This window comes from Cydia amplana, chromosome Z (assembly GCF_948474715.1).
Source record: "Cydia amplana chromosome Z, ilCydAmpl1.1, whole genome shotgun sequence".
Classification (NCBI taxonomy): Eukaryota; Metazoa; Arthropoda; class Insecta; order Lepidoptera; family Tortricidae; genus Cydia; species Cydia amplana.
In genome coordinates this window covers 9,178,129-9,322,307 of record NC_086096.1, presented here as the reverse complement: position 1 = coordinate 9,322,307, position 144,179 = coordinate 9,178,129, and the positions used below count along the sequence as shown (strand labels likewise).

General features: G+C 38.8%; 5 protein-coding genes across 6 annotated transcripts; 2 read left to right on the top strand and 3 right to left on the bottom strand.

The window, feature by feature from the left end:
- The first annotated feature begins 14,377 nt into the window (after positions 1–14,377).
- LOC134660744 (acyl-coenzyme A thioesterase 13-like) lies at positions 14,378–18,077 on the top strand. The gene is made up of 3 exons (XM_063516530.1): positions 14,378–14,533; positions 16,939–17,126; positions 17,892–18,077. Exons 1-3 carry the CDS (start codon positions 14,447–14,449, stop codon positions 18,046–18,048), a joined length of 432 nt encoding a protein of 143 aa, XP_063372600.1. The 5' UTR covers positions 14,378–14,446; the 3' UTR covers positions 18,049–18,077.
- Positions 18,078–24,618: 6,541 nt separating this feature from the next.
- LOC134661446 (peroxidasin-like) lies at positions 24,619–48,345 on the bottom strand. Its single transcript, XM_063517540.1, has 7 exons — positions 48,036–48,345; positions 35,793–36,008; positions 33,215–33,286; positions 30,620–30,852; positions 29,972–30,271; positions 27,559–27,831; positions 24,619–27,474 (listed from the first exon to the last, which is right to left on the bottom strand). Exons 1-7 carry the CDS (start codon positions 48,194–48,196, stop codon positions 24,623–24,625), a joined length of 4,107 nt encoding a protein of 1,368 aa, XP_063373610.1. The 5' UTR covers positions 48,197–48,345; the 3' UTR covers positions 24,619–24,622.
- A 20,032-nt stretch (positions 48,346–68,377) lies between these two features.
- Positions 68,378–102,650, bottom strand: LOC134661467 (failed axon connections). The gene is made up of 6 exons (XM_063517578.1): positions 102,146–102,650; positions 76,696–76,831; positions 76,151–76,353; positions 75,712–75,849; positions 70,734–71,009; positions 68,378–68,639 (listed from the first exon to the last, which is right to left on the bottom strand). Exons 1-6 carry the CDS (start codon positions 102,449–102,451, stop codon positions 68,574–68,576), a joined length of 1,125 nt encoding a protein of 374 aa, XP_063373648.1. The 5' UTR covers positions 102,452–102,650; the 3' UTR covers positions 68,378–68,573.
- A 5,025-nt stretch (positions 102,651–107,675) lies between these two features.
- Positions 107,676–131,644, bottom strand: LOC134661576 (mediator of RNA polymerase II transcription subunit 23). Its single transcript, XM_063517705.1, has 18 exons — positions 131,534–131,644; positions 131,061–131,305; positions 129,839–129,971; positions 128,862–129,044; positions 127,649–128,421; positions 127,033–127,433; positions 126,110–126,284; positions 124,292–124,461; positions 122,830–122,948; positions 121,601–121,788; positions 120,633–120,813; positions 118,200–118,345; positions 116,230–116,453; positions 115,261–115,500; positions 113,910–114,171; positions 110,489–110,671; positions 108,779–108,985; positions 107,676–107,879 (listed from the first exon to the last, which is right to left on the bottom strand). The coding sequence occupies exons 1-18, from the start codon at positions 131,603–131,605 to the stop codon at positions 107,741–107,743; spliced, it is 4,041 nt and encodes a 1,346-aa protein (XP_063373775.1). The 5' UTR covers positions 131,606–131,644; the 3' UTR covers positions 107,676–107,740.
- A 2,563-nt stretch (positions 131,645–134,207) lies between these two features.
- LOC134661846 (uncharacterized) lies at positions 134,208–142,406 on the top strand. Of its 2 annotated transcripts, none has more exons than XR_010097992.1 (6): positions 134,208–134,575; positions 138,079–138,228; positions 138,397–139,602; positions 140,043–140,208; positions 140,501–141,067; positions 142,268–142,406. XR_010097992.1 is itself a non-coding variant. In XM_063518055.1 (6 exons), the coding sequence occupies exons 1-6, from the start codon at positions 134,447–134,449 to the stop codon at positions 142,383–142,385; spliced, it is 1,968 nt and encodes a 655-aa protein (XP_063374125.1). In that variant the 5' UTR covers positions 134,208–134,446; the 3' UTR covers positions 142,386–142,406. The 2 variants fall into 2 exon arrangements, 1 of the variants encoding a protein (XP_063374125.1); XM_063518055.1 differs by having other exon boundaries at positions 140,501–140,699.
- Positions 142,407–144,179: the final 1,773 nt, after the last annotated feature.

The window sequence follows — 144,179 nt, the reverse complement described above, 5'->3', positions numbered from 1 at the left end:
ACGGTACACGCTAAGTTTTCATGTCTCGAATGCTACGTCAAGTATCGAGCTTATAGGGATAAGATCTGGGACTTGGGAGACAGAGCTTTGCACGGAAAACATATAAAAACTCAAATTTTTTTTCGCGCGTTTTCCCAGAGGTAAGAGCTAGCTAGATCGATTCTTCGCCCCCGAAAACCCCCATATAGCAAATTTCATCGAAATCGTTAGAGTATAGTTTCCGAGATCCCCGAATTATATAAATAACTAGTAGTTCGCCCCGAACTGAGAATTCGCGGCTCGCCAAAAATATCAATTGAATGCAGTCGTCAAAGGATCGAAAACCGCGTAAGATTTATTGCAAGGTCTGTGGAGCCCTTAACTGTTACTGTATCTGTGGTAAGCCGAAATATTTCCTGTCAAATGTCAAATACCTATATTAATGTTTATTTTATTTTATTTTTATCTTGCTAATTATTTCAAAATGGTAAATTTAAAAACGATATTATAAAAGTGTAAGCCGAGCACTTTCATTTGATACCAAACTCGACCATACTTTCTTGCAAATAAAATGACCAGAATAGCAAGACACTTCACAAACAGCTTTTTGGCCTTCTAAGCTCTTCTAGCTCAATAACCCCTTGATCGAGCCTGCTCATAATTTAATGACTAAAATATAATGCCCTCAACTACACGTTTACCCAATTTCATTTAATTTAGAACAAATTTACTTAAGTTATTGTGTATCAAACTATCTTCTGACAGTTCAGCTTAAAAACATCGAAATGCCGGGACGTGCTGCTAGCCAGCCGCGTGTTCAAAGTTGAATGTAAGAACTTCGCTTCGCTTCGCTTCGCTTCGCTCGCTCGTTCGATTATATATATACGAGTGCGCTATTATCAGTGGCTATTATCAAAAGTCAGTATCACTCGCATTTTAGAAATCGACAAAACAAATTAATGCTAATAGATAAGTAAGTGTACACGACAGAGTAATACCTATAGATCTAGGTATTTTTAGCCAAACTACAGTCTATGAGCAGGAAGCATGAACAGGGTCCTAATTATACCTACTTCAAGTGGAATAAGGTCTGAAAGTTATCTGAAATTTCAACAGAAATTTTGGAATGGAAAGCCACATTTTACCTATCAGCGGAGGCTTAAGTAATAGGGTTCCTATCGGCACCTTTCGGGTAAGAAACCCTAATAATTATAAGTACCTACAGCTAGGCTTCGAACCCATTTTAAGAACCCGGTATATTTTTGATCAGGTCTGGATTAATTTTGATTCGAACAGTTTTCGTAGGCTAGCAAATTTCTGTGCATTTAGGTTTATAACTTCGTATTACTGTATGGCTGATAACAGTGATAACATATACCTTACTGGTAATGCCAAAAGTGTCCAACTGTCCATGTTCCTGATACATATGCTTACTGTGGTTGTAAGCACTAACACTCTTATTATAAGTAACCATTAGTAGTAGTAACCTTACACCTTTGCAACAAGGTTTATTACAGTTAACAGCTCGGATGATGGTGGCTATAGCTCCAGGCGTCATGATAAGCACCTGTTATAACAATAAATACACAAAGTATCGTCATTGCGCAACCGTACCCTAACTAGAGAAAATGACATACGTAATAGCTTACTGGTCGCCTGTGGCATACATACCTAATGCATTACATGTGTAGGACAGTAGTGTCATGGGTGTCGAATGACAAGAGTATATTTTAATATGGCCTCTGTCAAGTGCGTAATTGGTTGCGTATAAACTATATGGCTATGAAAATAAATTGTGTTACATACTAGTAGTTCACCCCGAACTGAGAACTCGCGTTTCGCATAGAACTGTATTTTAAAACTGGATAATAAAATAAAAAAATGTATAAGTCGGATTTGATACCAAACAAGATGACCAGAATAGCAAGACCCCTCTCAAATTGCTTTTAGCCTTCTAAGCTCTTCTAGCTCAATAACCCCTTGATCGAGCCTGCTCATCATTTAATGACTAAAATATAATGCCCTCAACTACACGTTTACCCAATTTCATTTAAATTAGAACAAATTTACTTAAGTTATTGTGTATCAAACTATCCTCTGATAGTTCAGCTTAAAAACATCGAAATGCCGGGACGTGCCCCTAGCCAGCCGCGTGTCCCAAGTCGAATGTAAGAACTTCGCTTCGCTTTGCTCGCTCGTTCGATTAAAAATAAGGTTTGTGTTGTGGGTACTAGAAGATGGCGATATATACAGGTGTAACATTCAAATCGGTCATTATGGGAAAGTCTGGAACTATAAGACATACGAAGATCTGTTCTAGGAACCATGTCATCGAATTTATTAGTAACAAGGAAAACTGCTACCACTAACTGAAAAATCTATAACTTAACAAATAATGCGATAAACACACAAATAAGTAACGAATCCGGGACCTTCTGCTTCGTAGGAAGGATCACTACCGACTAGGCTAGGAGGCCATTACTAGTACCGTAGTACCTAAATAACCTACTTATCAGACAGGTTAGTTTAAATTCCGTTGGTCGTAATTTCAATGAAACATTAATTATTTCACTAGCAAAGGTTTATTTACCTGCATCCCATCAGGGTCCGATACTATTGAAATCGAGCACTCAGATAGACACACTTTTTATTGTTGAAATGAATAATACAAATGGAACAACGCATGAACCCCTATATTTAGAAAAGTACCTATTTAAGTTCAGTTCTTAAAATGTGTGGTGCATATTAGGCAATTCATACACAGCTTAGTTAGACCGATATGCTGTTTGGAGTGTTTGGTTGACATAACATCGGTTTATCGGCAATAGCAAGTGCAGGAACATATAAGCAAACACTATACATATACCTACTCGTACATACATAACATACAATAAGCTTTGCCATAGAATTTAGACTGTTAAATTAGAGTCGTTAGGTACCTACACAAACTGCCTACACTATGGTATAGTAGTACTTATGTGTTAAATTATTGTCCCTGTGTGCTGAACTAAAATCGCACACAATACCGAAATCCCCGAAAATAAACATGAAAAAACCTATGAACTAAGCATATGTACGTACCTTGTGTAGGTACTTGAATATATTGATTTGTAATCAGTAAAATATTATAAAAAATAATACATTTAATATTTTATGTTATTATTAAATTAAATTAAATAATAATTATTTATTATATTTATTTTACATACTTACATAAGATTATGATATTTTGTTAAAACAGTAATGTGTCATCAGTCTCTTTTGGTCAGTCAGTTTTGGGATGTAATTAGGGTTACCAGATCAAAAGGCGCTATTATCGGGAAAAAAAAATATTTTTTTCGGGATTTTGGGACTCGGGCCGGGAAAAAAAATTCAAATTAAAGTAATTGTATTAAAAACAACGATATTTTACATTATTGGCACTACGTCAGCTGCTCTGTCCATTACGGCTCGACGCGAGTCGCTCGCTCGCTCGACGACAGTTCGGAACTTGAAATTATCGTTTTATAACGTGAAGCTGTTTTTCGGGACAATTTTCACTTGGTCGGGAATCGGGAACACATGCTAAGAATCGGGAGAATCCCGCCAAATCCCGATCATCTGGCAACCCTAGATGTAATGTGAAACCAAGTCGGTTATTTTAGTCAGTGCCAGAGGGTGTTAAAACCGTATCAATATAAGATATCTTTAATTTTTAATACGTATAATGACTTGGTCATCGCACGGCTGCATAATGACATCATCGATCATCGTCGAGTATTAAAAATAATTATAATTGAACATATTCAACGCTGCGCTAATCACATGCAGTTTGAGCCATACACATATTTACGAGTACCTACGGTTCGAGTAAAGCATTATGTGCGATTTCCAAGTAATTACATTGCCCAGCAGTGGCACGCTCAAATAAGCAGGGGCGTATTTACCCTAGGGCCATCCGGGCCATGGCCCGGGGTGCCAACCCTCAGGGTTGCATTTTGTTTTTCTTCCTTGACTTCTGGGGCGGCGAAACGTATTGGCCCGGGGCGCCAAATTTCAAAATACGCCTCTGCAAATAAGATAAATAAATAATAAATAGGTACCCGGAAAGATGATGTACGAGATGCTTGAAGGGTATACGCGGATCTGAAGCCAAAAATGAACCATAATTTTAAGTATGATATCAGGGCACAACCCGTACCCTTTTGCGGCTGACTCCACAAAATAACTAGGTACCTACTTACCTACACTGAAACTACTTTAACACCACAGTAAGTATCAAAATAATATGAGTGCCGTATCGCTTCGGGGCGGTCTATCGTCCTACACTACCAAAACGTAATATCTAGAATATCAGTGACATTAAATTTGAACCTTAATACTATGACGATACCGGTTGTTTTTCAATATGAATGTTGTACTGGCACGTGCTAAGTCGGGAGCTAGCGGCTTTGCGATAATAGAGACAATAGCCTTTGTTTGAAAGATTAAGGTTTGAAGCGAAAAGTTCACCTGAGAAGAGCCGTACTATACCATAAAAGTGGAAGGTGATGCTATAGGTACTAACATAAAGAGCGTGGGAGACCGGCTTTCGCTTGTTTAAGATTTTGTGACATGACTTGTATTACCTATTATTAGTAATATGCAATTCTTGTATAACAGTAGATTATGTCACTAGCAAAATGCTATTTTTTAAGATAGTAACGAAGGTGAGAGAATCCAAAGAAGGTAAAAGATCTGAGTCTAGAAATTGTTCGTAGTGAACACTAGCTAGGTATCACAGGATCTTTATGAATTAATTTATTACAAAGACTTAGCAAATCATTTCATTTATCGCAATATAATAAGGTTGATAATTTAAATCTATTGAACTCTTATTTTTATATCATATGTATAAAAGTATATAATGTCTGCAGTAGGTACCGACGTACTTTTGGCTAGTACGAAGTTATGGATATATCGTTCAATGAACTTATTTAGGGGGAGATGGACTTTCTTTAATCTTCTGTTCAATCTGACTTCAGAAAAGCCATCATTTCTTTGAAAATATACTGGAGCTGAATACTTTTCGCTACACTATATTCAAATGTTAAGAACACTACGAAAATAATATTAGAAACCCACCAACAGCCATTATCATTTTAAAACTGACATTTCGTTCTTAAAATCATATTCTGTTAAAAAATAAATTCATCGCGTTTAGGTACTGCCCGCCAACGATACGTGTGCGAAAGAGGCAATATGCCCAGAGAAAAACAAATTTGTGACTACTCAAGTACTCACTACTGTACCTACCTACTCACATCTGTTGGGGTAAAATTGTGAAAATAAACACACATTTTTTTAAGCATAGGTAGGTACCTACCTACGAAACAAATTGAAGGATATCCAGAAAATAAAACATAAAAATCTTTGATTTATTTTTTGGATATCCCACTTAGTTTATCGGAAAACTGTTTTTTTGCTTTCAGGAAAAAAATAAATACGGTACTCGCGCTCAAACGGCTCTACGCAGGTACCTGGAAATTCGAGACAGTGCACACGTGTATTTTTTTTCCCCTTTTTTATTTAGGTACAGTTTATAGAGATGTGTTCCGTTACGCTACGGCTTACGTAGGCGGACAACGCGCGAACGCGGCGCGGCGAGGCGGCGACGCGGCGGCGGCGCGGCGCGGCGCAGCGCGGCGAGGATGAAACAAACCGTTGATACGTATAGGTATGTCCTACTCCTCGTACATGAGCGATTTAGACGCGAAGCGGCGCGGCGGCCGCGCGGCGTTCGCGCGTTGTTCGCCTACGTAAGATGTAGCGTTATAGGGTAGGTGCGTTAGTTTTCGTCTAGCTCTAGTTTTCGTCCACTTGGCGAAATTTGAATATATACCTACTATTACCTACATTGCTGCACAAATTTGGACTTATTGCATCGAGACAATATACCTATCTATATAAAAATTATATTTCGCAAGTAGCAAATTAAATATCAAATATCTTATTTGCTAATCTGTCAAGTGGACGAAAACTAGAACATGGCCGGAAACTAGCGCAAAGACCCTACATGGCCTTAAACATGCTTCCTGCTAATACTCCCTTTGACGGATTCTTTACCTATAAATAATAATACAAAATTAGGCTTACCTACCTACTCCTACGTTGCATTCGATAGATTCGATCGAACTAAATAAGTCTAAATGTATCTCTAATATTGTTTAAATATGAGAAGAATTTAGCGTAATTAAAGTTCTTAGGTATTTGATCTGTGTGAACTTTATTTTTTTAGAATAGCTGGATAGCCCATAGGAGCCTAGTAAATAAGTAGTCAATCTGACGGTATCTACTTCTCGTAAAATTTGTATTGACAGCGGAAGTCAATGTTATTCACAAAATCGCTTAGTCATCCGCGCTGCACAGAGGGGCTACCGCGAAAACCGAATTTCGCAAATTGCGGGCATTTTTCACTGTCACTCTAATTACGCCTTCATTGGAGTAAAAGAGAAAGATACCCGCAATTTGCGAAATTCGGTTTTCGCGTTAGCCCCTCAGTTTAGTACAGGCACCTGTTGTATCTATGCGCAAACTGAGATCATCCACAAACTGGTTCCAAACTCGAAAAGTGCAACGATGCAACTGGATGTGATTGCAGTGTCTGGGATCATCATCGTGTCTAATGCACCAAGCAGGCGGAAGCGCCTTGGTGCTCGGCCGCGAAAGCCTGCTCTCTGACCCCGGATGGTTTATTATGGGAAGTTGCGCTAACATACCTACCCTTAGCTGTTGTCCAATCTTAGAATTCACTCATTTAACCATTACGTGATCGAATTCCGTTGGCAACATTTATTCACTTCATATTATTAGCAACCTTATGTTTCTCTAAAGCCTAAGTGTACTTATTTATTTAATAATAAAAACCGGGTAATAGTTATTTGTACAACAAGAGATCAAAGTTTGATATTTCTTCGAGTGCTTATTTTGAGTCTCGTGCAAGCGAAAGATTCTATAGTAGATTCACGAGCGTAGCGAGTAGTTCACAAAACTTTTCACCTCAGCAGTGAGAACATATTAGACAACCTGAAAAATGTAATCCTCCTTCATCACTTACCTATTCACTCATGCTTTCTTAAGATATACTAACAATTAAGTTGAATTACTACAATCAAACACAAAAACAAAACGTAGTAAATTTCAGTTAAATAGATAATATATGGAAACAACGACCATCAATTGATTGGCACTTCAATCGACAACATTTTGTAAAAAAAAACATTGTAAGATACGGTCCGAATTGCGGATACTTTATACTATTTGTAAACTATAATAGAGATTCTTAAAACTATAATTATTTATTTTACGTGATATTCTGTGTATTTTTTGAGTTCATTATTTTAATCATACAATAAATAACGTAAAATATATTGTTTTTATCAGTTTTTATGAAATTTTAAATTTTATTTTCATTAATTAATTATTAAGAATCCATACTCGTATGTATTTTGGAACGATGCGTTCTGACGTTTTTCGGGGGTCTATTATAAACCGTCAATGTACCGTTGAATGTAATTTGAACTTTTTTTTGTCTCTCTCTTTTTGCTAAAGACGTGAAAGGGACAGAGATAATAGAATTCAAGTATTATGAACTTGTATTAGACCCCGCATGTTGAAATGACATTTGAATATTAAGGTCACTTGAATGTCATTTTGTCTCACTCAGTGAGCAAAATGCGATTTTGCTCACTGTTTTTAAGTAGCAAAGTACCCTTGTTCGAGCTGCTGAGGTGAAATAGTTATTTGTACAACAAGAGATCAAAGTTTGATATTTCTTCGAGTGCTTATTTTGAGTCCCGTGCAAGCGAAAGATTCTATAGTTATTTAGAATCTTGAGCGTAGTAAGGGACTCAAAAGCGCACGAGATGTAAATAGAGTTTTATGACAATTAAAACCAAATTTGTTTTTAGAGGTTACGAAAACTGGCAATTTCTACTGCTCTTCTTCGAAAAAGTTTGTCTGGGAGTCAACATCCAAGCAACCAACATCGAAAAATCGAGTCGCTCGAATATGCAAGAGAATATGAATAGAGGCGGATAATTAAAAAAAAATAGCTATGCTAGCATTGACGTTAATATCTTATGCTAGCGGTAGGCTGAGAAGAGATGATCAAAATTTCGTTTAATTATCTGCCTGTATATCGCTCGAATATGCCAGAGTTCGATTTTGGCGGCAGGCCCTCTGAACCAGGCAAAGGCGGCCGTGATCGCAAGTTATGTCATAATTTCGGTCGCGAAGTGTGCCACGCCACACCAGTTAGGCGGTGTGCCACTTATTGCCCAGATTTGGTATTCCCTGTTACGCACACTTACGCAAGGCAGCCGAATAAATGTGCGCCGGTCCGTGTCTCGACTATTTGACATTATGATTATTGTATTGTCCTCGTAAGTGCGCCGTATGCTGTCGAGTATTTGGTAAATGTACTATCAGCCAAAACATCCACGCAAAACAGTACCAGTTGCCAGATTTACAATTATTTGAAACCAACATAAAAGTAACCCTTACTTTACTCACGCTATTTAATTAAATAATTAACCAGTAACTTTCCGTGCGCTTGTTGCCTACCTAATCGTAAATACGTAATAGCAGTGGTCGCCACATGACAAGAAAGTGACATATGATCTCAAACATCTGTCTGGAACACTAGGTACATGTGCCGTTAGAATCTGTTGCTAGGTAGGTATATTGTAAAACTATTTGCCCCTTGATAACCCTTGGCCGGGGGTACGTATGTACCACTTGGTCTTACGGGTAAGTCACAAATAGATATGAATAATATCATAATTTATGTAGGTACATACTTACAGAAACTTGTATTAAATAAAACTTAGAGAGGTGTAGATAAGTATCTGCTAGAAGCGAAAAAAATTCGCGGGAAGGTATTTTCATAAAATAAATAATCGCGCTGCATGAGAGTCGCAATATAGTATTTTTATCACACTCGCTCAGTAAATGTGGAATTGCATACCTAATAGAGGAAGGGGGAAATGACCGAACCGACCGACCGTAAGACTAAACTACGACAGATACTTAAATCGCTATTATTGTTTGTCCATAGTCTCACATTTTCATTTCTAACTAGAAGGAAAAGTCCTAATAAGTACCACGTCAAAAAGGTATTGTTGTTCACCGCTATAAGCTTTGTGGGCAACTCTATCTATAGTAGGTAGGTTGTATACTTGTTCTTAGCAGACTTCCTATTAGTTTATTGCGTTTAGTCGCTGCATCACTTTTTTGGCATAATGAGGAAAATAATCCTACTTGATAACAAACCACGAAGTGAAATTGGTGTCTAAACTCTAATAATAGCGAGACCAAACTATTTAGTCGTTTAGCATTATTACGGGCAGTAATCACGCGTTCACGCTTTTAGTTCGGCATATAAATATCTCATTCTATAAATAAATGACCGCAGTTTACAGCGTTTATCAAACAAAAGACAATGAGGCCGGGCTAAACAACACCGAGCTTTTGTTTCCATTGCATTGCATAATGCATAACCGACCACAGACATTATACCTATATGAATAGACGACTAATATAACGCTATTTGTAACTAAAGTTAAGGTGCCTGGGTGTAAGCGACGTTATAAAAAAACATGTGAGATTTTTATGAGAAAATACAATCAGAAAATCATTTCATTTAAGATATGTTTCCTATTAAGGAACCTGGAATAAGACTTACACAACGGGAGTAAACTAAATAAGAAAATTTTATGGCCGAATACAGACAGCTCTTATTCTTTCATAACATAGTTACCTCCACCTTCGACACCTTCCAAAGTTTCCAAAAAGAGCAAATTTCGTAAATTTGAAAACAAAGTCACTAACAGTAACAGAGAAGGACCCGAGCCCGCAAAAATCATCTGAGATAATTCGTACTTTATGCACACTGGTGCAGAATGTTTTTGATATTATGTACTTGCATGGTCTGCGCAGATGTCTGTGTTCGACAAACTACAGAACGAGCGCATATAGGTGTAGTCGATCTGAGAAAGTCGACTCGACCCGTTTCGCGGAGGACCCGCTTCCGCGACAAGCCGCGAATACTCGCGTAAGCTTCCTGCACCGCACTTCCTGACGCGGGGACAACTCGTCACATTAACATTTACGACAAAAAACAATCCGCCATCGATCCTACACTACACGAGCGCTTCCAGTGGTTGTTGTACCAGTGTACCTATTGTAACGGCAGTGGAAGTTTAACTCTATGTAATCCTGATGGTTAGGTGTAGTTTGCGATGTATAGTAATTATAATAAAAATTGTTGAAATGTTGTTGCAAAATTTCGGGTCAAACACATTTTACAAAAAAGTCACTTCTGTAATAAATTAACGACAAGGGTACAAATATATTCAGTTTTTCTCATTTGAGTCGCAACTACTGAAAACATGTATCCCGACTCTAAGGGTGCAGAGAAAAAAATAGTTTTAGATTCCATTAACTTTGCGATGTCTACAGGAGACGCGAACATGTTGTCCTTAATGGATGACCGCGTTAGATACCTAATTACCTACCTAGGTCACAAAAAGCTTTGAAACGTAATCCTAACGTCCTTTGAACATCGCATGTTTCCTTTTTCAATTCGCATTGATGAAGAATATCCAGATAAGAATTTCAGTGTACAAACTAATAGCACAAGTATCACATTGGGATAAGCTTCAACGTACGCCTAGCCGTTGCACTCATTTGCATTTGTTATCATGTTCTCATCCGCTACGTAGGTAACGATGTACAGGCGGCCTAGTAAGTCTATGTAGGTAATACTTTGTCACAGTAACGCATAGATAGAGTGCCACAACACACTGAAAATGACTGAAATGACAAATCTTAAAATGACACGGTGCTAAAAATACAATTTGTGTACCTACACACAATTGTTAGCGAAGCTCGAAGGAGAAACCTCCTCCTCCTCCGGTAATTATTTGCATAATCTTACAATTTGGTGGCCACACTGCATGGGTCTATGCAAAAATATAAAATAATTACATAACGTGGCGCTATCCGGCCGCTAGCCTATCCGTAAACATATACCTACTTACATATATGTTTGAATAATTGCATTAATTATTTAACCCGCCTATGTTACGCGTAAAAAAAAAAAAAAAGTTTACTAGGTCGCTTGCTATTATTATATATATTCTACACCATAATTACGCCAGTAACTAACTTCTACGTAAGTACAGTAATATTTAACATATTTGTTACGCGTATTTTGTTACGTAGAGTAGTTTAATAAAGGAGTTAACCTATGAAAAATAAAGAGACGCAAGACGGTTGTATGTTTTACAAAGCATTATCATTATAACATATAGATAAAAACTGCTGAACTTACATGCTGTTTATTAAAACTATAAAACTTAAAAGCTAAATCTAAAAATTAATAATACTGAACTTAAAATAAAATACAAGAAAATATCCCTGCGGCATGGTGCCGTTTGGCAGCATTTCCTTGCTGTACTAGACTTTCTTTGAGCGAGGAAGCTGCGAGATCTGCGGTCACCGGTGACCTCAACTAATCTTTTCGACAGCTCCTTAAAGTGCTTAAGGGCGCTTGGACCCCACGGGCCAAGGGTCTCAACGCCAAAAGATACGAAATTGTATTCGGCGCCGAGACCCCTATATTTTAAAATTGGATAAAAAGTATATAAACTTACATACACTTAATACATACTTTATAATACTTTATATGGAATAAGGAAGGTCCCTAATAAGAGGACAGGAGTTCCTAAACGCGAAAGACACTTTGTTTATGACATTCCTCATTTTGAAAGTTGTTTTTTAAAAATTTGTTACAAAAGGTGACTTACTATGGCATAATTTGATCTATGTTGTTGAAACAGAAGGAATACGTAGATAAAGCTTTTTTAGAGTTCTGTATAAATATATTTTTTCACCTCAGCAGCTCGAACAAGGGTACTTTGCTACTTATAAACAGTGAGCAAAATCGCATTTTGCTCATTTTGTCTCACTCAGTGAGCAAAATGCGATTTTGCTCACTGAGTGAGACAAAATGACATTCAAGTGACCTTTATAGTCAAATGTCATTTCAACATGCGGGGTCTAATAAAAGTTCGAAATACTTGGGTTCTATTATCTCTGTCCCTTTCACACTGTTATCAAAAAGAAACAGACAAAAAAAAGTTAAAACGACATTCAACAGTATATTCACGGTTTATAATAGACCCCCGAAAAACTTCAGACCGCATCGTTCCAAACCACGTACGAGTATGAATTCTTAATAATTAATAAATAAAAATAAAGTTTAAGATTTGATAAAAACTGATAAAATACTATATTTTAGGTATTTTATTGTACAATTTAAATAACGAACTCAAAAAATACACAGATCATCACGCAAAATTAATTATTTTACTTTTAAGAATTTCTACCATTACTATTATAGAATCTTTCGCTTGCACGGGACTCAAAATAAGCACTCGAAGAAATATCAAACTTTGATCACTTGTTGTACAAATAACTATTTTGATCATATTGGCTCGTCTCAACGCAGCTGTTCAATGAGTAGATAATAGCGGTGCTTAAATTATAAAAAATAATATGGTTAGGCCTTTTAAAATTGCTATTTGACAGAACTTTAAAGTTAAGGCCACCAGTTAAACGGTAAGTCTTTCTGGTCTTGGCTACATACAGCTTACATGCCAGCTTGATGTGACAGACAGACGGACGAACGGACTGACTGGACAGAGTCGCACCATAAGGGTTCCTTTTGTATATTTTTGGTACGGAACCCTAAAAATAACAATAAAAACATACAGTTGTATGGCCGGTTGACCGAATTTAGAACCTACTCCTTTTGGAATTTGGAAGTTGTATACAGATAACCATACAAAAAGGACTTATCTTCTATTCCAGGTACTTACCAAAGAGGGATTGTTAAAAAGAAAATTGATAAACCGCTCAAACGTTCATGCTTAAAATTCTTCTCGCACATTCAGAGCCTGGCTCATCATCATCATCTCCTCCTAGCCGATTGTGATGGTGCGTTCTGTGACCTGAGACTGCCATTTTTTCGCAGAGAATGTGCGGCCAAAGTCGCCGCAGGTCAGCACCCCTCACCCCTCCGACATATTAATTGTAACGTATGGCGCTTAAGATCGGTTTTCCTAGGATAGCGGTGCCGTCATATAGCGGCCGTCTCCATACTAAATAATACGGCTAAATATGGATGTCGTAGTATTTGTATGGAGACGGCCGCTATATGACGGCACCGCTATCGGAGGAAACCAAAGCTTTAGCGTCGAGTTCTGTGCGCCGCGGATGGCCGAGGTTGGAAAGTTGTTGTCGATCTCATAATAATGCTATTGCTAGTTGATATTATGAAGGCGTTTCATTTAATACTTCTCAAGTTATTGGGCGTTTTTTTTTTGTTGTCCCCTACACTTTTTTTTCAAATTTGGGATTTTTTATGTTATTTCTACTCAGAATCACGAGCTCTTTCAATCCTAATAGGAGAAAAAAAGTGTCCCAAAATTTCCATACATTTTTCGATCTTTCCATTCCGCGACCGTCATACAAAGTCTATGAAAAATGGTGACGTAATGGAAATAAAAACCTTAGGACACTTTTTTTCTCCTATTAGGATAGAAAGAGCTCGTGATTCTGAGTAGAAATAACATAAAAAAATCCCAAATTTGAAAAAAAAGTGTAGGGGACAACAAAAAAAAGGCCCTTTTACTTTGTCCTAAGCTATATTTTACCCACGACGTAAAGATGAAGGTATTTCTTTTAGGATAAGATTTGTGTATGCACGTTTGGAAGTACGAGTGTATTATGTACTATATGTAGGTAAGTAGGCGTATACTTACCTACATATAGTTGGTCAAGATCTTGTCAGTAGAAAAAGGGCAAATTTGAAAAATGTAGGCGCGAAGGGATATCGCCCCATAGAAAATTTGAATTTCGCGCCTTTTTTTACTGACAAGATTTGCTTGACCAGCTATATTTATTTAAAGTATGGTTTGTAGAGCTAGAGTTAGAAGAACGCCGCAATACGTTAGATAAAGTCTGTCAAGTCTGTCCGTCAGTAGAAAAGAGCGGCAAATTTAAAAATGGTAGGCGCGAAGGGTTAAAGTCCTATAGAAAATTTGATAGTCGCGCCTTTTTCTACTGACAAAGTTGTTTGACAGGCTATAGGTACATGGAGATATCCCCATCTCACTTCTACTTATTGGAGGACCTATAGGTTGTTAGATTAAATCAGTGTGGTTGTTTTAGTAGTTTAACCCAACTCTTGGCACGACTCTTGGCACGATTTGGAACAATAACTTCAAGATTGACATTTGTATAGTGGTGACTTAATCATAATGACAATAATGACATTGACGTTTGTATTGTGGTTGATAGCCGTGTATTTATTTTAGATTTAGATGATATTCTGCACAGTTTTATTAGATGATGTAAGAAAAGTATACAATAATTAAACACTATGAGTGGTAATAGGGCTGCACAAGTTGCGGAGCTCTTTACGAAAGTAATCGCTTCTACAAAGTGCTTTGATCACAACCTTCGCAAGGTATTTCTGACTTGTTTATGTAATTCTTTAATCTAGTTTATTATTATTAAGTATTTAAATTCAATGGGCTTTTTAGTTTGAATAAAATTAAAATCCAACTGCCATGCAAAAATTTTAGGTGAGCTTGATTTAATAACAGATAACAAACATGAGAGTTCTTGCCCTACCTATGACTGTCTTCCCTGCCATGAACCTATAATATTACGGACAGAGTTTCGCTTACAACACAGCTGTGATTCCAACATCCACCAGTTTCTAAGTAAAGTGTCATTCAATAGAACTTGCTAACTATGTAAACAAACCGCCGTACTAAAATTGACACTGAATGTCAATTTACTAGTAACTTTTGTTTACATAGTTAGCAAGTTCTATTGAATGACACTTTATTTACGCGTGACACACACACATTGACAGCCCACATCCACCAGTTTGCCGTCAGACGAATCGAAACGTCATTGAAGTAAACATGTCGAAGAAAAATATAAAATAAAATATCCTGCTAGAATTGTACCGATCGAAAGAAAAAAAGTCACGGAATAACTTTTCATACTTAAGTTTATCAATCAGTACGTAAAATCACGATAATTTGTTGTTTTTAAATTATCAAACTGCAAAACAGGAGTGTGACCAGTAACATATGAATAGGGTAATTTCCCGAAAGAAGGGTAATTGATACCCTTCTTATTAAATCATTATTTATTAAGAGATCATTTAGGTAAATGGTTAAATTATTGATTGTGCATTTCAAACTAGGTCGGTATGGTAATTTCCCGATACTAAGGAGCGATACTTAACGTTTGTTTGTTATGTATTATAATTTTTTTGTTGAAAACCAGATATGTTTCAAGTTAAATGAAAAAATAAAAAAACATGACAAACTGATTTCATTACGATGCTAAATATCATTAGGTATTGAAAATAATGTTTGCACAAAGTAATTGTGCGATATTGCGCATTTTCAAGACCTATAAAATCAGATACGTACACACCTTTTTTATTGTCTAACGTAAAATCGGTCCATGGAAAGAAGTATGATTGGAGTTAAACTAAGAGATAGAATCAGGAACAAGCTTATTAGATCTAAAACACAAATAGAAGATGTAACCAATAAAGTTAGAACACTCAAATGGAGGTGGACAGGACATATGATCAGGGGAAAAGAGAAATGGAGTAAGAGAATAATATGGTGGTTCCTGAAAGATAGAAAAAGAAAACAAGCACCACCAAAAATGAGATGGGAAGATGAAATTGTAAAATTCGCAGGGAGACATTGGACCAGACTAGCGAGAGACAGGGAAAAGTGGAAAGGGATGGAAGAGGCCTTTGCCAAACGGCATACAGACCAAACCGATGTTGTCTGAAATAGTTTTAATTAGTAATTTGATAAATTGTGTTCAATAATAGTTAAACTCTTAAATTGTAAAATACTTGTCTGAATAAAAGGCTTATATTATTATTATTATTATTTGTATGTCTCACCATATCTCGGGACCATGGGGTCCCGGACCTTTGGGAGGCGTGCGTGGGGCCGAAGCCAACAACGCAGAGGCCCTTTCAGACAAGTTTGATGTCATGTAGAACGCCTGCTGGAACCCATTCACGGGTACATCAATAGATACCCGTGAACCGGTCTCAGCTGGCATTGGGACTATTGTAGAAAAAGTGAACAGTATATCGGTCTATGGGTTGAAGTTTGGGTGGACAATGATACTGGGCTATTGTAAAGAAGTCCGGACACCTGCCATAACAATGCTAACACACGTTATCGAGGCAGGTGGTGACTCGCCGCTGACTAGATGGGCCCCTGAAACTGTCGTCGTAAAGACGACCAGGCGCAACATCGGTGTGAGCGGCTCAGGGGTGTCGAGAGGTGTACACCGCTTTCTACCCAGTGGCTGTAAACAGCCACTGTGCCAACTCGCGCTTACGCAAATTTCACTTCCACCCCTGGAGCATATAGCTCTAACGACTCCTCTCTGGACGGCCAATGAAGGCAAGCCAGAGCCGAGAGTCCTGCGGGTCCCCTTGGGGTTCCACTCCGACCGACGAAGACACGCCGGAGACGGAGACCCTGACCGACTCTCTGGAGCACTCGGGTCCGTGGGGTCGTTACTCCCCAACAGCTCGCCACAAGCTGCCCTGCGGGCTATTATTATTATTATTAACGTAAAACTGTCCTAATTTTTTATTTTAAATTTAAAAAAAAAACTAGGACGATATTAAAAATAATTGTTTCACCATTAGGGGAGAATTTGTGTTACATGGTAACACTCGTCTACACGCACACATTCAAACCGTCCGCCATTGCAGTGTCACAGTTTGTCTTACGTGACAGTCCGTCCGTAATATTCTAGGTCCATGTTCCCTGCAATAAATTTTATATGCCCATTTTCCCCACATTGCAGGTTAAAGTAATATCATGTAGCAACGGCAGGCTCCTCACAGGTTTTCAAGTGGGAGCGGAGCACCTGAACCAGCGCGGGACTCTGCATGGCGGATTTATCGCCCATCTCGTGGACGCCATATCCACGTATGCCCTCACTGCCAACGACAATGTGGAGACCAGGGGAGTGTCCATTGATCTTAGTGTCTCGTGAGTATATTCCTATTTTTTAACCGACGAAAAAAACGGAGGTTCTCAAGTCGACGCATATATACTGCCCTGCTAAGCCAAAAAGCGCTATCCCAAAAGAAAGTTCATTGCTAACTTATACTTTAGTTTCTATAGCTGAGAATTCCATTTTCAAAATCATTTGTTTTTGAGATAGCGCTACTTGGCTTAGGAGCGCAGTATATTTTTTTTAAATCTTTAATTGAGAACAGTTGGCACCATAGTTAGTCCAAAGCAAATCCTCCTCATCTTACTGCTTTCCTGGTTGCAACCTAAAGGAGCTTGGGACCTGCTTTGCAACTTTATCCTTAAACCATTTGAAATTCCTTTCTAGTCATTTGATTTCAAACCATACTTCTTATTGTAGAGATGTATTTTAAGTATGATTGGAATTGGCATGTACGTTGCTGCTATGGACTTAAGGGTCAATCCCTAGAATTGGCTTAAGAGAAAAATTATCATAAGTGACTGCCATTTGATCTTCAAACTAGAGAATAAACACTGGTAATTTAATTTATGGATATTGTACAATATGGAGGTTTTAACTTTTTAATGTTTTAATGTTATGATCATACATTTAAAAGTTTAAACTAGGTACATTTTAATATGCATTGTCGTTAATCTTATTCTTGATTCAGTTACAATAATAGTTTCTATATATTTACTGCAATTCTGATCAGAATCAAATTGATAAGAATACAAAATGGTTACAACTTTTGTGCAGTGTATTTATTTTTTTCTTTTCAGATACTACACTGCAGCCAAAGAAGGAGATGAAATAGAAGTAGAAGCAGTAACAAAGAAGTTGGGTAAGAAGATTGCATTCTTAGAAGTAGAAGTACGGAACAAAGCCACTAATAAAGTATTAGCTTCAGGTAGACATACCAAATATATAGGTGTATGACTTGTAAATAAAGGTTATGTAGATATTTAGCTTCATAGTTTTATTATAGACCTATTAGTATGGCCATTAACCCAGACAAACATGGCTAAACTATAAGGGTTCATAGTTCACTATGGAACCCTAAAAAGTGAGACAAGAATTAAAAAAATATTTTATTTTACATAATAAAACGGTACACGGCGGGAAGAAGTTGATAACTCGAGATATTTTATTGAAGAAATTTGAACTTAAAATTAAATTGCATAAGGTTCAAATTTCTTCCATTTTTTCCAGCGAGTTATCAACTTCTTCCCGCCGTGTACGGAAAAAGTGCATAAATGTCAAAGGTGAATTAGCCAATAATTAGGATGTTGTTGAATGTGGTTACTTACCAATTCCTGGTTCATTAAGACTAAGTTCAAGAGATACTGTTCAAACATGGAATCTTAAACCAATCATCGAATTTATTTCTTCACATAGTTATTAAAATAAAACGCAAAACATGAAATCTACTATATTTATTGAACAGTTAAATTGAACAGCAAATACACAAACACTTAATATAATAAATAGATCTTCACATTAAATAGTATGTTGGTAAGTTAATATAGATGTAGATTGTAGATACAAATAGTTAAATCTAACGAAAGACATCAACAAATCCCTGTCCCAATTTTAAGTAATACAGTCATTCTGTCATTTGATACACGTTTTCCCGAGTGAAATATTTATCATATTTATACCCTGCTTACTGATGCAGGTGAATTATCGTAAGTAGGTACAGTGAGCACCAAGTAGATACTAGATAGTGACGGCCAAAGTGGCCATATGTATCGTAACACACCATTGTTATAGTAGAAATAAGATGTGTTTATTAGTTACAGACGGTACCACTACTACCACCTCGTCCCATACAACACATTTTTATGTTATTTGGTATTTAGGGTAATACCGAGATGTAATGGATTTATTGTCATTCTTACGATGGATTCAAACCTATTAAATACTTATGGTAGGCATAAATGTAATCACATACTTATAAATGTAAGTCATCTAAAATTTAATTAGTAAGCAGTAATTTTCATAGCATTCATAATTACCTATGTAAAATAAAATAGGAGTGTAAAGGGCTTCTTAGTGTAAATCACTAACAAAACATAAATATATTTTTAAGTAGGTAGAACCTACTGCTAGGGTTTCAACCCCCTAAAATTTAATTATGATTGATATTTCGTAATTCCTACTCTACAAAATTGATCCCTTCAGTTGTTGGTAGTCTCATAACACTGGACAGGCATTGCTAAAACCAATGCATTAAATTACCACCCTCCTTATCGCAGTACAATATTTGCGTTATTCCCAGATGGAACCGCCAGTTGCTACCACTGGCAACAGACCAGATTGTTTTCTCAATACTTACCACGTAAAAGATGGGATAGGTATTAAATTGGCAGTAACTACCTCCAAAATAAATTGAATGTACAATATAATAACCAGGTATAATAACTTAATAACCTGTCGAAGTATTAAACCCACTCCTTAATAAAAATACCTACATATTCTGACAACATAGATTTTATTTAAATATTCAACATTAAAAATAGGTACTCGTAAGTACATAATTGGGTGGTAATTACTGATAATTATATTTCCTTTTACGGGATTTTTGTATCTGTTGTTCCCAGTGGTAGAGAAACATTCGAAGCGTCGCCGGTTTTAAGGAGTAACTTTGTTGGTAACGGGTGGGAATAACCCAATTATTTCCATCCTAATACAAATTCCAATAGATGTTATTTTATGATATAACATTATTACATTCTAGAATAGGTTCCTATACAATTCGTTATTTCGTCTGAAAAATATTCACCAGAATCATTTGATGCGCTCACACTTGCATCCAGTCTATCCCCAGACGTGAAGTCGCTACCACCTAATATAATATTACTAGGGCTCGCGGTCGCGTCCGGATTTCGTGCACCCGTTGCCGGGGCCCCGTTCTCGTGCTACACGAAACCGGATTTGTGGCCCGTTCGGAACGGGTAATTAGGGTCCGTGTAATTAAAGTCCGTGTACCCGTGTTACCCGTGTGTCCGGATCCACGGATATTAATTACACGCGGGTCCGGCCCGTTCTCGACGTACAGTGACGATCGGACGCGTTCTTTTTAAGAGCGAAGAACGAAAATTAGTCTCAAGAACGAAAGATAAATATTTAATACTGCGTGGATTTGTATGTTGGTGGTAATATATTTTACATGAGAATAGAGCATTATGCAGCAAAAGATAGCAGTCTTCTTCTTCTTCTTTATTTGCCATGCCCTAAAGAGTAGGTACAACAGGCTGACTTAATGCCGCTAATGGACCTAATCTCAAAATTAGTAATTAAACTTTTTTTTGCGTTCCTGTAAATTTTTCCATGAGTGGAAAGAAATAAATATTTCATTTTTCACAGTTTATAATGAACAATAACAAGCAAAACGAAAAAAAAAACAGAACATCAACAACTAGGTAAAACTATAAATGCAATTCAGATTAAAAACGTTGACCGGCGGTGTAGCAAACTCAAACCTTATTAATGACTAATGACTCTAATGAGTACTTGTGAGTTCAAAAGCTGTCCCCTCTAAATTAACTGAATAAATACCACTCTTACCTTGTTTGTAAAACAGCACGGCTAATTCTTCAACTTTCCAAACAAAAGGTATGCCTGGTAAAATACCAGTGTCAAAGGGAATCAGGGTGTCAGTGTCAATTTTATTAGTAAAAATTGCCACGGGGAACCATTATTCTCTTTATCTGCACGTGCGACGCTAATCCTACTTACTTCTTTACTACAAAACAAAAGGCTGCTGCCCTAATATGTAGATAACGAATAACTCAATAGTTCTTTCACTTAACACGATTTCAAAGACGTTTTATTTATTTTAAGTACCTACCTATCTCTATCAATATTTAGTACAGGTAGTTAGGTACCTAAATACCATAAAAATAATTAATAATTATGAAGACGATATCCAGTTGCATCTGTCTGCCTAATCCTGATTATAATAGTAGTAGTCGAGCTATTTGCAACATAATATACTGAGCCTTCCTAAAATTGGTAGTAGACAACCTAGAGAGGAAACCTGATATGACTAGTACTAGTTTTGTATTCAATAACGCCCTTACTCGAATATAATCATTATAAATATAACTCGACATTGAGTCAAATATATTTAAGTACCTAACCCCTATTCGTACGCAATATAACATAAATTTTAACATTTTGCAATGAATTAATGATACCTAGGTACTTATTTCTGTCAACTCAAAACTCAAACCGGCCCGCGTGGGTCGGTCTACTCGGTCCGTCGGCGCTGTGTATTCAATACCCGAACGGAGCCGAGTCAGCCGAGATTCGGATCCGAACGCACTACACGGGGGAACGGACTACACGTGGGAACGGACTACACGGGGGAACGGACTACACGGGAACGGACTTCGACGGGTTCGGGTAGTTCGGACGCTTAGCACCGCCGGGGCTAAGAACACGGACGCACGGGTTGGCGGGTAGCACGGATATCGGGAGCCCTAAATATTACATAGATGAAAAGAAAAATGTTGAGAAATAAACAAAATTGTACATTAACGTAATATAACTAATAAAGTAGAAAAGGTAGTGTTTAGTGGGTGCTATTTTTTTGCCGCATTTCTGCTAATATTTTGCCATAGACAAGTAACATGTCATACAATACCTATCACAACACTTAGATTTATAAAATGTATAATATTACACCTACGACTGAAGCCATTGAAGGAAGCACGGTATACAACGATAACATTTATTAAACAGTTATTAAAGTCAAGAGCTCAAGAGACATTATGAGAAAAATGCATGTATTGGTATTAGGATTGTACACAATTACGTACAACAGGGACACCTTTAAGAAATTGAATTATTTTTACTAAGAAATTTAATTGTCGTAACTGCCGCATACTTTAAAAGTACTTACTGAATTATTGAAACATTTTAGTGTCCTATCTTATTATTCATCACTTTCATCAGCATTTGTCTAACATAATAAACAGTTCAGGCCCCGTAGCCAACGTGCCAATCGCTTACGCTCCGTAGCGATCGAAACGCAACTGTCACTGTCGCACTAATATGGAAGAGTGATAGAGAGACACTAAGCGATTCGATGGCGAAGCGATAGCGATTGTCACCTTGGCTAGGCGGCCTGGCCTTTTGTACGAGTATGTACTAAATGAGAACAGATTATTTCGGAAAAAAAGAGCAAATATTGTGATTTTTTTTGCGGCAGCTTATCGTCTGATTCTGACATTTCTGACTGCCTGAACTAGAAAAATGTCACTTATTGATTAATTTAACAATAGTGCACTTGGCTGTACGTAATCCAAAGGCGCGCTGTACGAATCGTCGATGATCCCAAACTCACAAGCGGTATTGAACCTTTAAGTCTGAGGAGAGACCTTGCCTCCTTATGTGTGTTCTACCGCTTGTACAATGGGCTGTGCTCTGAAGAATTGTTTGACATGATGCCAACGGCAGCTTTCTATCACCGCACCGCTCGCCATCGGCAGGGTGTTCATCCACACACCCTAGAACCTAAATGGTCGCGTACTGTGCGGTTTAAGAGGAATTTCCTCCCGCGGACGCTCCGGCTGTGGAATGAGCTCCCTTCCGAGGTTTTCCCGAGGGTCTACGATATGGGGTTCTTCAAAAAAGGAGTGTACAGGTTTTTAAAAAAAGGTCGGCAACGCGCATGTAACACCTCTGGAGTTGCAGGCGTCCATAGGCTACGGTGACTGCTTACCATCAGGCGGCCCGTATGCTTGTTTGCCACCTATGTGATATAAAAAAAAAAAAAAAAACCTACTGTTGTTAGAAATAATAAGCTTTCGGCTATTGTCCAATTATTAAGTACCTAATACAGTTCTATAAAGCTGTATATTAGACCATTCATTCGAAGAAGACTTACCTATAAATGACTGGATGACACATATTTTATCGATAAATCATATTATAAAAAGATAATAAAAGTAACTAAAAATTACTTTCTTTTTTAGACAACAAAACTAAAAGATAATTAAATAGGTATTTGTATTTTTTTAACTGTCAGTTGACTTAAATATGTGAAAACTGGTAAGTATAATTTTAGACTTTTTTATGATTAAATACTTACCCAATGATAAAATCCGAGTCATTCTCATATATTTACAGTTTTTTTTATTAATCTATATAAGATTAATAAAAAAAACTGTAAATATTAGCACGTAAGTTATTGTAAGGTCAATCTTATACACTATTACAGATAAAGACTAGATTACTTACCCGCTAACATGAAAAGCAATTTTAAAAACATAAAAATAAAATGAACTCCTTTTAGATTCCGCTATCCTCTAGGACAGTGTTATTCAAACTGTGGATCGCGACCCCCTGGGGGGTCGCGAAGCCTCTACCAGCTGTAAGGCAATACATAAGCGAAATATTTTGTTCATACAAAGGGGGTCGCGTCATGAAATAGATTGAAAAACACTGCCCTAGGATGATAGGAGCGCCATTACATTTGACGTACACTAGACTAAAAAATGCAGCGAATTAGTGGCGACCAAGTGTGGCACCGCCACCTACACCGTACCGTACGTAGTAAACGTCATAATATAATTAATATGACGTTTGAAGTGGCGCCGCCACGGTTTGTCGCTGCCAAATTGCTGCCACTTCATGTAGACGGACTCTAGAATAGTTTCAAACTATTATAATAACTAATATAATTAGCAAATGTTACAACAAAATGGTAAGATAGTGAGTGAGGTAAATAAAATCAGTAATCAAAATCTATGTGAGTTGTATTATAAGGCAAATTATATAACAAAATAAATCCTATTCAAGTATTTCAGTATCAAAATCAAAGTTATTAATAGGAGTATGGGTTGGTTTATTTATTTATTTTTAACGGCCTCCGCTCCGTAGCCTAGTTGGTAGTGACCCTGCCTACGAAGCTGGAGGGACCAGGGTTCGAATCCCGGTAAGGGCATTTATTTGTGTGTTCATCACAAATATTTGTTTCTTTAGTTATGGATGTTGTCTATGTATTTACCTAAGTACTTATATCCTTATATGCATCTATATATTATATATATATTGTCGTCTAGTACCCACAAAAGAAGTCTTATTGAGCCTACTGTGGGACTAGGTCGATTTGTGTTCTTACACACCTGTTGTCACATTTTTTTTAGTAATCTCGAAAGTATTTTTACTGATTATTATTCGTTATTAATATTCATTGTGTACAAGTATGACAAGAGCGTGACCGATAAAAGAGCTAGAAAAGCTTTATAAGTATGTAAGTACCTAACTTGAAAGCAAAGGTAAAAAAACAGGCAATGTTAAAAGAGCGCACTGTCTCAATCCTATTCCTAGCCTTTGTTTGCTCTTGCTGTGGCTCACCTTAAGCTTATGAAGCAGTAATTATCAAAAATGTGTTTTATCGGTTACGCTCGTTAACTTGATTTTTATTATCCATATGTAGATATACATTTTAATGTGTTCAGCTTAACGTCTATGTTCATTCGTCGAGCCTTATTATTAGGTATTAATTGTCAGTGATTTTATTATTTTCCTGTACAATTTCCTCGAGCTGTTCAATCCTGTTCATAAGAGCGGCCACAGTTTCTTTTAAGTCTTCATTTGCTTGTTCTAAATCAAAAATACGCTCATCGTGGAATGTCTCGTTCACCGTAGCCCTACGCGAGCGCGATAAGGTATTAGTTTCTCTATAATCTCCACACGATTCGCAATCCGCCCAAAATCGAATATCTATTGAAGGCAGGTAATCACAGGATACCATTCCATCTTGTGCTTCAGGAATCAAAAATACGTTTTCACCGATCGTATCAATATTGTCACCATTATCGCACAACACTCGAGCTAGACTTGTTTTTTTTATCTGATCTAATTGTTCAGGTTTAAATACATTTGAATTCTCATACCATAATCGATCTCCGTCTCGCAAACGCCTAAATTGCTCCATTAGAAGGCAGCTAAAAAGTGGGCCAACTTTACCTCCGTCCACCTGATCTTCTAAAATTCCTCCTACCCAGACATCGATGTTGTGAACAGATCCATAAAGCTCCTTAAGTTTGTGTCGTACATTTTGATCAGATATTTCATTGGACAAATCGTCAAAATCTTTTACTTCTGTCATGTTGCAAACTTGTCTCCATTTCGAGTACGGAGGAATAGCATGATCACGTCCTCTTTGAATATTAATAGCAGCAAGGTCTAGGGCAACTGCGTGGGCGGAATAAAAGAGCTTCTCTGTTAGTTCCGAGTTTAGATTTTGAGTAGAAGTTTTCAATTTAGCCGGTGTTGTGAACATACCTCGGAGCAAGGGATCTACTCCGCCTTCGTCGACAAGTCTCCACGGAGCAAAGAATGCATTTCTCAGGAGCAAATGTCCTTGAGGAATGGGCTCGAAGTCCTCATTGTAACGATGCAATATTGGATTAATCATGGAATGACCAAATCTTAGCGCCGCTGTAGCGAACACATTTGATATTGAAGGGTTCAATTTGCTATCATACCCTTTATAATCTCCTAACTTTTTGTAACCTTCCTTACCAAGAACTATAGGTAACCAGTGTGTGTAAGTTATCATTTGTATTTCGGCTCCAACTATTTTCCTTGCTTCCTGGTACACCTTGTCTCCGTCCCAAAATGAGTTCAAAGATTTCAACTGCAAGGCGAGACGATTGTGTTCCCGCATCCAGATAGTATGCATAGCCGCCAAACCAATTTGTTCATTGGCTCTGATGTCACCCGCAACGAAGCAAGCGCGGTCGCTTTCTGCAAGGTTTAGCCTGCAGTCCATGCCGTTTATGCCTGTGGTAGGTAATAGCGGCTTTCTTCCGGGGAATGTAACACCAACACGCAATAATCCATTCTCATTAGTCAAATCTCGTAGGTCAGTAGCAACAGCACTTTCGAATCCGTATACTTGAGAAGCATCAATAAATGAAGTAAGTTGATTAATTTGTTCTCTCGGCTGCAGGCTCCCAAATAAGACGGACGTCATTCCCGATCCACATACCGAACTAGTTCTAATAAAGTCAATGCACCGGCGATTACTGATACGTGGATCATTATTTGGAACATCAATAGGAAAACATGGAGCTGAATAGTCACATGTTTTTTTACAGTCTACACCGTCCCATGTTTGTGAACTTACAGATGGTAGCGCGTGATCTAAGTCGTGGTCTAGCCATTGGCCCCATTGCATAGCCATATGCGAAATCTCGATGTCCTCAGATATCTCTGTTGTAGTTATGATAGAGGAAGATACAGACCGAGCACTTGGTAGTTCAAATCCGTTATATTTCACCCCTTTGTTCCAACCCACTGGTTGACTGAAACCATTCTCATATATAGGAAAAAGTATTCGCCGAAAACCTGTCAAAGATGAACCCCACATAGGATGGGCAAAATTATTGCAACTGCCGTCGATATTGCGGTATTTGTTGTGAAAGCACATATCAGAACAATCTTTACTTTCCCGGTGTGCCGTGCAGCCCGATAGCCGTGCAATTAAATCCAAATTTTGTTGACCAAGAACATCATTATAATTAAATGGTTCTAACGAAGTAACATTTAAGCCACCTTGAATAAAATCTCGTACTTTGTCTAAGGTGCGTTCATAAATTTCAGCTGCACGAGCTAGTTCTCGTGCGGGTGCGTTTGGGAAGTGAGCTATCCTAAAAAGTTCGTGGACATCTTTTTTTGTTGAAGTGTTTTGAAATATTTCTTTAACTGTTCTAGCGATTGCTTGATCTATGTCTCTTGTCGCTTCAGTCAACGCTATGTTTACATATTGCTCTCCTGGAAGTGTATGATCTTTCACGGATAGAAACAGAGATGCTGTATCTTTACCGTTTTCATTAGATGCCATGCATTCATACCGGCCGGTGTCGCTTAGGGTTAAATTATTTATAATTAAACTGCCGATCAAAGTTATCGAAATTCGGTCCTCCAACAATATTGAGGACCCATCTTTGGTCCATTCCACGGAGGCAGGAGGGTCACTTTCAACTTCGCACGGTAACTGAACTGATGTTCCTTTGTAAGCATCGGTGTCAACCGGTTTAAGAACTATGCTAGGTGGAATTACTTTAAATTCTTCTACATTCAGTACTGCGGAAATTTCTGTAATGCCCTCGGAATTTTCCGCTCTGCAATGATAAATCCCGGCGTCATCCTTTGTCACTGCCAGAATGGTAAACTTTTCATTTTCATTCGTGAAGACATAGTTATCGCTTGTTGGTAGAGTCATGGTGTTCATGAACCAGCTTATGACAGGTTTTGGTGATCCTCGAGCCGAACAAGTGAATTCAACCTTATCACCATCGGAAGCTGTTATGTCTTTTGGCACATCTCTAAAAGAAGGGGGAACTGCAACAAAAAAAATTAGTTAAACAGACGTCACATTTAAACTACAGATTTATAAGAATACATCAAAAGCGACAGGGAAATTACCTAATACTTTAAGTTCAGCTGATGCATTAACTTTGCCAAGTATATTTTCCGCTACACATGTATATTCCCCAGCGTCGACGTATTGCACGTCATCGATGAAAATCGAGCCGTTCAGCTTTAAATCCGTTCGAGGGTCAAGTAGAAGCCTTGTGCCTTTGAAGTACCAGGCGATATGAGGCGGTGGATTTCCTTTAGCCACGCAATCGAACCTAACTCGAACGTTTCTTTTTTTGACGACTTGACTTTTGGGCCTGATCTTGAAAACGGGAATCTCTGAAAAAGCATATACTGTATTAGAATATATGGCTATAACTCGAATCGTTTTATTGTCTCAGCTACAAGCTACAGGTATGTACAAAGGTGCACTCTCGGAGCGTGCGTTCTGTTGCCCGTCGGTAAAAGTGTATATTTATGGTTTGATTTAAATTGGAAATATTTTCAATGAAAAATTTGTTACGCTACCTTTCTACCAGAAACTAAGAATCACACTAAATCTTTATAAAAACAGTGAACTCGGAATAAATTTAAAAGTGGAAAAATTACTGCCTTGGGTGAGTTTTATTCTAAGCTTAATAGCATCGTTAGCAGACGTTTCTGCTTGTTAAAAATTTACAGTGAACTCCATCTACTCAGAGCTTAGATATCAAAATCAAAATCAAAATACATTTATTTCAGATAACTATGATCCATAAGTACATGATACATTTAAATAAAATTACAAAAACAATAATAATCACACATTTAAAAATTAAAATAAATAAAATAAAATAAAATTAAAACAGTTAAAATTAATAAATTAAGCACATCAACACTAATTCATTCTTTTTTAAACATAAAACAAATTCATTTTTTTTTAAACATAAAACAAAGATTAAAATCACAGTAGGTATAATATCTTAAAAACTATTTGTCATATGATACACACCCCTTGAGACTGTCTACCCACTGTTTCTGTATTTGACAGCTACACATTCTATCAGCAATGACTTTTAGAATGCTGTTGTGACTATCTCTCAATCGCCTCTGCATCGACGCGTACTTTTTGCGCATTATGGCGTGAAAACCATCAACGCGCGCGCCTACGAACATACCTGAGGCGCTGCATCTGCGGGGCAGTCCCATCAGCATTCTAAAAGCATTGTTATAGAGGACACGCAGGGCGTCGTATGCTCGCTGCGTGTATCTAGCCCATAGGCTACCCGTGTAGAAGATCTGACAAAAGGCTTTAAAAAGAGTTATTTTAACTTCCTGAGTGCTACGGGCAAACCTACGGGCCAGCATGTTGCTTCTCACAGCCAACGCCCTGCGCTCTCTCTCAATGTCAGGGTCATCAGACAAAGTCTCAGTGATGATGTGCCCTAGATATTTAAACTGCTTAACTATGCTCAGCTCAGAACCATTCAGTACAACCGGAGGAATATTGGAAGGCTGAAAATTTCTTTCCGTTTTAAAAACCATTACCTCACTCTTCTTACAGTTGTACTGTAAGCCATGCGCTTGAGCATAGTTTTCACACGTACGGACTAGCTCACGCAACGCTCCGACCGAAGGGCTCAGCAGCACCATATCATCAGCATAACTAAGATTATTAACACAGGTACCGTTAATGTGGCATCCGGCATGCATGCTGCTGAGCTCAACGATCAGATCGTTCACGTACAAGTTAAATAATTTAGGTGACGTTAGTCCGCCTTGTCTTACACCACATTGTAACTTGTACTCGCTAGATAGCACGTCCGACCATTTAACCTGGTTTACTTGGTTTCCATACCAATACTGGAACAACCTAACGCACTCCTCGGGCACACCCGCCTCCACCAGCTTCTTCCATAGCAACTCGTATACAACACGATCAAAAGCTTTGGAAAGGTCTAAAAAGCAAGCGTATACGGGTGTTTTGCGCTCGGTGTATTGCGCAACCGTGTGTTTTAGACATAATATTGCGCTTTCCGTTGATTCACCAGCTCTGAATCCAAACTGTGCATCATGAAGTTTGAGGTGCATCTCGAGGCGTGCGTCCAGTAAACTGTCCAGTACCTTTGCCAGAACTGTAGCTAAAGAAATCGGCCTATAATTTGAAACATCCGATACGTCTCCTGTTCTGTCCTTAATAATAGGTACAACTAAGGTTCGCATAAAAGGCTCAGGTAAGTAGGAGTGTCCCATACACAGGTTATAGAACATGGAAAGCATCATATCAACATCGAATATTTACAATTCAGGTTTATTATTTGTACGTGAGAGTATATGTACGCCTTTTGGTTTAAAATATTTTGGGCCAAAAATGTGTACATAAGTACCGTCTATAGAGTACAAATATTGAATAAGTATATAAATAAGTATTATTTTCTGTATGGCACCATAAATATATACCTACCTACAATTTCATATAAACGAAATGATTAGATTTTACCATTTTCATTAGGCTCGTCGTGTATCATCATCATCATCCTCGCGGGTCTTGAACGCGCTTCCCCAGAGGGATTTTTAGCCATGCACTCGAACACTCCGACGTCCGTCTCATCCACGTTATGTATCATAAGGCTGCCGTTGGACTGTACTTCGTACCGGGTCGCGTCTAGAGAGAGGGCCGTGGAGTCGCGAAACCAAACTATTTCGGGCCTTGGGTCCCCAGCGGCGGTACAAGTAAATATAGCATCCTTGCCAAATTCCACTAAAACGTCTTCGGGCCCTTCGTGTATTTCGGGTTGCTCTAAAAATAGAACGGGTGTTCAGTTTAGGTGAACTGTCATGTCACACATGCATTTTGTCTATGTTTATATAATTACCTATAGGAGAGTATGGATCGGTAGGTAACTATATGTATATAACATGATTAACATGAGCTCTCTTTGTGCATATTTAATGGTTGTGCATATTAAATAAATTATATCACGAAGTCATACATATCAGCTGCCATAAATCAAAACCCAGATCTAAATTTAAACAAAAAAAACTAAAAAAGGATACTGGTTTAAAATCTTGCAAGTTTTGATCATGGACAGCCGATTTCGTTTCTCATGCAGTCCATTCTCTTAATTATTAATCCTAAATGACTCACTGCAATGCATGTCATATTCCCTGAGGCTCGCGAGCGAGATGCCGAGGCGGTGGGGCGGGCCGTAGCAGGTGGCGGCCACGGTCATTCCGGCGTGCGCACGTATCATGCGCACCAGCCACAGCACGCTGCAGTCGCACACCAGCGCGTTGCTATCCAATCGTAGTTTGCGCAGCTTCGGCATGCCAGTGAACGAGCCGAAGGGAACGTGCGCCAGGCGATTGTTGTGCATATATCTAAAAGAAGCCAGGCATTTAGTGACCCAGGTTGTCGGTCTCTGCTTATCTGAACTTTACTTGTCCTGGTAATTAGTCACCAAGGAAGCCTTAAAAACACTTCCATATTTACTACATGTTTGGCTACCTACTGTGCCTGTAGTATTTTTTTTACGTAGCTTGGGTATGGGGAAAGCTGTCATTTCAATACATATCTTGCGTTTAGGTTTTAAATTGTATGGAGATAACAGCTGTCACCCTATTACCTTTAATAGGTAAGTACTTAAGTAGGTAACCGTTTTTTTTTTCTATATGAGTGTAAAAATATGTCCCATAGCTCTTATGTCAGCGAATTAAGAACTATGGGACATATTTTTAAGTAAATTGTATGCAATGTACCCATATTTTTACACTTGACTGTATTAGGTACCTACAAAAAGATTAGATGCGTAAACTGTTTGTGCCTTAAAACCGGTTAACGAGAACGATTGAAAAGTTCCTGTTAGTTATCAGCCAGCGACCGCATATTAAGTTTAATAAACACGCGCAAGTTCCTTGCGAATGAACTCTGTCATCGCCCGTTTCTCCACGCGTAAACATAACCACGTCTGGAGCTCAGTTCCTATCACGTGCCGAGTGCTCGCCTCAAACGAACTAGGTAATTAGCATACAAGTGATCTCGAAAAAAAAACCGGCCAAGTGCGAGTCGGACTCGCGCACGGAGGGTTCTGCACCATCAACAAAAAATAGAGCAAAACAAGCAAAAAAACGGTCACCCATCCAAGTACTGACTCCGCCCGACGTTGCTTAACTTCGGTCAAAAATCACGTTTGTTGTATGGGAGCCCCACTTAAATCTTTATTTTATTCTGTTTTTAGTATTTGTTGTTGAAGCGGCAACAGAAATACATCATCTGTGAAAATTTCAACTGTCTAGCTATCACGGTTCGTGAGATACAGCCTGGTGACAGACGGACGGACCGACAGCGGAGTCTTAGTAATAGGGTCCCGTTTTTACCCTTTGGGTACGGAACCCTAAAAACGAATTCAAGTAAAGAGAAGTCCGGGAGACGAAGCGTAACTCTACTGAGTGATTTCGTAATCCCGAATGTCGAAACATGTTTTCCCATGGGACAATATCAAATTAAATTCGAGTAGGTCTCGCACGGCGCACCTAGGCAAAAGTCTCCCGGGGTTCGCCTAATCGAAGATCATATCACACTTGTAAGTATTTTGAAGTGATTTCCCTGTAAGCTATATGAATGACAACTGTGCATAAGCAAATAAATGTATCGCTCACTTATGCAATTGTAATCAGTATGAATTGAGTCATGGCTCTTTGTAAATAAACAATCGTTAACAAAAACATATTAATAAAATAAAAATCTTATTTGTTGTGCTTTGTTGTGGGTAGGTTCTAGAGTATCTCGTTATATGTTTTAGATAGGGTTTACCTTTACCAATTTAAGTTCAAAACCTCCATTAAGTCATATACATACGTATTAAGAGCCCATCAACGTGCACTGCTAAATAATCGTGATTATTTTAATTTAACGAAAGATATTTAAAAAAGGGGGCCGCTACGTACTGTATCTTGTATTAAAGTACCTTTTGAATACATCAAACTAGTTTTTATTTTGCTGGATTCGTCAAAATTAGTTTGATGTAGTCAAAGGGTACTTTAATACAAGAAACAGTACGTAGCGGCCCCCTTTTTTAAATATCTTTCGTTAAATTTAAATAATTACGATTATTTAGCAGTGTGCACGTTGATGGGCTCTTAAAAAGACTAAAAACAGCATGATGCCAACTTTCCTTTGGCATAGGTATTTGAATAATACCCAGCATCTACCTATTCTAAATTTGGTTAATAATTTAGTTAAAGAAACCTTGAAAGCCATACGCAATACGCCACCTACTCGGAGTCAACGGCACCTGCTAATTGCTATTTTACCTACAACCATCAGGCGTGGCTCACTCCGCGATTTCGTCGCTTTGTTACAGGTAGCTAAAAGTAGGTACATCGGTTCCGCCTCAATTTTGGGGAAAGCCATAAGCCGCGCGCGTGGCGCTGTCGCCACCTAGCGGCCATATCTGTGCTGATCGTAACAGACGCGTTTTGTTAGAGAGTGAGTCTTCTGACTCTTCTGTACTTAGTACTATTATTTATTCTGTGCTACAACAGCACGCGTACCTATCTAACTTTTAACTAAATCTTAAGCCATTAGGTAATAGAGGACGCGCTATTATGATAGTTTTAGTTTCGTTGATGTCTTGTCTTGGCATACAAACGGCTTATAATAGCTATATTATGTAAAGCGCGACACAATATTTGAAATGTATTGAAATTATTTGTTCGCATTATGGTAGTACGGAGTACTTACAAGCGTTCCAGGCGGGGCATGTTTGTAAACGTATCTGCGTGTATCTCATGGATTTCGTTCACGTGCAAGTAGCTGAAATCACAAACAAGAATAAAAACAAAGTGAAAAACTAGACACTGTATTGTAGAGTCTGTGCGGAAAGAGAAGAGTCGTGGAATGTATATGGGGCCCAATACCACGACTCTTCTCTTACCCAACAGACTTGAACAGACTCTACCTATAATATCGTTTAAAAAAAGCGGCCAAGTGCGAGTCGGACTCGCTCATGAAGGGTTCCGTATTTAGGGGATTTATGACGTATTAAAAAAAACTACTTACTAGATCTTGTTCAAACCAATTTTCGGTGAAAGTTTGCATGGTAATGTACATTATATATTTTTTTTTAGTTTTATCATTCTCTATTTTAGAAGTTACAGGGGGGGGGGCACACATTTTACCACTTTGGAAGTGTCTCTCGCGTAAACTATTCAGTTTAGAAAAAAATGATATTAAAAACCTCAATATCATTTTTAAAGACCTATCTATACCCCACACGTATGGGTTTGATGAAAAAACATTTTTTGGGTTTCAGTTCTAAGTATGGGAAACCCCCAAAATTTATTGTTTTTTTTTCTATTTTTGTGTGAAAGTCTTAATGCGGTTCACAGAATACATCTACTTACCTAGTTTCAACAGTATAGTTCTTATAGTTACGGAAAAAAGTGGCTGTGACATACGGACCGACAGACGGACAGACAGACAGACATGACGAATCTATGAGGGTTCCGTTTTTTGCCATTTGGCTACGGAACCCTAAAAATTGTTTATCTTCTGAAATGGTTCTGAAATTTTTCATGTCCTAATTATAATTAGGATTTAATTAGGATTAGGATTTCAGATATATCTGAAATTGACTTGAAACATAATTATGTGCAATGGACTTGTAATCCTCGCCAGTCATGGTTGTAGATTCGTATTAATTAGTATTAGACGTATCTGAGTGCACACGCTTGTGTGATTATCAGGGATGTTGCGGATGCCGACTTTTTGACATCCGCGGATGCGGATGCGGATGCGGATTTTTAAAGGCTCACATCCGCGGATGCGGATGCGGATGTCAAGATAGTACCATAAAAAACGTCAAATATTACATTTTAGTATTTTTTTTTTCAAAAAACCGGCTAAGTGCGAGTCGGACTCGCGTTCCAAGGGTTCAGTACATTAAGTCCCACTCACGCTTGACTGCTCATTTCTAATAGGGTTTTTTGGTTAATGACTAAATTACCTAGGAGTCTAGCACTTACGCCGATGCTAAGACGTTCCTGTACCGACCTGTTCCACATCCGCATCCGCATTAAATCCGCATCGATTTTATGCGGATGCGGATGCGGATGTTGAAAATAATGCGGAAGTTCCGCGGTTGCGGATGCGGATGCGGATATTCGCAACATCCCTGGTGATTATACTGATTATCCTTTGAGCTCCAATGACGCGGTTGATTAAACTACGAATCCCTTGGTACGTAATAAAGTGCCTATAGCTGGTCAAGCAGATCTTGTCAGTGTAAAAAGGCGCGAAATTCAAATTTTCTATGGGACCATATCACTACGCGCCTACATTTTTCAAATTTGCCGCCTTTTTCTACTGACAAGATCTGATTGACCAAGTATACTTTTTATTTTATTCTTTATTTAAGTATTAAACTTTACACATAAGTTAACAGTATCACACCAAATCACTTATGTGGTATATTATATTTCATATTAAAATTAAAAAAATATTTATTAATATAACAAAAGAAACTTATAACAATGAGATCAGATCATTTTAACATCATATTATATTTATCTATGCACCTTATCAGTTTCCTGTAAAATACACCAGCAAATATATCGACATCATCTGACTCCAATATGATGCTTGAAATGATTCGCGGCAGTAACTTGAGCATGACAATGGCATCAAATTCTGTATCAGACTATCGACGGGGCCATCGACTGGCTCCTTTTACGGAGGAGTGTCTTATCTCATCACGGCGCCTATCGAGGTTACGAGTTAGGAACGATGCCGACTCTGAGGAGTCCGAGGTAATATTTGTCATGTCACGAAGCGCATTTCTAGTCAGGCACCCTTTGATAAAAACAACATGTAATTTTAATTTTAAGTAAATAAAACATTCGCTGGTTGGAAAAAAGCTTACAGACCACATGTTGGTAAGAGGTTAGGCCTATGGACGGCATGGACGCTTGCATTTCCATGGTCATGCCGCAACTCGTAAAAACATAAATGCTATTTTTGTACAAACTCAGTCTACAGTCCCTCTAATAAACCTCGGAAATTTGTCACAGGGGATTTTCTTCTGAAACCGCTCAGTACACGACAATAAAATTTAGTTTGCAGCATTTGAAGACATACAAAATACCCATTTTGTTATATGCTTTACTTCCGCTGCCGTTACATTTTTGCTTAAAATTCAGTTTGAGAGCAGCTGTAGAGAGCTACCTCTACAATTACCTACCTACCTAAGAGTTGCCAGAAATAAGAGGTCATACATTAATTTCCCAATTGTACCTTTAATTAGAGTTAAGGGTTAACTTACAGTTGTTCCAAATGCGGCAAGCCCTTAAAGACATCAGGGTCGATAGTCTTTATGCGGTTTCTGTAGAGATAGAGGTACTTGACGCGTCGCAGGCCGTGGAAGGCGCCGGAGCGCAGCGCGCGCAGCTGGTTGTCGTTCAGGAGCAGCGAGCGCAGGTGATGCAAGTGCGAGAACACACCTCCCCCGACATCGTACATCTTGTTGAAACGGAGATCTCTGCAACGTTAACATTCAATTAGGGTAGGTCCTTCGAAGGTGCTTATATCGGGGCACCAGCATGATGGTTGTTCGTTGATATGCAAGGACAGCTTGGTAGCATGTGTACAGCCAAGATTGCACGTAAAACTAGTGAGCAAGGATTTATTCAAGCATTGTCATTTACGTACTCAAGTAGGGCTTCCAAATACCGAACTTTTCAGAATACCGAAACTGTCTTCATCATAAAAGTTTTCCTATTACTTAATAGCGAATAGCGAACAAAGCCGTAAGTGTCTTCTTGATGTGAAGATATTTATGGTACAATAAGTTTGTATTAGATACTTAAGTTGGCGTGTTTTATTAGTTTTGTAAGAAACAATAAATCGTGGGACGAATCTCCGGGTTACGGTTACTAGGTAGGTACCTACATAGAAGTAGGTACGTGTTACGCAATATTATATGGCCCAGCTTTCTGAATCTTACAGATATGGTTTATTTGAGGTTTAATGTAGGCGTTAAACTATGTAGGTACCTACGATAGAAATATAAATTCATTCAATAAGTTAGTATGTGGGCTTAAAGTTCCATTCCATAAAAAGTAGATGATTTAGACACTCTTTCCAGTTAACCGAATTAAAGTTTCGAATTGTGTAACATTTCGAAGTAATGGTATTATTACTCTCCTCTATATGTACAGTCAGCATCAAAAGTAGCGTATCAAACAACGGTCAAACTAGTCAACTTTGCCTCCAGCTTTGCCCAAAACCACATTTTTAAACAAATGAGTTCATGTAGATATTGTAGATAAAAGTATGCGTAACAGATATAGCAGCACTACTATTTTTTGTAAAAAATAGGTTATATTTGTAACAACTAACAAGACTATGTAACACAATATTTATTATGTTAAATTTACAAAATAATAACAGAAAATAATTTTAATAGCAACAGGATAACTGCCTTTTTCGTTAACTCAATCGCACTAAAGCGCAGTGAGTTCGTGGTTAGCGTTAAGTAGAGTAGACAGTGGCGTAACTAGGGGAGGCTGGGGGGGGGCATGTGCCCCGGGCGCCGTCCAAGGGGGGGGGGGCGCCAAAATGGGCAAAAGACCTCCCATAGAAAATGGACCAGCCAAAATGTAGGAAACAGTCAAATTTTTTTTTCACGACTTAGGGGTTGGTCTCATAGTAAAAATTGCTCAGTATAATACCAAAGCCTCCCTGGCAACGGAAATGCAGTTATTTTTTAGCCACCGTGTATACAGGGTGGTCCAAACCTTGACGTCCAAAAAATTTTTTTAGAATCCTCATCGTTGGTTATCAGAATATACCCCATGTATGTTAGCCGATTTTTCGTAGAATTCGAGTTTAACTTTTGTTAAGAAATTCCGGGGTGAAGCTTTGCGTTGCTTTTATGCCTTCTAATAATTGTTCGTGGTATTTGCACTGATAACATGAAATAGCGATGGGGAAGTGACCCCATAAAATAATAGTAGAAATAACAAAAGAGGATTTTTGTAATGAATTACTAATTTGGAAGCTTTGCACCTCCAGTTCCTTTGACCGGTGACTCTGACAAATTATGACTATTAAGTATCACTGCGCCGTTTGTGAAGGATTATGTTACAAAAAGAAATATTCAAAAAAGTTCAATAGTTTTTTTTAATAAATAATTGCTTCACCCCGGAATTTCTCAACAAAAGTTAAAAGAAATAAAAATCATACCTAATTCGAAAACTACGAAAAGTCGGCTAACATACATATTCTGATAGCCCACAGCGTGAGGAATCTAAAAAAAATTTTTGGACGGCAAGGTTTGGACCAACCTATATAACACATGCCGTGCCAACATCGCTCGTTCTGTGATACTAGAATGCCGTGAAAAACCTGTGTCAGGCATTGAGAGCATTCTATCTAGAGCACAGACAATCCAACCTCTAGACATAGCATAGTCGCGCTACCCCCTCTGCCACACATACGGTAGCGTTACTCCATCTTCGAGTCAATTCCGTGCCGTGATTGGTCCGTGTCTTTGAACGGACCAATCACGGCACGGGATTCACCTCGTCCCCCCGCACCCCCGTATTTTTGGCAGCATCGGTTTCATGAAAGAATTAGCCTAAGCTCAGTCTAGAGGTTGGGTTGTCAGTGATCTAGAGTTTCGGTGTGGGTTCGGGAGAATTTAGTTCAATTCAATCCCACCAAGGCTCAATTTTGCGCGTTTACCGCTAAGAAAACCTCATTTTTCAAGGCACAACCCTTCCCATGTCAGGGAGTATTGGGAGCTTCGGTGTTGACATCTCCATCAGTGACGTCCAATTTCGTAGCCACCTTGCTGGGTAGGCTGCGCTCGTATCCAAAAAACTCGGTGTGCTCAATAAAGGCAGCCGATACTTTACTCTGGGGCAGACAGATCCATAGGCGTACCCACGGTGGGGCAAGGTGGGACAGTTGTCCCACCCTGGTCTCTGACCATAAGCTAAGAATCTCTGTTTCAACCGTACCCTGTTACAACGTGCCCAGCCTCCCCTACTTCTGCCTTACCCCTTAAAAAATGCTGCGTACGACCATGGACAGATCCCATATAATGAGTACTGCTGTCACCTTTGGGCAGGAGCACCTAGATGCCACCTTGGTCCCTTCAAATCAGTCCAAAGGCGCGCTATGAATAGTCTACGATCCCAAACTTACAAGCAATATTGAATCTTCAAGTCTAAGGAGATCTCGAAAAAAGAAGTGTATAAGTTTTAAAATGGTCGGCAACGCGCATGTAACGCCCCTGGAGTGTAGACGTCCATAGGATGCGGTGACCGCTTACCATCAGGTGAGTCGTAAGCTTGTTAGCCACCGATGGACTAAAAAAACACTTATTTGTCTAAATCAAAAGTAAACTTTAATAAGTAAAAAGTAACCCTTTCGTTAGTTCATTTCGTTTGGGAGGGGGGAGGGGGGGGGGGGGAGAGGCGCAAATTTGGTGCCTGCCCCGGGCGCCATATCCTCTAGCTACTCCACTGAGAGTAGATGGGTATATAATGGGGAAAATAAACCAGAAATCGTTTATTATCTTTTCAGGCAGATTACTCTGCTCTGTTTCATTAGAAATTCTATAAATACCGCATAGTTTCTTCACAAATCCAGAAATCTTAAAAATAGCTAAATTTATCTACATTTGTGAACCTTTACTTTAAAATGTTTGTAGGTACTGCATTCAATCTCCATCGGTCTGTTTATAATTGTAAGCTTCTCGTTAACCTGTATAGTTTATGTGGGTTGTTTTATTAATACCATAGGGTATATAATATATTGGTATAGAATAGGTACATAGTCAGATATTTTGACACGCACGTTTCAACGTTAACATGTTATTGCAAGTGACAGGTACAGAACAAGGTATATAGGTATGACCGCCCCAGGCAGGTACACATTACGTTTGTAACATGCAGTCATCTGACTGCATTAATGTACTTAGGTAATTCATAATATAACAACACTGCAATGCTCTACTGGGTTATCATGTTAACTCTTCGAGACCTTCAGATACAGGTACAATACATACTAGAAGGTCTCAATCCCTTGACATATTGTATTACTTCAGGTTGAATGAAATTTTGCAGGGAACTGTATTAGATTATAAGTATTCATGTATTAATAATAACAAATAAATAAATACATATATAGGCATGTATTATAGTATGCATTCAAAAGCTCCCAACTAAAAACCTTACTCTGTTGTCAATGTCACTTTCCATCAGGTGATTTCCAAGATAAGTCGTTGGTCAGTTTATAAAAAAAAATAGAAAATATTATAATACCTACCTACCTACATAATGTAATTCCATCTCATTTTAGATTTAATAGAAATCGAAGAAAGCTCGTCTATGTGGGGCGTCTCAATATTTGTTAGGTTAGTGAAGTGGAAACACGAATTACCACCCACAAGATACAGCACCTTCACGCTTACCTACTCTTATCATTATTATGCTTGTACCTAGGCGCAATATACCACTGGTATTGAAATCATTATGTATTTAGATGCGACTCTATCGAAATCGTTGTAGAATCAAACATGGGCTAATTTGGCGTAGGACATGTACCTGAAACTTTCGTTTCGAGGCTAGTTTTTTTTATAAATATGGGCGCACTGACTAGTGAGCGCGGGATATATACCTATAGGCCTTGTGGGGTTTAATCTGTTGGTTGATAACTATGACATGGATCAGTGCGCGCCGCCGACTCCGCCGCGCCTCTGGCAGACAATTCACTGCCATTGTCAACTGTTACATGGCTGAGAGCATATATTATAACAATGTGTATTATCCGTGTCCTCAAATGTATCCTCTATTCAAGGTTGATTTCAGCTTACTTCGGGATATAATCCCTTAAATTATTATTAAAATTAGGTAGCTTACAGCTAAATAGACTAAGCCGATCGGGGCGTATTGTATACCTATACATAGTTAAGTACACGTATAGTACTATGTATTGTATTGTATACATTGGATGACCAGGATGAAACTCACGCTACACCATACCATCTTTGTCAGTAGATAAGGCACAAAATTCAAAATTTGTATGGGTGATCAATCCTTCAAGCAATTTTTCAAATTTGAAGCCTTTTTACACTAAATACTAATAATGATCGCATGCCTGTATGCCTATTTTTTGTATGGAAACCCCTGCACTTTGTGACTATGCGCTGACACTAGGCCCAATTGGTCTGGGTTAAGTAATTGAGGCTTGTAAAGTTTTATGAATAAGACGCTTAGTATATAAATAAAAGAAAATCTTGTAAAATGTAATACCCGTCGGTGTCTATTATACGTAATACAGTAAATTTAAACATTTAGCGTTTGCGTCAAATCCGGTAGTTCTGATTTTTTGCAGACTTGTTTATGATGTTGGCCCAATGAATAATCCAAGTTTGTGACCTCGAGCGCCGAACGCAACTTTGTCTTTGTCAAAGGTTACAAAATTCTACAATTTGACTGGATTATATTGACACGGTAATGTCCCGCCAAGACGAGCAAAACATACAAAAAAGGCATTAAACGGACCCTCTTTTCATGAAACCATTCAAGATAAGCTTGAAGTTTCAGTGAACAAAAGGGTATATAATGTTACTTATAAGCACCTATATTTTGAATTACATTTTCTTGACCTTGTAGTTTAATTTTTAACAATTATTCCAAGTCAAAGTTTTGTCACACTTCCGATTCACCGAGAATCAGTACCTAATCTTAAGCTATTACTTCTTGCAGAAGCTACAAGTCCAATTTTTAAACGGAACTGGTATTTAGCCTATACGGCTATGAAATACCAATTTTTACAGCAATATCAATCAAAATGAGAACACTCGTTTATTGTTCATCGTAGTGCAGATATACGATATATTTGAGTGTCTAGTGCAGATATACGATATAGCAGTGAACGTACACAAAATAAAGCTTTTGTCGAAAATATAGAAGTCTACCGTTTTTGAGTATGATTTTTTCTGTTAGTTACCTACCTAACCTTTTTTTACCGTTATTCAGATTTCAGCCCCGCTTTTATTCAAACCCTTTTTATATTATTTAAATTTTATACTAACATTAATAAATTCTACATAGCATTTATAATCAACATTCAAGACATAATAACGTTGTTTTAGTGTTGTTGGGTTATGGCTGTAAGTAGGTACTTAGGTATTTACTAAACGCACCGTCATTTACATTAACAGTAGGTACAGTATCTAGGTACAGTGTTTCATTCTATTTTAGTCCTGTGGCCTCGTCACGGTTGTTTATAACCGATACGTTCTAATAAGCACGTTTCATTTTCATTTACTTATAAATAATATATGCTTCAAAACCAAGCACATATGTACATACTATAAGGATACTTCACGACAAACCGGCGTTATCCCGTATACCTACAACGCATTCACGATGTTCTGTGCTACATGCTCACATACATAATTACATATACACCATCACGCCTAGCACATCTTGCAGAAACTCGCGCGATTTTTTAAATATTAACCTTTTATATGTAGGTATGTTGTGGTCAAAAATCTTCCCTTGGGTTCAAACCACGGTTGTGCCGTGTAGAGTAGAAAAAAATCATTAAAAGAAAAAAGCAAATCGGCGACTAAAAGTTCGGCCAGGGTCCTTATCATACACAGACTATAGTCGCGACAACTCATGGGCTACGCTACTGCTATAATGCTATTTAATTTTTTTTTTAAGCTGGCGGCATGACACAAATTTTAACAATATTTCCATCAACTATTAACGCGCATTATTTATTGCATTGAATGTTGTGCTGGCGCTACGGATGTAACAGAAAACGGAATAAGTATTAAAGGTTTAAATTCAGATTGCCAAAATACTAATTATTTATTACTAACTTATTAGCTTTTCAAGAGAGCCTTAAAGCGTTACCTTTCCTAGTTTACAAATTTAGGTTATATCAAATATATTATTACGAGTCTAGGTTATATCCCTGTCGTGCGTGCCTGCCCGAAGCTGAACAGACTTTAGCCTCGTAAAGCAAAAATAAACGCAAAATAAACTGGAATGACGGGAGTACGTACTAGAAGCAAGCTTCAAGGCGCAGCTGGATTTATCCATCGAATAGATTTTTCTTTATACTGAATATTTGAATAGTATCTCTAAACATTTATTATACTGACTTCCAATCTTTGTCGCTCGTCATCACATCATTCACCTCCTTCCTTGGAAGTCACATAACACGAACAAAAACAATCAGGCTAGTTGATAACGTCCTCCTTTTTAGAAGTCGGTTAAAAATATCTAAGCTTCAAAGCTCAATATGTGTATCTCTCTGTAGTCTCAAAACAAGAGTAAAATAATTACTCTATTATGCATTACCTAATTTCTTGTATAATAACTTAGGGTCTCCCCAAACTTATCGACGCGGAATCGGCAATGCCAATAAAAATGAAACTTTATGTCCACGCAATAAGAGCGAAAAAGACGCCGACGCGTCGGCCGTCGACGGCCGAACGGAGCCGAACCGAACCTTACCTGTTTATGCTGTTTACTATCGGCTTTCGCCGAATCCGCGTCGATAAGTATGGGGAGACCCTTAATAAGCTCGTAGGCTTCTTGCAACGGGATTTTACAGGTACTTACTTGAGCCAAAAATTACTAATTAAGTAATTAGCTCTCGACGATTGTAGCTGGCGCACAGACAATACCAACATCAGCACTCGTTCGATATATATTTCGGGGATCTCGGAAACGGCTCTAACGATTTAGATTTTTGCTATATAGGGCGAAAAATCGATCTAGGTGTTATCTCTGGGAAAATGCGCATTATTTAGTTTTTATATGTTATCCGAGAAAAGCTCGGTCTCCCAGATATTAAGCATTTAGCCGACACTGAGCACTTATTTCTAACCGAAATGCATAACGGCGCTACTTTAGCTCAAATCAGAGGTTTAGGTGATACAAAAGTGTTTTAAAGGATCAGCTATCGCTTAGAGATTAACTTTTAGTCGCTATCCTTTTGGTAGCAGTTTTATTGTCTTGTTTAATCGTTGTCTTAAAAATAAGCAGCAATTAACAATTAAGGTGACCATCAGCGTTTGAGCTCTTTCGTTAGTAATGGCAGAAATATTTAAACTGACAAAGAGATGGGGAAAAAAGTAGCATAGTTTATTTTTCTTTTTTTTCTAGCTTAGGCCGCGAATATATCAGCCTCCCCTCGTAGAACTAAACAGTAAACACCGGTGTCAAGATTATTATTGTCAGTGTGATAGAGTCGTGCGGAAAGAGAAGAGCCGTGGAATGTTAGGAAGCCCATACATTTCACGACTCTTCTCTTTCCGCACAGACTCTACAAAATTAGTTTTTAGTTCGTGTTATCTTTGCAGTGATAAGAGTGATAAATATCATACCGTACCTGTTCCGTCATTATCTACGGGCCGAGTCCGGCGGCGGGATTTCGTCACCAGTTGTTTATTTTAATATACCTACTTTAGGAAGATTACTACCACTACCAACTTTACTACGGTTTTGGAAGATTACTAGCACTACCAACTTTACTACGGTTTTGGGATCAACATTTTTGTACATTAGAGGTACACTGCCGTTCGAACGCAGGCATTTATGAAGACAGACATTATGAAGAGAAACAAATTTCCATTGAGGACACTTGGGTATTGGGAAAAAAATTACTACCTAGAGTAAAAAGTTTTTGTGCCTAGTATACTTAAAAGCGGTGGAAACGTGTAACTGGGCATTTTCACTTAACTGTGCACCATTAACTACCGGTTAGCAATCGTCACAAAACTGACGGTCAATGTCAAATCCCATACATTTTGTCAGGAATGTGAAGTTACTGGTTAGACGTTACTGAAATACGACTGTCGCGCTTTAAAGTACAAGTTAAAATGAAAATACCCACCTACTCTGTAAAGAAACTCTTCATGCATTTTCAGATATTTTTGGGAATATAATTATGTAGATTTGAAATGAAAGGCCATGGCAGGATAAGCTAAGTGAATCTGCCCCCAGCGAGTTTTGACTTGTAATTTTTTTCGATGATGTGGCTTACGTTTTCTTTAGCGGGTACCTATAGAAAATGTAGTGATGTATTCAATTTAAAAAAAAACACCTTGTTGTACCACAGATAAAATTAAGTACATGCATTTATTTTATAAATTATTAAAGAGGCTAGCTTTGGTGAAAAATTTGGAGGTGTTGCTGACGTGAAAGTAATAAAAATATTTTTTTTGAAAAAGTAATTGATTTTTTTTTTCTTTTTTGTATAGAAATATATCCTATAATTAATGTCATATAATTGTCTTTACTATATGCACATTATACGTGACGCACGTCAAAATCGTCTGGCTAGAAAAAAAATATTGCAAAAGATCATATTTCGTTTTTTTTTTAACTATAAACTTTTGGGGGCTCAAATTTTGCATACTTGTTACCAATACAAAGCCACATCATCGAAAAAAATTAAAAGCCAAAACTCGCTGGGGGCAGATTCACTAAGCTTATCCTGCCATGGCCTTTAACTGTCTTAATTCGAGTAATAATATTTGGACCTGGAGTTTTACCGGCCCGTCTGTTAATTTCTAGCCGCGCTACCATACCATAGTTATTATAAGTTTAAGTTTAAGCAGCTTCATAACAAACTTCAAAAAGATGCTGAGGTTAACACTTCGCCACAGGATCTTTGTTCTTTTTTTATGTAGGTAAGTATATGTTTCCTTTTAAACCCCAGACGCAAAATGAAGGGTGTTATATATGTTTGGCGTCAATGTCTGTCTGTTGCATTGTAGCTCTCCAACGGATAGACCGATTTCGATGCGTTTTTTAAACGTGAAAGAGAGTTTCCTTGCGGTGGGTCTTAGCTATGTTTGATAGAAATTATTCCAGCAGTTTGAAGAGTAGCAGCTTAGTTCTTTTGTTTTTTTTTTGTTTAATGATTTAATGATTAGTAAATAGTAAGATAGGTTACATAGATAGGTAGTCAAAATTCCATACCTGAGACTAAGAAAATGATGAATATCCACTAAAAATAGTTGTATTCAAAGTAAGTCTTTCGATATTCGCAGTGTTTTATTGACCTCGCTACTAAAAACTTCAGATAATACCATTAAACTGATAACAAAGTTCTCTAGAGTAGGGGAAACTGGGGAGGGTTGATCACCCCTTTTGTTTTTAGCATACATTTTCTTAACTATTTGTAGTATTGAGAAACTTTATAGACCATACGATTCAGAATTTATCTCTTCATTAATAGTTTGAATTAGAACAGATTTGTGCAATAAATTAGACCATTATTTAATAAAAACCCATACTGTTGACTTTTACCATGTGTCCCCTATGTAAGGGAGACTTGTTTACCCCTGGTCGGGAGCCTTGATCCTAGGAGGATCAAGTGACCCTGGTTCTTGGGACACATGGTAAACAGATTTTTACCATGTCTCCCCATACCAGATTCTCATTGATTATATAACTCGGATCGCTATTAGCAATGCATCTATAATTTGTAAAATACACAGCAAACATATATATATTGCATCTTCCATGCTTTGAAGTTGTATTTCCGGTAATCAGATGTCTAAGCCGAAGGGATCAAGTATTCCAGATTTGGGGACACTTGGTAAAAAGATTTTAAGCGGCAATGTCATATTTCGAGGGTAGTATCTACATTAATTTATTCACTTTATCTACAGAAAATTAATATATGAAGATATCAAACACATATTAATCCATAATCTTATACTTTTAAAAAACAATGTAATCGTATTATCCATAAAACAACATAAAATAGGTAATCAATTTTTGAACCAAAAAAAAAGTTAAAAAAAAAACAAAAATCTAAGTTATTAACATAAAATTTCTTGTAACAAGCTAAATTTTTTAAAGTTATTATGAAGGTATTTTTAGCGTCAGATACCTACAGCAATTTTAAATTTTTTACCCATCTCTGGTCGTTATTGTTTACTATAATAAATAAGTTTAGAAATTTACTGCTCACGTTTCGAGGACGGTGTTTGAGCTGCATAATCCTAAAATCCTTTCTATGGACCGTCGGTTCTATAGTACATAAGGTCGGAAAGCCATTGAAATAGCATTTCATCCATAAAAACAAATATCGCCGGTTGAAAACCAAATATCGTTATAAGTGTTGTTTGTCGACCGAGTAACATCCCCTGTGTGTAAAACGTTCAACTTGATAAACAAGACCAAGTGCGGGTAGTTCGTAAAATGTTGATGTCAACTTTAGTTAGTCTTTTCAAAGGCCACGGTGATAATTCCGTTTTCGGAGTTCGGAGTCGGTTGTATAATTAAAAACTGAATTATACGCCATTAAATCCCGTTTTAATAAACAATAATGAGTCAAAAACCTTGAAAGTTTAAATCAGTGTTTCTCTGGTCGTACTTTTGCGGCATGATTTACTAAAGAAAAGAAAATATTTATGATAGCTCTATGAATCATTTTGTAAGTAAATTTATTACAATGTATACTTGATCGCTTTGGGGGTGACATGATCCCGGAATCATATCTCCCCTGAAGAAAAAGACAAAGTCTCCCCATACATAGTAAGATTATAAAACGTGCCGTACTCGAAACGTGTGTTCGCGTATATCAATGTAATCCAAGTTAATCATCACTTCAATAAACAACAAATAAAATAAGCACACTCACTAACATCATTTCCATCTCATATTATAAAATAAATCCAGTTAAAGCTTACCGAAAATTGAATATAGTACGCAGAAAATCTTTCACCGTCCGCCATTTTTGAACCATTGACTTTTCCGATACAGTGCCATGACAGAACGTGAAGTTAGGAACGAATGAATGAGTGTTACCAGTGCAAAAAAATGTATCTCGTTTGGTTTGATTAAAAATGAAGTTTACCAAGTGTCCCCTAGGGATCGACCCTCCCCACCCTCACCTAGTGTTAAATAGGTATCTATGTAATAACCCGACTTATAGCTAAATAAGTAAATGTTACGTTGAGCAAGCAGGTAATATCTTAGGCACTTACCTACCTATTTCAAGCTGATTTATATAGGTACCTACCACGTTTCGCGGTACGAATTAAGGAGACTCCGTTTTGTTTACCGAATAGAAATTTACTCAAATTAATACCAATACGTTAGGTGGTTTGACTACTAAGAGTCTTAGAGGAAACTTCGTACTGCAGGTACTGCAAGCTCAAGTTTTAAGATTAATCTTGCATCGCAAATTTTCAAAGTGTTTTTACATTACATGGATAAAATCGCTGCGCCGGGCCTTCTTTGCCGGCCGCCGCGCCGGCAACTTGCGAAGCCGGCAAACTTGACTCGCCAGCCCAATTAAAGTAAGCATATTCGCAGACGCAAGCTTCTAGGAATTATTTGGGAGCTAGGAAAACATGTTTTCTTAAAATACGTTTCGCAACAAAAACATTGCGACTTGCGACTCGTTCGCGCCGCGCTCCACAATATAACATCATAAGTAGGTACATATATAACCAGGCTAACAACAGGTTATAAATAGAAGGGACCAGCGTTGATATAAACACTATACTTACAGAGTGTGTATGTCTGTTGGAACTTTCGGCACGGCAGTCAGGCCCTGGCGCAGACACCGCACCGCGTTTCGAGCGCACTCGCATTTTGGCGGACAAACTTGGCCCGAAGTAAAACTGAACTTGAAAAGTAAAATAAACTTAAAGTAAATTAAAAGTCTCATTGTAATTTTTCGAAACAAAGTTCATATAGGTAAGTTTTTTCGTTGCGACACCGTGTATGCAATCGGAGGTGCGGGGGCGGTCTCGGAGGCCGAGGGAAGACGACCGGCCGGCCGGCGGACGCGCCAGGAGTGCAGTGGCAGCACAGCGGCGAGTGCGAGTGCGGGCCGCACGCGTGCCGACGCCGACGCCGCGACCCGCCTACGCCTGTCGCGAGAACTCCCGCCCAGCGCCCGCCGCACCGCGCACAGACACCTCCGCCAACACTACCAAACTGGACAACCAAAAACTTTAAATCCTACCCAGGAAAAGCCGCAGAACAATATTCATCTATAAATTGTATAATCGGGTTATTTCCAGAAGAAAAAACAAATCCCATAGTTACCACTAAAGTGAATAATTCACTAATTGTAACCAATTACTTATACGAAGGTATATACGTCATAACTACTTGGGATTTTTTTTCTCACTTTGTTCTAATGGTATTAGGTTATAGGTAACAGATAAGAAATAAAATCCCAGCTGTTGCTAGTGGCAGCCATGGTAAACATATTTGTGGTAACAGCTGGGAATAAGCCGTCTAATTTAGTACACTGCTGAGTTAACAGTTACTTAGTTGACTTTCAATTGGTGCTCCTGTTTCTTAACAATCCATTGCAGCGTCATGTGGTCGAAAATCTACGTTATTTCATAAAAAACAAATGTTGGTCCAGCTGTACAATGAACTACCTGCCGAGAGGAATGTACTTACCTACGTACATATGTATTATGGGACGGCCTGGTACATATTTCTAAAGGATCGGCAACGCGCACTGGATACCTCTGGGTTTGCAGGCATCCATAAGCTAAACACATGTGTTTAAGTTAAAGAGTAATTGATTGACTACCTACTTAACAGTTTTTTTGTAGTACCTAGTAGTTTTACTTGGCTTTATGAACTAAACGGCATCGGCAAGTTGTGGCCACATTTTTCGGGTTATTCCCACTAGTTACCACCAAGTTCTTACAAGTGGTAACTACTGGGAATTTTTTTCCCACCTTTTACCACTGGTAACTACTGGGAATAAAAATTCCCACTAGTTACCACCAACTCGGCTTGGTGGTAACTACTAGGAATTTTTATTCCCAGTAGTTACCACCAAAATATTGTTAGAATTCAATACTAATAAAAACGATATAAATAGTTTAGTATAAATGTAGAGTGCTGTAATAAATAATTATGTATCAGTTAGTGATTCAGTAAACTGCTTTAAAAGTGATCAAAAATATTAAAACAGTTTTACCGGTATAAGTGTAAACACTAAAATAGAAGAGTCTCATTCTAGTTAAGTAGAAATTAACTTATTATCCGGTTAAAATTTATCTTATTAACTGTAAATTGAATTACATATTTATACAAACGAATAAACAAATCAGTCAAAAACCGACAGAACTGATTTCGTTTTATTATAAGTATTATAACACGACGCAGAGCTAGAATATGTAGGTAAGTATTCATAATTTGTAGTCAGGCTAAAATAAATAAGTAAAGGGCATGGTTGTTAATAAAACCGCTTAGGCCGCGCTTCGGATGGGCTGACTGCTCGGACTAACCAGCGTAGGCTCGCATTCCAATTACGCTCGTGTAGTACATCGCTCGGTCATGTTACGCTGGTTGGCTCGATAGCTTAAACACCCACGCTAGCGGGATGATAATAACACTCTACCAGAGGGGCAACAGTACTAACTTTTCGTTTGTTTTATGTAATTCAATTTACAGTTAATAAGATAAATTTAATCCAGATAATAAGTTAATTTCTACTTAACTAGAATGAGACTCTTCTATTTTAGTGTTTACACTTATACCGGTAAAACTGTTCTAATATTTTTGGTCCCTTTTAAAGCAGTTTACTGAATCACTAACTGACACATAATTATTTATTACAGCACGCTACATGTATACTAAACTATTTATACTGTTTTTATTAGTATTGAATTCTAATAATATTTTGGTGGTAACTACTGGGAAAAAAAGGGTTATTCCCACTAGTTACCACCAAGTTGTTACCAGTGGTAACTACTGGGAAAAATTATTCCCAGTAGTTACCACCAAGTCGGTTTAGTGGTAACCACTGGGAATTTTTATTCCCAGTAGTTACCACCAAAATTTTGTTAGATTTAAAATATTAATAAAAACAGTATAAAATAGTATAGTATAAATATAGAATGATTTAATATACAATTATAAGTCGATTAGTGTTTTAGTAAACTGCCTTAAACGTGACCAAAAATATTGAAACAGTTTAACCGGTACTAGTACAAAAACTATAAAATATGTAAGATAAATTTAATAATCCATTTAGATTATTTTTCAAGTGATTTTATTAGGTAATTCAAAATCACTATATATTTATACTATACTATTTTTATACTCTTTTATTAGTATTTAACTCTAACAAAATTTTGGTGGTAACTACTGGGAATAAAAATTCCCAGTAGTTACCACTAAACCGAGTTGGTGGTAACTACTGGGAATAATTTTTCCCAGTAGTTACCAGTGGTAAAAGGCGGGAAAAAAATTCTCAGTAGTTACCACTGGTAACAACTTGGTGGTAACTAGTGGGAATAACCCGAAAAAAAATCCCACCAGTGGTAACTACTGATGACCAAACCGAGTTGGTGGTAACTAGTAGGAATTTTTTTCCCAGTAATTACCAGTGGTAAAAGGTGGGAAAAAATTCCCAGTAGTTACCACTGGAAATAACTTGGTGGTAACTAGTGGGAATAACCCCATTATTCCATTTAGGTGATAATTCAAAACTCAAAAGTAAATAAGTAATATATAAAACTTAGTGACAAAGACCAAAAGTTTGGGAATCAGGACGACAAAAATTAATTGGTTTATTAGAACACACCCTAATGAGGGCGCCACTGGACGGTCAACTCAGTATTAAAAGTTCCGCTTCATATATTTTCACTATGCACTGAATCGTGTCAGTAATAGAACTCATCAGCTCCCACGAGGCTCCCACGGCTCATATATGAGCCAGAACGCTTATGGTGACGTCATATCGTGGGATTTGACAGGTTAAGTACGAGTAGTTATTTAAGGCGTCCAAAGATCACAGCCAAATCAACGAACACAATTGTTATTTATGCACCCGCTCAACAGACGTTGCGTACTTTTCTAAGACTATGGCCACACATGCCAAACAGACGTTTGTGGGAGGCAATTTTCGAATACATATAAAGCCTGACCAGGAATATATGATATGATCACGCGCTATGTTGCGGAATTTCACTGGAACTAATATTTTCATACTATACTGAACTGTCATACTATACGTGAGAATAACAGCGCCCTCTTGACAATGACCATATATTACTGGTCAGGGTTTAAATATATTAATCACGTCGATAAATCGGTGAAATAAAAGCAGGAAAACAATCGTACAAGTGAACGTGTCGTGTTTAACCTTTTGGACGCCAATGACCGATATATCGGCACCGTAGGTTCAACGCCAAAGACCGATTAATCGGTCACAGACCACAGAGCAACATAGACCTACGTGCATATGCATAAAGTTCAATTTCAGTTTTGACATTTCAATGACGTGGCGTCTGAGTGACAGCTTTTGTGTTTGACACAGCGTCGAAAAGGTTAATTTATCGCCACTAGTTTCGAATTTCCTATTTTTCGCACTTGCACATCGTAATGTACTAATTACAGCCATAGCGCAATCTACCACCACTTACTGTAACTAGCTGTTGGGGTTACGAAGCGAATTTAATATTTTGAGAAATGTATTGCGGCGACCTTATTCATTGAACTGACGCCAGATGGCGTTCATAAAAAAAGTACAGTCACCTGCAACAATATGTTCTACACAACGAAGGTTGCAAAAATATCTGAAAAGATCTTATTTGTAGAGCCGTAAGAGCGTGACACATATTTTTGCGGCCTTCGAAGAGTAACATTATGTAAGCTATGGTGTACTCTTCTGTGGGTGTACGATATTTACATAAACCTTTCATAATGAGCAGCAGCGTTCTCAGGGTGGTCATTGCTGCCTTTCCTGTGATGCCATTACCATGCACTGAATACAAACGCAGTGCTCTATACTCTCTATATATATATACCTATAAGGTTTCCAACAGATGGCATTACTTCAAAGGAGAACAGTGATTGTATACAGGGTTATTGTCATAGTAAATTTAATCTATCGAAACAAAATTAAAACAAAAAATATGGATATACGATTTTTTAGAACGCCATGACTTTAACCCATGTTCTTTCACTGATATGTATTAAAATTGTTAAATTATCAAACGGTGTCGCCAGCGCCATCTACACGAGTAAAGGCCAAAGGTGTGGCGCCATCTATTCGCTTTGTCTTGATTTCTAGGCGTGAGACATTTTCCCTTAGTGCAAGGGCCGAGTGGACGGGTTCGGCGGGGCGTGCAGCGTGGCGTCGGGCTCACAAGTGATTTGAGCAGCGTGCACTAAGGTCGCTACTATACGTTTGCATTTGTTTAACATGCACGCCGCGCGCCCCGCCCCACTCGAGCGTCCACTCAGGCCTTACACTTTATTAAGTAAATAAATATCCAATTATGATTAAGGAATGCATCTGTATTGTTTGCGTACTCTACTTGTTTACGTTTAAGGTGAAGTGAGTTCAGAAAACGGAGTTTTAAAATATTCGTAGCGCTTTTTTGGATCACCGTACGGCTGCCATGAATGGTATAAGCAATCTTGAGGCCTTTTTCTAGGGAACTCAACGATTCGAATCCTAAGTTTTTGACTTTCGCTCGATAGAAAACAATCACGAACATAGGTCTAAAACGGACTTGAAATATTCGTAACAATTTTGGCACAAAAGATAAAGATATGAAATTTGCTTCTAATAACGCGCAATCTTATTCTTGATGGAACTCAGTGATTCCTTTTTTTTTTAATTGTACATTAAATCAATATATTCAAAGACATGATATCAGCGGTCCCGTGCACGCAACTTCTTTGATTCAGATGGCCGCTGGCCTCGGACGAAGGCGGACGCATCGCGCTTTGGAGCTCCATGACAGCTTACTCTTGACAAATAAATCGTGTACGTATACGAAAAAGTATACCAGTAGACAGTTTGTATTAAAAGAAATAGGGTAAATAATTATCATCACGTAGAGCTCGAGTTTCATTTTAAATTTGATTTGCTGTTATTTACGGGGCATAATGGTTGAAAAACGCAGTAAACTGTCTTAAAACAATACGATTACAATATCATTTAAGTAATTTGCTCCTTGAAATCCCGCTTAAAATGAAAAAAGTTTGAAGACTAATTTTTACTGATTGGAATTTATTTTCATTATGCTGGTATTAATATAGCGTAATTTTAAAAACGTTCCTACGTGACTTCTGTACGTCAATGAACTGTGATGACAGATGACAATTTTGTGATTTTGTATTTATGTTAGAGAACTTTTGTTCTTCAAATATTACCTATTAACATTCAGTGCCGATAACCTTGCGATAACCCGACTATCGGGTATTTTATGATTTCGTTCCCAGGCCGGACGACCCGAGTCGGGAACGTGGTACTACAGCTTTATATGACGACATTTTTGCGGCCTATTTTGAATTTTGTTGCGGTTACATGCTGTTCTGCAAACCTTCATGAAATCACGAAAAAATAAGCGGCTGTGGTCTAGCCTCAGTCCTAGCGAGTTTTTGCGGCTTTTGAGACCGAGATATACTTACCTACAAGGCTTACAGGCTGGTTTGTGTTTGTGGTTGTTTGGATACATATAAACAGTATTATACAAATTTACTAGGTACCAAATAAACAAAGTTCAAGTTCAATGACATCCTGAGCATATTTAATTTTTATACCACGTCGATGACAAACAAGCATACGTCTGATGGTAAGCAGTCTCCGCAGCCTATGGACGCCTGCAACTCCCAGAGTTGTTACATGCGCGTTGCCGAGCCTATCACTCCGTACCCTCGTTGATAACTGGCCACCTTACTCACCGGCAGGAACATAACACTATGAGTGGGGTAGGGTCTAGTGTTATTGAGCTGCGGTTTACTGTAAGGTTGAGCTCTGCTCTAGATCTGGAATGACATCCGCTGTGCTGTGCCCTACCACGCAGGTGATGATATTCACAGTACCCATACCTCTCTTTTGGACGTAGTTCAAGGACATACCCCCTGTCCATATACCTTAAGTATTTGAAAACAAAATAGAATAATTATCCTAAAGCACCCAAATATCATTTAAAGGTATAAGATAATCTATATATGTAAATGCATATACAATGTTTGCGTAATTTTAAGATTTTTTTTCAGATTAGTTTACTTTTTACTTTAGTAATAAATACATACAAACATGAACGCTGAAAACAATACACTCTTTTTGTTTCGGCAGTCGTGTAAAAAGCGGTACCGTAATACTGCTTACACCGTAGCTAAATCAGTCCCCGCATAGTGCAACATTCTAACGTAATGGACCCTATAATGGACGTGGAACCGGTAATGGGACATAAAACCACAAATCCTCTAAAATAAGTATGTAAAAGTAGTTTATAAACACTGGCAATATTTTACCATAAATAAGAGTCATAGAGCTGTTTAAGTTTGACTTTTTATTAATTTCGGTTAATTTTTAAGAAATTGGCGCCAACCCAAAAGTTGTCGTGTCACTGGAAAAAATAACCAGTAAGAATTCTTAACAACTTCGCTAAGAGAGGTGAGTTCATATATTAAATTGTAATTAATTATTACTTGGTGTAAACTAGAATGCGTTTTGTTAATTGCATTTACCATGAGATAAGGTATACAACACATTATGTTGTGACTCTAGAGATGTATAAAAAATAGTAGTATTTTGCCCAATCCCATTATAGGAGCTGTAAAACTGCATACCTCCTATGATGGGATAATTTACATAATGATGCTTGCCATGGCGTAATTTCATGTTTAAACAATACAGAAGTATAATGTAGTTACTCGTACGAACTATGTCAGGAGGTCTTCTCGGACTTCGGATAAATTAATATCGTTTTTACAAAATTTTATTTAACTTGCCCTGTTAGTTTGTATACAGGGTGGATTTTCTTTTTGGGTCAGTGAGGGTAGCTACCAGATCCCGTGCTGCGACGAGAAAACGGTCTTAGAAAACCTTCCCTCGATTTCAAATTAATGAAGATTGGCTTTTACAGATTTTGGAAAAAACATACAGGGTGCGAGAAAAAGGTAATTTTTGACAATCTTTTTTTTGATGCCAATCGATCCCATTCCTATTGAGGATCAAAAGCTGGAAGGGGGCTAAAAAAAATTCCGGCTAGAAAAGCCACAAATCGAGGAAAACTTTTCCCATACAATTTGTATGAAAATCAAAACTTTTATTTTTCACATGCTATTTTTCTATGACAATTGATTCCATTCTTATCTAGTATCAATAGTTTCTTTGGGGTCAACTTACGATAATGTACTAAAAAGCCACAAATGAATAAAAACTTTTTCCATTGACCCCAAAAAAACTATTGATACTGGATAGGAATGGAATCGATTGGCATACAAAAATAGCATGTGAAAAATATAAGTTTTCATTTTCATACAAATTGTATGGGAAATGTTTTCCTCGATTTGTGGCTTTTCTAGCCGGAATTTTTTTTTGTTCCATACAAGCTTTTGATCCTCAATAGGAATGGGATCGATTGGCATCAAAAAAAAAGTTTGTCAAAAATTACCTTTTCCTCGCACCCTGTATATTTTTTCCAAAATCTGTAAAAGCCAATCTTCATTAATTTGAAATCGAGGGAAGGTCTTCTAAGACCGTTTTCTCGTAGCAGCACGGGATCTGGTAGCTGCCCTCACTGACCCAAAAAGAAAATCCATCCTGTATTAGTTAGTGTGGTTCAAATCTTGGAAATGGCATTTGAGCCACTTTCGGATTTCCGATTGAGTTGAAATTTTGGATACGTATGCAAATCGGATGACAATGCAATCGGGTGACAAAAATGACTAATAACTAGTTTTTTGCCAAAAACTTATTCCCTATTCCAATATCTTATGCTGATAGGGTATGCCCATTATAGGGGGCCCATTACTGGATCCACGTCCATTACCGGGGTTCCATTACTGGAGCTTTGGTGTCCATGACTGGAGAAAAAAACCATACTTTTAATTTATTAATTATGTGGAAACTAACTGCAGTATCTTTGATACAACACGCCTGAAACATGAAAGAAGGATAGGATATTCATCTTTTAACAAGCTAAGCGGTAGAACTTTTACATGTATCAGGGAAATATCACAAATACTCAAAATTTCCTCTTAAATGTCCCATGACTGGTGCCGTTACTATATGTATATCAAATTTATGTGCAATCCTAATATATACAGTAAGTAAGTAGGTAGGTTACATTTCTACATGTATAAAATACAATTTACCTACATTAAAATTTTGATAATAGTACCTATTTTCCACCCACCAATTTTCACCCTGCCAGGACTTTACTTATTGATAAAGATATAGAAATGTTTATTTGCAAAAATGTAGTGATGGATAGGTGCACAGTAATTCTGGATGCGTACAGTTCACTTGTAGAAGCATGCAATTTCTTCTTATTAGCTAGGTACAGTCACCTGGAATAGTATCGATAGCTTTGGGTTCAGTTGGCGTAAAGGGCAAAATTTTAGTTTTCATAAGACGCGTAAAACAGCGATTTTTTTTATGTTGATATTTATATAATATTTTTGTTGTTTATGAAGCAACATTTTTGATGTGTATTAGAAAAGTACTCAAAATTTTAGTAACTTTACCCTGAATTAGCAGTCATTGTATGAATTAAATACGAAAGAAGTTACTCAATGTCCTTTACAATTGGTCAAAAACACTATGAATGTCTTTTACACCCATACATTTTTTGGTAATTGTGTATCTTGTTTAGTAGGGGGTCGTAAGTGACATTCTCAGACTATTTTATTCCAAATTCGGGGTGTATTAGTTACCAGTCACGGTAGTCATGTTAATGAAGACGGTAAACTAAATATCCCAGTGCTTAATGCTAGCCGCCTTATACAGGGTGGATTTTCTTTTTAGGTCAGTGAGGGCAGCTACCAGATCCCGTGTTGCTACGAGAAAACGGTCTTAGAAGACCTTCCTTCGATTTCAAATTAATGAAGATTGGCTTTACAGATTTTGGAAAAAACATACAGGGTGCGAGAAAAAGGAAATTTTTGACAAACCTTTTTTTATGCCAATCGATCCCATTCCTATTGAGAATCAAAAGCTTGTATGCAATCAGAGAAAAAATCCGGCTAGAAAAATCCCAAAAAGCAAGGAAAACTTTTCCCAGACAATTTGTATGACAATGAAAACTTTTATTTTTCACATGCTATTTTTGGATGCCAATCGATTCCATTCCTATCCAGTATCAATAGTTTCCTAGGGGGTCAAGTTACGGTAATGTACTAAAAACTACTAAGCCACAAATTAACTGCAGCCTATGGATCAACTACACTAAACGGGCTCTCAGCGCCCTACGCGTCCAATATAATAATAGCTTTAGGATGCTGTTGGGGCTGCCGCGCCATTGCAGTGCATCGGGAATGTTTTGCGAGAGACGTACGAATGGCTTCCATGCCATAATGCGCAAGCGCGTTGCGTCCTTGGTGAGGCGCCTGCGCGGCAGCCCGAATAGCCTCCTTCAAACGGTGGCAGAGCGCCTAGACGGCCCTTTCCAGCTTCACTGGGATAAGCTGCACAGGGCGTCTATCTGACTGTTTTTATGTATTATTAGTTTTAATTTTTAATATTATATTTTTTACTTATTGTTATTGATTTTAATTTTAATGTACCTACTTATATTGTTTTTATTCTAATTTTGTTAATTAATTTGATTATTGTGTAATTATGGATCACTTATCTGAAATAAATGAATTTATTATTATTATTATTAATAAAAACTTTTTCCATACATTTACTAGAGTCTGGCTAGCCAAAAGAGAGATAGCTTTGTTGAGAGATATTTCATTGTTGTATCACCAATTGCCTATGATAGAAAAAAAACTAAAAGTCAGTTGTCAATTTATGTCATTCATTCAAATTGTTTGGGGTTTATAATGGGTTTATTTTAAATAATATTAATAATGTCTATACTGAGTGAGGTCCGCAAACTATTATTTAAGCTCGTAAATAATTACGACAATGTGCGAAGTCGACGTGTAGCGTTGTATGACGAAAAACTGCAATGTTTACAAGTCGTAAGCAAATGTAAACAAATTAGGAGGTTGGTGCTCTATAAATATTTTGATACTTAGCATTTAAGCAAATTTGGCATAGTACTTATGTATTTTTTGGTGATGGAATAATAATACGGTATCATCGAGCTAGGTCTTATTTACACTACATTTAATTTTTCGACTTGTTACAATGGTATATGGTGAGAAAGTGTTAACATATGTGTAGAAATTATGTGACCTGACTTTGAGTGTACGTCAACGTATATTTAACTTATATTCTTAGGTCCCTTAGGTAATATTTCAGTAGCCAGACTCTATGGATAAAACGTGAAATAATTATTCACAATTTTCTATCTCGCCCATCAGTCCTACAGCAATGTCTTCGTACAGTATTATGGTCCTTAAATGTAACAGGACTCATTGTGAAACAATTAAGTAAACGAATTAATTAAAACCGATGCGGTCTTTAGTCATTAAGTATTAATTACCAGTTCGTCCTGATACGTTCCAAACTTTGTGAGTGTGTTTGAAACGAAGCACTGTTCTTTATTTCAACTAGTTATTGTAGCCAAGCTCAACCAATGACACAAATAATTAAGTTACGCACAAACAACAACAACTTCCACCGCTCAGAGACGGATAATAAACAGTCATAACATAACCCTACGCCAGTCAAGCTGCGTATCCGATGAGAATCAGGAAAGCGACGCAATGGGCAGTCGGTGATACACATGTTTCGTTCTCCTAACCAACAAGAAATGCGAGCCGGAAAGGTTCAGAGTGTATTATGCACAGGCTAGTATGCTGTCGCAAGACTATAAGAGATTACACTGCGAGTAAAACAATAATAGTTGGGGGAAAAACATTTGAATGGCAAACATTATATTTTGGTAACAAAGGACTCATAAAACTATTTATTAATTTGGCATTATAGACCTTTACGTCCATAATCATTATAATCAAAGATAACTGCGGAAAAAACTCTTAGCGTAAATGCTTTCAAATTTAAGGGCAAAGATTACATTATAGTAATAAAGGTCACAGAAAACGACTTATTTGATATTATACACCGCTACGTCCATGTTATTTGTTTTAAATTTAGAGTTAAGAAACTGATTTGTGGTAGTAAACGACAGAAATATTAGAAAATTCCTTTACAACCTGGTTCACCTCGTATACTTATGGTTAAATCATTTTTAGGGCGGGTCGTAAAGGGCAAGTAAAATAATATCAATAGGAAAATATGTCCTTTACGACCATCTTGACGATACGACATGGAAAATTTTATTATCATGACAAATGACGGGCTTAAAGGACGACAAAAGACTTGTAAGTCCTTTACAACAGTATTATTATTTAGTGGTAATAACTAGGGATGTACCGACTAGTCGGGAAAGCCGACTATCCGGCCACATTTGTAGTCGGCAATTAGTCGGCGAAAAAGGCCGATTAGTCGGTCTATTATTAATTATAGAAAGCAGGACATAAATAAAATAAAAAGCCAATATTAATCAAATGTTACATGCCCATTTTACTCAAATACGTATTTAGGTTACAAAATGAGCTTGTGTTCATATTAAATTCATGTATAGGTAATTATGTAGGTGTATCGTCGCAGTAGCACAGAACATCTTTCAGTTGATATTGAAAGCGCGACGACGCAAGGACAAAAAAAATGTTTATATAATGCATCCGAACTTGAATAAATAAATCTACTACAGTTGCCATACATATATAATCTTTATCGGGAAGTAACGATTATGAATTTGGCCGACTAGCCGACTAGTCGGCTAGTCGGCCAAAACCATAGTCGGTTAACCTTTACGATACTATGTTTGAACTTATAATTTATAACTAACTGGTCATTTACGCCCCTTGAGCTAAGCTGTTTTTGCAAGCTCATAGTGAAAAAATTGGGTCGTAAAAGCAACTTTTCTCGAGGTATCGAAATTTTAACTATGCAGAACGCTTAGAAATTCTGAAAAAAAAATGTATACATAACTCATTTTCGTCAAACTGTCCTTTGCGCCAATTGAACCCAAAGGTATATATATAGATATCTATCTCTTTGAAGGCCGCAAGAATATGTGACACGCTCTTATGGCTCTACAAATAAGGTCGTGTCAGATATTATTGAGGCCTTTCGTTGTGTAACATATTATTGCAGGTGACTGTATTAATAACGAAATAATAATTATATACAATTTGAAGCTAAGGTAAGTTATATAGTAATAACATCATCGGAATACACATATGAGTTCATTGAAATTGTCATTGAATTGATTTTGCGCCTTATCGAAAGCCGGACAGAATACAGTTGGTACCTAAATAACGTATTACCTACATCTGAAGACTTCTGTATTTATTCGGTTTATTTAGTATGCGCAATGCGCATCTCAACAACAATCAAATGAATTAGATTATTTACATTTAAGTACGTCACGTTTGACATTAACAGACAAGGAAAGCAAGATAAAATGTATTGTTTCTCTTTCTTCTTTCAATGGAACGTTTTTACAGTTCCTGTTCCTCTAAAAAGGCCAATGGTTAACACTAAACTCAAAATGCTCTCATCTGCATCTTAAAAAAAAACAGCTTGGGTCACTGACCTGTCCCAGTAAAGTGAGGTAGTGTGCGTGAATTGTGCTTGTGTGTGAAATGGGGTAATTTGACGAATCTGAAAATTTTCCCCGGGCATACCTCGCCTTAGCCGGCATGCTAGAAAGAAATGGAAGTTACCGTCAGCTGATATTGTTTGTTCGTCTCATAAATGTATACGATTCTAATCTTATTTTCTCAGACTTTGGTAATGACTGTTAACATAAATTCTATGCAATATTATTATATTTGCGGGTGACGAATCTTACTTCACCGTGATACAGTTTTAACTAGTACGGGGAGTAAAGGACTCATTCATCTCATAATATAATGTATAACCTTGCAACTAAATTAGTCTTTACGTAGGTACCTAAATCAGATTGATGTATGTACCTCCCTACCTTAAATGTAACTTTTACTTGTGTTATTGGTGACCGTCAGGATGACAGGACCGTGATGGCTATTTATAACGAGTGTTACTCCAAGCAGTGGCGTAACTAGGGGGGTGCTGGGGGGGGCACGTGCCCCGGGCGCCGTCCAAGGGGGGGCGCCAAAATGGGCCAAATACCTCCCATAGAAAATGGACCAGCCAAAATGTAGGAAACAGTCATATTTTTTTTTTCGCGACTTAGGGGTTGGTCTCAAAGTAAAAATTGGTCAGTATAATCCCAAAACCTCCCTGGCAACGGAAATGCAGTTATTTTTTAGCCACCCTGTATACAGGGTGGTCCAAACCTTGACGTGAAAAAAATTTTTTAGAATCCTAGCTCGTCGTTGGTTATCAGAATATACCCCATGTATGTTAGCCGATTTTTAGTAGTTTTCGAGTTTAACTTTTAACTTTTGTTAAGAAATTCCGGGGTGAAGCTTTGCGTTGCTTTTATGCCTTCTAATAATTGTTCGTGGTATTTGCACTGATAACATGAAATAGCGATGGGGAAGTGACCCCATAAAATAATAGTAGAAATAACAAAAGAGGATTTTTGTAATGAATTACTAATTTGGAAGCTTTCCACCTCAGTTCCTTTGGCCGGCGACTCTGACAAATTATGACTATTAAGTATCAGTTTTTTGACCTTTTAAAAAAACGTAGGGTCTAGCAGTTTCTAAAATAACCAAAAGTCTTTGAAATTGCTTGTATTTTTTATTTATTTAGGTAAGGGCAACATCTAAGCTTGACATGCTTGAACGTAAAAGTTTGTCTTTTTTTCCCAACTCAGCCAAGTGAGGATGCTGATTTTTATTTAGCAACTGCGCCGTTTGTGAAGGATTATGTTACAAAAAGAAATATTCAAAAAAGTTCAATAGTTTTTTTTTAATAAATAATTGCTTCACCCCGGAATTTCTCAACAAAAGTTAAAAGTAATAACAATAAAAATCATAATTCTAAAACTACGAAAAGTCGGCTAACATACATATTTTGATAGCCCACAGCATGAGGAATCTAAAAAAAAATTTTGGACGGCAAGGTTTGGACCAACCTGTATAACACATGCCGTGCCAACATCTCGTTCTGTGATACTAGAATGCCGTGAAAAACCTGTGTCAGGTATTGAGGTATCCAGAGTTTCGGTGTGGGATCGGGAGAATTTAGTCCAATTCAATCCCACCAAGGCTCAATTTTGCGCGTTTACCGCTAAGAAAACCTCATTTTTCAAGGCACAACTCATCCCATGTCAGGGAGTATTGGGAGCCTCGGTGTTGACATCTCCATCAATGACGTCAAATAATTTCGTAGCCACCTTGCTGGGTAGGCTGCGCTCGTATCCAAAAAACTCGGTGTGCTCAATAAAGGGAGGCGATACTTTACTCTGGGGCAGACAGATCCATAGGCGTACCCACGGTGGGGCAAGGTGGGGCAGTTGTCCTACCCTGGTCTCTGACCATAAGCTAAGAATCTCTGTTTCAACCGTACTCTGTTACAACGTCCCCAGCCTCCCCTACTTCTGCCCCTCTCTTAGTGATGATTTCCAATTTTAAGTGAGTATTTCCCTCAAGTTGGTGTGGTCAAAAATGTAGTGTGTCACTCGGTAGAAACATTGTTTAAACTTCATGCCTTGAAATCCTCGCAATGCTCAAGATTCCACTTTCAAACCACTCACTACGCTCGTGGTTCATTTTGGATTGGCCAAACAACATAAAGTAAATGTTGTAGTAAAAAATATTAACTTTTGAACAAACTTTTAGGCCCGGTTCACATTGACTGGCTGCACCACTGTGCACATACGAAGTTTATTCTAGCTGTAACTTTTTTAAGTTAAGTCGAAATTATATAAGAAGAATAATTATGAGAGGTACTAAATAGGTACTAAATCTTTGTCAAAAGATGGATTCGATATAACGTCTACAAATAGGGGAACTGGACTTGGTCCTGTCAACCTGACGTCAGAATGGCTGGCCACTTTATTTTCAATATTTCTCGATTTCTATTGAGGTACTAAATATTTGATGTCAGGTACCAAATAGTACTAAATAGGTACTAAATCTTGGAGTAACACTCGTTATAAATAGCCATCATGGTCCTGTCATCCTGACGCTCACTGTTATTGAAATAAAGAAATTTTATTATTTATTATTATTTTCTCTTTATTTATTTTTGGTCTTAAGTTAGGTTATTTTATAATATGGATATAAAAATAAAATACAAAAACACTTACAAAAACAATACAAAATACTTATAAACATATTATAAAAAACCTAACCTAGGGTGCCGCCAGCAGCGGGGCAAGGCCCAAGCTGCCGGTGGTCAGGGCTGCAGAGAGAGGAACCGGCGGACTATCCGCGCCGTGTCCAAGATCTATTATTATTAAGACTTATCTCATATATCTTTTGCGTTACCCCCACAACCCATTCGATGTTAAACTACGATACGTTGTCCTAACACCTCTATGAAGTTACTTTCATACATACCGGGAAAACTTTGCTACAACGCGTTACGTAGCGCAAATAAACTTAGGTAAGCAGTGAATGAACTGAGGAATAGGGTCCGGTTGCACCAACCACAATCGAAAGACTGATTAAAAACGTAACTATCGATTGATAACTTCTTGTATAATAAATTTTAGAAAACAAATATGTACACGTGCATACGGCTTGGCTTGGTGTAACCGACCCTACGGCAATAATCAGAGCACGGAATTCTCGTAGCATTTTTGAGCTGTCATAGGGACTTCTCGTTTATCAACTTCCGATTATACATATGTATATCGATAAATACAGAATACAATATGTAAATTATGATTACGAGTAGAAGTAAACAACATGCAGTCTTATCGCGAATGAGCGATCTCTTCGAGATAACCTTTGGATACTAACTGTTAGGAAATTATAAATAGAAATTAATTACATATTGTATTCTGTATTAATCGTAAGTCGATAAACGAGAAGTCCCTAAGACAGCTCAAAAATGCTATGAGAATTCCAGGCTCTGGCAATAATATATTGAATAGGAGTAGCAATAAAACATACCGTTCAGTGCATATCGACTAGGCCTAGTATAGTGGTCTAGTCTAGTCGAGGCACCTCACAGTAAGGATTTGGTAGATATATACTTTAATGGCGACAGAATATATAACACTGAAATCCTAATGAGAACATTGTGTCCACTGAAAGCTCAGTTGTGTATTACTTAGTCGGCACATTTATGGCGAACCATTATAAACTAGCTGAATATGACTTAATATTAGAATATTGACACCATAATTGAAAACCACAATTGCTAAGTGAATTAAGAATGATTATATGAATTAAAAACAACTATATGAATATTACAACTCATTGTTCAAAATTGTCTGCTACATTCTATAATAATATAAACATGCCTGAAAATCTTATCACTATTGTATGGTAATTATAATTACTTTGTAATAATAGTACTAACTTACAACAACACAAATAAAAGTCAAAGTATGTCATGTTCATTAAAATTATCATTACATTATTATAGGTACCTACATCGAAAACGACCATAATCTGCTTCCTGACACCTAAAAGTGATGTTGAGTAAAATCTCTCGTTATAAATATTTAAAATAGACAGCCCGCACTTAACGCCTCGCGACGTCACTCCCAGTGTAAGGCCTGAGTGGACGCTCGAAGCGGAGCGTTCGGCGGGGCGTGCAGCGTGGCGTTGAGCTCCCAAGGGATTTGAGTAGCGTGCACTAAGGCCGCTCCTATACGCTTGCATTTGTTTAACATGCACGCCGCACGCCCCGCCCCGCTGCGCGCCCAACTCGAGCGTCCACTCAGGCCTTACACCCACTAATGACAGCGGCCCAGCTGGACTCGCCCCATATTATACACGCGATGCGATCTGAGGATGTGCTGTGATGGTTAGCATGAGTTACAGCATCCTGCATACCTCTTTCCAGTTCTCGTGTCACACTGAAACAGGCTCCACTATCGGCTCGTTTACACAAGCCTCACTAACTTCTACATTTTTTAATTTAGCCGATTTGATATTGTTTATTGATAATTTATTCGGGATGCGTTTGATCAAAAAACCTCTTCCAACGAGTAGGTACATATCTTATGAATAACAATCGTTTCCTAAACCATTAAATCTTCTTATATTAAACCTTATATTTATTGTGAGTCTAATGGCAGTGATGGTCAGCAGTTGTCGGGAGGGACGTAGTCAACCATTCCCCAAGAATTGTAAAATCAAAACATTACGTCAAACAAAATTTTGACCTTATTGTTATACAGAGTTAACTATTATAGAATTCACGAGTGATTCAACGAATTATTTTCATTTTTCACCAACTCGCTCTTCCCTCCTAATCTAACGTAAACCGTATTTGGTTATGCTTATTTAATCATTATAATCCTATCTTTATTTATAAGTGATATATAAAATATCTTCAGACCTACTACAGACTTACAAGTAGGTATCATTTATTACACTAACATGAATAATGTAGTACCGAGATAAACAGCATTCAAGGAAATCATATGGAAGTTGGTACAAGTTTTCATCCTACTTCGACTAAAAGCCCACAAGTTTCCACAATGACTATCAGCCCGGTATTTTTTTGCAACCAGATGACATGTATCGAATATGTTACATATCTCAAAACTTGCAAGGCGATTAATCGTTCTAGTGTATTCTCTAATGAAGGCGTCGTTCTTGGGCGGTAAGAAACGTGATCTTAAGCACAGAATAAATAATAGTACTAGGTACAGAAGATTCACTCTCTAATAAAACGCTTCTATTACGACAGATATGACCGCTAGGTGGCGCAAGCGCGAACAGGCGTCCGTTCCGTAGCGGTGCGCGGCATCTACTATGGCTAGACACCAAAATTGGTGTGGGCCGCATGTACTTGTAGCGACGCGACGAAATCGCGGAGTGAGCCACGCCTGTCTTAAGCCTGTTTCAGTGGTTACTACAATAACGAAACCTTGGAAATAAGACCTAAGTAATGTGCGAAATCAAACCGGCCATTTTAGGAGACAGGAGCTGGTGTGGTGCTGATAGCCAGCATCTAGTGTGATGCATGTCCAAACGAATGCGGTGGAATGTGGTGCGAGAGCCGGCCTCGCGCCCTGTGCCTAGCACACGGCCGACTCGTACGCTTAACAAATTATTCTTATCAAACAACGGATTCTAATTCGTAAATATTAAAATTTGAGTACACATTCGTTCTTAATCTTAACAATTAATACAATATCAAAAACTTTATGGACTATGAATTACATAATAACATGAAAAACAGTCTTCCAGGCTTTTTCGTTTATCAAAAATTTGTAAATTGTAAATTTTTATTTGTATAAACTGATGAAGTACAAGAATCTCAAAACAGTCTAATTATTTATCAGCTCATTTCTAATCGACGAGCCGTACTTTATAATTTGATAATACTACCCAATTAACTACTAAACATCAGCCAATTTTTGGTATCAATATTTCTAGACTAAACATTGTAGCTTATTTAAAATATTTGAAATGCATAATGAATGAGAGATGACAACGAAATACTTATATGTGTGGATGTTGTGTGATAGGTGGATTGAGTATTGTTTGTGCTACAACTAGACGGACACTACGAGACGAGAGCCGGAGCGCGCGGCGGCGCCAGCAAGGGCGACAGATTTCCTCAATAACCTATGGTCTAAGAGCTAGCCACGTAAATAGGTATGCAATTTATAGAGCAACGAAATCCCTCTAGTTAGTATGCCATACTATCATTATTAATTAATCCGGGCGCCTGGCAGCTGTCTAGAGGTGGGTGTGGGAGTGGATGGGCAACAAAGTGGTTGTAAAATCAATTGAAGGTGTGCAATTTATACAGCTCTGTGTTTGGTGTGATATAATAGCTAATTATGTATTTAATTAAAATATAACAATGCCAGGCGTTTTATTTGGGGGAAAAGTAGTGCCAGGTGATGAAAATACACAATCACTTTGTGCGCCTGCAGGAAGTACTCACAATTGCTTTACGCATACATTGTGAGTCAGGTGCAATTTGCTCGTGATCTTCCTACAGGCGCACAAGTAATTGTGTATTTTTATCGATTTTTATCACCTGGCACTACCCCCAAATAAAACGCCTGGCATTGTTATATTTGAATCAAATACATAATTAGTTATTATATCACACCAAACACAGAGCTCTATAAATTGCACATCTTCAATTGATTTTACAACCACTTTGTTGCCCATCCACTCCCACACCCACCGCTAGACAGCTGCCAGGCGCCCGGATTAATTAATAATGATAGTATGGCATACTAACTAGAGGGATTTCGTTGCTCTATAAATTGCATACCTATTGCCGTGGCTAGCTCTCCGGCTACTAGTCTATGCCAGATCAATTACTTTACGGTTTCATGGATACTTACAAAACATTTCATGGAGTATGAGTATTAATATTATTTACGTACGTATCCCTTATTACATAGATAATTTATCTGAATAAAAAGATTATCTAATCCTGTAAGTACCTAAACAATCATATCAATATTACAATCTTAGAGCTTACTTTAGCCAATTTCCTATTGACATATGAAACTAATAGAAATACAATTTAATAATAATTACAAAAGATGTCAGTCACAATAAAAAGAGCTTTTAGAATCTTAGACAGGACAGATAGTATATGGGTGAATCAACTTTTCTCGTCACTCGTTGCCATGGTTACGTTCTCCTGGGTCACTCTTTAAAACCGGATTTTTAGGCATTTAAATTCACCAAACACGCTTTTTAGTGATCATTATAAACCCTTTCCATTGAGGGTCGTCTACCAAGCGCGTCAGAAGAAGGTGGTGTACAATGTCTTCTAACAAACTATGCTACTATTGTCTCTTGGCTGACCGGACAGAATAACAACAAGAAATTGTTGATCCACCCATATGTTCGAGATTACCTACACGACACGACATCGAGCGAACACATAATGTCGATGAAACATTAAAAGCACACTATATCGATAGGCGCACGGGCGTCCTCGTCAACGAAAAAACGGGAAAGACAAATGGATTTACACGCTTACAATATACAGGATGTATGCCGAGTCTGACTCTAGTGTATATTCAACTGGTGTGGTCGCCATTTACTTATTTATCTTCCGTCTCTTTCTTCTCTTCGGCCTCCTTCTCTACCTCCTTCTCCTTCTCGTCGCCCTACAACAATAACAATGTTGTATATAAAGTGCGTCAAGCAAATCTTGTCAGTAGCAATGTACTGCAAATTAAAGTAGGGTAACACCATGTAACACTTAAAGAGTAGAATTGCGCTAAGAAAAGCAGCAATGTACATCGAACCAAAACGTGTTTATTTTTCCGCCCTTCATACGTCAGTTCGATTGAATTATCATAACCTCAAATTTTAGTAATGTTTACCGTCAACGAGCATGATTGTACATTGTAGGCACCTTAGCTTTGCTTGAGGTCATGTATAGTCTTGGTATTTAATGGTGACAGCAGAAATTTCTCTTGAAATATAAACGATTCAGAATGTAAACAATAAGACGATGGCTGTCATTCACGATCCACATTCTACAGACAACACACAGATGACACGCGATTTTGGAATTATTCGAACACAGTGTTGCTAACCCGCGATTTTTCAAATTTGCCGCCTTTTACTACTGACAAGATTTGGTTGATCCAGTATAGTATTGTCGAGGTTCGGAAGTAGCTACTTGCTGGCTGAGGATTCGTTTTGAAACGGACGACCTTGGGAGTCAGTTTAATTGAATCCGAATCCAGCAAGTAGCCTTCCAGCCGAGTCATATATAGTGCTTTTCTCAAAAATGGTGCAAGAAATAGAAATATTTTACAGAATCAACGTTCTAATTTTCACAAAAAAAAGTAAAACCATTAAAAAGATTTGCTTTGCCGCCTTTAAAAAAAATAGAAGTGTATTTTTCTGCTGAAAATACGCCAACCTATTTGAGACACCTAAATAGCCGCGGTACCAACATTATAATAATAAGTACTGATCATCTGTTTGGCTGTTTAATGGACCTATGCCTTCATTTGATATGGCCATTTCAACTTTTAAAAAGTTTGGACCACAACAAATAATGGAATTTGTATGCAACATTGCAGTCCCGAAATAGAGACTGCAATGTTTTTAACTTTTTAATTTTCGACTGACCATAAACTACGCACTTCGCGACCAATTTTTTAACCGGCAACGTGGACTTTGCCGTCCATTTTTGAGAAAATGTATATTGTTTACCAAATTAACCCTTTCACTGGCAACCACGTCACTGACGCGCGCGGCTACAGCCCAATATCAACCTTCGTGCATTCCGGATAACGCGCCGCAAACTATAGACGTGGTGTTCGAGGGGTTAATTAGAATAGCAGGTTACGAGTTACTTTGTTGTGAACGTAACCATAAAACAAAAACGCAACAGAACTGCCGCGTGCGCAACGAAATAGCCTGGGATAGAGGTGTATCAAGTACCGCGTCATTTGATAGGTACTCAATGTACGGATACGGTGCGTTCCTAGAATCCAAGATACCTACACTTGTTTAGTAAGGCCGATACACTTAAGTTTCAATAACAATGTAAGCAGAGATTACAATAATGTGTCTTTTGTGTTTGTTACCGTTAAATAATAGACGGGTACCTATATTGTTATATAGGGAGGCGAATTGTGTTAAAAAAAATTGTTAAGGTAAAAAACATAATAAATAATTATAATACACATACCTAACTACTTTCCACTAGAGAGGATAGTTGCCGTATGTACTAGTTTAACAACAGTTTTGACTAGGAATTAATAGCGTGAGAATCGGTATGCCGTTTGAGTGTGTTTTCGAATGTCACGTACGTCGATAATAATATGTACATTATGCTTGATAAAAATATAAAGATTAATATTTGTTTATTTTAGAGTAAAACGACAAATACTTATGCTTTTTAGTGGTTCCTATCACCAGCCTTTAAATTTTTTTAGTGAGATTAACTCGGGTGAAAGGCACCAATAATTTTAGTTATTATAAGATAGGTATAATAAAATTATGTATCATGATTTCTTTTTCTTGAACTCCCCATCGGCACACAAACCTCCTTAAGGTTTTGCCCACGATGGGTCTTGTAATATTAACATGCATGTAACTTGTTATTATTCAATAAATAAAAATAAAAAAACCATTTCAGTCTCGGACTGTTTGCGCTCTCATTGCGTTCGAGCGCCAACTACCTCGACTGAAACGAGTGCCTTTCATCCCTTGGTTGACAATCTGCTATTGTAACGTACCTTGCCCTTTTCAGGTTCATCAGGGAGCGGCTGTTTCTCTGCGGGCCCGGTGCCTTCCTTGGTCTCCTTGATGTCCTTGACGGGCTTGGGTAGGTGCGCGTTGAGGTCGAGCGTGGTACAGATGTCGTCCCAGTCGTGGAAGGCGCGCTCCTTGATGCGCGACACGAGCCCCACCAGGTTCGGGAAGCTGTCGTTGATCGCGTCGCGCAGCGGGTGGGCGACCTCCTTGTCTATGAAGTTCAGTTGAGCGAGGTTGGAGAACGCGACCACGTCCAGCTGGCGAGGGTAATAATCATATATCAATCAATCATTTATTTATTGCACCACGGTTACAACAAGAGATGTTACAACATTTATACAAGTAAGTACCTCATGGACCCTAAAAGGGTATGACAAACATTTCCTTAAACTAAGATTTATAATATTTACATATGTCATGCAATAAAGCACAAAAAGTAGCATCGTATTAAATTATATAAATAGAACGAATAAATTACATATTAAAGCTATCTGCGAAGAAATCATTACTAGAATAATATACTTTTCTCGCAAGGAACCATTTCAATCTTTTTGCCTCTGCCTTTATAAAGTCTGGAATATGATTGTAGCATTTAGCTGCTGCATAAAGAGGGCTTTTCCTATATATTTGTAATTTAGGCGCGGGTAGCTCATTTTTGTATTTTAGCCTTCGATTTGGCAGCTGTATAAATCTGTAATATATCATATAGTATCAGTGCGAACGGGGTACGCAAGCGTGTAAACTGTGTAAGGCCTGAGTGGACGCTCATGTTGAGCGTGCAGCGGGGCGGGGCGTGCGGCGTGCATGTCAAACAAATGCAAACGTATAGGAGCGGCCTTAGTGCACGCCACAGACAAGACATCCTCTAGACTGAGCATAGTAACGCTACCCCCTCTGCCACTTATACGGTAGTTTTACTCCATCTTCGAGTCAATCCCGTGCCGTGATTGGTCCGTGTCTTTGAACGAGTGAGAAGTGAGTTGAAGTGAGAGTGAAACAGACATATTTAAGGGTGATAAAAGTACCAGTAAGGCTATAGCTTTGCCAACATTTGATCCATCTGTTGGGGCTATTGAAGCAGCCGAGTGGTGTGCTGAGGTCGATGCCTTAGCTATAAAATACAAATGGGATGATGTTGAGACCATAGCGAGGTGCGTGCCGTTCTTAAGCGGACCAGCAAAAGACCTCTACACTGAATGGACACCGGCTGTGCGAAATTGGCTTACATTGCGAGAAGACCTACAAATTACCTTTCCAAAATGTAGAGATTTGCAGAGATTTCAAAATAGCTGCAAATATGTCAAGCAAAAATTTTTTAACAGTGTCAATGTATGCCGCAAAAAAAACATCGCATCCTCAAACAGTTAAGAATAAATTTCAGTGAATCTGAAATTGTGGAGCTCATCACCGGAGGTATAACCGATCCTCATGCTAAGTCAATAGCCAGCAATGCTGATACATTAAGTAAACTATTTGAAAGACTCGCACGATACGTGCCAATACATAGTACGGCGAGTATATCTACCACTTCAACTACCGATGACGATACCGAGACGGCGAAGAAAAAAAGTTGTCATCCCCGGAACCAATACGATGTCACCGCTGCAACCGTCTTGGGCACTTAAAACGTGCCATGCAAGAATACGGAACGTGCCATTCAATAAACATTCCGAGAGCAGCCCTTCAACGAGTGAAGAAAAAAATATGAAGTGCTCATTTTGTCATAAAATCGGCCATACACATGACAAGTGTTGGACCAAAAATAGATTTGAGCAAAATAAGAAGTCGAAGTAGATTAACTGTTCTACTGATAAAAGAAAGGTATGTACTACAACTACAGTGATAATTAATAAGAAATGGAGTTCATCGTTAGCCTGCAGTAGTTTATTTGAATGGTCTGTCCGATATTTATATTACTAACCACTACTGAAAAGATTACCACAATCTTAGAATCTGAACACATTGCTTTAGAAATTGAGTTTCACAAAGACTCAAGATATCCGATATTACGCAATAGTTGAAATAGATGCAATAACTTCTGATGATATCATTTTCATAACAACTCGTAAAGGTACTCGAATTATAAGGCGACAGCAGTACCCGACTCATGAAAATGTTTATAATATGGACGATGTGATAAATAAAACCGTGAGTCAAGCGCCGAACAAAGCACAGTCAAAGCTACGAGAACTTTTAAATAAGCACTCTGGTCTTATTGCGACTAACAATAACATTCATGAAATAAAAACTGCCGCCATGAACATCAGATCTACGGCACAAGAACCGATTGTTTACCATCCGTATCGTATGTCGTCTTCAAAACGACTTATGTTCAGAGTATTATTAAAGAACTCTTACAAAACATTATAATCTGAGAATCTACCTCTCTCTACGCGTCGCCTTCAGTCATATCAGTGAAGAAAAAGGACTCAAGTGACAGATTATGCGTAGATTAGAGTGCATTTAACAAACGTGAACTTCCTTGCTTGCGAAGTTAAGCGAGGGTCAGAATGGTCGAGCGTTATTTGGAAAATTCAGTTACCTAACACTTAATACGACTGAACAAAAAAAAGTATTAGGTTGTACACCTATGGAATTACATTACTGACAGGAATAAGGTCAGAAGATTTACCTGCGATACGACGAATAAATGTTGATTTACATCAGTTACGAAATACTCCTGGAGAGAGAGACTTCGAAACCAAATTACGATTAAACAGAACTCGAAGAAACAATTTAAAATTAAGGGAAGATGACATTGTCCGTGTCAATAATAACGAACTCGATTAAGCAAGCTAGATCCACGTTATAAATAAGGAATCATTTTCGATTGAAAACGTTTACCAAAAGATAGGTACAAGGTCAAGAGAACATACAAAAGAAAATGATTCAAATTGTACCTAAAGACCGTTTACGATTGTGGAATCGAGAAGCAAAAGAAAATGCACAGGTCATGATAGCCTATTTAATAAACGCTGAGGCAGCGTTAGAAAATAAAAAGTTTGATAGCCTATTTAATAAACGCTGAGGCAACGTTAGAAAATAAAAAGTTATACGCTGTCGCAGCGTGAATAAAAATAGTTGGACGCTGTGGCAGCGTTGATAAAAAAAATGGTACGCTGTGGCAGCGTTAAAGAAAAGACATTTTGCGCTGTGGCAGCGCTAAAGTAAAACATATGTCGATGCGCTGTGGCAGCGCTGTACAAATATAAAATGTCGATGCGCTGTGGCAGCGTGGTAAAAAGATAAAGCGCTGAGGCAGCGGCTTTAATAGTAGTTTATGTGACTGTACATAATGAAGGGCATTAAACACGAGTGTGGGTTTACTCACTTCGTTCGTTTCTTAAAAGGATCACACGAGTGTTTTAATGCCTAATTATGTACAGTTACATACACTACTTTATCTACCCACATATCATAAGCCTTCATGATGCATTCAGGAGCCGCATATTATGACCGGCATCGCGGTGTTGTTCAGGGCCACTAACAATAATTATTAGTAAAATAAAACAGAAAACAAATGCGAAAATGAAGAAATTGATTTAGAAGAATAATAATTATTTACCTACAGTTTGGATGGTGCAATTATTATAATTCACTTGCCCAGCTCGGACAGAAGTATGTTCCTTTGTATTGTTTCCTTGACTTAGCTGGTAATAAGTCATTTATAACGTTAGTTGCTTTGTCACGGATATCAGGAGGCGTCGCCGAAATATCTATATCACCTTGATCGCTCATTTTATGGTTTAAATTCAACAAATTGAACAATTTTATGCAACAAAACAAATTTTAACCTGTAATGGCAGTATTGAAAAGTTTTCTGGCAGCTGTCATAGTTTTTTTTTAATTCAGAGACAAACTAGAGTCGGCCCCAACTATCATATCGTTCGATATCTTACTTACGTGCGACATTTGTCAAATTTGTTTGAAAATTAACAATTCATTTCGAACTAAACGTCATCTCGACTGATATTAGAATAGAGGTCAAATCAAATTTCTTTGTTTTTCAAAGATGTTCGAAATTTGAATGCATAATATTATCGAAATCGATGTTATTATTTAGCAATAATAACATTGTTACAGATAAGAAATTTGTTCTAACAAAACAGTATATTTTTATGGTGGTCATAATGTGTGGTTCTTGGACGCATCATGGAGGGTTTATGATATTTGGGTAGATACAATTTATATTGTGTTCTCCATAGAATATATGAATGCTCTGAGGTGTTATCTATGTTAATGTTGATTAATGTGTGTTTATACAAAGTTATAAAAAATTGAAAAGATCAACCCCTTATACAGAGTTTCTTGCTCATTCTTCTCGGGGGAATCCGCATTCCGAATGAGCAAATAGCTTTAAAATAATATAATCAAGTTTGGTCAATACAAGTCGGTTTGACTACTTAACCGTTTGCTATACACACTGGTTTGAGATTGTAATATTACTGTTTCATTGGTGGATGCTGTATGTGTCAATTAATTACATGATACTTCGAGAGCGAAGTATTTTGCAGGAAGGCCGTGATAGCCGCCCTATCGAAACATTTTTCGAGCACAGTCATGGGAGATAAGAGTCTTTTAAACAATTGACGTTGTTTAACGAGAGTAGACAATTTTAATAAAGCTACTAATTACTAAACCACCAAAATTTTGTTAGTATTCAATACTAATAAAAAATACCTCTGTGGGTAACCACTTGGTCGAACGTAACTAGTGGGAATAATCCCTTATGTTCGTAGGTCTCGCATTACGAGTATTTTGGTTGACTAAGCGGTGTCGTTGAAGATTTCCTGGGTCAGTAAGTAATTATTAACACTTAAACTAGTTACTTAGTCCCATTCTAATGCTACGATACTTGAAAATGACTGTGCAACATTTTACTTCAAGAAAGGTCATATGAAGTAGTGTACGGCTGTAGGTATCGGTTGATAGTATAAAGTAAGCCGAGTTGTCACGCACCAGGGTGGGTTCGTCGCCGAAGAAGAAAGGCCTGTCGGACAGAAGGTCGGACAGCACGCGCAGGTCGTTCTTGCCAAACTCGATGATCTCCTCCTGGCTGTGTACGCCGATGCCGTGGGCCTTCGCCTTTTTCATACCCTGGAAATATATTTAAGATCTCATAAAACTTTATGTACTTATATATAAACCGATACGATTTATAAAATATGAAATAATTAACCGAAATATGTACTTGCTAAACTTTTCTAATAACTTTAATACACTCGGATAAATTGGAACAGCACATTATAATGACAATAATGCCTGTCTTCATGTATGTGTGTCTCTGTAAATGTTTTATTGAGGTTGTGCAATAAAGAGGATTTGTATTGTAATAGTGAAAATTAGATCGGTATTTCTTCTGTAGGTATGCAACTGTAAGAATTGATGATAAAGTTACCTTGCGGCCAGACGTGAACTTGTAGCAGAAGTTAAGGATGGGGTTCGGCAGGCGGGTGTTGAGCGCATTCTGCAGGTTGATCTGGTAGCCCTTGATGACGCTGTCGGGGTACTTGGCGCGCCACCACAGCAGCACCCACGACAGGTGGTTCTCGATCATGGAGATCATGGCGTGCGACAGCACCCGCTGCTCCGGCGTCAGCGCTGTGTATAAAGCAAATAGGTCAGTTGCTGCGAGTCACTTACGATGCGCTCCGAAATGCACATGCGCGTCGTGCCTGATAAATCTAGGATTCTAGGTCGCCGGGGCTCTCGATCCCGAATTTTATATGACAAGAACCTTGCACACGCAAGGTACGATGACCCTAGCTAGATGGTATTAAAAGCATTTTTTCCTGAACGTACGTATAAGTATTAAATTTTAAGTATACATTACTGGGCGACTCATGAATGCAAGGGTTATCAAATAACATTGTAACAGGAGCCTTTGCAACTCTACATGTGCGGTATAAATAAGTAATGAGGTAATGATAAGGCAGTGCGTACCCGCATCGAGATCCTTGTTGAATTTCTCAGAAAGATCTTTGATGATGAAAGTGCTGTCGGCAATCTCTTCACCATTCAACTCCACGAACGGCAGTTGCCCCTTTTTGGAACGGAACTTCGCCTTGTGATCCACGTTCTGAAACAAACATTCAAAATGTATGGTTAAAGAATGGTGCTATAACACTCCACTCGTCCGTCGCAACGCTATTTACAAATAAAGGTTATTTGTTTATAGAGTGCGTACGGTACGATAAGCTTTGCGCGTTTACAGCACGACATATTCTAAGAATAGCCAGCTTGATAGGACTCTACTCTTGATACTAAGAACCGACAACAACAACATTAGTGTTGTTTGAAAAAATATATTATGACTGGACATTTATACTATTATTATACAAAGTAACTTGCAGAAGACTATATGTATTGTAATTGTACATTAGTAGATACACTACTTTATCGAAAAAAATTAATTACATCACAGGGTCGTGTACCTAACTAAAACTAGTCTAGATCTAGAAACAAAACTTAAGTTTGAATGGAAAGCCATGATTGTGAGCAATTCCATAAATATCATTAACCTGTAAGGTTAAAACTCGACATATGTCATTAAAATTCAACCTCTCTAAATAAGATACCACGTACTGTGATAGCAATAGCAATAGGATCATGCAGATCATGCTGAACGGCGTACTCTTGAAACGTGTTATAGGTTTAAGTATCTATACTCTTAAAAGAAAAACAGTCATTCGCAGAATTCCGGATTCGATCGAAGCAGCGCAGAAGTATTTTTTAACAGAAGGCATGCACACGGGAAATATCCGTCTCTTCCACAATATAGCTTTGTCTAAAGGTCTTAAAAGTTTATGTCAACTTGTAACTGAATTTAAGTCACAACTAAACAAAGTCAAAATTGGGAACTGCGATTCTCTTGCTTGTGGTGTATTAAATGGAACGGTGGTCATGCTTATCGCGCGCGATAACGACATGATGTTTAGTTTCTGACAAAGGTAATTAGTACAACAAACAAACGCTTTGTCTGGTCATTATCGGTCGAAAGGCGACCATGATATGCCTCATGTAGTGATAAACATCAGTTTGTGAAAATAAGTAGAATTTTTTTTTTTCATCGTGTGAATCGGTTTAGGGCCTTATGTTACTTGCAAGCTTTTTTCATGGCTTTTGGAATGTTTGACTACTAGCATAAATGCATAAATATACACATTTGGCACTAGGCCACTTAGGTCTAGTTGTGGCAGTAAGTAGTTATTGCAAGAATATGGAACAGTAATAATCTTAACCTAATTTTATGTCAAATCATAATTCCGTTTCAAAAAGGGTGAAGTTTGTATGGGTGTCCAGTGTTAAACAAGTCCCTCGGAGCATAATAAATAGGTGTGGAGTTTCAACTTACGCTTCGCCAGCGTCAAACAAAGCGTCCAAATTACACCCCAATAGCCACCCTATCTCAACAACGGTGACGTCCACCCACGGCCAACTCGCCGTCATATTTTAGGGTTCCGTACCTCAAAAGGAAAAACTGATCCCTTATAGGATCACTCGTACGTCTGTCTGTCCGTCTGTCACAGCCTATTTTCTCCGAAACTACTGGACCAATTAAGTTGAAATTTGGTACACAATATATGTAAGTTTGTGACCCAAAGACGGACATGTAACGTAAACAAATGAATTTTAAATATGGAGGCCACTTTTGGGGGGTAAATGAGAAAATTAAAAAATAAAGTTTTTCAAACTATATCGTGTTATATATCAAATGAAAGAGCTCATTGTGAAAATCTCAATTTTTTTTTGATAATTTTATGATACACAGTTTAAGAGTAATTCAAGAAAATACGCAAAAATTATGCAAAAATACACAAAATAGTTGTTTACCTATAGATGATAGGAAATAAAGGGCTCTAAGTGTATGGGAACTGTATTCGAGTTCGGACAAAGCACCGCGAGGGGCAGGGGGGAGGCGAGAGGCGCGTGGTGTGCTCCCGGCGCCGGGGGGTGCGGCGTTTATCTGCCCGCGTAGCTATGGCAACGGGCTCCAGACGAGCGGGGAGAGCAGCTGTATTGATTTCGACTGGCGAGGTTCAGCGGCCGGCTACCCTCCCGCCCCGCCGAGGCCATCCGCCCCCACTCGTTCCGCTATACTTTGCCGCACAGACCTTTAGCCCCAATCTGTCAATTCGAGTGACATCCCTATTGACTTGTAATATTTACATACATGCAAACGTTTCGGATTTGCACGGCTAATCGGGTAATTTATTAAATTCAGTTTTAATATCGATTACTGAAACCACATTTGGTTCATTCGTGACGTGTCAAAAAATTAAAGCTTAAGAGTCTGTTCGGAAAGAGAAGAGTCGTGGAATGTATTGGACCCCAGCATACATTCCACTTAACTACTAATTTTGATATTATTAAACTTTTAACCTGTAATTAACCTTTTTTTTTGCGTTCCTCTAAATTTGTCCATGAGTAGGTATACTTTAAAGACAAATGAAATAAGTATTATAAGTTTGACGGTTATGAATTATGAAGGGCGCGGCATTAGTTACACTTTATACTATTACTAGTAGCAAACTAGTAATAGTTAGACAGACAGATTAAAGTTTAGACCACTAACTCACGTACTGAGAGTAACTATCGACAACTTACGAGGACTAATGTTCCACTTTTCAAAGTTGTCAAGTTCGTTCCCCTCGCCGTGAATAACTTTTAAACTTGTCATGCCAGATTTTGACAAATGTATTATTCAGTAGATATTTATAATTTATTTTAGTAATACCACTGTATATATCTTGTTTGTAAATAAAAGCCTTTTATTTTATAATTAAATAATGATTTAATAATTATACTTAAATTACGGAAATAAATTCCTACTTAATAATATACCACCACTTTTATAAGTTATTTAAGAATTAAACAATATAAGTTAGCCTAGAATAAAAACAAAGATTAATAGGTACATACTTGTATCCTGCATCTCCGTTCACTTTATTGAGTAAGTGGGTAAGTGACCCGCATCTAACTGAATGATTTGTTGCTGCTCGTAACTACGAGTCTAAGCTAACAATCAACCCATTAAGTTGAGGATTGAACAAGCGGAACGAGTATCATTGATAAAAAGCCCGACGCCACATCACCCGAACGTAAGCTATATGCCGGCTTTATTTATAATATAAGTACACGTTAATAGACAATGTGAAGCCAATCTATCAGGGTTAATTTATTTAATTCGACTTTGTTGCATCTACATATAAGTGTAGCATTGTACTATTAGGTAGGCTGTACACTAGCATTGGGTGAAAACGATAAATAAAAGCGGCCAAGTGCGAGTCGGACTCGCCCATGAAGGGTTCCGTATTTAGGCGATTTAAGACGTATAAAAAAAAAACTACTTACTAGATCTCGTTCAAACCAATTTTCGGTGGAAGTTTACATGGTAATGTACATCATATATTTTTTTTAGTTTTATCATTCTCTTATTTTAGAAGTTACAGGGGGGGGGGACACACATTTTACCACTTTGGAAGTGTCTCTCGCGCAAACTATTCAGTTTAGAAAAAAATGATATTAGAAACCCTAATATCATTTTTGAAGACCTATCCATAGATACCCCACACGTATGGGTTTGATGAAAAAAATTTTTTTGAGTTTCAGTTCGAAGTATGGGGAACCCCAAAAATTTATTGTTTTTTTTCTATTTTTGTGTGAAAATCTTAATGCGGTTCACAGAATACATCTACTTACCAAGTTTCAACAGTATAGTTCTTATAGTTTCGGAGAAAAGTGGCTGTGACATACGGACGGACAGACAGACGGACAGACGGACAGACAGACAGACATGACGAATCTATAAGGGTTCCGTTTTTTGCCATTTGGCTACGGAACCCTAATAAATGAGACCCTCAAATGGGGCATGGGGGTCGCGCGGCATTGTATTTATATCGGAGCATCGTTAATAATGGCATAAGCGCCATCGACAATAAGGTCCCTTTTAATACATAACGTCACAAATATTTGTTTCTTAAAAAATACCTGTAGTTTGTATGTATATGCGGTTTTTCGAGCTTGCGGTGCGGCAGTAATTTTAGTTCCACCCACGCTTGAAACAACCTCAGTCGCGATGTGCGAGTAGCAACAGCTAACGTGACGTCACCCATTGAACTTATGGCGCCAAGGGTGGAAACCGGGGCGGTGGGTGAAATACTTTGTTTCAGTCCAATGCCCAGTAGGCTGTGACAAGTGTGACAACAGTGAAACTGGACCCACAACACAACTAGTGATGGGCACAGTTCCCTGTAGGGCTAAGATAGTCGGCTCTTTATCATTTGTCACCATACCTGTCACGTTCTAACAAATACGTAAGTGCGAAAGTGACGCATGGCATGACAGGTGATAAAAATGCGATCATGATACCGTTGCTGGAATGTTTTAATACTGACTGATAAAATTCTTATAGTAGTGACACTGCCAACTTAACTCATTTTTATAACGGCTTCGTCAAATAATTGGTTCAGGAAAAACAATTTTGGGTCAGTCTCGAGAAATATTTTTATTGTATTTAATACACGATTATTACTTAATTGGATCAACCTATAAGTAACCAATCGAATTTAAACTGTTGTGAGACATACTAACATTGACCATTGATAAGTAACCATTTTGTCATGTTCACATACATATTATCATTCACTCATTGGATCCATTCCTGCCAGCTCTCCTGAAATCACTCATATATTTTTTCGCAGTGATCGGGAATTAATTGGATGTCTGCGAACGCGTTAATCCATTTTGATAAAACATGCGCTTAATGACTTTCCACTACATACTTCACTTCACCAACTTTTGCGTAAATTGAGGTCTGTATTTATGCTAGACACAAGCTCTGTAGACAATATCTATCTTTCCTTTAATTCAAATGAATTGTGTACATGTTAACTGCACATTTAAGAATAACATCAATTTTAAGTATTGTATAAAAGTAATTATATAAAAAGCGTATGTTTATTTAAGGACAAAACAATAATTACACAAAAAATATGTAGGTGTAGGTGCACATGTGCAATTTATATAACTATACTATACAGGGTGCTTCCTGTAACAGGAGCAATAAATTAAACTAAAGGCTGTACTCTTCAAACTGACCAACATTTGTTCAGCAACTTTTAAAAATTATGAATCCTATAGACTTTCTCTTTTTCATACAAAATAAATATTGCCTTCAATGTACGCTGACATCAGTGTGTTTGACGTTGCTTGTCACGCTTTAAACATAACAAAATTTGCAATACATTGCGTCTTAGAATAAACTTTAAAATGTAATAAAAATCAAAACACGAGTTATTTTCAAAAGTTGCTGAACAAATGTTGGTCAGTTTGGGGAGTACAGCCTACAGTTTAATTTATTGCTCCTGTTACAGGAAGCACTTCGATACTTAGGTATATAGCCCAGACCAGTCAGCGTCAAAAGTAGCTCATCAGACTATGCGATTCATTTTTTTAAATATACGTGTCTGATCTAATTCGGTACACGGCGGGAAGAAGTTGATAACTCGAGATATTTTATTGAAGAGATTTGAACTTAAAATTAAATTGCATAAGGTTCAAATTTATTCCATTTTTTCCCGCGAGATATCAACTTCTTCCCGCCGTGTACGGCTATTATGTACAATCATTAAATCTAGGGTATTATATTTCCGGACAACCTAACCCACAATGCCCACATAAATGCAAGGCCAGGAGGGATAGAAGGCTCGTAAAGGGGCAAACGGCAACATGTAATGCGCGGGCAACAGGACGTTCGGGTGGTCTTTATCTAGCCTTAACTGGTACACATTTATTGCTCGAAGCTCCGATAAGAGCGGAGATATTTTTATCGCAGTTAGGGACCGTTAAAGCTCGTAAACTCGTAATATTTATGCATATCAGTATGACAGTTGTGATAGGTATTTGTGTTTTGACCTCTGGTCTCAAACACTAATTTGAAGGAATGTTTTCCTGTGATACATATATTATTTACCTAATCCAATAATAAACGTTTCTTTCATTAGGTATAGTAATATAAGTTATTTTTTCAGCTAGCAAGTATAGTAAGTCAGAAATAATAAATATAATAATACGATTTTTATAACCATATTTTATTATGAACTCGCATGCCTATATCAATATTTTTTTTTGTTTTTTGCTAGCCTATAATGGTGTCCCACTGTCTATATCAATATTAAGTTTATTAAAACCTACTTATGACGTTATGACGATATCAGACAAACCATACAAGTGCGCTCCACGAGTCGGGACCAAATTGGAAGCTAACACAATTTGAAGCAGCAAAGGGCGCTACTACGTGCGGGTCGTGCGGGAGCTCGCCGGGACCGGGACCGGCGGAAGCCCGGGCGCGGCGAGGCGCGGGGTTGGTCGATGGCCGGAGCGCCGGGCGGGCGCGGCCGCGCAGGCGCTGCCACGGCGCGGGTCGAAGCCCTCGCGGCCGCCGACCCGCGCGTCTAGGCTCCCACTCATAACATAATACACCACCTCCATATATCGAATCGGCACTTTGCTAAATCCCGAACGATACCTACTTCTCCCTCCGCTCGATAATGCAATTTCATTATGTAATTGTGCCTACTCAAGATGAGCCTAAAATTATTATTGGGGTCCCATCAGTTACCGGTACTCACACACTTTACGAATCAAATTTTTACATTTTGAACACTACAACATATAATTAATAGAATCATGTAGAATAGTAATAATAATAATAATATGCTGATCATTTATTGGTAATCATTAATACAAGTGTTTTTCTTTATCATTTCGTGGCTAACATCTCGCATCCTCCCCAAATTATAAAAAAATCATTTTTTTCATACATGAGATATTCATATGTAGGTATATGTATACATACCAGATGCTCAACACATATATGGAACATAAGCGCAAACGTCCGCCAACGCACTGTAAAATCAGTAATTAATCATTTCCCAAGTGTTCGTAATAAATAATACTAATAAAACTAACGATATGTAAATACAATCACGCTAGATATCCACGTTCCTGCTATTAACATGCATGTTCTAAGTACGAAAAGGCGCTCTGCTAGGTGGAAGAAACAACAACCATCAAATCGAAGTCAATTTTAACAATGTATGTTACTGTTCAGTAGGGTGTTAAATGTACACAATGCCAGAACACAATGTACCGCCGTTATTTAAACAGAAGCATTCGTAGAATCGCTTAGCATTGTGTGAATATTTGAAGGTTGTAAATTCACATTAGCAAGTATTAGCATTTTTTTATTCTGTGATACTTTTTTATATTATATAGTATTATTCCAAGCTTATCAACGTAACGGTTTAATAAAGCAATATGGCCATACAGTGAACCAACATAAGGTGCTTGTAAGATTAGTTCTAATGACAGTTATTGAAAGCCCGCCAAAACTATACTTTGAGCGATATATGTTATCTGTGACAACTTAGCTTTTGCCTGTCAACTTGTAGAGAATTACCGCAAGATGAGAAACCAGCTTTGTACAACGAATATTAATTATAAACCTGTCAAGAAGAACATCGTCTTTACATTTTTAAGCAGTATACGAATCCCCAGAGCGAGGCCCACAGGATGAGCTAACACAAGGCTGCACCGCTGCAGGCGAGATACCTATAAAAGTACCTACCTACTCGGGGTACCTACCTAATGCCATGTTTTTACGCGCCATTTATAGACGGAGCGCCCTTGAACTTGTTTAATGCTATCCGAAAATCTTCATATTTGCTCATGCTACGTTTGGGAAGTTTTTACGAGCTACCTTACATTTACAAAAGCAAAATTTTTGACATACGATCGCCAAGAGAATTAAGTAATTATTTTCGTCCGTTTACGTCAGGTTTGCGTACATACGAAAGTACTACACGATGATGGTACCTTAGTATATAAATTATGGGAACAAAACAAGCCACTCAGAACATATAATAAGTTAAGATAGGCAGGCAGATTGTGTGACTATAAATTATAAAAATTGTTAAAGATTGACTCACGCATTCCGCAGACAAGATATAGGTTTGGTGCTACAGAACCGATTAAGTAGGAGTACAAAGAATGCATGTCCACGTTACCATTTTATTATTTACATAATAATAAAAGAGTTTTGGCTAGTTGCGTATAATAATAGGGATGATGACACATGTTGAATTTTATAACAAAATCTAGTAAAATAAATAGCAAATAAGCAATTTATCACAATATTGTGAATATTAAAAAAATATATGGAAATAATACAAAAATACAGTACCTGAAAGTTTCAAAATTTAAGTTTTTTTTAACTTTCAAATAGGAAATAAGTAAGGATACCATTCGATTCTTCACATTTTATCCAAAAAAAGATTGTATAGCAACTATATAAACGCAATATTTCACTGACAAAAATGCAATTTTTTTGTTTGTTTCTTGTTCATACTTCAAGATGCGATCTCAGTGACCTTGACGTCACGTTCATATAGCAATTTGTTAGGGGCGTTTCGCGAGTGAAGTACGACTGTCGGACTTTGACTATCATTTCTGACTTTTGTATTGCTTTAAGTTTAATGCAATGGGTCCCATATAGACATTTGATCCTAAAAAACCGGCCAAGTGCGAGTCGGACTCGCGCACGGAGGGTTCCGCACCATCAACAAAAAATAGAGCAAAACAAGCAAAAAAACGGTCACCCATCCAAGTACTGACCCCGCCCGACGTTGCTTAACTTCGGTCAAAAATCATGTTTGTTGTATGGGAGCCCCACTTAAATCTTTATTTTATTCTGTTTTTAGTATTTGTTGTTATAGCGGCAACAGAAATACATCATCTGTGAAAATTTCAACTGTCTAGCGATAACGGTTCGTGAGATACAGCCTGGTGACAGACGGACGGACGGACGGACAGCGGAGTCTTAGTAATAGGGTCCCGTTTTTACCCTTTGGGTACGGAACCCTAAAAACCTGATTGATTGATACCATAAATGAAAATTTGTCATCTAGCCTATTGATTGTTATTGTAGGCTACATTAGGTGCAGCGACGTGGTGCAGTAGGTTGGGAAAGTGCAGTCGGCATACCGTGTCATGATTTCATAGCTCACTGGCTTACTCGCGGCTGCGGTTTCTAGATCTCATTGCAACATGCGCGACTGTTCCGAGGCGTGCGTTAGTTTTACGGCGACGGGGAAACCTTTTATTTACAATCAGATCTCCCATTACGTTGTTAGGCAGACTAATTATATTCTACCTACATAATCTACATGAACAAAAAATTATCAAGTCAAGACACTTTTACGGAACTGGACCCTGGGTTAAAATTCTTCCCAAAAAATGTGACGGGAGTGGAGCTTTTTGTATGGGGTAAAATTAAGTTTTTAATTTTTCGCAAGTGAATTATAATCTACAGCTAGAATGACATGCAATAGCCCTCTAATTTATTTATTTATTTGATAAAAGACAAAAATAGAATCGTGACAGAGTGGTCGGAAACAAGACAACGAAAATAATGTTGACCCCCTATTAACCGTTAAGTGACTCGTATTTAGAAGTGGAACTAAGAACTCCCTGAGTACATTGCATATGAATAACCAAAATATAGCAGTTGATTCCGTAGGTATTAAAAACATCTTGGGTGTAGCAGCAGCAAGTTGTAATTAGGTGTCACAATATCAAGCAAGAAGTACTTATGTAGTAGGTACATAATATACCTATAATTCAACCACTGGGGACAAAAAAGAGGCTTTGCTCTACAATAGGTGGAGTATATAGTTAGTATAGGCACCTACAGCTACAGGCTTTAAACAAAAAACTGCTTAATTTTTTTTCTTAACATAATGTTACGATTACATTACGCGATTGCTTGTTTTTTTTAATAAATTATAGGACTTTATAGAGCTGGTTTTTTTAATACGTTATGCCGCAATAAAATATTAAAATAGGTAGGTACCTACCCCGAGCAGAAAAAGCTCTAAGCGGCCGTTTTATCGTTTTTTTTAAACTGATGTATTAAATTTCAAATAAGTATACTATGGATACTTGTATAGTACCGTACTAACCTCGTTCAAGACGCTGGATTTACAAAATGTGTTCAACACTTGCCGTTGTGTCGCCGTCAAAGGACATTAAGATTATAAAAATAGACTCCTGTTAGGCCACTTAGTATCCTTCTGTTGGATGAAATGGAATACGGTTCGGTTATCTATAGGTAATATATCTAGATTCTGTTTATTAACAGTGATACGATATTATCTGCGCTTAAATATTTTTACTACTTTACTTAAGTTCTACTACTTTTAAATACGAGCGTACCTACTACATGTAAACTGAAACACCCCTAACTTGTCAGTAGAGAAAGGCGCGAAATTCAAATGTTCTATTCGCGCCTAATACCTTTTTATAATTTGCCGATTTTTTCTACTGTCAAGGTCGCTGTGGCAGAGTATATATTTACGAGTATGTTACTTTACCATTTTCCATGCTACAAGTATAGAAAGCTACTCACAAGTAGGTAAGGTGTTGACTATCCAAATTAGACTAGCAATTCCTTATATTTAGGCGGCTTTAACTGTTCATGAGACTATATTAAAAGACGGACTGCACTGAATACGAATAAGTGGGTTCGCTTCGTGATAGATGCATAATGCAATGGTTACCTTCTTCCTTCCGGTATAAAATACGTGGCTTACTAGCGTTCAGATATTTTTCGATCCTATTAAATAAAAGAATAAGGTGATAATGATGAATTTTAAAATAATCATATTGTATTCTGTTCATTTGACTTTTGAAAGTTGAGATTTTACACACACATACGATACGATACCTACGTGCAAAGAAAAGCATGTAACAAGAGTATAGCCGGCCACGTGACGAGTTTTGAAGTTATTTTAATGTATTATATATATGTCACCAGTCCTCGTCTTACGAGGACAAGCTCTCTTGTCGCATTCCATCACCAAATACGTCGGACAAAACGCAGCGCCCTTATTGAATAATAAGTGCTGCCGATACCCATTCAAGTCGGCGAAATCGATTACATTCTACTCCTACTGATTGCTATTCGAAAATATTATCATACATCATCATTACCATTGTGAAACAAACATCAATTGCTCACGAGTACGTGCAACTAATAAGTTACACACAATGTCCACCCCAAGTTATTCTCAATGATATTATATAACCATAGATAGGTTACGTATGCTCATACTTGAGGAGCACAAAAAATACTTCCATATTTATTTCTGTACCTACGCAGAAATCTGTTATTTTTGATTAGTTTTCCCATTACATCCATCTTTGTCACACTCGTTGTTAAACATAAGGTCGTCTCTTTCTCTTTCGGTGTGCGGGAGCTCGTTAGCACGTGCACATTTCTCGCTTGTCCAGCCGCGTCTAAAGGAAACTTGTCCAATTTGTCACAAGTTAAGCGCTTCAATTTTGGAACGCTTCAATCTTGAGTTATAACCCATTGGTTATTCTTAGGAAAATTGACAAAATATTATGTGCCTATACTTACATGTAATAAGCTAAAATATTGTCATAAAAGTGTACTGAGTTTTGGTTGTCATCCGACGATTTGGCAAATACGAATATTTGTTAAAACGCTGATATTTGGCGACCTATTCGTTGCATCATTTCAGGCAAACCAATGAGAGTGCTATGGACGCCTGCTACAGCCTTTACCAACTTGCAAACAAATTTTCACTTTAACAGGTACAAATCAAGACAAATGAAACTTATTCATAAGTCCTCAAACTGATCCTTGTGCAAACAAAACAACTTTGTTGTTTGAGGGTATTAACTAGTTCAGACGGTAAATTACTTGTAGTTATAGTTATGTACAAGTCTATACAATCACGTCACGTAAATCGCTTAATTACAGAATGGAAATAGTCATTTTCTATTTGCCGCTCTCGTCGTAAATGCACTTTCTTCGCGTTTAACTAACTCGGGTACTGGCGGGCACTGTAAGAAAGTATGTCAAAGCTAAAGTAAGTAGGAAGTGCTAAGCGCTTTTACTAGTGTATTTTCAACGCACAAAGTTTCTAATCCTAAAGCTTAAAGAACCTAGTTGTTAATATAGGGTGTGTGTGATACGGCAATATTCTTTAGATTTTCTCTTGAAGCATTGAAGTTTAAAATTCCGCACGCGGCGAACCCAAAATTCGACAGGGGATCATCACTGATAGGTAGAAAATTTTATAAATTTAGTCACCCGTGTCACTTTTATTTGATGACTTTGATGTAACCAAATGTAACGAAAACTGTATACTAGTTGGCGCAACGCGCATCTGAGCCTAAAGAATTATTTCAGTTATTTTATAGAAATAAGCCACGAAAGATAAAGTACCTATAAATATGTATCAATCAGGGATGTTGCGGATGCCGATTTTTTGACATCCGCGGATGCGGATGCGGATGCGGATTTTTAAAGGCTCACATCCGCGGATGCGGATGCGGATGCGGATGTCAAGATTAGGTACTTAGAAAACGTCAAATATTACATTTTTAGGGTTCCGTAGCCAAATGGCAAAAAACGGAACCCTTATAGATTCGTCATGTCTGTCTGTCTGTCTGTCCGTCCGTATGTCACAGCCACTTTTCTCCGAAACTATAAGAACTATACTGTTGAAACTTGGTAAGTAGATGTATTCTGCGAACCGCATTAAGATTTTCACACAAAAATAGAAAAAAATCAATAAATTTTGGGGGTCCCCATACTTAGAACTGAAACTCAAAAATTTTTTTGCATCAAACCCATACGTGTGGGATATCTATGGATAGGTCTTCAAAAATGATATTGAGGTTTCTAATATAATTTTTTTCTAAACTGAATAGTTTGCGCGAGAGACACTTCCAAAGTGGTAAAATGTGTGTGTCCCCCCCCCCCTGTAGCTTCTAAAATAAGGGAATGATAAAACTAAAAAATATATATAATGTACATTACCATGTAAACTTCCACCGAACATTGGTTTGAACGAGATCTAGTAAGTAGTTTTTTTTTAATACGTCATAAATCGCCTAAATACGGAACCCTTCATGGGCGAGTCCGACTCGCACTTGGCCGGTTTTTTATTTAAAAAAAAAAACGAAACGTTTAGTCGTTGAACAAGAATATAGGTGCGTTATATTTAATAAACAGTAACTTGGCTGACTTTTCTGGATCTAGACGATTTCGTTATAGGTAATTACGAAATTACCTAGCACTTACGCCGCCGCTAAGACGTTCCTGTACCGACTTGTTCGACATCCGCATCCGCATAAGCTCCGCATCGATTTTATGCGGATGCGGATGCGGATGTTGAAAATAATGCGGAAGTTCCGCGGTTGCGGATGCGGATGCGGATGTTCGCAACATCCCTGGTATCAATGTAATAATTTTCCTCGTCTGGAGTTAGGATAAATTTAGATTTGGTCGCATTTTACAAAGCTATATAAACAGCCAACTTGTAACTCGTAGTTTGTAAATAAAACGCGATAGTTATTAACGAGTATGAAATACCTACGCCTGTAAATCTAAGTACATAATATGTGATGTTTTACAGTATTACTTGTTCCTTCCTCCCATTGTCTGTATTTTACTGTGTACATAACATATTTTCCAAAATATGAGTCAGATGTTTGACGCAGATGCTGACCACATGAGAATGTGTTTTATCCCGACCGCTGCTGCATGTGGTCATCAAGAGGAAATAAGTGAGTACCTACATAAAATCTCAAGTGCGCAGTTAAAAGAAACTGTTCAAATTACATATGAATCCTCTGAGGCCAGTAAAGTTACTCTTTGACTGCTATCTTAAAGATTAATGATTGTGTGCCTCTATTAAGCCGTCGCCCACTGGAATTGGGTCGTTGACCGCTGCGCCGGGCCTTAGGCCAGCAAGGGGACATTTTATCTCTCGCACTCTTCACCTATTTAACTTGTTAGTCATTCGGAAATATGGCCATAAATTAACATGAAAGTATAAGTGTACTATACTATGTACATGACAATGTTCCTTTGTAGCAACTTTGTGGAATGACAGTTTATTTTTTGCAGCACTTTCCCGTTTTGACGACTTCAAGATAGAGGAAAATAAACATTATGTATGAATAACATTTGCAGGTTCCATCCAGCAGCACCATGGACTTGAGCAATTAGCTGAGTGTCTTCCTGTTGCAACTGTTTTTAACACGTTTTTATTAGGTCGACCTGTATGTAACTATGTAATGGAATCTTGCAATTTAAATTTGATCCACTTCCCGGTTTCTGATTGAGCTGAAATTTTGCATACACATGTAAGTCGGGTGACAATGCAATATTATGGTACCATCGAGCTGATCTGATGATGGAGACAGGAGGTGGCCATAGGAACTCTGTGATGAAACAACGCAAACTAATTGTGTTAGGGGTTATTAGAATTGTCTCGATGAGTATTAGCTGTCTGTCGTAAGAAAAGTACAGTCAGCGATAAAAGCTTGTACCAAAAAAGATTTTTTTTGCCAAAAACTTTTATTGTCATAATAACACTCGTAACACCCATGCAGCTATTCACGAGACGGGTTTGCCCGTGTCAGAAGCAAGGTACTTAAACGAGGTATTTCATTTGCAGTCTTTTTTTGCTCCCCATACCGATAACGCCATGTAAATTGCAAACCGTTTATCTTTCTGGTTATTATACGGTTAGGTATACTAATATTTTTCTCTGATTAATTAAAGAAAAGAAAACAGTATAATGAGAATTAGGTAAGAGATATATAGCTGGTCAACCAAATCTTGTCAGTAAAAAAAGGCGCGAAATTCAAATTTTCTATAGGACGATATCCCTTCGCGGCTACATTTTTCCAATTTGCCGCCTTTTTCTACTGTCAAGATCTGGTTGACCACAAGTATAGTAGAACCTCGATTACCAGGCATCGGAGTTTTTGTCGCATGGTAAGATTAATAGCAAGCTATGGAGTCGACATTTGCCATAAATGTAAACTCTTATTCATACTCATACTCATTTATTTAATTTATCTTAAAATGCCTTTAGAGCGGTCAGTCGTGTATATTATCTTAGTCGAATTATATAAAAAAATATTTTTCTATTACATTATGAATTCATAACTTCAACTATTTTAACATACAACTATACAAACTACATCGCTGCGAAAGACCTAATGTCATGTAGGTACTGACCGCTGACAAAATTGATTAGTATTTGTCATGTGTCAATCACTGGTGATTGCAAACATAGTAGTTATTTATATCTGTATGTGGTAAATACGTTCAGGAATATTCCATAATTAATTATTATGCCTAACCCAGAAATAGCTGCAATTTTGGCATGGATAGAGCCATACAACGATTTACAATGTGACTATGAAAAATCTGCTATAGTGTGCTTGAGTTGTGAAGTACAACTCGCCCAATTGAAACATACATTTACTGCAACAAATGAGGTTTAATAAATTAAACTTATATACGTAGTAACTATTTAGTAATCTGTTCTCATATTAAATAAAATTAATCATGAGTATGAGTATGAATAAGAGTTTACATTTATGGCAAATGTCGACTCCATAGCTTGCTATTAGTCTTACCATGCGACAAAAACTCCGATGCCTGTCGATTACACAAATCTCAATACTATAACATCAATAGATATAGCCGACTAATTACTAATTAAAAAACCGGCCAAGTGCGAGTCGGACTCGCGCACGGAGGGTTCCGCACCATCAACAAATAATAGAGCAAAACAAGCAAAAAAACGGTCACCCATCCAAGTACTGACCCCGCCCGACGTTGCTTAACTTCGGTCAAAAATCACGTTTGTTGTATGGGAGCCCCACTTAAATCTTTATTTTATTCTGTTTTTAGTATTTGTTGTTATAGCGGCAACAGAAATACATCATCTGTGAAAATTTCAACTGTCTAGCTATCACGGTTCGTGAGATACAGCCTGGTGACAGACGGACGGACGGACGGACGGACGGACAGTGGAGTCTTAGTAATAGGGTCCCGTTTTTACCCTTTGGGTACGGAACCCTAATGATGATCTGTATCATCTGATCTGTAATAATTAAAAAATGAAAATAAAACCAGTTCATAGTATTTCAAAAAAATGAGTTTTCAAAACATATCTACTAGACTAATTATAGTAATTATACACGTAGTGCGGGACAGATTGAGAGAGCGTCGTCGGTTTGATAGGGGTACCGTATTCGTGTCATTAGTTTTATTGCAGCCATGTTGATGGCGGACAAGGTTAATTCAAAAGGGCAACGGCCTGAATACCGTTCGTCCTACACCCTCCCTCTGGAGCGAGCTAAATAAACATATTCAAATACATACCTACTCTTACAGCTATACGTAATAATAAGAGCGATGGGACACCGATATTGCTGGATTTAAGTTCTTGAAAGAAAGGCGTACTTGTTTCAGTTCGTTAACTATGGAATAGCATTCATACATTTTAAAAACATGTTGATATAGATATATATAATATAGGTATATTGTACCTATAATGTTTTAGAAAACATTAACAAGAACACTAACCTATTTACTTGTAACTGTGTCAGCTTCTTTAATTCGAGTTTTTTTAATTGGCTTTGTTGGTTCAAATAACAAAATATAAAATAACATAATAATGAAATCCAAAATAACTAAACGTGTGCACCAGGGTTCGAAATTATCCAGGTAATTATAGTCTTTTTTATTAGGTTATTATTAAATAGATAATTATCATTATCTGGCATTAAAAACACGATTGTTATCATGATAACTATCACTTATAATTATCCTTTCGAACCCTGGGCTGCACCCTGCATTAGGTGTGATGTTAGTAACTTGCTGAGGACACCTACCTATGTAAACGTAGGTAATTCGAATAAAATAACCATGAATGATATTAAACCGCGTTAAACAATATGTCCCGCGCAGGCTGGAGCATTATTAATGCACGCACGCATTCATTAGTCCTTCTATTGACCACGACAAACTTACAAACAAGCATGATAGGAATTCTATAGCCCCGCCGACGTGCGCTGTGCCATGTTCTGACGCATACAAAGGTAACATCGTTTCCTACCTAGGTAGTAGGTACCTAAAGAATGCGCAAACGTTGTGACCAATGTTTACCAGCAGTTTAATATTGAAATGAAATCATACTAAACATGAAGACATGATGGGACATAATTTTTTTTTGTATTTATGTTATATACACAGACCAACCCCTATAGACCGACCTTATAGGACGACTCGCGGTCATCGCCCGTATGGTGTATAGGTCAAATATAAGATTGTTCGCGCACCGCTCCGATCAGTTGCGCCCAAGGTTACGACCTGTTAGCAGTATGCACGAGTCTAAGAAAATAAATCGTAAACTATTGAATTCATTGGGAAATCATGGGATATTGCAGCGTAAAATGGTGTGGCAAGTCATCTAAGACTTCTACTTACGAAACAGATGGAATAACATCCCACAGGAAAGTCAAATTCATTATTTCATTGAATAATGTTTCTTGTCCGCGGGGTTCATTTTATACTGGTCAGTAAGCAGAGGCGAAGTATGTCCGTCCCTTTTCGTCAACTTGAAAATGCAATGCGCTATCCCTTTCCCTTTCGACTAGTGATGTAACGATGATGGTTTCGTCAGTTGCGGAAACTTCGTGCTTCGTCATACCGTATTGTACCATTTTAGACATAATATATAGGTAATATGTTGTGTAAGTTTTTTTAGAATCCTCTAGGCCAACGGAGCAGTTAGGCCGCGTGTCACGAGATGGACCTGATGATGAACTTCAAAGAAGTGCGAGGGAACGCGGTGTTGGTTTGTGATAGACATATGTTTGTATGGGTTTTTTAGAATCCTCTAGGTGAGCAGTTAGGCCGCGTGTCACGAGATGGACCTGATGATGAACTTCAAAGAAGTGCGAGGGAACGCGGTGTTGGTTTGTGATAGACATATGTTGTATGGGTTTTTTAGAATCCTCTAGGTGAGCAGTTAGGTCTCATGTCACGAGATGGACCTGATGATGAACTTCAAAGAAGTGCGAGAGAACTCGGAGTTGATTTTTAATAGGCATATGTTATTGGTCCATTTGAATATGTTTTCAATACAACCTTCTATGACCTTAATAAAACGGACAAAATTGTACCTATGAGATTTTGGCGACACTTTTTTCTCGTATCGAAAGAGATTGCGATTCTGAGTGGAAATAATATAAAAATTATAAACTTTAAAATTCAAGTTCTGAGTACTTTAAACAGAAATGCCCTAATATGTTAATTAAAAATTTCAGGTACATTGTTAAATTAGTTAATGAAATATTAAATTAATCAATATAATTATTAAGTAAGTTAAGTATACTAAATTGGCATTAAATTGGTAACAATTTTACCACAATAAATTTCGGTATCACTGGTAGCAGTACCCACTACCTGTAATGAACATGTCCCATCCCTATGCGTACACGTGTTAGCGCGCCATGTTTGGGACGACCAATCGCAACGCCGTGAGCACCCCTCCCGCACCTCAGTTTGGTGATTTGCGTCGGGAACAAAATGGCCAATATTAGGTTTCTATAGGCGGTGTTCTGTGGTTATATAGCTCCGACCTTTAGCGATTCAGTTTAGGTCCTAAACAACTGCAATAAGGACATCATGGTAAGGCCCCAGGCAACCATAGTAACCACAGATTTAACCGATTAACGTCGGGTTAGTGAAATGGTGCAAGTGGACCTTATTAAACAGGCCAAAGTTCGAAATTCAATAACAAGACGAAAGCTCATAGGATCCGAGTGATTTATGTTTTTTCCTGTATGATCGAAGGCGGTATTTTTCAAATAAGTAGTAGCATTATCGGTTATTTTATCGGCTTATACATTAAGAAAGCAGTAGGTATGGTGCCTAATAACTTGCGCCTCGTTATAGGTATACTTGGTCAACCAGATCTTGACAGTAGAAAAAGGCGGCAAATTTGAAAAATAATTAATAATTTCGCGTCTTTTTTTACTGACAAGATTTGGTTGACCAGCTATAAGTTATCATTATTCGTAACGCGCATTCCTATCTAATACACCCACCACCGCCTGCCTAATACGTGCTCGTCCGGGAAATCGCTTGCTTATTACCGTTGTACTTTCACGCAATAATTTCTAAACTTCGGTATAAGATCACCGGCCTATGCGTCGGTTATGGTGGAACTGTTTGCATACTTAAGTACACATTTTATTTCCTTGGCCCTTTGGGTCTCGCCTTATCAGTAGAGAGAAAACGGACAGGTATACAAATATTGATTGTTGCTCCATGTCAAACCTATTTGCAGCAGGTAAGACGTGACGTGCATAAATTCGTGAGCTAACCTTTACTGATGCAGTGTATGTCAGCAGAAGCTATGATCAGAATACAATTAATAGTTACTTCATCACCTGTGCAGTCTGTGCTAGCCAACAGGTATTATCTGACAAACTACAATTAAGAATTTACTTATTTATAATTTAAACGCATGGAGTACTTAAATCCAACTATAGCTGGCTTATTTTGTTCTACAAGTCTTATTGTACACGAATAAAAGCAACACTGCTAGATTATTCGGGCCGCATTTTATATATGAGAAGTTGCTCGTTAGTATGAAGATGCGTACGCATGCTTTCAGCTTTCCGATGCGTACGCATCTTCATACTAACGAGCGATTTCTCATAAGTATATAAAATGCGGCTCGATGCTGACAGATGTGATTTCACCCTTCAGGTTTACACGACTCTTTTGAGAGTTTCATTGCAAAGAATGTTTTCCTAACTTCGTAGATAATTTATATCAGCCGTTCCCAAACGTTCGCAAAGTATTATAGGAATTGGGCTAAATACTAGTTTCCGAAGTAGGCTCAGTGGATATGGTTGTTACGGACTCTATATTTTTATCGTCATCTGAACCTTTTTGTATATTTGGATGCTTGTTGCTAAAATTGCTAAATTATTCCAAATCGGCTTTAAATTTAACTCGGCACAGACTTTTAAACATGGATGCTGGTATTAGTTTTACCCAGCTCGGAACAGTATTGCGGTATCGGTGTTGTTGTGATTGTTTGTCGTATACGAAACGCGCAAACGTCGTTTCAAGGTTGCGCCTATGTAAGTGTGTACTCCATTTGATCGAATATAGAATAATATAGAATTCAATTTTACTTTAGTCGTTTCTTTACCTCATGTAGCCCATTATGGTTACTTATGTTTTCTTACTTTAAATGTACCTACGTCCCAGTTGGGGGCTGATGAGAATGATAAAATAGTCACAGCTCACTTAACATTACTTCCCTATAAAATGCACTCAACGTGGAGCGCATTATACCTACTGAGGGTAAGCACGTTATCATACTCATTATAAACACAAACATTGCATTATAATTATGCTATTCATAAATGTGTGTGAATAAGGGGGTAGAACTCTGTAAATGTATCTGTTTAGTTTAAACTCCCTAGAAGGTACCTAGTCTAGTAGGTAGGAGTAGGACTGAGCTCAAACATGGAAAGCAAACACCACTACATTAAGATAACTAACAGACTTGTGTATGGTGGTGTGCCATCTAAGTAGACTAATTAATTCAATTGTATTTAATCCACTCATTGAAGTAATGTGTTTTTTTCTGGTTGTTTCCATTCAATTAATTAGGTAATAGGTAACTTTATTCATGAAGCTATCTAACAAAACAATTACCGTTAGGTGCAGGGCCGGATTAACCCTAAGGCAGAGTAGGCAACTGCCTATGGGCCCCGCCTCGGCTAGGGGGCCCCGCCTCGGCTAGGGGGCCCTGCCTCGGCTAGGGCGCCCCGGCGGCCCCGCGCGCGCCAAAAAAAATGTGTTTCATATGGCCAAAATTCATAAATATTTTTTAACACGTTTTTATTAGGTAGACCTGTATGTAACAAAATCGTAATGCAGTGGTTCCTAACCTTTTCAGTCCGGTTACCCCTATTACTAGGGAACCTGATTTTACCCCTCCTCCCAATGTGGTAATAAAAAATAAACGTGTACATTTGTTGTATTGTTAAATTAGGTTAGCTTATTACCCCCGTAAAATACCAGTTTTACCCCCACGGGGGTAATTACCCCCAGGTTAGGAACCACTGTTGTTATGGAATCTTGCAAGTTAAATTTGATCCACTTCCCGGTTTCCGATTGAGCTGAAATTTTGCATACACATGTAAGTCGGGTGACAATGCAATATTATGGTACCATCGAGCTGATCTGATGATGGAGACAGGAGGTGGCCATAGGAACTCGACCTGTAGGTATGTAACTAAATTGTAATGGACTCTTGCAAGTTAAATTTGATCCACTTCCCGGTTTCCGATTGAGCTGAAATTTTGCATACACATGTAAGTCGGGTGACAATGTAATATTATGGTACCATCGAGCTGATCTGATGATGGAGACAGGGGGTGGCCATAGGAACTCTGTGATGAAACAACGCAACCTAATTGTGTTAGGGGTTTTTAGAATTGTCTCGATGAGTATTAGTTGTCTGTCGTAAGAAAAGTACAGTCAGCGATAAAAGCGCGTAACAAAAATGAAATTTTTGCCAAAAACTTATTTATGTTACCTACTTATACCTAATGTCCAGTGATCGGAATTGGTAGTGCCATTTCACGGGACTTCGGTGCGTAAGCTTAGTATGGATATACCTTTTCACCCCGGGATTTCATATTACCTACTTTAACTAGCTTCGTGCATGTTATTTTTTAAATAATTATTTAAATCGTTTTAACACCGGAAATAGTATTTTATGCAACCGTTGTTTAAGAGGGGTCAAAAAAGGCGAATGGCGTGAGTAACAATTTGAGGCGAAGCCGAAAATTGTTAATAAAGATGCCACGAGTATTTTTTGACTCAGTTAAACAACGTTGCATACAATACTTTTTCTACGACCAAGCACTTACTTTGAAAAAAAAAATTGTAAATTTAACAAATATTTTTCATTCAACAAAAATAATACTTTAAACAAGTGGAATCATATAGGACATATATGTAGGTATACAAATCAAACCCGGCCACCGCGCCCCGCGCCCCACGGCCGGTTGGTCAGCGACACCTTCTTGTAACTCATGAGGCCCTGGTACTTGCTCTTAGTTAAATTACAATTTTGTATAGTTTTTTTCTCGATTTTGGCCACAGTAGCCTATGGAGACTAACATTCGACGCGCGTGATGACGTCACGCGGCTCTTTTGCATGCAACTGACGTATGCCGTTTGCTACTCAGATAACAATGCCACCCCTTTCACTCTTGGTTGGTCTTAACAATTTGTTGAAACGAGTGACGTCACGTGACGTTTCGACCAATGGCGTTGCGTTTCGCTCACTAGCTTCACGCGGGCAAAGTTTTGTACTTTTTATTTATTATTTTAGGCAATTAAATGATAATTTAATAACGTAAATGCATTTGTAACATGTTATAACGGTAACAAACATCGTAATAAAAATATTTCGTTTAAATATAAACTTCATGCATGAGGCCTACACAGACATGCCAAGAAATATTTTTGGAATCCCGAGTCTTATCCATGTTAAGTACAATGTTTGAGGTCATTCACCCCAAATGGCACTACCTATTCCGATCATTGCTAATGTCCAATATCAGTTTCTCAGACACACAATCATCAAATGAATATGTAAATTATGTTATTTTATAGCTTTTAAAGTCTGTAAATCGAGCTCGAATTTCAGGCTCCCGAGGGCCTAAAACCTCATTAATGATAATGAAACTTCGGCCCTCCGAGTAACTCTTGTATGACACATATATTATTGTTGAGTAACATTTGACGATTGGTTCGTATCAGAGCGCTGCTTTGATTCATTGATTTCAGAAGCTTAGCCTTTTGCCTCGCATGAAAGCTCACCTCGCTGGTGTACGATTCGGGCTTGTTAAGTATGTGGAGATTGCTGAGCTCGACCTTCAGCCTCACTTTTTACCTCAATTTTTGGTTCGCCTACGAAATCTTTTCTTCAGCTTAGCCTTTGGCCTCGCTGCGCCAAGCTCGGCCTGCGGTCTCGCTTTTTAATACAATGGACATTGGTTGTCGTCTGTGATCTAGCTGATCTTATCCTGAGGCACGGCTTTGACCTCGCATGAAAGCTCACCTCACTGGGTAACTTCGGATTTTTAGGCCTTTTTAACCTGACCGATCCCGCGACCCGAAAACTAATTTTGTTGTTGTCTCCCAGTAGGGCTCCCATTTGAGCCACTGGGAGTTGAAGTGGGAGGTTTTGAAAATCGTGGGAAATCTGGAAAATTTATTTACGGCTCATATTTGAGCCCTTGGGATATGACAGGTTAACACGCTTTCACAATTTTTTCACAAAAAATTTCGCGCTCGCTGCGCTCGCGATTTTTATTGCTTTTCTGATTTACCTTGTACTTACATGCTAGTTTGACTGGTTAATGAATAATTATTTAAACACATGTAATTTTTATTTATTTTTGGTCTTAAGTTAGGTTATTTTATAATATGGATATAAAAATAAAATACAAAAACACTTACAAAAACAATACAAAATACTTATAAACATATTATAAAAAACCTAACCTAGGGTGCCGCCAGCAGCGGGGCAAGGCCCAAGCTGCCGGTGGTCAGGGCTGCAGAGAGAGGAACCGGCGGACTATCCGCGCCGTGTCCAAGATCACCGCCTTCTGCATCTGACCCTTGATCCAACCACCTAGCGAGAGTCTCTCAAGATGTTGGTCGAGACTCTTCGCTATTAGACCGTTCACTGAAACGACTATCGGGACAATGATCGTCGAATCAACATCCCACATGGCGGTTATCTCGTGAGCCAAGTCTAGGTACTTGCTGGACTTGTCCTTCTCGGCTTTCACGAGATAATAATTTTTATTATTATTAGGTTAATTTTAATCATGTGGCTCATATGGTCGGACAATCGCTGTTCAGCCTCGCAAAATATTTAACTACTTATTGAGAAAAAAAGAGCTCTCCCCACACTGGAGGAGGAATCGGCAAAAAGTAATATAAAAAACCTTTATGTCCACGCAAGAGCGAAAAAGACATCGTTCGGCATGTTCGGATCGGCTCAACCGACACCTGAAGGTTGAAATTAAAACCGCAAACTTACTTCCCTGTACTGAACAACTGAACTTATGTATGCAGAATTAACTGTAAGGGGGCCCCGAGCATTGCACTGCCTAGGGGCCCCGACATGCTTAATCCGGCCCTGGTTAGGTGCATTATACGCATCAATGTAATTAATACGACACAGTCATGTAAGGCATGGTCTTATTTTAGTCATATTGATACATACAACTCCATTACCCATATTTCAGGTAGGTAAATAAATCTCAACCTATAATATCAAACTGTCGTAACTCTTTTCAACTGTCAATGATGAAAAAAAAAACTAAATATTGGAAAGTTTAATCTGTTTAAATTGCATTATTTAAATGACTGACTCATCCCTATTTTATTTAAATAAATAAACCCCATTGATACAATAACAGTCTGATAATATTGATAAGTGATAACATTGATAACTAGCCTTGTCCTCTCCCTACAATCCGCACCCAAAATTCCAGGCCTTATTGTTTACATCAGCGTTTATTGGTTCTCAATCTTTTTTTTTTATGGAACCCTTTTGGAAAGCGATATACTTGATGGAACCCTACGATACGGTGGCGGCATAGTAAAAATTTTCGAGGCGACTAAAGCATAAGTGTTCTAAATTCTTGCGGAACCCCTAAACCCCTAGGGTTCCGCGGAACACACTTAGAGAATGGCTGGTTTACATTATTACAACATAAGTAAATTTTATGGTTTATAGTAGACTAGGTAATAACTTTGTATTGAACTGTTTTAACTTGGATTTGTATTAATAAAATAGGGTAGTTTGAGTTTAATTATTATTTTGTTCTTGTATTTATTTATAAGATCAACTGCTCAACAATAAACATGCAATGGTTCATCATTTGAGTTATCTTCATTTAAAAATACTTCAACTTAAAAATACCTATATTAAAATATTGAACATTGATGTAGGTATAGGTATTTTTATGATCCCTTATAAATTTCATATCATTCTGTGTATGTCAAGTAGGTATATTTAAAAGGGTCAAATGAGCTAGTAGGACCCCATGATACATAATTACATTAATTACATAAAATTCGAAGAATAAAAAATGTGACATTCGCAGAATTGGCAAAATTCGCAGTTGCTTAACGTAGCTCAACGTTTTCAACTACTGTAACAAATGTTGTGAGCTTTGCAATATTGAGAATATACTTCGAAATCAAAAACGTTCTAATTTTCACTACAATACTAATTCGTCGATACACGATAATCAGCAACAGCTCCAAAACCGGTCCTGAAATTCCAAGTACCCAACATATCCGACGCCTGTTTAGAAGTTTCAAGAAAAACAAAAGACAAAATGCCATTAAGTTTCATTCAGCACTTACCTCGTACTTTACACCAGCCAGACGCAGCCATGTTTCTACCTTCAAGCAGTACGGGGATGTCGACGGCAACACCGGTGTTCGCGAAAACTGATACAAATATACGATATCTTTTTCGAAATTAACTTTATGCACTGTAGGTTTTGGTGGTGCCGGTTCAGGTTTTTTCTCTTCAGCCTTTTCTTCTACTTTCTCTGCTACAGCCGGCGCCTCTTCTTTAGTTTGACCATTATCTACGGCGGCATCTTCTTTCAGTTCTTTCTCTTTTTCAGTTATAACCGGTGCATTATTCGTTACCTCTGTCGCCATTTTTACAAATAACTAATAGTCTTTTTCAAAAACTTAATTGTTCACGCACTGAAATCACAAGACAAGCCCGACCCGAGAGACAGCGCAGCTTAAATAAATTTAGTTCACAGCCGCTATGCTAGGGCGCGTTGCAAACGCAGCATTAAGTTAACAAAGGTATCCGTCCGCTTGCCGCTGGCGATCTGCCGCATATGATAAATCAAATGAACGACTGGTTGCTAAGCAACGCTTAAAATGGCCGTTACGCTCCATCCAATCAGCTTTCGACAGTAGTCATTGCGAAGCACTTTTCATGTCTTTTATATTTAATAAAGATATTAAATATAATTTTATTATACTGTAGATTGTGGTTAAAACCAGTTAAGTATTAGAGAAATATTAATTAGTCTATACTAATTAAACTATTTTAATAAAAAATACCAGTATCAAAAGTATTGTTAACGGCACCGGAAGTTTTTGTTTTCGCGCGTAATTCAATTGGAAATAAATGTAGGTATGTAGGATTGTACGTAAATACTAAACATCTAAAATCGTAATCGACTATGGATTTTATAGTAATGTACAAATAAGGAGGTAACTAAATAGGCTCATCAGGTGTTTCATGGACCACTAGCTCCTCCAGGCGTTTTCAATTCGTCTTTCGACCTCTTTTTCCTGACGCGCCTGGAAGGAGACTACATAGGGAGACTAATTGGCCCAAATGTTGTAGCTCGGAAGCGGTTGAGGAGAAAATGACAATGTCGTCTGCGAATCGCAAATTGGTTAATCTGCGATCTCCGACGACAAGCCCCTTCTCTCACCAACTTGGCGCAAGTTTTCTGAAGACGTGTTCTTATCTACGGGAGGACAATCCTTCGCGCCTACAACTATTAAATTTGCCGCCTTATTTACTGACGGAAATGGCTTGCCAAACTATATTTTATGGTTATTGTTTATGGTCTGGTTCCAAGACAGGATATAATCAGGTAGATTCGGCTAGGGTTGCAAGCATTTTTGAAAATGTTGAAATCCTATTATACTTAAAATATAGCTCTGCTCAAACAGACCTTGTCAGTAGAAAAAGACGGTAAATTTGAAAAATGTAGGCACGAAGGGAAATCATCCCATACAAAATTTGATATTCGCGCCTTTTTTACTGACAAGATCTGCTTGACCAGCTATAAAATAAAAATCGGATTTAGAAAATATTACAATTTATTACTTTGTCGTCAATAAAAGCATAAAAATAATATACTGGGACCGTTAAAAAATATCTTGTAACTAATAATAAATAGCGAAAGTCTCTTTCCAATTCCTTTGATTAGAAAGAGACTTTCGCTAATATTATTAGTTACAAGTTGTTTTGCAATCGGCCCCTGTTGTAGTATTTATAAGATAGGTAGTCAAAGAGTTATCACACGTCCCAGGTATTAACTGTATTAAAATAGCATTCCCGGGCTCAGCACGGTTCCATTTTTATCGACTATCACTATGCCCGTCACTTTCGCACTTACATACTTGTTAGAACGTGACAGGCATGGTGATAAACGATAAAAATGCGACCGTGCTACTAGGGCTGATTGCTGATTGTGTGATCACTTACCTAATGATTGATACATGTAGTTACAAAAATTATAACATCGTACACTCTGAGCAATTGAAAAGGTAATAGATAAACTAATTACAAGCATGGATATACCAGTATAAACCTAACATAGACTAGGAATCCTCTAGACGGAGTTTAGAGCAATTATTTCACGAAACCGATGCTGCCAAAAATACGGGCGTGTGTGGGGACGAGGTGAGCGAATCCCGTGCCATGATTGGTCCGTTCAAAGACACGGATCAATCACGGCACGGGATTCTGACACTTTGACTCGAAGATGGAGTAAAACTACCGTATACAGTGGCAGAGGGGGTAGCGTTACTATGCTCTAGAAGATGTCTTGTCTGTGAAACCTAACAATCTGAATTCTAAACCTTGTGATGGGTTGTTGCATTGAATGTTGTAAAAAAATAATAAATATGTTACATTGAATTCATACGAATGAACCCGTTTTTATTAAATTGTAAATAGTATTTGATCATTTTACCATAAGACGTTAAAACTAAACTTTAGGTAGGTAGATGTAGGTAGGTACCTAAAACATCTTAAAACTTTTTCTTACAAGCAATGGGTGTAACCATATGATAATTTTACTGAACAATGTTTCATAGAAAACCTCACGAGTTTGCGTACAAATTTGTTTGTTTTACTTGCCAACATATAAAAAAACATGCGACACTTTGCCGTCTTAAGAAGCAACGTTCATCAACCTAATGAAACAGGCCTAGATGCAACACAATAGACAGCATGCCCAGCATAAAAGAGCGTTTCAACAATTCGGCCACATGTAACAAGACAAAACACGAATAGAGTACCTACGGCCTTACGGCATAAGAGTGGCAAGTAAAACCCGCTTGCCCATCATAACTGCACTGTACATAGTTAAAAATAAAAATACCACCATTCGAATAACATCATGCAAGTATGTATTATAAATAGTAAAATATCTACAGACTGTCGTGTTGAAAATGTCTTACGTTACAATTGTGATAATAAGAGGTATTAGATTCCATTGTGATGATGGAAAATAACTTATATGTTAGTCATGTAGTACAGATTATATTATCTGCCACTACATGCTAACACTGACGAAACATGCATGCTATCAATGTAATTAGAAATAAAATGTTCAATCCCAGAAAATAAATCTTAAAATTCATAAATACTTACAATTAGTTATACCTAAACAATTAGAAAAAGCAATTTATATACACGACTTGTATTGTCTTAATATAAAGTGTGATGAGAAAATACACTATTTCAAATGTTAGATTGCAGGATATTTTACCAGAATACCTAAACTAAGAATTACCCTAAAACCAAATTTAATGTTTAATTCTTTAAACGCCATACGTTATATCTATAAGCGTCACTCACACGCCATGATCATCGGCCCAAGTGATGTAAATGTTACTTAAAAAAATAACGCTTATTAAGCGTGGCTTATGGCGCTCTTGGCATACAATGGATTAAAACCAATTGAGAAAAAAATAAGTCTACTTTGACCAGTTAAAATACAACCACTGTAAAAAGCATAATTATGTTCAGCCACAGAATAACTAATAGTATTACCGTACAGAAAATTCACTCCTTCACAAAAGTCAGATTAGGTATAAAATTACACCTATATCGCCGCCTGCAAGCAAAATTGAAACTTATAACCGCGCATGAACCGTGAATCTCCTTTGCGCGCCGCAGTTTTATGACCGAGCGTGAGTGTCGGCACGGGGTTATCACTTGACAAGTTTTTACACCTACACCCACTGATTTATTATTTTTAAGATAAATATGTAGGAATTACAAACGTTGATTATGTAAACATACATATTTTATCCGGAGATAGTATGACTGGATCTCACGGAAGTAAGTTTCGAAGCCATTGTGTATTTTCAATTTTGCGCGAGCGCCACGTGACACGACTATCGTGCACGCCGAGCGGCAGCCCACTGCCATACGCCTGTCCGATGGGCGCGCCGGCCAAATGTACCTAAACTGCGGAGTGACACCCCCCTGGTTCAGCAGAAAAAATAATATATAGCTGGTCAAGCAGATCTTGTCAGTAGAAAAAGGCGGCAAATTTGAAAAATGTAGGCGCGAAGGGATATCGTCCCATAAAAAAATTGATTTCGCGCCTTTTTCTACTGACAAGATTTGCTTGACCATCTATAAGTTCAACACCTTAGCAATAAGAAATTAAGCTTGTAAGACTGAGAGTAGTCGAGATGCGTATGTAATAATGACCTAAACCTAAACATCTAATCTAATACAAATTAACTATAAACAAGTGTGAGTAAAAATACACTCGTAAAAAGTGAAAAAAAAAAACATAATGTGCAACATGTTGCACTTTCGCATTTCGGTAACACATGGTTTTGATACAAAGTCCCTATATAAGAAAATTTAACACTAGGTATTCAATAAACTAATTGCCTATATGTAAAAATATACATACTACATACATCATTATTTATCACCTAATTCTTCTAGTCTTTAAAAAAATATACATAGTCTATTCATCATTGTCTGGTTCTTTTCAAGACTCTTAGAAATTAAAGGACGACGCCTATTTTTCTCCGGTCCTGGACTATTTCTATCACTATCATTTAAATGAATGAGAGTTCTTTTTCATGCCACTTTACAAAAAATCGTAGGGAAAATTCGTTATAGAATGGACGATAATTAATCTTAAAATACAACAAAATCTTATATGAGTACCTACCAAATAAAACGAATAAAGTCAACAATAAATCCTTTTTAACATCTCAGAAAGGTTTCGGGTGGGTGTGAGGTTGTTTCGAGCAACAAAGTGTAATTATTTGCCTCTATTAAAATAAAATCACTTTCCTTTCTAGAAGCACAACCACAGATTTTATACTAAGATTTAAATTAAATACACGCTCATAATAATGTAAAAAGTCTGAGCAATATTTCACCAAAGCCACCAATTACTGAAACTGTCTGTAATTTAAGACGTTCACTGTCCCAACTGTTAACTGTCAACCTTACGGCCTTTTAATATAGGCTTGCCGTGACCCATATGTTAGTGACCGTGTTAATATAAAACGATAACACAGATTGGCTTGATTAGCCTATAACATTTTTAAAATGCATTTCGATTAGTTGAATCGTGTATTAAGACCCAATTAATGAAATAGAAATATCCTAGTCTTTTACCTTTTACCTTCTCTCGAAGCTCCTCTTTTTATACAATGGTTGTACTATGGACTAAGGCAAGCCGTCACCTAAGAACTGGCGGCCTAGCCAAGGTGACATGCGCTATCGCTTCGCCATCGAATCGCTTTTTGTCTCTATCACTGTTCCATATTAGTGTGACAGTGACAGTTGCATATCGTTCGCTACGGAGCGTTAGCGATTGGCATGTCTACGAGGCCTGGACAGTCTCTCACTCGGTTTACACTCTCGCGCGAGCCACGAGACGAGACGCGAGTCCACCGTTTACACTCGCGTTCGGCTTGTCATTCGGTTATAAACCTTATGCCGTGCCGTTAGTGTTTAAATTATATTAGCTCGACGAGCTTGCGAGCCACGAGACGAGCCGCGAGCCCACCGCTTACACTCTCGTCTCGTGGCTCGGCTCGCGGCTCGGGCGAGAGTCTAAATCGACTATCTCGCGTGTACAGCTCGGCCGGCTACTCCGAGCTGGAGCTCGAGCTAGACGGCGTATAGCTGTAATAGTCGCTCTGCTAGGCGGTGTTGATCTGCTCCACGTTGAGGTGCGTAATGAACCGCAGCCGCATCTGCAGGGCGGGCCGGAGCTTGCGGATCACGGTCTCCACTTCGCCTTTGAGTGTGTCGCCGACGAACATGTATTTTATGTGGTAGCTGGTTTGTTGGTTAAAGAGATTGTTCACATTAAATAATGAAGTAATTATCACATTATCTGCTATCGTGTTAATATTTTTTGAGCTACCATCACACACGCATTACTACAGTGAATCTACTTGGAAAATACCGTATTGAATAGACAATAAAAGAACACGCTAAGCAGACGAAAATCATAAGATTGAACCATTTTGAAGTTAGTTAATGGGCCGATAAGGATAGCAAGATAGATAACATGTAGTGGTCATACCACGGACAAAACCAATTAACCCTTTAACCGCCGTAGACTGATATATAAGACATACAAAATCGGGCTCATTTCGCCACTAGTCTGATAAATAAGACAAAACTTCGTGTAACTTCGTACCTCCGGCGACACGAGCACGCTCGATGACGGTTAAAAATTAAAAAAAAAAACAGAAGTTGGCAAAATTGGAGACGATGATTTTGTCAAAGCTGTAAGTTTTGACACTGACTGTACTTTTTTAAAACAGTGATCTTAGTACTCGTCGAGTTCCAATAGCCACCATCGGTATCCATTATAGACTAGGAATCCTCTAGACGGAGTTTAGAGCAATTATTTCATGAAACCGATGCTGCCAAAAATACGGGGGTGCGGGGGGGGGGGGGGACGAGGTGAGCGAATCCCGTGCCGTGTGATTGGTCCGTTCAAAGACACGGACCAGTCACGACACGGGATTCTGACACTTTGACTCGAAGATGGGAGTAAAACTACCGTATATAGTGGCAAAGGGGGTAGCGTTACTATGCTCAGTCTAGAGGATGTCTTGTCTGTGGTATCCATCGTTGCTAAACCATCTGTAAAATCGAACATGGGGTACAAGTACCAGTTGCATTCGTGAACATAATAACTATATATGAGTTTGTAAAAAGGATACAGAAGATCGCATATAGGATCGATGTACTGTAGATGTGGTTGCGTCTTGTCGATGTGTGCGAGCAATTCGTACAGCGCTATGGTGATGTCCATGACGGCGCGAGAGATGTCCGCGTTGAACCGCTGCAGGAACGGCCCCACCAGGTGGCACAGGAACACTAGCTGCGTCTCTGTGTGGGTCTCGGGGGACAGTTTCTCTTTCACGAACCTGGAAACATATCGGATAATATTCAAAGCATGGGAGTGTCAAGCGCAATGTACGGCCAAGACGGATTCCCCAACATTGTACATAGTAATTGTCAGATATATACTATCTGTGAGTTTTGTATCTGTGGCAAGACAGACAACTCTCGCGCTATGATTCCATATAATCATGGCTGTGCTAATTGTACTTAATAAATCTTTAATAGTGAATACAACTGTCTTTAATATCAGTGATTGTTTTAATTAACAATAACATAACAGTAATTTATAATTTATTGTAATGTATTTTTATCTTTTTGTTGTCTTTGTCTTTTGTATGTTATATATTAATTTTGTTTTGTATTCATGTTACCTGTCGTGATTGTTTCACCGGATGGTCTCATCGGAAGACCAGCGCTGGAAGTCGCCAGCAACATGCTGAGATGAGACCATTTCGTGGCACTTTATCCTTTTATTCTCTGTTATATCTCTTGTTATCTCTTGTTATATCTCTGTTATATCTGTTACATCTGTTTCTATTTTGTGTTTGAGCTTACGAATAAAATTATTTCTATTCTATTCTATTCTAAATATGGGACGCCCAAGACCGTATAAAATGGAAAAAGCTGGAAGAGGGCTATACCTCCAAAGAGGGTTCTGGTGAAATTTAGATTTAATCATAGGTTAAGTTACTAATAATTTATTTAATGATAACCAGAAAGGCTTTTTTTTATTCAAAGCATGACATACTACAGTTGCCACATGCGTGCGCCCATGAGGGACAGAACAAACCCAAATTGTTGCCCACCAAGCTTTGGTGGGGGGAACAACAATAGTCTCTCGTTTTGACGTGGCACTTAGGACTTTTTAGAAGTAGACAGAAATGAAATAAGACTATGACAAGAACGAACAATAATAACGCTTTCTCTGCTACTCCTACTAAAAGTTTCATAAGACACATAAAATAAGTTTTTGGCATAAATTTCATTTTTGGTACAAGCTTTTATCGCTGACTGTACTGCTTTTTCCACAGACAACTAATACTCATCGAAACAATTCTAAAAACCTCAAACACAATTAGGTTCCGTTGTTTTATCACAGTGTTCCTATGACTACCCCCTGTCTCCATCATCAGATTAGCTCCATGGTACCATAATATTGCATTGTCACTAGGGCTTGCAATATCCGCCCATTTTTCGTATCCGGATATTTCGAATATTTATTATTTTAGTATCCGGATATCCGGATAAAACGGATAATTTGAATACTTACTTTTTATTTCATAAAACCCACATTAATTTAATAAAAAGTGTAATATAATACAATTTTACGTACACAAGGCTGCGTACCAGCATTTGTCACCCGACTTACAAACGTATCAAAATTCTCAGCTTCAACGGAAACCGAGTAGTGGGTCAAATTTAACTAGCAAGATTTGATTACAGACCGACAGACAGACAACGGGACAGGTGAAACTAAATAAAAGCTTGTAAAATAGCACAGGTTAAATCTGTAACGGACTACTTACTGAGGAACCTGCATAATTTGGCCGGCCCCGGCGTGGTACCACACGGCGTGGGCCAACGCCAGCGTGAGGCTGTACTTGTTCTCCAGCATGGCGTCGTTGGTCGTGGCCAAGTTGAACAGCTGGAACGGCGAGTGCTGGTACGGCCACTCGGTCATGTCGCTGTGGGTCATGGCTTCCAGTATCCTGGCGAAAAAAGGGATTGTTTTTAGGTTTTGAACGCCACGCCTGTTGCCGACGACATCCAGTGCTATCGGTAGGGAATCAGTTGTACGCAGGTCACGCACCAGAGTATCTAAGATATCATAACTTACCTGTCATGAATGACAGTCCAGTACGAATCAGGCAGAGCAGCCATTATGAGTCCTATCGCGTTGATCCAGAGTTGAATCTTGGTTGCCGGTATGACTACGAAGCCCTTAGTGACCACGTCGAGCAAGCTATTGCCGACGACGTCTGGTGCCATAGGTAAGGACATGAGATCTACGCAGGTCACGTACTAGAGTATCTAAGATATCATAACTTACCTGTCATGTATGACAGTCCAGTACGAATCAGGCAGAGCAGCCATTATGAGTCCTATCGCGTTGATCCAGAGTTGAATCTTGGTTGCCGGTATGACTACGAAGCCCTTAGTGACCACGTCGAGCAATCTGTTGCCCGACGTCTGGTGGCACATGTAAGGACATGAGTTCTACGCACCAGTCTAAGGTGTTAAACTTACCTGTCATGAATGACAGTCCAGTACGAATCAGGCAGAGCAGCCATTATGAGTCCTATCGCGTTGATCCAGAGTTGAATCTTGGTTGCCGGTATGACTACGAAGCCTTTAGTGACTACGTCGAGCAAGCTGTTGCCGACAACGTCTGGTGCCATAGGTAAGGACATGAGCTCTACGCAGGTCACGTACTAGAGTATCTAAGATATCATAACTTACCGGTCATGTATGACAGTCCAGTACGAATCAGGCAGAGCAGCCATTATGAGTCCTATCGCGTTGATCCAGAGTTGAATCTTGGTTGCCGGTATGACTACGAAGCCCTTAGTGACCACGTCGAGCAATCTGTTGCCCGACGTCTGGTGGCACATGTAAGGACATGAGTTCTACGCACCAGTCTAAGGTGTTAAACTTACCTGTCATGAATGACAGTCCAGTACGAATCAGGCAGAGCAGCCATTATGAGTCCTATCGCGTTGATCCAGAGTTGAATCTTGGTCGCCGGTATGACTACGAAGCCCTTAGTGACCACGTCGAGCAAGCTGTTGTCGCCGACCTCTGGTGCCATAGGTAGGGACATGAGCTCTACGCAGGTCACGTACTAGAGTATCTTAGATATCATAACTTACCTGTCATGAATGACAGTCCAGTACGAATCAGGCAGAGCAGCCATTATGAGTCCTATCGCGTTGATCCAGAGTTGAATCTTGGTCGCCGGTATGACTACGAAGCCCTTAGTGACCACGTCGAGCAAGCTATTGCCGACGACGTCTGGTGCCATAGGTAAGGACATGAGATCTACGCAGGTCACGTACTAGAGTATCTAAGATATCATAACTTACCTGTCACGAATGACAGTCCAGTACGAATCAGGCAGAGCAGCCATTATGAGTCCTATCGCGTTGATCCAGAGTTGAATCTTGGTCGCCGGTATGACTACGAAGCCCTTAGTGACCACGTCGAGCAAGCTGTTGCCGACGACGTCTGGTGCCATAGGTAAGGACATGAGATCTACGCAGGTCACGTACTAGAGTATCTAAGATATCATAACTTACCTGTCATGTATGACAGTCCAGTACGAATCAGGCAGAGCGGCCATTATGAGTCCTATCGCGTTGATCCAGAGTTGAATCTTGGTTGCCGGTATGACTACGAAGCCCTTAGTGACCACGTCGAGCAAGCTATTGCCGACGACGTCTGGTGCCATAGGTAAGGACATGAGTTGTACGCACCAGAGTGTCTAATGTGTTAAAATTACCTATCATGAATGACAGTCCAGTACGAATCGGGCAGAGCAGCCATTATGAGTCCTATCGCGTTGATCCAGAGTTGAATCTTGGTTGCCGGTATGACTACGAAGCCCTTAGTGACCACGTCGAGCAAGCTGTTGCCGACAACGTCTGGTGCCATAGGTAAGGACATGAGCTCTACGCACCAGTCTAAGGTGTTAAACTTACCTATCATGAATGACAGTCCAGTACGAATCAGGCAGAGCAGCCATTATGAGTCCTATCGCGTTGATCCAGAGTTGAATCTTGGTCGCCGGTATGACTACGAAGCCCTTAGTGACCACGTCGAGCAAGCTGTTGCCGACGACGTCTGGTGCCATAGGTAAGGACATGAGATCTACGCAGGTCACGTACTAGAGTATCTAAGATATCATAACTTACCTGTCATGTATGACAGTCCAGTACGAATCAGGCAGAGCGGCCATTATGACACAGAATAACTAATAGTACTACCGTACAGAAAATTCACTCCTTCACAAAAGTCAGGTTTAGGTATAAAATTACACCTATATCGCCGCCTGCAAGCAAAATTGAAACTTATAACCGCGCACGAACCGTGAATCTCCTTTGCGCGCCGCAGTTTTATGACCGAGCTGTGAGTGTCGGCACGGGGTTATCACTTGACAAGTTTTTATACCTATACCCACTGATTTATTGTTTTTAAGATAAATATGTAGGAATTACAAACGTTGATTATGTAAACATACATTTTTTATCCGAATATAGCATGTCTGATTCTCGCGGAAGTAAGTTTCGAAGCCATTGTGTATTTACAATTTTGCGCGAGCGCCATGTGACACGACTATCGTGCGCGCCGAGCGGCAGCCCACTGCTATACGCCTGTACGGTGGGCGCGCCGGCCAAATATACCTAAACTGCGGAGTGAAACCCCCCTGATTATGAGTCCTATCGCGTTGATCCAGAGTTGAATCTTGGTTGCCGGTATGACTACGAAGCCCTTAGTGACCACGTCGAGCAAGCTATTGCCGACGACGTCTGGTGCCATAGGTAAGGACATGAGTTGTACGCACCAGAGTGTCTAATGTGTTAAAATTACCTATCATGAATGACAGTCCAGTACGAATCGGGCAGAGCAGCCATTATTTATTTTATTTATTTATTTATTTAAGAAACAAACAGTCTTTTATAGTTATATATAACACTGGAAATTTTCTTAAAACTAGACTTACAGTTTCCTTAATGAAAATATTTTAACATCATGTTAATTCAAATTGTTTTCTACAGAGTAAAAACAGAGCTATTATGAGTCCTATCGCGTTGATCCAGAGTTGAATCTTGGTTGCCGGTATGACTACGAAGCCCTTAGTGACCACGTCGAGCAAGCTGTTGCCGACAACGTCTGGTGCCATAGGTAAGGACATGAGCTCTACGCACCAGTCTAAGGTGTTAAACTTACCTATCATGAATGACAGTCCAGTACGAATCAGGCAGAGCAGCCATTATGAGTCCTATCGCGTTGATCCAGAGTTGAATCTTGGTCGCCGGTATGACTACGAAGCCCTTAGTGACTACGTCGAGCAAGCTGTTGCCGACAACGTCTGGTGCCATAGGTAAGGACATGAGCTCTACGCAAGTCACGTAAAGGGAGTGCGCCGACGGGTTCGGGAACTCGTTGAAACGCCAGTCGGTATTCGGGAAGTGGGATACGCCTGTCATTGCTGGTGGATTGTTCAGGAAAGTACGAAGTGTTTACTTTAGGGTAGAAAATATTCATATTCATATTATCGTTGATAATGCATTATAAAAAAACTCGTAAAAACCAATAGCCCTTTCTTTTTAACAGTAAATTCAATACGGATTAAATTCGTCTGCGGGGTAAGTTAAGTGTAACTGGCCTCAATACGGGTTCTCTTTATACACTGACAAACACTAAACCATATGTAAACAGGCCCGAATGTTAAGGCCAGCTATACTTGCCCGCATTGACTTTAATACTAATTGTAAAGGGGCACTAATACAGAGCGCGATTTCTAAACGCTTACTGGTTCTGATTCTTTATCTAATATTTCGATTTGCTTATGCCACAGTGGTCTTTTGGGACCCACTTATAAATTGAAAACTATACAAATACAATACACAAAATGGAAGTGAAAAAAAAAGCGGCCAAGTGCGAGTCGGACTCGCCCATGAAGGGTTCCGTATTTAGGCGATTTATGACGTATAAAAAAAAACTACTTACTAGATCTCGTTCAAACCAATTTTCGGTGGAAGTTTACATGGTAATGTACATCATATATTTTTTTTAGTTTTCTCATTCTCTTATTTTAGAAGTTACGGGGGGGGGGAAGACACACATTTTACCACTTTGGAAGTGTCTTTCGCGCAAACTATTCAGTTTAGAAAAAAATGGTATTAGAAACCTCAATATCATTTTTGAAGACCTATCCATAGATACCCCACACGTATGAGTTTGATGAAAAAAAAATTTTGAGTTTCAGTTCGAAGTATGGGGAACCCCAAAAATTTATTGCTTTTTTCTATTTTTGTGTGAAAATCTTAATGCGGTTCACAGAATACATCTACTTACCAAGTTTCAACAGTATAGTTCTTATAGTTTCGGAGAAAAGTGGCTGTGACATACGGACGGACAGACAGACAGACATGACGAATCTATAAGGGTTCCGTTTTTTGCCATTTGGCTACGGAACCCTAAAAATCCTCAAAGGATTCATTTTGTTTCTTATTATAGAATGTTGTCCATTGTAAACCTGTGCTAAGCACGCTGTTTTCCGATTTAAAAAGGATACTGTCAACCATCCTATTAACCAGACTGAGGTAGTAGTTAAGGTCCGGCGTCCACGGCGTGGTGTCCGCGTCCGTCTTCACCAGGTACGCCTGAAACGCCTCCGTGGTGGCCCAACCAGCGGGCCGCACGTCCTTCAGCGACCCCAGTACTGCATTAACTAGCTTCCTCTTAAGTGGTGGCTTATCGCGTAGTTTCGTCTCGTAGTAGTGCAGTGTGTTGTACAGGAAGGTTACCGGTCGATCTGGAAATTTTAAATGTTTTTATTATATCTAGCACGGGGATAAAATATGAATAGTTATTTGTTTTACAAGGGGGCAAAGTTGTTTAACCGCTCGTGCTAATATTGATACCCGAGCAAGCGAAAGATTCCAAAATTGAACCAAGAGCGTAGCGAGTGGTTCGAAAAATGGAATCTTGAGCGTTGTGAGGGTTTCAAAGCACGAGGGTTAAACAAAATTTGCCCCCGAGTGAAACACAAAAAATTTCACCACACCAACCCGAAGAAAATATTAACTGTGAGATATCAAACAAAATCAAATCCAAATGAATGTTATTAAATATTTATCATTCAAAATCATCATTTAAAAGTCAATTCTACCAGCAAACATAAGAAAACAACTCAAAATTTGCATTTGACTACTTTTCCTCACATGTGAATAAAATGCAACTTTGGTATCAGTTTTTGAACAATCAAAAGAGCCTGGTAACAGTTGGTGTGGTGAAAATAAATAAATCAGTGTTCCATCATATAATAATATCTGGGTGCATAAAAAACTCGAAAATGCGCATTTTCCCAGAGATAACACCTAGCTAGATCGATTTTTCGCCCCCAAAAACCCCCATATAGCAAATTTCATCGAAATCGTTAGAGCCGTTTCCGAGATCCCCGAAATATATATACATATATAAAAAAATAAGAATTGCTCGTTTAAAGGTATTTCCATTATATAATATAACGGCTATGACTCACCATGGAACTTGTACAGGTAGCCCAGGTGTTCTAGCAGCTGTTCTAGATTCTTGCTGACCTGCGGCGTCTCCAGATGGCGGTGCACCACTATGTCCAGCACGGGGATGAACCGGAGACACACATTACTGAGGTACACGGGTATGGGCCCGCCGTACGCGCTGCTCGCCTCTTCGGGGGCGAATTTCTCAGGGTACTTCCTGTGGAATGCCAGGTGTTTGTCGTACCTGGCACGATTTATCATCACTACATAGTATAATCATTTCATTTATTTCCTTGCTTTGTGTGTACAGTAGGTCTTATTAAAACCTGCCGTTTCCCACGATATGGCGTCACCCATAAGCGTTCTGGCTCAAATATGAGCCGCTGGGAGCTGACAGATTAATAATATTTATGTCTCAACACAACCCTGAGAGGGCACTGCAATTCACTTACAGATAAAATCTATATAATACAGTCGTCAGATATGAATAATGATATAGTACTGTCGCTATCAAATTATCATGCATTAACAAAATATATATGTGACTTATTAAATAGTTAGTTGTTTCATTACAATATTATAATTTTTATATGTCAATTTACAATCTACTAAATATAAAACGAATAAAAGGAAATTTATACTTTACATTTATAGAATAGGAGTAGGAACGAAAGATAGAAAGATGCATGTGTTTCTCCGGAATATTATTTGTGTAATTAGTCATTGTTATTCTGTAGGTATTCGTCGAACGAGTAGTAGGCTTTTTCTACGAAATATTGTTTCATTTTCATAGAGAAATAAAGACAAGAGTGCTCACTCCATACATCAGTTCAGACTATTAATTTCAGTGTCTACATCTAGCATCGAGTAGCGGAACTATCAGTACTGCTACTTGACAATAGATGTAGCAGTACTGATAGTTCCGCTACTCGATGCTAGATGCTAATAGTCTTTTTGGTACTAAAACTGATGTATGGAGTGAGCACTCTATGTATTTTTTTCTCTATGGTATAATACAAAGTCGCTTCCTCTGTCTGTCTGTATGTATACTTAGATCTTTAAAACTACCCAACGGATCTTTTAAATAGATAGTGTTTCAAGAGGAAGGTTTATGTATAATTTGTTAACCCGTGCGAAGCCAAGCGGGTCGCTAGTTTTTTTAATAAAATTGGTCGCTTAAAATATTCACCTCAGACGGAATTAGATCTTGAGCTATAAAGTTTTCTAAAGTTTCACTGTTATTCTTTTGACAGTGGTATAGGGACATCCACTCATGACATGTCCCATTATGGAAAGGTCTTATAACTACCATAAAATGCAAGTTTGGTTCATTTAAATACGAAAAACTTGGAATTTTAAGAGTGACTCAGGAGACCGTAACCATAGCAACATGTGACAAGAAAAAGCGGCCAAGTGCGAGTCGGACTCGCCCATGAAGGGTTCCGTATTTAGGGGATTTATGACGTATTAAAAAAAAACTACTTACTAGATCTCGTTCAAACCAATTTTACACCAAACCAAACATCATATATTTTATTTAGTTTTATCTTTCTCTTATTTTAGAAGTTACAGGGGGGGGGACACATATTTTACCACTTTGGAAGTGTCTCTCGCGCAAACTATTCAGTTTAGAAAAAAATGATATTAGAAACCTCAATATCATTTTTGAAGGCCTATCCATAGATACCCCACACTTATGGGTTTGATGAAAAAAAAAATTGAGTTTCAGTTATATATATGTGGGGAACCCCCAAAATTTATTGTGTTTTTTTTTTCTATTTTTGTGTGATAATCTTAATGCGGTTCACAGAATACATCTACTTACCAAGTTTCAACAGTATAGTTCTTATAGTTTCGGAAAAAAGTGGCTGTGACATACTCGGACAGACGGACGGACAGACAGACAGACATGATGAATCCATAAGGGTTCCGTTTTTGCCATTTGGCTACGGAACACTAAAGAGTTGATTATACCACTTAGTGACATTACCAGTTGTTCTGCTTCCAGTGTTCAGGAGAGTTCTCCTTGACGAAGTCTTGGGCCCGGTTCCTGAGCTCGGAACCCTTGAGCAGCAGGAGTTGGATGATGTACAGGCACACTTGGCTCTCGTTGCCATCAGGGTTTGGCCTCAGCACCTACACATTGAAAATGATTTTATAAAACTATAAATAAATAAATATTATAGGACATTCTTATAAGCGTAAGCTCAAGAAGGCTTTGTGTTGTGGTTACTCAGACAACGATATATATAATATAAAAATACATAAATACATAGAAAACACCCAAGACTCAGGAACAAATATCTGTGTTCATCACACAAATAAATGCCCTTACCGCGATTGCGGAGACTATGATAGTAAACAAGCGTAGAACACGTGCACGAACTAAAAAGCGAAATAATCCACCGCTTCTGACTGAAAACATATTCTTCTGGACTGCAAGCAGGTTGAATTATATAGGAACAGGTACCCTAGGTCTCCGTGCACGTTAAAGGAGGCAGTTACCAACCTGGAAACCTAGTTAGGTTTCGTGGCAAATATGCACAATCGTTGTCGATCTGCTGAAAATGCCCAGTAAAACTAACTGATTAGTGATTAATAATCCACCGCTTGCTCATGCCCTTTTTCACTTCCTCAGCTCCCGATATATCGATATTCGTAAGCGAAGTCTAGATATGACTCGCCTGATATTTTTGTAAGTTGACTAGGAGGTCGATGCGTACGAGCTAGAATCGACTTTTGTCATTGTGCCTATTATAATGACACCTATAGAACCCGCCATGCGCCTATGTGTCACACATGGCAAATAGTATGAAAATTTGAACCGAAGAAAGTCACACATTTGTCACGATGTGCTTGGTCTTCGCATCACCTTCCTCTAGCATTGTACTATTTGTACTTCTATGGAAAATACTGAAGACTTTCTTAGGTGAACATTGTACAGTCGCCATCAGATATATCCGAGCGGCCCGGGTGTTCACAATATCTGAACACGCACTCTATATATATATATAGGTTATAGGTTTTCGCGGGCTTGGTTTCCGCAACTCGACGTCATATTATTGCGCCTATTTTGCGTGGTGGGTTGGCGGCACTATTCTTGAATGATTTTATAAAACTCTACCAAGAAGCCTAGCAGACCCTTGACGTTGCCGACTACTTCTGGGAGCGACCCCGGTGAGCCGAGGTGTTGTGCCTGGTATTCTGCCACCCCTGGGCATTCGAGAATGACGTAGGCGGCTGTCTCTTCTGCCTCCATCCATACACGCACTCTAACGCCTTGATAATAGTGGCGTGTTCAGATATTTGTGAGCGCCTTGACCGCTCCGATATATCTGATGGCGACTGTACTAACAACGTTATACGGTAGAGACGTCCCTACCAAGTGATGCACTCACCAGGCACAGTACTAGCATGTCGATGGTGACGATGTTGTACTTCCATATGATGTCGTTGATGGCGTCGACGCACTTGTTAAAATGTGGCCCGCCGGGTTGGTCACTTCATACGATAGTCACAGTCCTCAGGTGAACATTGTTAGTGTCCCTACCAAGTGATGCACTCACCAGGCACAGGACTAGCCTGTCGATGGTGACGATGTTGTACTTCCATATGATGTCGTTGATGGCGTCGACGCACTTGTTGATGTGCGGCCCGCCCGCCGGGTTGGTCACTTCATACGATAGCCACAGTCCTCAGGTGAACTTTGTTGGTGTCCCTACCAAGTGATGCACTCACCAGGCACAGTACTAGCCTGTCGATGGTGACGATGTTGTACTTCCATATGATGTCGTTGATGGCGTCGACGCACTTGTTAAAATGTGGCCCGCCGGGTTGGTCACTTCATACGATAGTCACAGACCTCAGGTGAACATTGTTACTGTCCCTACCAAGTGATGTACTCACCAGGCACAGTACTAGCCTGTCGATGGTGACGATGTTGTACTTCCATATGATGTCGTTGATGGCGTCGACGCACTTGTTGATGTGCGGCCCGCCCGCCGGGTTGGTCACTTCATACGATAGCCACAGTCCTCAGGTGAACATTGTTACTGTCCCTACCAAGTGATGTACTCACCAGGCACAGTACTAGCCTGTCGATGGTGACGATGTTGTACTTCCATATGATGTCGTTGATGGCGTCGAGGCACTTGTTAAAATGTGGCCCGCCGAGTACACTTCATACGATAGTCACAGTCCTCAGGTGAACATTGTTACTGTCCCTACCAAGTGATGCACTCACCATGCACAGGACTAGCCTGTCGATGGTGACGATGTTGTACTTCCATATGAGGTCGTTGATGACGTCGACACTGACGTCGACGCACTTGCTAAAATGTGGCCCGCCGGGTTGGTCACTTCATACGATAGTCACAGTCCTCAGGTGAACATTGTTAGTGTCCCTACCAAGTGATGCACTCACCAGGCACAGTACTAGCCTGTCGATGGTGACGATGTTGTACTTCCATATGATGTCATTGATGGCGTCGACGCACTTGTTGATGTGCGGCCCGCCCGCCGGGTTGGTCACTTCGTACACGAGGTAGTCGCAGAACTTACGAAGGTGCGCTGAGAGCGCTCGGGCGCCGATGCGTTCAAGGATTCTGCACACACAATCATAATTAGTCATTCCGTAATTGTTAAAAGTAGAAGCAAAGGTTTTATACAATTTGGCCAGAGTGGATATCTTTTTTAGGGTTCCGTACCCAAAGGGTAAAAACGGGACCCTATTACTAAGACTCCGCTGTCCGTCCGTCCGTCCGTCCGTCTGTCACCAGGCTGTATCTCACGAACCGTGATAGCTAGACAGTTGAAATTTTCACAGATGATGTATTTCTGTTGCCGCTATAACAACAAATACTAAAAACAGAATAAAATAAAGATTTAAGTGGGACTCCCATACAACAAACGTGATTTTTGACCGAAGTTAAGCAACGTCGGGCGGGGTCAGTACTTGGATGGGTGACCGTTTTTTTGCTTGTTTTGCTCTATTTTTTGTTGATGGTGCGGAACCCTCCGTGCGCGAGTCCGACTCGCACTTGGCCGGTTTTTTTTTGATAATCATGTTTCAGTGTAATGTGTATTTGATATTAAATGTACTCAGTTAGCAGAACATATTCAACAGAATCGACAAATTAGAGCCCAAATCAAGGTTTCGCGCATTTTTTTAAAAGACTGAGAGATAGTAAAAGAGAAATGGTTAAACATTGATTTCCCATACTTCAGGAAAAGAAAACTAATAGTTATTTCTTTCAGCTATTGCAAAGCATTTCGTACATTTCCATAAATAAAGACTTGATTTTGCGCGCTTTAAAGAACTACCATGAAATATCAGATCATATTGATGTGTCAGTTGTATGCTAACTATACAATAACCAAACAATAACTCACTTGAAAGCAATAGGATTGATTCTATTCGTGTCGAAGATCATCTTCCACAGCAGACAGAGGAACAGGGGCGTGCCCGGCACGGAGAAGTGCGATATTATGTCGTTGTCGTTGGCCATCGACGTCCATTTGCGATACTCCTCCTCCACGGACTTCTTTAGCACTTGCTTGTTCTCCTTGGGTGCTGGGTTCTGCCATAGAGAAAAAAATACATAGAGTGCTCACTCCATACATCAGTTCAGACTATTAATTTCAGTGTCTACATCTAGCATCGAGTAGCGGAACTATCAGTACTGCTACTTGACAATAGATGTAGCACCGACCGGAAAGTCTTATCTCAACAGCATAAGACTTTCCGGTCGGTGCTACATCTATTGTCAAGTAGCAGTACTGATAGTTCCGCTACTCGATGCTAGATGCTAATAGTCTTTTTGGTACTAAAAGTGATGTATGGAGTGAGCACTCTATGTATTTTTTTCTCTATGGTTCTGCACAATAATCAATAAAATAAGTATTACATGTGCAAAGATATCATATACAGCTAGTGTAGTGCTTTACAAAGTCATGTAACGTTAGCGGCGCATTCGACAGTACTGAACGCATTTTTATGGAGTTATTCATAAATGCACTAAGAATCTCAATTATAATCGTCTTATCTGTCATGTTGAGAATGTATTTGTAAGAAAGAGACAAACATAAATTAATTGAGGCTTGTAAAGTTTTATGAATAATCATCATCATTGGCCTTAAAGTCTATTACAGGCTATTGAAACAAAATATATGAAAGTTTTATGAATAAGGGGAGTCTGTATTGCGTTCAGCAGTATTAGGGCGTTTTTTTTTTGTTGTCCCCTACACTTTTTTTTGAAATTTGGGATTATTTATGTTATTTCTACTCAGAATCACGAGCACTTTCTATCCTAATAGGAGAAAAAAAGTGTCCTAAGGTTTTTATTTCCATTACGTCACCATTTTTCATAGACTTTGTATGGCGGTCGCGGAATGGAAAGATCGAAAAATGTATGGAAATTTTGGGACACTTTTTTCTCCTATTAGGATAGAAAGTACTTTTTGTACTGAGACTGAGTGAAAAAGCATGACACGTTCGTACTTTTCTCAAGGGCCCTTATATTTTATATCTAACTAGGTGCATGAACGTTTACCGGTACAAAGTATCAAAAGCGAGGAGTGCCACAATAATGGTAGGTACGAGTGGAATAGCGGATATTTACCTGTGAGAAGAAGTCGACCAGCACCGGCGGGAAGCACTGCAACGTGTGCTGAGACCACATGTGCGGCGTGTTCGTCATTATAGTGGAGAGTAACTCTTTCACTGACGCTCCGTCGTTGGCTGACAACAAGAAATTAGTTATTTACGATACAAGTGCGGAAAAGAGGAAATTCGAAAAGAGTGGCGATAAATTAAAATACGACCGAAGGGAGTGTTTTAAATCGACACGAGTTGCGAATTACCTATTCGCACGTGTATCGTACAACGTTTTACAGTACATATGGCACTTTAAAGTTTCTACATACGCACGAAAAGTGCTATTTTACGCACTAGTGCGGAAAAGTAGCCCCATATGTACTGTAATAGTTATTTACGATACAAGTGCGGAAAAGAGGAAATTCGAAAAGAGTGGCGATAAATTAAAATACGACCGAAGGGAGTGTTTTAAATCGACACGAGTTGCGAATTACCTATTTGCACGTGTATCGTACAACGTTTTACAGTACATATGGCCCTTTAAACTTTTGGCATACACACGAAAAGTGCTATTTTACGCACTAGTGCGGGAAAATAATATATATGTACTGTAAGAATATTTTAATTAATATTAAAAAAAACATTGAACATCGCTGTTTAGTTTATTTTTGGTTAAAGTGGTTTTTTAACATTAGGCCAAATAAAAAGACATCATTAGTCTGTTTTTAGTTCCACAATCCGATACTAAGAAGAAACAAGTAAGTAACTAGTCTACTCAAGTAGACAATATCTTCTATTTTCTTACTGTTACCCTCTGTTTGAGCTCGAATCATATTCTTCCACGGACTTGGTCACCTCCTTACTCCTCATTCCCAATATACCTCTTGCTCTATGAGTAGAGTCTACTCAGTAGAGAATATTAGCACCACAAAATATACAATGCCTGGTCAAGAATAGTAGTGTGTGTTACAAGGGATCAAAATGATATAATTCCGTCAAGGGCGTATATTGAATCCTGAATGACGCGATGGATTCTACAATAGAATCCCGAATGTAGTGAGGGGTTCTAAAGTAGAATCCTGAGCGTAATGAGGGATTCAAGTGTTAATGCCCACGACGAAATAATTTTGATACCGTGTGACACATACTGCTTTTCACATCAACTATGAGGAAAATAAAAAATCTTAGTGTTGACACAATCTGATGCTTAAACAGATTATTTAAGCTAAAAAATTATATGCAAAAAAATGTAAAAATAGTGTGCTAGAACAGAAAAGTGTTACTTTGCTCCCTCCTAGCAGGGAGGAAAAGTGCCACTTTGATCCGTCCTAGCAGGGAAGAACAAGCTCTTTTCTTAATAGGAGGTGTGAAAAAGTATGTTCTGATGATCCGGGCAACCGGATTATTTCGATGATCCGGGCAACCGGATTATTCTTATAATGGCGTGTATGAACGTGTTTGGCGGTTGTATAAAAGTGACAACTAACCTGTGCCGCTCATGTAGATGCCCCTCGCAAGCGTGAGCACCAGCACCCGATTAAGCTCCTCGTTATCCTGTGACACGAGTGACTTCGGCTCGGACACTACTCGCGACATCTGTAGTTGCACGCCTGAACTGCCCAGACTTGTGATCAGTCGTAGCGCGGTGCTTTCGAAACTGAAATCGTAATTAATCTTTAGCTACAGGCAAGAGTTGCTTGTCAGTGGAGCTTAGGCAGGCAGAATCATACTTTTTAAGGTTTTTTCTTATGTTAGGTTTTTTATTATAACCACAAATAAAGAGATGACGTTTTTTTATTCTACCATTACTGACGAATAAAATATGTACCTAGTAATTCATTGTTTATATGTAACGGGAAAGTATTATTCTCACAAAAATAAACTTTCATACAAAATTCGTTCCAAAACTACCGAAATATTGCAAATGGCTCTTTCAAAGCCATTGGTAAAAAATTTTTTAGCCTTACTGTATGTAGTGGATGTACGAGAACATGCCCAGCAGGTTGTTTATGTCTAGTCTTTACCAGAGCTGCGGCTGCGTCTGGTGCGCCTGCGAGTGTATGTTGGACGGCAGCGTCAACCAGTAGGCCTATGGAACTCTCCGCGTGAGCTTGATACCTACGCGTCGCTCACCGCAGAAGGTACAAAAAGCCAGTAGGCTGCCACACGCGCTCACCGGCGGACTCCGCTGCGCTCGCTTTCACTTAACAACAAAAATGCCTTCGCTTCGCAGGGTTCGAAAGGATAATTATCAATGATAGTTATCTTGATAATTATCGATTTGATAATAACCTAATAAAATTTGTAAAAAAATATCAAAAAACGTACCATTATTTTATACTATCAAAGAATTCAAAGAAAATGTACATAGCGGCATCCATACCTGGGATAATTATCCGATATTTATCGGATAATTATCAAAGACTATAATTATCTGGATAATTTCGAACCCTGTCGCTTCGTAAACCATCGACTAATTTGTCTTAAGGCTTGGCCAGACACAGAGCGCGACGCAGCGCCGCGTCCGCGCCGCGCGACCGCGGCACATGCTAACAGGTTACCGACGTCAAACAGACTGCGTCCCGCTGGTATCACGCCCCGCTTCTGTCGCGCCCCGCGCCGCGCGGCCCCTTGCGTCCGCGCAGCGCTACGTCACATCTGGGTCACATCAGTCGGATCGGACGTTAGGCAGCGAGCGGTGGCGCGCGGCCGCGCCGCGTTCCCGCGCGGCCGCGCCGCGTTCGCGCGCGCGATGAGGGCGTGTTGAGAGCGCGGTCCGCGCGCGCCCTGTTTGAACAGTCATCGCGTCGGCATCACGCGGCGCTGCGGCGCGGACGCGGCGCTGCGTCGCGCTCTGTGTTTGGCCAAGCCTTTACCAGAGCTGCAGTTGCGTCTGGTTGGCCTGCGGGTACGCGGCCAGCGAGTGTATGTTCGAGAGCAGCGTCACCCTGTAGTGCGGCTGGATGTGGTGGATGCGGTACGAGAACATGTCCAGCAGGTTGTGTATGTCTAGTCTTACCAGAGCTGCAGTTGCGTCTGGTTGGCCTGCGGGTACGCGGCCAGCGAGTGTATGTTGGAGAGCAGCGTCACCCTGTAGTGCGGCTGGATGTGGTGGATGCGGTACGAGAACATGTCCAGCAGGTTGTGTATGTCTAGTCTTACCAGAGCTGCAGTTGCGTCTGGTTGGCCTGCGGGTACGCGGCCAGCGAGTGTATGTTGGAGAGCAGCGTCACCCTGTAGTGCGGCTGGATGTGGTGGATGCGGTACGAGAACATGTCCAGCAGGTTGTGTATGTCTAGTCTTACCAGAGCTGCAGTTGCGTCTGGTTGGCCTGCGGGTACGCGGCCAGCGAGTGTATGTTGGAGAGCAGCGTCACCCTGTAGTGCGGCTGGATGTGGTGGATGCGGTACGAGAACATGTCCAGCAGGTTGTGGAGGATGCCCCACGCTTGCGACTTGAACACGTTCGGGAGGAGTTGGACTGGGAACAAGAAACACTAAATAATTTTGGGCACCCATTTTTGGCAGGTATTCAACATTGGAGGTTGGAATTTTTTATTTTTGTTGATTAACTAGCTTCGTCCGCGCTGGATTCAGTCTGTCATTTGCCCTCTCTCTCTCAGGGAGTAAATTTTAAAACCTACATCTATTTCAGCTAATGCTTCCTACGTGCCTAAAATTCTTATAAAACTCAGTTTAGTAATTAGCTGAAAAAAAATATTTCTCCTTTTAAAATACGAGCTTTTGCCCGCCACTTCGTATGCGTGGAGTTAGTAATTTGGGTAACTTTTTTTTACCCAATCTGCTTTTTATCGATTTCCCATACAAATTTCCACCCCTTTAAACGGTGATTTCTGGGATAAAAACTAAGCTATGTCCTTACCCAGGACTCAAACTATCTCCATACCAATTACAACTAAATCGGTTCAGCGGTTTAAGCGTGAAGAGGTAATAGACAGACAGACAGACACACTTTCGAATTTTTAATATTAGTATGGATTGTCAATATTAATATATAAGTAATTATAATCAAGTGGCGTACTTTTTTACTTAATGAATTAGGAAATGACTAAAGCTAATCTCACAAGAATACAAAAGAGAGTAGAGTTATAATAAAAAAATATTAGAAGACGTTCACTAACAGAACAATCCGCAAACGCCATATTGAAATAGTTTTAAAGTGTTTCCATTATAAGGCTACTCTCCAGTAATAATCAATCGACACTCACTAACGAAACCTTTGATTCCAAGCGACTCGATCTCAGTGTAGACCAGCAAGCGGCTGTATGTTTCTACGAGCGCCGGCGCCATCATACTGCTCCCGGGTATACTGGTCTTGTTCTGCGCCAGTTTCGCTACGTGCGTCACTATAGAATGTATCAGAGACATTTTGCAGTGCAACGTCAGACTGTCAAGTATGCACATCGACAGTGGCACTGTAGGCAATGGTGTCCCAGGATTCCCGTTAGATAAAGCTTTCTGACTGCCGAAGAGCGTTTCTATAATGATGCCCATGGGCCGCGCGTAGTATTCTTGGTTGGTTGAATACGCGTTACAGAGCAAAGCTATGCGGTAGTCTGAGCCCATGAGGTTTGGCGTGTTGTTCGATGTCATGAAGTGCTGAAGGAAACTGAAATGATTTATAAAAATAGTATAAAAGTTTCAAGAGAATGATATCGTTACTAAAGCATTAATTGTAATCTACCTAACGATTTGCTAATTCAGAATACTCGTAGTTTTACAGTGGGTATATAGTAGCCACTTTACGAAAGTCACGACTTGACATTCCGTCAAAGCAACAACGCCCCTGAATCCAAAAACAAGATAATTAGAAATAGTACTTACTCATATTGTACCTTTAGGTTTTGTGGCATAGGCATTGTTTTATGTTCCGACTCCGCTTTTTTCAACAAGTGCATCCAAATGCACACCACCGCCATTTGATGCGTGCAGTGGGCCCTCGTACAATCGGGGACCGGCAGGGGCTCCTTCTCCGGATACAATAATTCATGAAGCTTTATTATAGGTAAAAAGTTTGACAGTGGATTCCTTTGTATACTCCCCGAGATAAACTGAAGGAGCACCCACATTAAATGATCTCTGCCCTTCCTCATATCATGACCAATCAATTTGTTGTGAAGCCCCATCACTATATTAGGGAATGAGGCAAATTGAAAAAGTATTAAATAAATAACTTGTGATGATAGGTGTAACCAGCACCAGTGTGTTGACGACATTTCGTCGTCTTCGTTCTCCTGTTCACTCTTTTCCATGGCTAGTATCATGAGCTCTGCTAGTTGGTCTTCCAGAGCGATGCAACGCTGCTTATGCTGCTTTTGCAATCCCAGCATGGAACACACCATGTCTCTGGAATACGGCTGCTGCAAAACGTGTCTCAGCAGGCCTATTTGTGGCTTCAACAGTTTGTCGTCATACGGCAAACTTCCTTTGAGAGAGAATTTTAATGTGGTTGGATCCAGGCGCCATGGGTTGACTAAGTGGTCTGCGTAGCCCGAGTACTCAACCACCGGCAACATATGAGAGTGCCCAATAATTGACACCATTTGTGCACACGGCTTGAAGCTTTGGACGAAGCTTGTCAGCAGCTTTGCAAGTTGCTAAAAGCAAACATAATATAATATACCTAGAGTATAATTATCTAAAAAAACGGTTAGAAACGAATATTGACGTTTGATTGATTAACTGTGATTGGGCATCAAATATCCTTAATTTCAGCTCAATCGAACATTGGATACCTGCTGGTAAGGAAGTGGTCTAAACAAACAAGCATGCTAACAAACAATGTGAATTAAATAAAGCTTGTAAAATAAAATACTCATCATTTAAACATATTGTCAGGTGTCAACCAAAACCTACTAATTACTACCACATGTTCAGAGCCTTAATAAATAGTTCTAGTACCGAAAGAACGTTGTTTTTTTTTTTGGATTTAGTAAGGTTTGGTTGTCACCTGACAATGTAGCTTTCAGAAAGCTGAACCATGTCAGTGAGATGGAGGACTTCCTAACTGTACTTATTTTATAGTGTTAATACATACCCAATGTGGCCAGTGATTATTGTCAGGGTAATCTTTCTGTATTTCCGTGACAATAAAGTAAGCGGGCAGCAAGGACGCGTTACGGTCAAATATGTACTCTATAACATTATACAGGGCCTTCATCTGAGGCATTGTTGAAGAATTTAATCGCACAGGTAATGTGTGTGCCTTTTCTCTGCAGCCCTAGAGCATAAAGAGAAAAACATATGGGGATAATAATAGGTAACATAATTCATTACTTGAATTATAGGACTACAACTGTGGGACACGCTAAGAACATAACTATTAGAATACTTTAGCCCCGTCTCCATATCACGCGGCAAACCATCGAACATCGGCTCGCGCGGCAGCCGCGCGCAATGGATACCGGGCATCGAGTTGGCTCGCGTGGCAGCCCTGTATCCATTGCGGGCGGCTGCCGCGCTAGCCAATGTTTTATTCTTAAGGCTTTGTCTAGATTTTTGTTATCACCTTAGCTGCTTCGATAGCGACTCTATTATGTTTGCAAACATGTTTCCTGAATAAACATGAATAACTTAATTTATGTAAAATGTCTGTGTCAAGTGCAGAAGTTGATCTTAATGAAAAATCTTGAATATTTTTATTCTATTCATGTAAAAAGTAACAAATGTGCATTCCTATTCTTAATATTTATATTTAATTGTATGGCGATATGGTCACTAGGCAAAATTATATATACAGTATTGTTATTTATAAGGCAATATCCAAGTTTTGCAACCACTGCACAGCATCGGGCGTCAAGTCTAGTAAATCATCCGGGCTACCCAAGTATGTGCGGAGTGGGCACCGCTGGATGATGTGCTCCATAGTCTGGTCCTCGATGCCGCAGTCGCATAGCGCGGAGTCACTCCAACCCCACTTATGCCGGAAGAAGTTGCATCGTCCATGCCCGGTTCTTAGGCGGTTTAAGCGACACCATAGTTTCCTAGGAAGGTCGGTATTCTTAAATAACATACCTTCATGATCTCCCTGACGCCTTTGTAATCCACACCACCTATAATTCTTCTGATTAAATTGAAACATTCGATCCAGTAATCTGCATTATTATAACAAAGTTTTTCACTGGTCAGTATGCAGTCACATAGCATCCTGCAACATTAAATGGAGAATTAAGATAAGTTAAATAGTTATTTTTGTTTAACAAGGGGGCAGTGTTGATGTTTAACTGCTAATGCTAATATTGATACCCAAGCAAGTGGTAGATTTTAAGATCGTTGAACGTTGCAAAAGGCTCATGAGCCTTTTGCAAGTTCAAAGGGTAAAACAATTTTTTTAATGACACCTATGCAAGGCAAAGCATCAAACCAAATCAAATTCAAATTACCTATATTTATCATTCAAAGCAAAATCGTCAAATCCTTTTTTTCTTCCATTCAAAAAAGTCTGGCAAATTTTTTTTTACCGGACAACATCATGAGAGCCTTTACAAGCTGGAGTGGTGAAAATGAAAACAAAGAGTCTGTTCAGAAAGAGAAGAGTCGTGGAATGTATTGAGCTCCACACACCACACATTCCATGACTCTTCTCTTTCCGCACAGACTCTATATAAATATGTATCAGAAGACCAGCGCTGGAAGCCACCAGCAACATGCTGAGATGAGGCCATTTCGTGGCACTTTAATCTTATTTTGTGTTTTCTGTCATATTATGTATTGTCTGTGCTTACAAATAAATTATATTCTATTCTATTCTATTTGCTGTAATGTTTTAGGTGACACAAGATATATATGACTGTGTTCATTATTGTGTGCAAAGCCATGGTTTTCCATTGATAAGGTGAAACCAGGCCAGTGCTTTCTTGAAGCACTGGTTACTTGTGATTATGCCATGGCACAGAATAAATAATAGTACTAAGTACAGAAGACTCACTCTCTAACAAAACGCGTCTGTTACGGTCAGCACAGACATGGCCGCTAGGTGGCGACAGCGCCACGCGCGGCTTATGGCTGTCCCCAAAATTGGGGCCGAACGGATGTACTTTTAGCTACCTGTAGCAAAGCAACGAAATCGCGGAGTGAGACACGCCTGGCCATGGGAAACCATACCATTAGTTGTAAATTCAGTGGGCGGTAACTAATTCAAGTAATTTAGTACCAACAGCATTTGAACATTGCTTAGCGGCATTTTATTCCTTATTAATACTTATAGTCATAACTATTTTATATAAATTGTACTTACCGGGCCTGTATGATATTTGTGTTAACTAAATTTTCCATGAGTGTCAGAAGTTGCTTCATTTTGTGCCTGTTGGTGAGAACCGCGGTCAGCGTGAGGTACTGCCTGATGGCGGACTCCTGCACATCTGCACTGATTGTAGTCATCACTGCACATAGTTTCTTCTGGTAGGTTGCTAACCTCTCATTCTCCTGGTCGGGCTTGTAAACCAAGAAGCAACTGAAGGCTTCTTCAACTGCCTCTACTCTCTACGAATAATAAACCATATTTTTTGAAATACCGGTTGCAAAACTAAAATCGCTTAAGTTATAAACTTATCTGGGAGAAATTTAATATACTATTTCATTGTTAAACCACGAAGCCTCCATTATACATGTTATTGTTTCTTATAAAAATATGTTGATCTTACTGTTTTCATGTTAATAAATCATAGTATATTACTTAATTGTAGTATACAACAAAACAATAATTCTTACCAATATTTCGTTAACTATGTTAACAACCTGCGATTCCGCCATCGTAAAATACAAGCTAGTGGCGGCTTTCATTAAGACATAATATGTTATTTACGCTTGCACGGTCGAAATTTATTTAGTTCCACTTCATTGCATGCAAACCAAAAGATTAAGATGTGATGTGATGTACTGTATGTGTACTGTACAATGTACTTAGTGTACTTGACTGATTGACAAACAGTACTATTACTATTTTTTTTTGTCACTGCTTCAAGGTAAATTGCCATAGACTATAGACAATATGTTCGTAAAGCTAAGTACCTAAAGCTGGTCAACAAAATCTTGTCAGTAAAAAAAGGCGCGAAATTCAAATTTTCTATGGGACGATATCCCTTCGCGCCTACATTTTTCAAATTTGCCGCCTTTTTCTACTGTCAAGATCTGGTTGACCAAGTATACATAGAACTTCTTGCTTTGAAAAAAAAAGTAAATTGGCCGCTAGAAATATATATAGCTGGTCAACCAAATCTTATCAGTAAAAAAAGGCGCGAAATTCAAATTTTTAATGGGACGATATCCCTTCGCGCCTACATCTTTCAAATTTGCCGCCTTTTTCTACTGTCAAGATCTGGTTGACCAAGTATAGCCGGTCAACCAAATCTTGTCAGTAAAAAAGGCGCGAAATTCAAATTTTCTATGGGCAGATATCCCTTTGCGCCTACGTTTTTCAAATTTGCCGCTTTTTTCTACTGTCAAGATGTGGTTGACCAAGTATAGTTTGTCAAAGGACTGTTTCATTTCAAACATAGACAGAGAGAATCTTTCATCCTTGTCTTACACTATAGTTCGTTTTTTTAGCATTAGAAATAACTTGAAAGAAGGTAAGCGATTTTGACATGTCTTTTAATTGAAAAACACTTTTTTAAAATCAATAATTATTACTTATGAAAGCAGAAGACTATAAAAGATCGTATTAGATCCATAATTGTTACATATTTACCGTAACTTATTTTTAAAATGTGTTTTTCGATTAAAAGGCGCATCAAGATTGTTTACCTTATTTCTAATGCTAAAAAAACGAACTATAGTACTAGCACCCGCTAGCACCCAAAAGAAAAGCATAAGTATAGTTTTTTTGAAGTGAAAACTTCTTTAGCGGCGCTGGGCACTTTTTGAGGTGGGGAAAAAATGATAAACTCGAGACAGCGTAAGGCGATCACGTGACCGTAAGATTTAGATGGCTGCTCATTTAGATGGCATTTAAATTAATAAAGAAAAACTCAATGAAATTTCATTCATTTTATTACATGAAAAAAGTTCTAATCTTGTACGGGGTACGGGCTGAAATACGAGGATCTTACAGTTACATTCTAACTTTATATCGCTCAAATATAATTCAATAAAGCTACATCTTGATGAAATCGCTAATAAAAGTGAACTCTAGTACTGGTGAATAAAACTCAAAATATCACGACCAAATATATTTAGATGCGAGGTCTGCAAGTTAACTTTACAATTTCTATTCGAATTTTAAACAATTAACGCTACACATTTGAATTTCTAATTCTAAACAAGCTCACTGACCAGCAATTTCAGAACCAAAGTTTTTCAATAGAAAGGAGGATGGGTCAATTATACATAGTGCTGCAGACATTTTGGACTAGTCATTGAGTTTTCACTTCTGTTGGCACTCCCGGAGTGCAAACCGTTGTTTTTTTTGTTCTTATTTACTGACAAATTGGTTTGACCAACTATGGGGATTTTTCTCTTTTACTGTAATGAATAAAAACAAGTTTTGTCAGTAATGAGCGTTCTTTTGTTTTTGCCATTTTTATATATTGTAAAAAAAAATTGCCACTTTTGTGTTATTTCTAGTCAGGATCGCGAGCCCTTTTCATTCTTATAGGAGAAAAAAAGTGTCCTAAAATTTCCATACGCGCGTTAAAAAAGTGCTTGAATCTGTCTGCACTCTAAATTCGATTTAACGACCAAGGCGTAAAGTCGAAAATCCAACAACGCTTGATAAAAAGCGCCACCGCTGTCGTGTGAAAAAAAGCTGCCGTGCGAATGGGGGCTTAGGATCGAAAGAGGTCGTGATCTTGTAGAAATAACACAAAAGTGGCAAAAAGGTCACAATAAATAAAAATGGCAAAAAATAAAAGAAACGCTCTAATAATGGAATAAATAAAAATAAAAACTATGCTTACCAAGGAATAATCACTAGGATAAGAAAGCTTCTTGTATTTCACTGAGAGTTATAGCCATAACACACTACCGCACCGCACCGCGACCTTGGTGTGCCGCACCCATAAGTGAGAGTGAGAAACAGATATCACTTTCTCGCTCTCACTTATGGGTGTCGCACACCGTTACCTTGAATGGTGAGATAATGTGTTATGGCTTTTATGGGTGCGGCGCACCAAGGTCGCGATGCGGTGTGGTAGTGTGTTAGGGTTATTACTTCGGGCATGTTCCGGGCCAACGGGCACGACCATATACTTGGTCAACCAGATCTTAACAGTAGAAAAAGGCGGCAAATTTGAAAAATGTAGGCGCGAAGTGATATCGTCCCATAGTAAATTAGAATTTCGCGCCTTTTTTTACTGACAAGACTTGGTTGACCAGCTATAAGTAGAATATTCATCGGATAAAATAAATCTGGAAGCCGAGTAGTTCATAATTATGTGAAAAAAAATGTTGTCTTGTCTTTGGTATGAGCAATGAACAAGTAGGGAAATTAATAAAATTAAAGTAATGAAATGAAACGAGCACAGACTGATAACTGAATTTGGCAATGTGTAAGAAACGGGGAGGAAGGCATCTTCTTTCATTTTGTGTTGTTTAATTTCCTATAAGTACAGTTTGATGTATTTTATTTAATGTATAACACGGCCGATATATGTCCGCGAGAGGTGTAAGAGTAATGTTTGGGTGATGGAGTCACCGCCTTCGTTTTCAACACATTCCGAGGTGCCTCCTTTAAGTGAAGATAGTGGTCTACTCATCACCAGCGGATCCTTCTCGAGCGATTCCGCTAGCGGCTGGCATCACGTTACATCCGAGGTCAGTTGTTTCGAAACTTAGCACTTCACTTCCCGTATCACTTGCTAAATCTTTAAATTATAGTAATGTTGCATGGTAAACTAATCTCTTCTCCCATTTTTTACTGTTATGAGCATTGATAAATGTAATTTTGATATAAATTCATAATATCTTAATCTGTACTTCTGTAGTATTTCATTAATTAAAATATTGTAATTAGTGTACATTATCTTGTGCTATTTGATGTCAACAAAGCATGGCATGTATGTATACTGTTGTCTTGAGGAAAATTAATTTACTTTTTACTTTATCTTCTAGTGCCACTTAGTGCCTCTGGTCTAGCCGCAGTATTTGCCACCTTTTAAGATAAATACTATCAAAGTCAAGACAGAGTATTTAATGGAATACCTCTCAAAACCCTCAAAAAAGACATAACATCTGATTATGGCTAAAACAGCCATTTGCAGATAAAAAGAGAAGAAAAAAAAAAACTTTTTACTTGACTCATAAGCAGTAGCTGTGGTCTTCCTTCTATAAGGCATTATTTTAATATGTACACAGTTAATGAATTAATAATTTTACTCATTTCTTGTCAGCGAATGTATAGAATGAATGGCGTTGCTGCTACAATATAACCTGTAATATTAATTTGTCTGCTACTGCTTCTTATCCCTTTATGTTCTATTTTTGTTATTGTAATATTCTCTTGTTGATATTTGTTTCATCACTGCTTAGACTTTTACATCAAGCATGCTTGTGTTGCCGGTACGAAGTTACACGAAGTTTTGTCTTATTTATCAGACTGCGGCAAAATGAGCTGGATATTGTGTCTTATATGTACCTATATCAAGACAGACAGTTTTAATTCCAACTAAAATGATGGATACCATCTGAATGGTTATTCTGGTGTTCTCTAAATGCTTGTTACTTAGATTTAGGTAATTTTGTTATTTTGACCTGTCTCTTTAAAATTTTCCTGTTCCTTCTAAAGTGTGAATAATTGTGGCCATAGTTGTGACTTGTGCTGTTATGTATGTTTTTGCTAATAACCTGAGTATGTGTTCCAACATCACCTTACTATATCAGTCAATATGTCAGGGCTAATGTCTCTACATATACCCTAAAGCAATAAATTTTTCTTTTACTGCGATTTTTTGCCATTTGCTACAAAATACAGCTTATTAAATTCTTAAACTATACCTGCTAAAAATGTGTTACGCTTGTATCCGCTTTATCCTTTGTATGTGTGCCCTAAATCATATGAAGTTCCTTCTCTGTCCTCTTTTCTAGGCCCTGATAGGATAGGGCCCTGTGAAATGTTCATATTATGAATTTGTAAATGGCTTTTTTCAGTTCAAAAGAACCAAAAATATGAAATTTTTGGCATTACCTTCATCTTCTGTTTGTATGTAAAATAATACTGTATATAAACATGCACCACCAGCACAAATGTTCATACAAACATGTTTTTGTATGAACATTTGTGCTGGTCATTATGCAACTGCTGCAAGTCAAACCTTCCTCAAATAGCATCAGATATGTAGTAGCGAGTTTAGCAACTGAAAAGTCCATATTGTGACTACTATGAAAATAATTCGTGTTTTGTTCTGTAAATAAAATAATATGTGGTAACTAAAGTCTACTTTTTTAACCGGTAGACTAAAATGACATTTCATATTAAGAAATGTTATTTTATGTTTATATTATGAAATGTCATTTTAGTCTACCGGTTAAAAAAGTAGACTTTATGTATGAGATACATATAGAGTTACTGCGTTTTAACTTTGAGTAGCAGTGCAAGAAACAAGATTTTTTTAAATTAGTAACAATATTATTTGTAAACATAAATATCAACTCCTATGATAATGGAGACATGTTACAATACATTTGGTAACTTTTGCTACTAACAATATGATGCTACTTTATCTGACTTAGTTTTTTTTCTTTGTTGGTGCGCTTTTGCCTACTTAGTTAAACATGTCATGTACTTATAATTTATTGTACCTATATGCAATGGTGACTGAATATTATTTTAAATGCTTTATGCTTGAATGTGTAAGCTATTTTGTTCCTTCTATACTGAATCCTTACTAATAATATAAATGCGAAAGTAACTATCTGTCTGTCTGTTACCTCTTCATGGTTAAAATACTGACCCCATTTAGATGAAATTTTGAATGGAGATGGATTAAGGCCTGAGGATGGATAAATAGGGCATAAACATTTACAGCATGTCATCATCATCATCATCATACATACCTTGGTTAGCCTGTTATTACCAGCCTTTGCAGTAAATAGTAATGTACTACTACTAAAAGTATGACAACCATACATTAAAGGAAATTGGCTTTATTTTATACATACTTATACCTACATATCAGCAGGCAAGTGCAATCATACAGAATAGGGATGTTTCCTGTACTTAAAATAAATTATTTCAAACCGTGCACGAAATAAAGCACCAGGTAATTATTAGAAAAACATAGACAGCAGCTATTTTTAAACACAATTTGTATTTAATAAATCGGATTGAAATATAAAAAGTAGGTGAGTTTACCGTGACGTCACTACATTCGTTTTCATATAAATTCCATATTAGCAAATCGTTTTGACAGTTCTAAAAAAGAAGCTGATTTGACTAGTAGGAATGTAGCCTATTATGGAAATCAAATTTCTATGAAATCTTCCTCACTACAGCAGAATGATTGTGCCTAATGTTGAAGTTTGCTACTCAAGTTGGCCGTTGATATTACGATTGCATTAGCAATATAATGCCATGGATATAAAATACGTCAAAATAAAAATAGTCGACACTTCTTTACTTTGTTAAGGCAATTAGAATGGCTTTTTTATATCTTATAATAGTGGTGTAGTCACAGCCAAGCGTAGGTAAGTGTAGGTCACTTTACCCATTGCACATGCATAAGTGTGTAATATAATAAAATTAATATAGCTGGTCAAGCAGATCTTGTCAGTAGAAAAAGGCGGCAAATTTGAAAAATGTAGGCGCGAAGAGATATCGTCCCATAGAAAATTTAAATTTCGCGCCTTTTTTTACTGACAAGGTTTGCTTGACCAGCTTTAACTTATTATTATTCTGAGAGCTACGGAATTTCTTATCTTGTTATGTATGTTATAATGTAGTGAATAACAAGCCAATTGAGATAAAGCAGTTGGTTAGCGTTTTACAAATGTATGTATGGAACTTGAAGAGTGATTATGCCCTAGTTATATAAGTGCCTTGCCCTTGCCTTGTATAAGAAAAACTTAGTGTGAAAAATGCTAACATTTTTGTTGTGTAAGTTTGATGTTGTCGTGTCATGTGTATATGTCTGTGACATTATTCTATAATGGATAAACCAATTTTAGGTTTTAAGGGGTAAATTAATACAGAATGGTTTTTGTAAACATGAGTTAAAAACTACATATAGCCCTTTAAATATTTCAACTCTAAGCATCTATTTTTCAATTACTTCCCTACTGTTATAATGTATATTATAAATATATATGTTGTTCTTGTGCAGTTACAAGAAAGTGACTTTGATGAGAAATCTCTGTCACTATGCGAGTCGGCGGAAACATCGGAGCGAATGTGTGGCGATTTTTTTAACACTGTCAAAAAAGGCCCTGGAAAAGTCTTACTAACGACTATTGATCCACCTCCTGAATTTCAGGTACAGAATATTGTTACTAAATCATTAAATTCATACAATCTGTGTCGAATTGTCAATGCATATCAAAATTGCGTAAGACTCCCAAATTTTGAGGACTTGGTGATATTATACATATGTGTTGACATGTTTCATATCTATAGTATTGACTAATGTGAATCAATTTTGCAGGATAACCCAGTGCCTCTTAATATAGTGGAAGTCGCAACTTTATTTGTACCTCCAACAGTTGTGTACAATAATGACTCTGTAAAATCAAAATCATCGGTTCTTGAAATTCCTATGACAACGAGACATTTGTCTCCATTATACGCGAAGAAATTGAAACCGGAATCTTTGTACGAGCGGCGGCAGTGCCTGAACCACCGGTTCGCGAGTCCGCGGCTGCTGCACCTGAGCCCGTGCCGCGGCACGCGCCCCTCCTCGCGGAACTCGCTCACCTCCCGCCTCTCCAGCAGCCACAACTCCCTCGTCACCCAGTTCCAGGACGACTCCAGCTTCATCACCCAAGCCATCTCGCACGACACGCTCTCCGCCAACACCTCCGACATCACTGACATGTACAATGTGCCCTTCGACAGCGACATATACGCTGTCCCCGTCGACATGGTCCGCCCCGGTCAAAGCAACATGAGAAAAGGCAAAAAACCACCCAGGACCAACAAGAAACGCGGGAAAACCGCATCTCAAAATTTGACAACGAATCACGTGCAGACCGACAGAAATCACAAGCCAAAGGAAACGGCGAACCGACACAAAGATTCCAAAAATAAAAGGCACAGCTTGCCAAGTTCGTCTTGTAGGAAGAACGTATCTGACTCAGAGGCGGACTCGCTCCACCTGACGTTGCGCGAAATGCGTAAATATTTGCACACTCTGTACTCTAGCTCGAGCGACTCCGAGTGCCGTAACACGTTGAACAAGAAGAATAACATAACGAACGTGGAGATACACGTGCGGCCATCGAAAGACGCCAAGACGAATAAGGACAACGAGATATGCAGTGCGTTAGAAACGAATAACAATCATAAAAAGCCTCATAAAAACTCTTTTGGTATGAATATTAAGAACAAGAAGCATAAAGAGGTTCCTAAGGACGATACGGCCGATAAGAGTGTTAAGACGCCGCGTCAGAGTCAAAAGAAGATGTCGCCGGTGCGGATTTTGTCGTTGAACTTGAAGCAGAGTTTTTGTAATCTGTTTCGGTGGCGGCGGGCGGGGGGGTTGGAGCGGGAGCGGGGGGAGGAGGTGGTGGTCGAGCCGCCGGCGGCGGTGCGGCGCGCGCTGCCGCCGCTGCCGTCCGCGCCGCACTCCTCACGCCGAGAGGGAGACGACGCCGTCATGGACTTCGCTACCTCCATACAGAGGGTCAAAGACGTGAGTGCGTCACTCTTCTATAATATCATAACGGGCTCTGTTAATCCTTATAGCAAAGCTTGTTGGCAAAGCAAGTGTCGGGATGTGTCCTTTAACACATTCATTGCCACCCAGCCAAACAAAACATCCGCGCCAGGCCGCAACAATTTCGTCATATAAAGCTGTAGTGCCACGATCTCGAATATCGGGTCGTCCGGCCTGGGAACGAAATCATAAAATACCCTATAGTCGGGTTTTCGGCACTCAATGGTTAAGTAGGTGGTGTTCAAAGTAAAGTGGGGCTCTTAGGTGACATTGTGGCGTATATTTCTACTGGCTAATACATGCTCCCCAAAGCACGTTTCACTGATTTCTGATCGACTATTTCGAGTCAGTCTAATCTGTACTATAAAGACTAATCTAAACCAGCGGTGATAATAATTAAACTTTTTGCATTTCAGTATGGCTGGTATTGGGGTCCTATATCGGTTGAGGCGGCCGAGAAGATCCTCTCGAACGAACCGGACGGCTCGTTCATAGTGCGCGACAGTAGCGACGACCATTACATATTCACATTAACTTTTAAGCTAAATGGAATGAGACATGTAAGGATTGAACATGATCAGGGTAAGTTCTGTTTCACATTTATCACTTAAACGTTTAAGTACACGCTTGGCGCATTGCCTCAGGGTATGTAATTGATGTAATAGTATTTCATACAGAATGATTTATTTATTATTATTTACCTATACAGAACAATCCACTCAGAACATCAACTCCTTATGTTTTTGCGTTTATGCTTTCTTTTAAACAATAAACAATAATTACGCTGTTACACATTTTGCTCTTTGTAGTCGTATCTGACATACGATATCGGATCGTACAATGTGAAAACGCTCTAACCCAACAATGTTTTCAGGTAATTTCTGTTTCGGCGGATGCACGATGTTCAAAGCGCAGACAATAGTGGAGTTCATAGAGAATGCGGTGGAGACGTCGCGCAGCGGACGCTACCTGTTCTTCCTTAACCTGCGGCCGGTGCTCGGACCCGTGCGCGTGCAGCTGCTCTACCCCGTCTCGCGGTTCAAGCGCGTGCAGAGCCTGCAGCACATGTGCAGGTGTGTGTCTACGATATACAGCCCAGACAATAGTGGAGTTCATAGAGAACGCGGTGGAGACGTCGCGCAGCGGACGCTACCTGTTCTTCCTGAACCTGCGGCCGGTGCTCGGGCCCGTGCGCGTGCAGCTGCTCTACCCCGTCTCGCGGTTCAAGCGCGTGCAGAGCTTGCAGCACATGCGCAGGTGTGTGTCTACGATATACAGCCCAGACAATAGTGGAGTTCATAGAGAACGCGGTGGAGACGTCGCGCAGCGGACGCTACCTGTTCTTCCTGAACCTGCGGCCGGTGCTCGGGCCCGTGCGCGTGCAGCTGCTCTACCCCGTCTCGCGGTTCAAGCGCGTGCAGAGCCTGCAGCACATGTGCAGGTGTGTGTGTACGATATACAGCGCAGACAATAGTGGAGTTCATAGAGAATGCGGTGGAGACGTCGCGCAGCGGACGCTACCTGTTCTTCCTTAACCTGCGGCCGGTGCTCGGACCCGTGCGCGTGCAGCTGCTCTACCCCGTCTCGCGGTTCAAGCGCGTGCAGAGCCTGCAGCACATGTGCAGGTGTGTGTGTACGATATACAGCGCAGACAATAGTGGAGCATAGAGAACGCGGTGGAGACGTCGCGCAGCGGACGCTACCTGTTCTTCCTTAACCTGCGGCCGGTGCTCGGGCCCGTGCAAGTGCAGCTGCTCTACCCCGTCTCGCGGTTCAAGCGCGTGCAGAGCCTGCAGCACATGTGCAGGTGTGTGTGTGTACGATATACAGCGCAGACAATAGTGGAGTTCATAGAGAACGCGGTGGAGACGTCGCGCAGCGGACGCTACCTGTTCTTCCTGAACCTGCGGCCGGTGCTCGGGCCCGTGAACGTGCAGCTGCTCTACCCCGTCTCGCGGTTCAAGCGCGTGCAGAGCCTGCAGCACATGTGCAGGTGTGTGTGTGTACGATATACAGCGCAGACAATAGTGGAGTTCATAGAGAACGCGGTGGAGACGTCGCGCAGCGGACGCTACCTGTTCTTCCTTAACCTGCGGCCGGTGCTCGGGCCCGTGCACGTGCAGCTGCTCTACCCCGTCTCGCGGTTCAAGCGCGTGCAGAGCCTGCAGCACATGTGCAGGTGTGTGTGTGTGTACGATATACAGCGCAGACAATAGTGGAGTTCATAGAGAACGCGGTGGAGACGTCGCGCAGCGGACGCTACCTGTTCTTCCTGAACCTGAGGCCGGTGCTCGGGCCCATGCGCGTGCAGCTGCTCTACCCCGTCTCGCGGTTCAAGCGCGTGCAGAGCCTGCAGCACATGTGCAGGTGTGTGTACGATATACAGGATGTTGCCTGTAACACGAGCAAATAATAACTTATTGAATCAACCTGTATGTAGCCATTTTGTTATGCACCTGACATGCACATTATATTAAATGAATTTTCTATTGGAACAGAGTTGTAGAGTTCGATTCGGAAACGAAACAAATTGAACCCTATTTTATAACATTTTTGATTCCAATTTCACTTCAATTTTTCATGTAGGGTACCCGCTAAATACAAGTTATGAGATAATAACGGTATTTTAATGTGATTTCAGGTTTGTGATATTAAAATACGTAAGACGGGACCTGATAAGCAGCCTTCCGCTGCCGAGACGTCTCCTGGACTACCTGAACGCCACGCACTACTACTCAGAACTCCTTGCCGAAATATAGGACCTGTTTGTTGGTTGGTTGTGTTTGGACCTGGTTGACAGAAGGAAACAAATGTGATCATTGACTTGTACTTAGATTTAAGATATTTTTAGCGACTGCCACGATGTTTTATCAATGTTGGGATGTGGTACCACAGACAAGACATCCTCTAGACTGAGCATAGTAACGCTACCCCCTCTTCGAGTCAAAAGTGTCTTTGTGTGACGTCCGTATCTTTGAACGGACCAATCACGGCACGGGACTCGCTCACCTCGTCCCCCGCACCCCAGTTATTTTTGGCAGCATCGGTAACATGAAATAATTGCTCTAAACTCCGTCTAGAGGATTCCTAGTCTATGGGTAGGTACAAATGGCGAACGATTTTATTCTTTTGGGTAGTCACATCCGTATATAGCCATGCGATACATATGTAATCATTTTGCATTCCATTAATTCAAAATAATTTACCACGCAATATTTAGACATTCAACGTATTTTCTTTATGTACCTGATAATATTGTATTAGTGGACTTGTTTATTTACACACGATGCCACGTGCAAACAAAGCCTGAGGGCCTACCGCGAACCATGTTTGTCGTGTTGCCTCTCTGTCGCACTTGTAAGTTCGTACGTAAGTGTGACAGGGAGGCAACACGTCGAACGTGGTTCGCGGTAGGCCCTCTGATGATAGCGGACCTTGACAGATCCCGATGTAACCCCCTTGAATGTTCAGCGAAAATTAATAGTTACGAAGTTATCATCGAATTTTGACTCACTAACATTGAAACACTCAAATCGGTTTTAATTCAAATCTGGGTAATATGTTGGTTTTCGGACCAAGTTACAAAAGTTAGGTTAGCATGGTTTACAAGGTACATGGTTTTGTCTCCGAAATCACAAATTTTCGCTGGACATACACGGGGGTCAAATCGGTAGCTGGTCCTCTAGCATTGGTCTTCGTTGGACCCATACTCAACGCAACACAGTGCATATGTTAATCTCTAAAAATTCAAATTACGGTACTTTATGTACGTGGGTGGATCAACTATTTTTTGTTGTTATTCTATCCGGTCAGCCAGGAGACAATAGTAGAAGAAGGTGGTGTACAATGTCATTTAACAAACTATGCTACAGTTTGTTAAATTTTTCTGACACGCTTGGTAGACGACCTTCAATGGAAAGGGTTTATAAGTATCACCAAAAAGCGTGTTTGGTGAATGCATAAAAATCAGGTTCTAAAGAGTGACCTAGGAGAACGTAACCATGGCAACGAGTGACAAGAAAAAGTTGATTCACCCACGTGTTGTTATGTTATCCCGCTTTGTAGACTCGTGCTCGTGTGCGACGACTATGGCCCGTTGTCTGAGGGCCTACCGCGAACCACGTTCGACGTGTTGCCTCCCTGTCACACTTACGTACGAATTAACAAGTGCGACAGAGAGGCAACACTTCGAACGTGGTTCGCGGTAGGCCTTCTGGCCCGTGCCGTTTCCGTAGTCGACAATATTGCGTCCGTATCGTGCTCGTGCGTTTCATTGTGAACGTGCACAATATGTTAATAAGTATTTCCAGACGGAAGTTACCGTCTCCCGCGCACATCGCGTATCAGGACTCATTTAGACGGGGTGAGAACTCGCATGCGAGTTTCATTTAGGGTTGCCAGATCGAAAGGCGCTATTATCGGGAATAAATATAATTTTTTCGGGATTTTGGGACTTAAGTCGGGAAAAAACAAACATTCAAATTAAAGTATGTAATTGTATTAAAAACAACGATATTTTACATTATTGGCACTACATCAGCTGCTCTACCCAA

Excerpts from the sequence above, each read along its gene's own strand:
- LOC134661446 (XM_063517540.1), bottom strand. The coding sequence starts at position 48,196 with ATGAGACTTTTAATTTACTTTAAGTTTATTTTACTTTTCAAGTTCAGT. Across the intron at positions 36,009-48,035 it reads CCAACAGACATACACACTCT|AGATCTCCGTTTCAACAAGA; the intron begins GTAAGTATAGTG and ends TTAACGTTGCAG. Across the intron at positions 33,287-35,792 it reads TTGCCGCATTTGGAACAACT|CTACTTGCACGTGAACGAAA; the intron begins GTAAGTTAACCC and ends TTGTGATTTCAG.
- LOC134660744 (XM_063516530.1), top strand. The coding sequence starts at position 14,447 with ATGAGTGGTAATAGGGCTGCACAAGTTGCGGAGCTCTTTACGAAAGTA. Across the intron at positions 14,534-16,938 it reads TTGATCACAACCTTCGCAAG|GTTAAAGTAATATCATGTAG; the intron begins GTATTTCTGACT and ends CCCACATTGCAG. Across the intron at positions 17,127-17,891 it reads TCCATTGATCTTAGTGTCTC|ATACTACACTGCAGCCAAAG; the intron begins GTGAGTATATTC and ends TTTTCTTTTCAG.
- LOC134661467 (XM_063517578.1), bottom strand. The coding sequence starts at position 102,451 with ATGGCGACAGAGGTAACGAATAATGCACCGGTTATAACTGAAAAAGAG. Across the intron at positions 75,850-76,150 it reads AGTTCACGTCTGGCCGCAAG|GGTATGAAAAAGGCGAAGGC; the intron begins GTAACTTTATCA and ends ATATATTTCCAG. Across the intron at positions 71,010-75,711 it reads TCGGCGACGAACCCACCCTG|CTGGACGTGGTCGCGTTCTC; the intron begins GTGCGTGACAAC and ends TACCCTCGCCAG.
- LOC134661846 (XM_063518055.1), top strand. The coding sequence starts at position 134,447 with ATGGAGTCACCGCCTTCGTTTTCAACACATTCCGAGGTGCCTCCTTTA. Across the intron at positions 134,576-138,078 it reads GGCATCACGTTACATCCGAG|TTACAAGAAAGTGACTTTGA; the intron begins GTCAGTTGTTTC and ends GTTCTTGTGCAG. Across the intron at positions 138,229-138,396 it reads ATCCACCTCCTGAATTTCAG|GATAACCCAGTGCCTCTTAA; the intron begins GTACAGAATATT and ends TCAATTTTGCAG.
- LOC134661576 (XM_063517705.1), bottom strand. The coding sequence starts at position 131,605 with ATGAAAGCCGCCACTAGCTTGTATTTTACGATGGCGGAATCGCAGGTT. Across the intron at positions 127,434-127,648 it reads AACCTAAAGGTACAATATGA|TTTCCTTCAGCACTTCATGA; the intron begins GTAAGTACTATT and ends AAATCATTTCAG. Across the intron at positions 115,501-116,229 it reads CTACCTGTACAAGTTCCATG|ATCGACCGGTAACCTTCCTG; the intron begins GTGAGTCATAGC and ends TAAAATTTCCAG.